This window comes from Musca vetustissima, unplaced genomic scaffold (assembly GCF_032173495.1).
Source record: "Musca vetustissima isolate MV318-11 ecotype Yass unplaced genomic scaffold, APGP_CSIRO_Mvet_v1 utg9142, whole genome shotgun sequence".
NCBI classification, from domain to species: Eukaryota; Metazoa; Arthropoda; class Insecta; order Diptera; family Muscidae; genus Musca; species Musca vetustissima.
This window is the reverse complement of record NW_026886359.1, coordinates 201,605-345,783: the sequence shown is the minus strand read 5'-3', so window position 1 is coordinate 345,783 and position 144,179 is coordinate 201,605. Positions and strand designations below refer to the sequence as shown.

At 34.5% G+C, this 144,179-nt stretch overlaps 2 protein-coding genes across 2 annotated transcripts in view; both read right to left on the bottom strand.

Annotated features, from left to right (window-relative positions):
• LOC133333849 (transcription factor HNF-4 homolog) overlaps positions 1–4,957 on the bottom strand; it is a 24,122-nt gene extending 19,165 nt beyond the window's left edge. Inside the window, exon 1 of the mRNA XM_061542159.1 lies at positions 4,857–4,957. Within this exon, the coding sequence (XP_061398143.1) occupies positions 4,857–4,953 (97 nt within the window). The 5' untranslated portion in view covers positions 4,954–4,957. The remainder of the gene's footprint in view (positions 1–4,856) is intronic.
• Positions 4,958–43,229: 38,272 nt separating this feature from the next.
• LOC133333848 (uncharacterized) lies at positions 43,230–84,996 on the bottom strand. The gene is made up of 9 exons (XM_061542158.1): positions 84,542–84,996; positions 49,764–49,870; positions 47,352–47,463; positions 46,876–47,278; positions 46,588–46,802; positions 46,350–46,508; positions 45,853–46,277; positions 44,804–45,789; positions 43,230–43,407 (listed from the first exon to the last, which is right to left on the bottom strand). The coding sequence occupies exons 1-9, from the start codon at positions 84,994–84,996 to the stop codon at positions 43,252–43,254; spliced, it is 3,018 nt and encodes a 1,005-aa protein (XP_061398142.1). The 3' UTR covers positions 43,230–43,251.
• Positions 84,997–144,179: the final 59,183 nt, after the last annotated feature.

Below are 144,179 nucleotides of genomic sequence, written 5' to 3'. Positions count from 1 at the left end.
AGGGTTTACATGAAGGAGTAGCTTTTTTAAAGGATATTTTCAGGGTTTACATGAAGGCCTAGCTTTTTTTAAGGATATTTTCAGGGTTGAAATAAAGGCGTAGATTTTTTTAAAGAGTATATTTAGGATTTACATGAAGGCGTAGATTTATTAAAGAACATTTTCAGGGTCGAAATAAAGGTGTAGATTTATTTAAGAATATTTTCAGGGTCGAAATAAAGGTGTAGATTTCTTAAAGAATATTTTCAGGGTTTACATGAAGGCGTAGATTTTTTAAAGAGTATTTTTAGGATTTACATGAAGGCGTAGATTTATTGAAGAATATTTTCAGGGTCGAAATAAAGGCTTAGATTATTTTAAAGAATATTTTCAGGGTCGATATAAAGGCCTAGATTCTTTTAAAGAATATTTACAGGGTCGAAATAATGGCCTAGATTCTTTTAACGAATATTTTCAGGGTTTACATGAAGGCCAAGCTTTTTTAAAAGATATTTTCAGGGTTTACATGAATACGTAGATTCTCTTAAATAATATTTTCAGGGTTTACATGAAGGCCTAGCTTTTTTAAAGGATATTTTCAGGGTTTACATGAATGCGTAGATTCTCTTAAATAATATTTTCAGGGGTTAATTAAAGGCACATATTTGTAAAAGAATGTTTTCAGATTTTAATTAAAGGCGTAGATTTTTAAAAGAATATTTTCAGGGCTTAATAAAAGCCTTAATTTTTTTTAAAGAATATTTTCAGGGTCGAAATAAAGGCGTAGATTTTTTAAAGAATGTTTTCAGGGTCTAAATAAAGGCGTAGATTTTTTAAAGAATGTTTTCAGGGTCTAAATAAAGGCGTAGATTTTTTTAAAGAATGATTTCAGGGTCGAATTAAACATGTAGATTTTTATAGAATGTTTTCAGGGTCTAAATAAAGGCACAGATTTTTATAAGAATATTTTTAGGAGCTATTCAATGGCGTAGATTTTTTAAAGAATATTTTTAGGAGCTACTCAATGGCGTAGATTTTTTACAGAATATTTTCAGGGGTTCAGAGATAAGGAATATTTTCAGTGTCGAAATAAAAGCGTAGATTTTTAAAGCATTTTTTTCAGTGATTATTTAAAAGCGTGGATTTTCAAAGCATATTTTCAGGGATTATTTAAAGGCGGAGTATTTTCAACAGGTGTTATTTAAGAACGTAGCATTTTTAAAGAATGTTTCCAAGGGCTATTTTTAAACAATATAACAAATATTTTCCAATTTTTGTGGTAAGTTTATTAAAGAATATTTCTCATATCTTATGTAGGTCACCGACATTTTATTTTGGTAAACAGTTAATATTTCCAATAGGGATGAAGTCCAATAAACCTTTTTTTGAAAACAATAACCCATGGTATTATTTGGATTTCTGACTCAATTCTGAAACCCAATTACAACTTCTCCAAAATTGAAAAAACGCAAATTAAACAAATAAACACAACCTAATCAGTACATTTCGAAAATTATCGATAAAATCATAAAGAACAATATTCGAAAACTCACTAACCAGTGGTGGGCTATAATATTGTTGCTATCAATACAGATGATAAGATGTCAATAAATATATAATCAGAAATTTAGCAATTCTAAGGCCACGTTTCGATTATTTCGACAATAGACGGCCAGTTTTTTCTTCGACTTCTTTTTCGGTACATTTTTTTTAATTTCCTAACCATCGGCGATTTTTACAAAAATAAACGTCCTTTGGGGGGTTTCTTATCACGCAAGATTAGAAATTTTGAGAGCTGTCCCCCGACTCTTGCTAAGAGTGTGGGAACTTAATCTTAAGTTGTTCAGATTAGAACTTTAGGGTTTTAGATATGAAGACTTATGACTCAATACTGTAAAATAAACTAAAAGTTAATCGCATTTAAGATTTCAATATTAGATATGCCATCAAAGTAGTTGACAGGGCAAGCAGCAAATAATGTTAGTCGCTTAAGCAGCTGTAATTGGTAGTAGGCACTCAAAATTTTGCAGATGATACGCCTTGATATATATGAATACGACTCTCAATTTTATCATCCACTATGCGCAAATATTGTTATCATACGTGGCTTTTTCGTATTCAGGCCCCCATCAAACTCATATAATTATCAAAAAGCAGAAAAATAAAACTAAAATAACAGACTTGTCCACAATAATCTGCTACTATCATTTGTTAATTATTTTATGTGTCGCAATTGTATGTGTATTTGTTTATTTGACCAAAAAACAATACAAAACGAAATATTTATTGTTGTTTTATAGCCGTTTAAACGAAAATTATTAATCGATTCATTGTAGCGTATCGACAGAAATACATCATTACACCTGTTGATACATATGTATGTATGACATTTACATGCAAACATAATTAGAGGTCTATATAAACGGTCTACACTGGGATTTTGTCATATAAAAAATATTTTTTTTTCGAATTGTATAAGCCACCTCCTCCTCACACTGAAAGTCGGAAGAACAGAAAATATAAGTTGAAGGTCAGTTTTCTCAAAATGTTAAGCTCTGTTTTAAATTATATGTAGTCAATGATATACTAAATTCAAACCTCTAGCAACTGTACATAATTTCTGAAGGTATACCACGAAGTAAATTTGAAATTTATGCTCGAAGGACCAAATCTATATAGCAGGGGCTACATAAGTCTTGGAATTTTTAAAGAATGTTTTCAGGGTCTAAATAAAGGCGTATATCTTTTAATGACAATTTTCAGGGGTTAATTATAGGCGTAGATTTTTAAAGAATATTTTTAGGGGTTAATTATTAATTATTTTTTAAAGACTATTTTCAGGGGTTAATTATAGGCGTAGATTTTTAAAGAATATTTTCAGGGGTTAATTATAGGCGTAGATGTTTTAAAGACTATTTTCTGGGTCGAAATAAAGGCGTAGATTTATTAAAGAATATTCTCAGGGTCGAGATAAAGGCGTAGATCTTTTAAAGACTATTTTCAGGGGCTAATTATAGGCGTAGATTTTTTAAAGACTATTTTCAGGGGTTAATTATAGGCGTAGATTTTTTAAAGACTATTTTCAGGGGTTAATTATAGGCGAAGATTTTTTAAAGACTATTTTCAGGGGTTAATTATAGGCGTAGATTTTTTAAAGACTATTTTCAGGGGTTAATTATAGGCGTAGATTTTTTAAAGACTATTTTCAGGGGTTAATTATAGGCGTAGATTTTTTAAAGACTATTTTCAGGGGTTAATTATAGGCGAAGATTTTTTAAAGACTATTTTCAGGGGTTAATTATAGGCGTAGATTTTTTAAAGACTATTTTCAGGGGCTACATTAAGGTGTTGATTTTTCAAGGAATATTTTCAGGTCTTTATAAAGGCGTAGATTTTTTAAAGACTATTTTCAGGGGTTAATTATAGGCGTAGATTTTTTAAAGACTATTTTCAGGGGTTAATTATAGGCGTATATTTTTTAAAGACTATTTTCAGGGGTTAATTATAGGCGTAGATTTTTTAAAGACTATTTTCAGGGGTTAATTGTAGGTGTAGATTTTTTAAAGAATATTTTCAGGGGCTTCATAATGTCGTGGATTGTTAAAAGAATATTTTCAGGGTCTACATTTTCTTAAAGTATATTTCCAAGGACTTCATAAAGGCGTGGAGTTTTTAAAGCATATCTTAACGTTCCACATAAAGGCGTAGATTTTTTCAGGGACTTAATAAATTTTTTTAAGAATATTTTTAGGGGCTACATAAAGGCGTAGATTTTTTCAGGGACTTAATAAATTTTTTTAAGAATATTTTTTTAAAGAATATTTTTAGGGGCTACATAAAGTACTGGATGTTTTTAATGATATTTTCGGGGTCTGCATAAAGTACTGGATTTTTTAAAGAATATTTTCAGGGATTAATTAAAGGTGAAGTTTTCTTAAAGAACATTGTCACGAGCTATATAAAGGTGTGGAGTTTATAAAGAATAGTTTCAGTAGCTTAAAAAATCGTGGATTTTTTAAAGAATATTTTTTCAGGAGCTTCATAGAATATTGGATTTTTTAAAGAATATTTTTCAGGGGCTACATGAAGGCGTATATTTTCAAAGTAGATTTTTCAAGGGCTACATGAAAGCGTAGATGTTCGAAAAAAAAACAGTTTTCAAGAAATATTTTCAGGCGTAGATTTGTCAAAGAAATATTTCAGAGGCTACAAAAAGGCGTAGGTTTGCAAAGAATATTTTTCAGGGGTTATAACAAAGGTATCAGTTTTCAAGATGTTCCAAAAAATTTCAGTTTTCAAGGAATATTTTCAGGCGTAGATTTGTCAAAGAAATATTTCAGAGGCTACAAAATGGCGTAGATTTTGCAAATAATATTTTTCAGGGGTTATAACAAAGGTATCAATTTTCAAGGAATATTTTCAGGGGCAATATAAAAGCATACATTTTTCGAGGAATATTTTTAGGGGCCATATAAAGGTAACGATTTCAGGGGCCACAAAAAAGGGTAGATTTTTCAAAGAATAAATTAAAAATTATTAAACATTGATTTTGTCAGGTATGTCCAACCGTCGGTCTATAGTAGTCACACAATTTTCAAAAGAAAAAATGTTGATTGTTAGTCAGCAGTTTGAAACCATTGTAAAAATTAGTATCACAACCCGATTTCGAATTTTTTAATCTCCCTAGCCTATCCTCAGTGTTCCTGAAGTTTGAAATTTCCTTTTCTCCAGGAAACCCCTATCGTTTTTAGGTATTATTAATTACCACTTCCTGGCTGGAGGATTATTTCGTTTATCTCTAATGGACCTAATTATTAACCAGATCATCCCTTAAACAAATTTATCAACTATGTTCAATTTTTTATAAAAATATTTACCAATCATATGCAACAGATTATCCTCGAAAATATAGCTGTCATCGAATCCATTGCTGGTTATTATTTCCGTTTTCATTTTTAGCATATTCGAAAACATTGAGGATAAAGTTAGCACACACACACACCACAAAACACAAGGAACTCACAAAAAGGAATATGAAAAATCTTTTGGGCTTTGTAGGAGTAATTTTTTTATTTTTAAATTGTTGTTAATATTTACACTAGATGCCGTTAAAATTTTTTATTTATTTATTTATTTTTTTTTTGCTGTAATATTTATTTGCACAATCCGAAACAGACAAAATTGATTTCCAAATAGAAATCACCTTATCCGCAAATATTTGTCAACATATTACTACGGGTGGCGTGGTGTAGTTGTTGTTGGGTTGTGGCGCGGATTTTTTTCCAAAAAAAAAAAATTACGTGGTGAATCCGTAAATAAAAATATGCATTTCTGTTGTGTTTCCAACTAGGGGTTCTACGAAGATCGATCGGCTAGTAGAGATAAAAACAGTACATCACCACCTAGTGCTATCAATTTACTTTAGAGGTTGACCACTTAAAAGAATGGCAAATATTTGTTTTCAATTTGAATATTTTTTTATGATTTTTTTAATTTTATTTTATACACAAAAATTACGGATGAGTGCATAACAGAATTATTGTCATATATAGCAGGCGGGACAGGCACTTGTTTGCTTAGTAGATGTTATTTGAATTTATTTTTTTCTTCAATTTTTTTTATTTTTTTAGGATAGACAATTTGTCTATTGTCGTCTCATCTGGTGTTGAATGGAAATTTTTGGAAATGTTTATTTTTGTTTGAGAATATTAATTTGGATTATTTATTTATTCTTTTTTTTTTAATTGTGGGGTATATTTTTGAGGGCACTTTTTTTAAAGACTTCTGGAATAGCTTTATTTTTATTTACACTTCATACGATTTTTATTACATCCTCATTATCCTTTTTTTCATTCAAACATGTATGAAGGCACACACACATAAGCACATAATATATTTATATATCATAAAGAGGATCCATATATATGTATAATAGCCGCCGACGATGTCTGTATGCGTGTTTTTATTTTTTATTTATTTTAATTTTTTGTTTTCGTAAGAAGAAAGCGTAGAACGACGTACAGACGAATGAACGAACGAATCAAACAAAATCAACCGATCGTTATGTTCTAACGTAAAATGCCGACTAAACCCTGCAAATGTTGTCGACACATACTAAACCGTATTCTGAATTCTATTAAGACCGTATTATATTGCTGTTGTCGTCGTTGGACGGACGGATGGATGGCTGGACGGATAGATGATCGGTCGTTCGGCCGTGGAAGGGGTGTACCTTCTCACATTGTTGCTATGATTATTGTTATTATTACTGTTGTTATTATATTATTATAGCCGTAGACTGTGTTGTCGTTGATGATAATAGTAGAATTATTAATCGTCAATCTTGACAACAACAACAACAACGACAGCAAGAGCGGCAGCAACACCACTAAACACTCTCTCACTCTCGTAGCGTACGACAATTAAACACCAGCAAATTGTTGTTAACAACACATCGAACAACATCGCGGCGAGAGCGGCAAAACAATTTTGTTATCAACATCAGCGATTACAAGTGGTGCTGCCAGCTGGCACGGCTATTTGGCCCAGGGTGGTAGTGCCATGGCGCGTACGACCAATACAAACATGGTCGACAGCACACAAGTCAACATAGGCATAGGCCAGCCAGCCGAGTCGCTGTTGTTAGTTGTTGTACTAAAAAAACGCTCTCGTCCAACACCATGCCGCTAAAAGCATTCGCGACAGCAGCAGAGCGCACCGAACATCTTAGAATGCCGGTCGGTGGCTGTTGGGGCCGTTATATACTTGTATTCGTAAATAACAACGAAAATTGATGGGGAGTAGAACAAAAATTCGCTCTCTTTCAATGGGGAGCAAGAAACAGTGTCACAAACTTTATGCTTTGAGAAAAATCGGCAAAACAAACCTAACTGTGGGTCTGTGAATATTTTCCTATAGAAAAATACACCGAACTAAGGGCTTGGGAATTTTTTCTATAGAAAAAACGGACCTTTCTATAAAAAAACGGACCTAAGGGACTGCGATTTTTTCCTGTAGAAAAAAACGGACCTGTTTTTTCCTTAGAAAAAATCGGACCTGAGGGTCTGCGAGTTTTTTTATAAAAAAAAAATTGGACCTGATAGTCTGAACATTTTTTTCTGTTGAAAAAAATCGGACCTGATGTTCTGCGAATTTTTTTCTATAGAAAAAAATCGGAATTTTTTTCTATAGAAAAAATCGTACTGATTGTCTGAGGTCGATTTTTTTTAAAGAAAAAATTCGTAGACTTTCAGGTCCGATTTTGCTCTGAGTCTGCGAATTTTCCTATAGCACAAAATCGGACCCGAAGGTCTGCGATTTTTTCTATAGAAAAGGGAACTGATTTTTTCCCATAGAAAAAATCGGACCTGATGGTCAGAAAATTTTTTTCTGTAGAAAAAAATCGGACCTGATGGTCTGCGAATTTTTTCTATAGAACAAAATCGGACCTTATGGTCGGCGAATTTTTATCTATAGAAAAAATTTGTCTGTAAATTTTTCTATAGAAAGAAGCCAGACCTGAGGTCTGCGAATTTTTTTTTTCTATAAAAAATCAAAAATTAAAAATCTATAGAAATTTTTTTTTTCCTATAGAAAAAAAAATTAAAACTAAGGGTCTGCGAATTTTTTCCTATAAAAAAATTTAACCTGAGTGTCTGCGAATTTTTGCTTAAAAATCAAACCTGAAGTTCTGCGAATTTTTTCTATAGAAAAATATCAAACCTGAAGGTCTGCCATTTTTTTATAGAAAAAAGCAGCCTGGAGCAGTCAAATTTTTTCTTAAGAAAAACCCTGTTCTAAGGTTCTTCGACTTTTTTCTTTTAAAAAAACATATCTGGCCATCTGCGATTTTTTTGTATAGAAAAAAATTTTTAAATCGTATTTTTTAAATAACAAGTTGTCAACACCTAGTGCAAAATATAAAGCGCGAAAATAGCCAATGAGAGATCTCAATTGAGAGGTAGAAAGTAATTTTTATTCAGAAAAAGAAGACAAACATTTTATGTGTTGTTCTATTATTTGGGCAGCCGCGAAGCGTAATCTGCTGCTGTTGTTGTTGGTGTGTGGCATTTGTTTGCTTGTTGGCTGGAATACTTACTGTAAGGGGGCTCGCTCGCAGGTTGGGGAAAACGTCGACGAGAAGAAGAAATGTTGATATGTCTTATCAACAAACACGAACACATATCAGGCCCACACAGATGGATGGTTAAATAGCCAGCCAGCCATCCATTTAGCTATGGTTTTTATTTTTTTCGGCTGATATGGGCGAAAGGTTTGTGTATATGTTTACATAGACCAACAACTTGACTTGGCTCTGGCTGACTGACTGCCTGGCTTATCACTCAACAGGTAATATCAAATAAAGTTGTTTTTATTGCTATTCTCCGTTTTTTTCTGATAATAATATTAAAAAAAATTAAAAAGATTTTGAAAATTGCAAAAATTTTAAAATTCCTGGAAATAAACACAGACCACTATTGAAAACATAGACTAAATATTTGTACAAAGAAACAAATAAATCTGAAAGTGTTCAAATATTTTACTTGTAATCCCTCACGTTTTTAAATATTAATTCAATGTTATTTAAATTAATATTTGTTGTTATTTCAATATTTAATTAATTATGTGAAATTGAGATAGTTGCCAGACACAGATATGTGTCTAAATTTTTAGGCATGTATGTGTATGTGTTTATTATCTTATCTTTCATTAAAGGTCAATATCAAATTTGACATTTAAATCAACACTGATCAACAAAAAAATAATAATTAAATTAAAACAATAGTCCAGTCAGAACTACTCTTTAATATAGAAAAAAATTCGCAGACCTCCAGGTCTGATGGATTTTTTAAAGAAGCCTATAGATAGGCTTTATAAAAATATGTTTAAAAAATCCACGCCTATAGATAGGCTTTATAAAAATATGTTTAAAAAATCCACGCCTATAGATAGGCTTTATAAAAATATGTTTAAAAAATCCACGCCTATAGATAGGCTTTATAAAAATATGTTTAAAAAATCCACGCCTATAGATAGGCTTTATAAAAATATGTTTAAAAAAATCCACGCCTATACATAGGCTTTATAAAAATATGTTTAAAAAATCGACGCCTATAGATAGCCTTTATAAAAATATGTTTAAAAAATCCACGCCTATAGATTTTTTAAAAATAGATAGGCTTTATAAAAATATGTTAAGAAAATCTGCGCCTATAGATAGGCTTTATAATAATATGTTTAAAAACTCCACGCCTATAGATAGGCTTTAAAAAATATTTTAAAAGGCTATAGATAGGCTTTATAAACATATGTTTAAAAAATCCTCGCCTATAGATAGGCTTTATAAAAATATTTTTAAAAAATCCACACCTATATTTTAAAACATCTACGAATCCATATTCCACGAAAGAATATTTTTCTACGAAAGTTAATTTTTAAAAAATATTTTTTCCAGGGTTTACTGAAAGCGTAGATTTTTAAAAGGTGTGGATTTTTAAAGAATGTTTTTTTCACGGTTTCTTAAAGGCGTAGATTTTTAAGGAATATTTTTTTTCAGGGTTTCATAGAGGCGTGGATTTTAAAGGCTGATTTTTTCTACTATTTCCCCTTGATTTATTTTCAAAGGAGACTTTTTACAAATATCCTGTCAAACAGTGTTCTTCGTTTCCCGGTCAGTAAACCGTAGTCTATCACTCGTATAAAAGAAAACCGGAGCTCAGGTTTATCAAAAACAAAATCAGCTAATATTTCAAAATAGTATTTTTGGAAAGAACAATTACACACACATATATACGAATATTCAAAACTCAAAACGGACTTGAAGTGACGTCGAAAAAAATTAAATGAAAGCTAAATAAGAAACCAGACCAATGGAAAAATGCTATACAAGTATTAATCGACGAAATGCCTGTTTTTAATGTTTATTGTTTTTATTTTTAATAAAACAAAAAAATAAATTATGACGACGTAATCTAAATTGCAGCTCGCAACTGTTTTGTTTTTGGAATGGAATGTTTTATTGTTTATTTATTTATTAAATTTGGGAAATAAAAAAATAACAACAAACAAGCTGGTTTGTGTTTTTGGAGGATTTTTTGGGGTAGGCAATTAATGTTTTATTTTTTTAGCACAGGAAATTTGCTCTCAATATATATATATTTTTTGGTTTGTAATTATTTTTAGATGAATATGAAAACAAAAACAATAAACCCCAATTCAAAACCACATCATTCTAATCAATGGTGTATATATTTATTGTGTATGTCATTGTCAAGGAAATACCAGTTCAACCAGTAACAAAATAATAATGATAATTAATTAATTTATTTTAATAAATTATTGCAAAATATATATATTTTTTCGCAGGCAGGGATATTCCCTCAAGGTCAAAGGCTTATTAAATTGTTCTAATTGTTTGATTTTGGATCATAAGATGACGTATAAAATATTATTGTTATTGTATAATGCATCGTAGCAAATAAAACCGTATTTTTATTGAAGTACAAAACTAAGCTATTCCCGATCAATCACCTGCCTCTGTCTGCCAAACAAACGTCAACCGGTAGAAAGAATGAAAACGAAGAAAAAATTTCCATGCATTTTGTTTTTTAACAAATTCATTTGTCAGGAATGTCTTAAGACCGTTCTCGACTTGACTACATATACTACGAAGGTCGCATGATAATGGTGATAATTAAATTTAATTTCAATGAAATCAGAGTTTAGATCGAAACTTTTTCGACAAATCCCGTTCTCATCAAAGAAACAAATTTAGTCATGGAAAAATAAAATATTTTTTAAAAATCTACGCCTTTAATAAACCCTAAAAAATATTCTAGCTTTTGTATGCCCTCTGGGCTGGGACATCTTCATCCATTCTTACAACATGATCTAGCCAACGTAGTCGCTGCAGCTCAATACGTCTAACAACGGCGATATTCACCGTCAACGCAAATCGGCCCAAAGATCTTTCGGAGAATTTTTATCTCAAACACTCCAAGAGCTGCCTCATCTGCTTGCGTAAGTACCCATGCTTCAGATCAATATAACAGCACGGGTAGTATCAACGTCTTGTATAGTGTGCGTTTGGTCCGGCGGGAGGTGGCCTTGCTTTTGAGTTGTTTGCTCAGACCATAGTAGTATCGGTTGGCCATCACTATCCTTCTCCGAATTTCAAAACTGATGTCATTCATTTTGTTTACGGCGGTTCCAAGGTATATAAAATCTTTGACTACCTCGAAGCTGTAGTTCTCAAGTTCCACAGTTGGTCCGAGTCTACTGGACGTCTTGCACGTTGATACATCAGCTTGGTCTTCTCGCCGTTTACTGGCAGACTCCTTCTCTCAATGTTCGACCCATTATGTCAATGTCTTCGGCGTAGGCGATTAACATGTGTTGTTTGGTGTACAGAGTGAAACTTCTGTTCACTTTTGCCTCTCGCATGACCTTTTCCAGAAGGATGTTAAAAAGGTCACACGACAATTTGTCACCTTGTCTAAACCTCGTTCGGTAATGAAGGGCTCCGATAGGTCTTTCGACTTTAACTGCTGACCTTGTGCCCGTTATCCTGCATTAATTTTGCGGAATGCCAAACACAGACATGGCTTTATACACCTCTGAATGGATAGGGCTGTCGAATGCGGTTTTATAGTCGACGAATAGGTGGACGCAGAGTAAAAATCTGGTCAACTTGGGGCAGAGGTCTGAAGCCGCATTGGTATGGTCCAATAATTGGCTTCAGTCGTTCATACATCACACTGGATAACACTTTATATGCTATGGGAAGAAGACTAATTCATCTATAGTTGGCGAATATTGTCTTGTCTCTTTTTTGTGCACGGGACACAGGATGCTGAGGTTCCAATCATGCTTTCCTCTAACCAAATTGTACTAATCAGCTGGTGCATGCTCCTTACCAGCATCTGACCACCAGTCTTGAATAGGTTGGCTTGCTGCTTTATTATTCTTAAGCCGATCGATTGCTATTCTGACCTCATCTTGGCTAGGTAGTATACACTCTATACCGTCATCTATTATTGGTTCTGGGGCATCCTCTTCACCGCTACTATTTGATACCAGAAGTTTTTCATATAGGCGTGGATTTTTTAAAATTATTTTTTATAAAGCCTATCTATAGGCGTGGATTTTTTAAAATTATTTTTATAAAGCCTATCTATAGGCGTGGATTTTTTAAACATATTTTTATAAAGCCTATCTATAGGCGTGGATTTTTTAAAATTATTTTTATAAAGCCTATATAAAGGCGTGGATTTTTTAAAATTATTTTTATAAAGCCTATCTATAGGCGTGGATTTTTTAAAATTATTTTTATAAAGCCTATCTATAGGCGAGGATTTTTTAAAATTATTTTTATAAAGCCTATCTATAGGCGTGGATTTTTTAAAATTATTTTTATAAAGCCTATCTATAGGCGTGGATTTTTTAAAATTATTTTTATAAAGCCTATCTATAGGCGTGGATTTTTTAAAATTATTTTTATAAAGCCTATCTATAGGCGTGGATTTTTTAAAATTATTTTTATAAAACCTATCTATAGGCGTGTATTTTTTAAAATTATTTTTATAAAACCTATCTATAGGCGTGTATTTTTTAAAATTAATTTTCTAAGCTCCTTACCAAGGCGTGGATTTTTTAAAATTATTTTTTTTATTGAGTAGCCAAGGCGTGGATTTTTTAAAATTATTTTTATAAAGTCTATCTATAGGCGTGTATTTTTTAAAATTTTTTTTATAAAGTCTATCTATAGGCGTGTCTTGAGATTTTAATCAAAGCAGTGGAATAATCTTTGTAAGATTTATTCAATTATTTTCATAAGGTTTGTTTGACCGATTTTTTTAAACATCACAAAGAGCGAATTATTAATTCCGTATTTATTATCATTTTTTATTATTGTTTACCATAACCGAAATTTAAATATTTTGTTCTCAAAATTGTCGATAAGATATAACCGTTAATTTATAACCCAGTTGATTTGCTTTATAAAAATATTACCGTTGCTGACACATCAAGGGTTTTTGCTTTATTTTTTTAAAAACGTTAAACATGTAGTGTTGCCATATCAAACGTGCAACAAAACAAAAAAATAATAAACAACAACAAAAGCAACTGAAAACTGCACAACAATCATGACGCAGCTAAATATTATTGTAATTTTGTTGTTTTGTGCTAAGTGTGCGATTATCACGTGTAGTGAAACAATATGACATGATCGGAACAGCAAAAACAACAATAATGGTGTGTTAAACACTAGTAGTTGTAGTACTCTGAGTAATGGCCCCAGTAGTTGTTGTAAGGCAAGAAAAAAAAAAAAAAAACAGATATGAAACCAGAATGAATATTGCATTCAATTGTAGTGTGAGTGCGCCTACGTTGCCGTTGTTGTTTTTGCACTGTTCAGATGTGACTAATTTCCATAATTCTTGAGAATTCAGTCGAGGGATAGACCGACTGGCCGGCCGACCCAGCGACAAAATCATCATCGAAAAAAAGCAAACGAACTATAAAGATAGGGCCTAAAAGTTGATTTTGTTGTTGTTGGTGTGTGTGTGGATTACCTACCCTCCTCTAAACTGAGTACTGAGTAATATCTGGCTGGATTTACGGCAAACATTCATACAAACATGTTCCAGGCAGACGTCAGACATATTCGCGATATGCACAATTTGTGCACGTATCAAAATCAACATTTATGTGTGCACATTTATTTTTAACAGAATAAAGAAAACACAAAAAATAAGAGTAAAGGGCTTGGGTATGACGAAGCCGATTATAATGCACTCTAAGCAAATAAATGTGGATATGATGATTCAAATTGAGTTACTTGCTTTAAGAGGTCGACTTCATGGGGTGTATTTTTAAAAAACTACATTTCCAATGCCTACTTTTAGGCGTAGAATTTTAAAACTACATTTTAAAGGCCTACCTTCAGGCGTGGATTTTAAAAACCCACATTTTAAAGGCCTACCTTCGAGCGTGGATTTTTAAAATCTACATATTAAAGGCCTAACTTCAGGCATGGATTTTTAAAATCTACATATTAAAGGCCTATCTTCAGGCATGGATTTTTAAAAACTACATTTTTAAAAACTACATTTCCAATGCCTACTTTTAGGCGTAGATTTAAAAAAACTACATTTTAAAGGTCTACCTTCAGGTGTGGATTTTCAAAAACTACATTTTAAAGACCTACCATCAGGCGTAGAATTGTAAAAAACTACATTTTAAAGGTCTATCTTCAGGTGTGGATTTTCAATAACTACTTTTTAAAGGCCTACCTTCAGGCGTGGATGTTTAGAATCTACTTCTTAAAGGCCTACCTTCAGGCGTGGATGTTTAGAATCTACTTCTTAAAGGCCTACCTTCAGGCGTGGATGTTTAGAAACTACTTCTTAAAGGCCTACCTTCAGGAGTGGATGTTTAGGAACTAATTTTTAAAGGACTACGTTTCACGTTATAGAATTTTGATGGAAGAAGTTTCGACTTCTGCTAATCGTATATTTACCTTGTATTCCTATTAGAAGAAGATGTGGGATTCTTCCAATTGAAAACAAAACCAAATAAAAACGTTTTTAATATCGACTCGGCCGAACTTTACACCCTCTGAGAACCCTTGTTCGGAAAATACATTCCCTACAATCCCTTCTGTTTGAAAATGCGGTTGAAATTTTCAAAGTACCAATGATGAGGCCGGACTTTCACCTACGTATTACTTTCAAAGCGCAGACCTATTTCCGGAAATACGTTTTTTACACTTTATTAATAACAATTCCTTATATTAGAAAATGGGTTGAAACTTCCAAAAGACCAGAAATGAAGTCGGAGATTTATCTGGGTGTTATGTCAAAGCATGAACCCATTTTTGAAAATCCTCTGCAAAGATGTTTTCCCACTCTATAAACCTTAAACCCACTTCGGTCGAGAAATACGTCTAGTATCATCAGGGTACCTAAAATAGTGCCGGGTCTTTATATGGATGTCATTTTCAAAGAATTCCAAAATTAAAACTTCTTACAAAGAGCTGGATCTTACTTCTCCAGAAAATACCTCTATTATTATCAGAATACCCTAAAATGGCATATAACGGAAATTTAGACCCACCATATTCTTGAAAAAATAATTAGACTGGCCTGTATTCTTCGATTTGCTAAACATCCCTTAATGAGAAGTTCTTAGAAGCATAGACAGACCAGATTCTTGGAAATATAATGAGAGAAGCCTCTATTCTTCCAAACCCCGATTTCGGTATCACTCATCATAGTATCCGTAGATAGAGTTCCGTTTGTCTCAAGAAGAGGAATTTCAAAGGGCAGATTGTCACATAGATGTTACAGGTCACAGTACCTAATTCAAACTTTAGAACTGACCTTTCAACACGAAATTCCAAATATAGGCCCGACTTTATCATTTATATTTAAAAAAAATATTCAAATACCCCTGTCGCATATTAATCGTATAGGGTAAACAAAAATGTGTATGAGTGTAAAACAACAACAACGCTTGTTATTTGTTGTTTGCAAATAAAAAATAAGAATAATAACACTTTGACTTAATAAACAACAACATCGGCGACTATTTGTTTTTTTATTTTTCTTCTTTTTAATTCATGCTCATGTTGAATAAGAACATACGGTTTGCTGTTCATTCTTTTAGATGCGTCTACACGCACTCTACCATGGCGATATTCCACAGAAAGTGAGTGTAGAGTTTGAACTCGAAGCTCTTGCATGGTGGCAGCAACTGGGGGATAAGCCATGGCTGCCACCACCCACCCGGAGCGTCTTTTCCACCTAAATGCAATACTACAACAAAATATATGATCTCAGCATTGAGCCATTTATTTCATTGGGCCCTAGCCCTTACGCTACCTAACTAGTCAGTAACGCCATGCACGATTCGTACAGCGGGACATGACATGCATTCTACTTAATTCAATGGGCCCACTATTACTACTGCTGCTGTTGGTTTGGCGTTGAAAACTTTGCAATTTTTCAATTTTCCTTTAGAATTGTTTTTCATTTGGATTTTGTCGTCAGAATTGAATTGAATACGAAGACTTTGCATTTACTGTGAAGTTTGCTACTGCATTTTATCCACTTCACTCCTGTTTAGTTACAAGAAATTTTGAAGTCCAGAGGTAGAGCCACACAGGGGTGTTGCACCAAGACAACACATGTTGCAGCACCACAAACCATGTGGTGCCAAGATTTGTTTTTTTGTTTTGTTTCTTCTTAAGAACACAAATGAATCATTCGTCGTCGCCTAGTGCTTTTTTTTACACAACAACAACAATACAGATGTCTTCCATCAACATCAGAAGCGATACCAACAACATGAAAATTTAGCTACTTTATGAACAGGACAGGACAACTTCCGTTTATTGTTTTTCTTTTTTTTTTCTGTCGTTACTGAAGTTCATTAGTGGCGGACAAGCATATAAATCAAAATTTTATAAGTTGAAGTGATTTTTTTCTGAAACCAGGGATTTTTTTCCATGTCAGAACCAATAAGAAATATATGTTTTGTATACATTTTCCTGGAAAATGTTGTTGCTTTTTGGCATTACGAAACAATATCCACAAGCTTCCTTAAGCATATTCAGACACACCCTTAAAACTGCTCCTGATAAAAAGTTGTACTACAATGCTTTTGGAAATTGAAACTTAGTCCCACGAAATGGAAACTGTAATTAACGTCTTTAACAGATTGAAATGTGGTTCGCTTAATACTATAAAAAAAAATTTGTCAAAAATGTAGCTTCAGTACCAGCACTAGAAAATAACGGAGGCCATCGAATAATATTGAATATGGATTGGATTTTCGATAACGTAGTTAATAACCAATATGGTCTTAAAGTCCTACATAAGCCATCGGTAACCTCTCTATGCGCAAAAGCCCTTATCTCCCGTTTCAGTATCTCCCGTTTCACAATAAATTATTCCTAAATATACACACAAGTCTAATGTAATGATAAACATTTCTGAGGTGGCTATTTCTCCTATAGAAAAATCTCCACCAATGTCCTTCTCACCAAATACTAAACTCAGATTTTAATAACTCCTCCAAATATTCCAATACAAGAAATATTCATTCTCGCAATATTGTACAAAAATGTTCCTCATAAGATTTTAGGTGGGGTCCTCAAAAACGAGAAATCGATATTTTAACGTTTTATTGGACTATACTCAGTTTTACCTGTTTCCTGTCACTAAAACCCTATGTGTGGGTATTTCTATAAATTCTGCATACATTGTTGTCGGATTCATCCGAATTATTTTCTACAAACATATACAGTTATGCCGAATATGTAAAAAAAAAAAAATAAATAAATTTCGAGGAAAAAAGAATCGGTTTTCTAAATTGTTGAACCGGATATTCAAATAATAAAACCGATAATAATCCGGTTCAATAAATTTAGTACATTTTTTACTAGCTTTCTAATGATATGCATATAACTCATTGAAACCGGTTTTATTATCTAAATATCCGATTCAAAAATTTTGAAAACCGACTATTTTTTTTCTCGAAATTTTTTTAGTTTTTTGGAATATTTGGCATAGTTACATATATATGACATAGCTATATATGTTGGTTTACTAGTTTTCTAATGATATACATATAAGGTATTGAAACCGGTTCTATTAACTGAATATTCGGTTCCAAAAATTTGAAACCCGGCGATTTTTGTCACGAAATTTATTTCGTTGTTTGACGTATTTGGCATAGCTATGTTTATAGGAAAATAAATGTCAAGAACCGGATATTCAAATAATATAACCGGTTTCAATGCATATCATTTGAAAAAAATCTTAACCAATTTTCACGAAACTTAGCACACATCCTTCTAGGCTTAATTCAGTTCGCCATGCCAAATTTCGTGCAAATCGAAAGATATAAAGGAACTTTATATCTTTCGATATAAAAAAACTCCCTAGAGAGCGATGAAACTCCCTAGGGAACCCAAAATGCAAAGTTAGAACCACATTGGCCGCAAACAGAATCTAAGACCTTCAATATACCTAAAAATGGACAGAACCATTGTATGGGGATAGAGAATGGTACGAGTAGGTCCTTTAAAATCATGTCAAATATGTCCTTATCTTTGAGAGTCCTTATCTAGCACCTTTAAAATACCTGAAAGGGACCGGATCAATTATTGACACTTCACATGGTTAATGGAAAATTAATCAAGGGCCTTCTAAATTACCTACAAACTGGGGGATTCACAAAAGATGGACCTATATTGAATATTTTTCGAGAAGGTCTCTGAAAATCAGTTCTAAGCAAAAATACATCTCCTGGTTAGGACTTTCGACTATATATTGAGAAAATTTTGCGATAATGTACTGGACTGACTTTTTTTATAGAAAAAAATATTCGTCAGGTCCTGGGGCCATTTTCAATAAAAAAAATCCCTAGACTCTGAGGCCAGATTATAATTTTATCGAAATACCTCAGTCATTGAGGACTATTTTCTTCTATAGAAAAAAAATACCTCATGTGTATATGACGGGGGGTTTTTTTATAAAAAAATTATAGAAGAAAATGCCAAGGGCACATCGTCTTTTATGATAAAAAAAACCTCAGTCCATGCTATCAGATTTTTTGTGGAGAGAAATTCCATGGTCAATAAAAAATTCTGAACCACTGAGGACTGAGTTTTTCAGTAGAAAAACATTTTCAGTCATTGAGGACTGATTTTTTCGGTAGAAAACATTTCAGTCATTGAATTTTTTATAGTGAAAATTTATCAGATACTGAGGGCTTTTTTCTGCAGAAAATAATTCCTAGAACACAGAAGACTGATTTTTTATAGAAAAAATTCCTGTTCACTAATTTTTTCCTAACTCTGAGAACAATAATTTAGCTAAAGAAAAAATCGCATTCACTGAAGAAAGATTTTCTTCTATGGGTCGGAAAAGTATATATTCGTGATCAGAAATAATAATTGTTAGACCAAGCATCAAGAAAAATATTTCTCAATCAATCTGACTGTCGACATGTAATCGCATATAAAGATTTGTAGGTTTTTCTTTATGCTCTTTAGATTTACCAGCAAAATGGCGAATTTGTCCATCTGTATGCATATCATATTGTCAAGAGCTTTCATCCCTAAAAGAAACCCCTTTTTCTTGGATCGTGATATCGGTAGTGACAACCATTTCATGGAGAAGCCTTCCTGAAAAATATTTGTACTCATAACATAAAATTCTTCATGGATTTCTACAAATAAACGCGATTGTTACTCTAAACCCCACACCTTTGAAATTGTGTATGTGGGGCATCAAAAAACCTGAATCTCCATCTCTGATGATATTCGATGTTTAGAAGGATTTTATGGCATTGCCCTTTTTATATAAAATTCTGAGGCTTTCTGTTCATTGGTATAAATAGTGGTCTGGTAAAAGTTGTAGCTAAATTCGACACATGCAGGTCAATATATTTTCTACTGCAGTTTTACGATACATCAAATATTTTAAAAGTTGTACAAGTAGTCCATCCGTCAACACTCTATCAGCTTCTCTTATACCCTCATTTGCTGCTAATACCACTTCTGAGTCTATCACAAATATTTAATTTCCAAATCTGTCACCTAGTATGCAATTAAAGTTAAATACAATAGGGTGCTTACTCGTGCTGTTCACTTCAACACTCACATACCTCAAAATTTTGTCTTTTTTTTAATACGAAATGTAAATGACATTTGACATTCGTTTCCGTTCATGGCAACAAAATCGTCATTATTTGTTTATGCGTATTTTAAGCCTAAAATGTTCTATTTTTTTGTGTGTTTGTAAAGCCTCAACTTTTTTTTTAAAGGCTCATTACAATTTCAGATTATTTTCACCTTTTGCACCTTTGGAATTTTTTATGCATACAGAAGAAGTGTGTGTTGGAAAATAAAATGGAAAAACAAAACAATTTGGAAACATTCCATCGTTATTTTGAGTAGCAGGAATACATTTAAAAATAAGTCTGATATACCTTTTCTAGACCCCACTGCTTAATTAGAGGTATTACAAAATTTAGGGTATAACAAATGAAACCCAATACCCTACTCGAGCAATAATTGTCACAATTTCCATTACATACACCTATTTTAATTTAAATATTGTGTAAATGACATACCTATGCTTCGTATTAACATAAATGCAGTGGATGCATTTCGAACCCCATTGTATGGGAGCCTATGTTTTTGAGACGAAAACCTATTTTTATAATAAAAAATGTATAAATAAATATTTTGCTTATTAAAATATGCAAAAAGTGGATTAAAATAAGATTTCAATTGTTTTGTTTATATTTCATTTAATTTCTGAAGCCCCATACCCCTCTTGCTTGTCCCCTAAAATGCAAAACAGACAAACAAACAGCAATGAATGACAAGAACAGCAATATACGTTTCTAGTCTAAATAAATCGTTTATTTAATTTTATGGATTTTTTCTAGACAGACACATCATCGACCACGACCACTGATATGGGGTTATCTTCTGACCAGACTAGACTAGACCAAATGCACACATAGCCACAAACATACAAACGCACATACGAATTGCTAAAGCCCATGAAACAATTAATCACAAATATTGCAGTGATACGCACTAACATCTAATTAATGCCAATATTTATTTGAATGCAAAAAAATAATGTAATAAAAAATTTTTATAATGAGAATTATCGGTACTCGGGGGTGTATTGAATATTTAAATAATATAATATATGTATGAAATTTAGAATATATTATTTAATTGGAATAGGAACTCTAAAGGATATATTCGGGATTTTTTAAATAGATTTTCTAGAGACCTACATAAAGCGTGGATTTTTTAAATATTTTTTAATTCTTGATAGGCGTGTTTTTTTTAAAATACATTTTTTCAAGTATCCATTAGGAGTGGATTTTTTAAAAGATATTTTTTCAAGTCTCCATTAGGCGTGGATTTTTTAAAAAATATTTTTTTAAGTCTCCATTATGCGTGGATTTTTTAAAAGATATTTTTTCAAGTCTCCATTATTTTTTCAAATGTCCAATAGACGTGGATTTTTTAAAATATATTTTTTCAAGTCTCCAATAGGCGTGGATTTTTTAAAAGATATTTTTTCATGTCTCCATTAGGCGTGGATTTTTTAAAAGATATTTTTTCATGTCTCCATTAGGCGTGGATTTTTTAAAAGATATTTTTTCATGTCTCCATTAGGCGTGGATTTTTTAAAAGATATTTTTTCATGTCTCCATTAGGCGTGGATTTTTTAAAAGATATTTTTTCATGTCTTCATTAGGCGTGGATTTTTTAAAAGATATTTTTTCATGTCTCCATTAGGCGTGGATTTTTTAAAAGATATTTTTTCATGTCTCCATTAGGCGTGGATTTTTTAAAAGATATTTTTTCATGTCTCCATTAGGCGTGGATTTTTTAAAAGATATTTTTTCATGTCTCCATTAGGCGTGGATTTTTTAAAAGATATTTTTTCATGTCTCCATTAGGCGTGGATTTTTTAAAAGATATTTTTTCATGTCTCCATTAGGCGTGGATTTTTTAAAAGATATTTTTTCATGTCTCCATTAGGCGTGGATTTTTTAAAAGATATTTTTTCATGTCTCCATTAGGCGTGGATTTTTTAAAAGATATTTTTTCAAGCCTCCGATAGGCGTGGATTTTTTAATTTAAAAGATATTTTTTCAAGCCTCCGATAGGCGTGGATTTTTTAAAAAATATTTTTTCAAGTCTCCAATAGGCGTGGATTTTTTAAAATACATTTTTTCAAGTCTCCAATAGGCGTGGATTTTTTAGAAAATATTTTTTTAAAGTCTCCAATAGGCGTGGATTTTTTAAAAAATATTTTTTTCAAGCCTCCGATAGGCGTGGATTTTTTAATTTAAAAGATATTTTTTCAAGCCTCCGATAGGCGTGGATTTTTTAAAAAATATTTTTTCAAGTCTCCAATAGGCGTGGATTTTTTAAAAATACATTTTTTCAAGTCTCCAATAGGCGTGGATTTTTTAGAAAATATTTTTTTAAAGTCTCCAATAGGCGTGGATTTTTTAAAAAATATTTTTTTCAAGTCTCCAATAGGCGTGGATTTTTTAAAATATATTTTTGCAAGTCTCCAATAGGCGTGGATTTTTTAAAAAATATTTTTTTCATGTCTCCAATAGGCGTGGATTTTTTAGAAAATATTTTTTTAAAGTCTCCAATAGTCGTGGATTTTTTAAAATACATTTTTTCAAGTCTCCATTAGGCGTGGATTTTTTAAAATATATTTTTTCAAGTCTCCATTAGGCGTGGACTTTTTAAAAGATATTTTTTCAAGTCTCCATTAGGCATGGATTTTTTAAAAGATATTTTTTCAAGTCTCCATTAGGCGTGGATTTTTTAAAAAATATTTTTTCAAATGTCCAATAGACGTGGATTTTTTAAAATATATTTTTTCAAGTCTCCAATAGGCGTTGATTTTTTAAAAGATATTATTTCAAGTCTCCATTAGGCGTGGATTTTTTAAAAGATATTTTTTCAAGTCTCCATTAGGCGTGGATTTTTTAAAAGATAATTTTTCAAATGTCCAATAGGCGTGGATTTTTTCAAAGATATTTTTTCAAGTCTCCATTAGGCGTGAATTTTTTAAAAAATATTTTTTTTTTTAAATCTCCAATAGGCGTGAATTTTTTTAAAAGATATTTTTTCAAGTCTCCATTAGGCGTGAATTTTTTAAAATATATTTTTTCAAGTCTCCATTAGGGGTGTATTTTTTAAAAGATATTGTTTCAAGTCTCCATAAGTTGACCGGGCAATCATAGACTGGGTTAACTATATGCTAAGGAATCGATGGATTAGCTGTAGCATACATGACATAACAATCAGAGACAATGTAGGTCAGGGAACACCACAGGGAGGGATTTTGTCAACGCTCCTGTGGATAACTACCATAAATGGACTCATAAGGAACTTAACCGACGAAGGACCTTTACGAATTATATGGGCACCGGGTCATCAAGGAATCCTAGGCAATGTGATCGCAAATCAGCTAGCCAGGAGTGCTGCTGCACTACCCACAATAGAAGTGAATACCGCCATACATTTTAGCGAAACACGCCAAGAAATGAGGAAATGTGCGAATGAGACCCACAAAACCCTATGGGAAAATGAGGGGACCGGAAAAATCACCAAAATCTTATGGGGTGACCCAAGTGAAGACAAAACTAAGCAAATCCTAACGCTAAACAAAAAAGAAATAAGCTTAGTCTGAAGGCACACCTACTTAAGATTGCATGCGAAGGTAGCAGCATATGCTGCTACCTTCGCATGCGAGACATCAATTTTTTTCCAACTTCGTGGAATTTTTTGGCAAAACAAAATTCATACATTGCTCGCTTATTACTCCAAATGGATGAAGAAATCATTACTCCTCTATTGCTCGGTTGAGGATTACTCCAAATATTTTTTACTGGGATGTACAGAGCGTGTGGGGAAGACAGTGAAAGTCTGGAATATTTCCTGTGCCTTTGCCCAGCATTTACAAGCCTTCGGAAACAATTCTTGGGAAATGACACTCTTCACGGATCTGAGGGGGTGTGAATGGAGAAACCGAAGGGGTTCACAAAAAATACGAAACTCCTAGATTCATAGGGGAATCAAACCCAAATGCTTTTTAATCTAAGCTTTCACTAATTCCAACTTCCTCCGCAATTTTAGAGCGCACAACAGGCCTCATTTGACTTATGTGCATGTCCATCTTATGTTGGACATGTGGTGGTATCATCCACCCGTCTTTTCAACCTAACCTAACCTGAATGATTAATTAAAGTTTTACAACGAGATACAATCTTTAGTTCGTAAAACTATGGCTACCCATTCTAAATGCTAAAGTATACAGTAAATTGTTGGAGTACTCACCACTTTCTTCCAGCTGTTGAGTTTCCATTTTCTCGATTTTATTGCAATCTGTTGATGACAGTGGCACAGTAACAGGTAAATTGTTCTCAGCTACTCGCATAATTGTCCGCAATAAAGATCATGACATTGCTTCTTTTTTGAAATGATTACTTTATTATTGTGGTTGTTGCTGTCAAAGGATTTCTGCGGCGGATATCTGTAATAAATTGTTTACACAAATAATCGAAATTATTATTACAAATTTACAACAATTTAATCAAACAGCGATTACACCATAAACTGGTTTAATTAATAAAACGTGTAATTGATGGTGGTGTTTTATGCAGCTACAATTGTGGTTTATTGCCCCAACCACCAGAACCATTAGAAAAAAGCAAAAAAAAAAAACTGGGTTCGTCTTCACCAGCTAACCCCCATGGCATGGCATGGCATTGTTTTGTTGTGTTGTCCTCAACCATATTTGTGGTATTATTTATTATTTTATGGCTACAAAAACAACCTAATATTGGTCATATAAAAAACTAATCAATTGACCATATTTTCATATAAATTATAAGCAATATTATTATTATTGTTGTTGCACACTTTTTTCAGGTTAGAATAAACGTTCATCTACCTATATATATATATATATATAGTATATAACACCCCAGCAATCGTGCATTTCACGTTTCAAGATTTTTGTTGTGTGGTTGGTTGGTCGGTCGGTTGGTATTTGTCCATAGATAAACTCTCGTACCTGTGGGGGCTATTTGCCAAGATAAGAGCTATATATTTTTGAGCGTAGTGTACCATAAAATTGTTGTTGCCAGTTAATTGTTTGTATACGAGTATACTATGTAGATCCTATATACAAAGAAATGGAATATTGTTTTGGAAAAATATAGATTTTTTTGGTTTATATTGTGGCTATTTTAAGAGTTCGCAACTTTGAAATGTTAGTTGGGAAGACTTACGTGGTATATTGGGGTTATAAAATAGTTTGCAAAATTTTTTTATATATATATATATATATATATCTATATATCTATTGATGCCATGTAAATGGATTTTTAAATATTTTTTGCAAGGCTCCACGAGGCGTGGATTTTTTAAATATTTTTTTGCAAGGCTCGACAAGGCGTGGATTTCTTAAATATTTTTTTTTTTGCAAGGCTCCACAAGGTATTCAAGCCTATGTGAAGCCTTTGGAAGGTCTTCCAGGTATAGAAAGCCCTAAACATATTAAAGGTCTCATAAAAACCAGTACAAAATGTTAGTCTTTTGGACGCTTGTAAATGATTTTTTTTTGCATCTAAGAGGACTTGCAATGGCTTATCTACATTTTATCACTGCTTCTTGCGTCTTCAACGGGCCTTCTAAGAACAGAATACATGCTAACTATGAAGTATCATTCTGTCCACATGTAAGGCATTTCGTATTTATGAAACGTTTACTGAAGATGATCCTCCAGACCCTCAGTAATCCTGGGATGTCTATATGAGCTATAAAATATCTTATTAGATGATATTCCGTCTATAGGCAATTTTTAATATGTTTTACAGAATATATGTGGATGATTCTCCAACCTTGAAGTATTTAGAAAGGCTACCGAATATTTCTGTCCATAGAAGTCTTGAAGAAGTGTATGTAGATGTAAATGCCATTTAGAAGGTCTAGAAAAAGCCTCTTTAAAGTCCTGTACGTTTATAATTTTCCGGACAGTAATCCCGGTATGTATTTAGGAGCTATGCAGTGTCTTCCTGTCCACGTATATGGTATTCCGCCTATAGGCAAATTTTAATATATTTATAGAATACTTTTGGATGGTCATCCAACCTTGAAGGCTTAAAAAAGGCTACAGAATATTTCTGTCCATAGAAGATCTACAAAAGTCTCATCCAATTCCTGTAAGAATTTAGTCTGCAAAGTATCCTATGTATATATCATGTCAAACCCACTAACACGTTTATAATTTTCCTACAGTCTATTTTCGCACAAGTATGAACTTTTTTAACGGTAGGTCATGGTCAAGTTTGTTTATGAATTTGCCAAACAAAATATATATGTAGACGATTTTTTAATAACACACAACACAGCACTTGCATTGATTAAGACAAACATATATAGATAGATATTTTTGTTTATTTTCGCATGCATTTGTACAGACATATGCCAAAAACAGCAACAGTGGACAATGGAAAAAAAGATGAAATCATCCTAATAAAAAATTGACTGAAAATTTCTAAAAATATTATAAATAGAATAGAAAAAATTGGAGGAAAAAATCTCGCCGTTGCCAAGAAGAATATTTTTGGGGTGTATTGACGAAATTCTGAAAAAAGGCCGGCCGCATTAGATTTAGGAAAATGCGTCACATTTATGCTACATATAGTATATCATCCAAAACATGGACCTAGATATATAATTACGTATATCGAAGATATGATTTTTTGTATAATCATTTTGGTCACATATTTTAAATTCTTTTGGTTGTCAGATTTGGAATTTTCCTACAAGATTGTGCAATAAAGACATTCTATGGGTTTTCTATTGTCAGGAAAGCTATGAGGTCTGCTTGGTATTTTATATCTATATAAAACCCGTAGGAGGCCATACGTGGCGTTTCGTAGGCGTATACGTGGCGACAACACTTATACGCACCCTTTACTTCGTTTATTTTCATTAAATTAATATTTAATGGCAGGATAATCGGAATTTTAAATGATACCGAAGGTGTAATAGTCCTATCTATAAGATCCGGTGGGTATTCTCTCTATATAAAACCCGTAGGAAGCCAGTAGCTGTCCTTTTAAGTCCGGAGTCATTACAAAAATATTAGATTATGGCCTTTAAATAGGAATATACGCATTAGAATTTTGGCTTAGGGTCGGGTTTCTTTTGTCATTTATTTTATAAAATAAAGGAAGGGATTACTTAACACGAAGTTATAAAGAAACTTAATTCTAATTTCTATAAATACTCGATTTCCAATTATGATATTGTCATTTCGTTACGTAGGCGTATACGTTGCGACAACACTTATACGCACCCCTTACTTCTTTTATTTACAGTTTCATTAAATTAATATTTAATGGCAGGATTATCGGAATTTTAAAAGATATCGAAGGACTCAAAGGTATAATAGTCATATCTATAAGATCCTGTGGATATTCTACGTATATAAAAACCCGTAGGAGGACTTTAAGCAATAATGGAAGGTCCTTAGCCTGTGAAAGAAGGTCGCCTTTGGAAACCTAAAGTAAATTTTTGGTATATAAAAAGAACTCACAAGGACATATCTACACTGAGGTTTTGGAGATGGTCTTCTGGGAACAGAACAGAACATCTATAAGATCCTGCAGCTCTTCTGTCTATAAAAACCCTGTGTAAGGTCTATAAGCAATAGAAGATATTAAATCTGTTGTATATTTTTTGTATATAAAAAGAATTTGACTGTATGAAAGTCTTGCAGATAGTCTTCTAGGAACCGAAACATCCTATAGTAGTCCTGGGATGTGTATATGAGTTATAAATGTTATCCTGTCCCCGTGCAAGGGTTTCTGTTTCTGTATATAGAAGGTCTTGAACACTTAAAATTTAATATTCGTGGAAGAGCTTCCTTAGTAGAAAGACCATACAGGGTCTCTGCCAACTGAAGTCCTGGAGGAGTTCTTAAAATGCATATAAATGTAAAACGTGCTCGAAATATGGAATACCTTGGAACATACAAATTTGTCATTCCATTGACTACTGATATCCATACTCCCCTTTTTAACCTTCTCAGTGCTATCAAAAAATATTTGTCGAGCTAAGATCCAATGAGGAATTTAATATTTTTCTGATTATATTCTAGATTCGAAATTAGTTTTTAATAAGAAAAGGATAGTTGAAATGCCAAGAATTTGCGTTTTTCCATTTATCAGCTAACCCAAATCAATTTAAAATACCTCAAAGCCAGAAAAATGCACTTGAGTAATTTTGTTACCTGATATTATAAAGATATCATAAAAAATAATACATTTGGACTTTGAACTCATCAAGTGGATGGGATGATAAAGCAAAAATAAATTCTTACGAAAAATTCTACGCAATTTTCAATTTAAAGAAATCGGATTAAATATCTCCTTATTGTCCTTAGGGGTTCTCAAAATAATAAAGGATAGGATACTTTATTATTTTGAGAACCCCTAAGGACTAATAATTTGGTCCTAACCAATATTTTTTCACATTTTTTTTATTATTTCCTTTAGTCAAAACAAAAACAATTCAATTCCCTAATCGCCGCTTGCTATCAAAATTGAGATAATCTGTTATTATCGTATGCAGCTAACAAATAAAAATTCACTTCTCTATTTATTCACAAAAACAAAAAAAAAATCTACAGTTGACAATTCAAATTGTAGGACGTCGACGATAACGGCGACTAAAACTTTTACTTTCGATTAAAATCTACAGACATCTGCAAATATTTATTTATTTTTTCTATTTTTCAACTCTTCTCTGAGACACTTCAGAATTTGACAACAATTTATGACAAATATCATCATCGCCACCAATCGCGCCATGATCACTAACGTTGGGGGACTTGCAGTGCAATTGAAATACCACGTCGTCGAGGGGGGTTATATGATGGTGTTGGTGGTGTTAATAATCAAAAGAAAACACAAAACAATTGCCTCTAAGTACATTTTGATAAAATAACAAAAAAAAATGAAATAATGTTGACACTCAAGAGGTATTATCAAATAAGTGCTAGTTTTATTATTTTATTTATATGTAGAATAACTACGGTTAGTTGTTTCTTTGTCTATTTTCTTGACAGCGTTCTATTAAAGAATTTAGTTTTTAGCTTAAACGTTTTAGTACAGAAGGTAGTGAAACTTTTGGCTGAAAAGTCGCGATAAGAAAATCTATATACGGAAGGTGTGTCAAAATCTGATATAGCCAGTTTGAGGATGGATATATTGTGTAATTTCAAAGTTTTTCAGTTTCCTAGCCGTGTTTGATGGTAGCCACTCATAGACAATTCTTTTTTGCTTTCTGGGTTACAAAATATTTGGCGACGAATTATTAATGTTAAGAGGTCGTTTCAGAACAACTGACCAAAGTATTCAAGAAATATCACATTTGCTCATTCGTGAACGTTATTTGGGACAGTGGATTAAGGCAAGAACTTAAGCCTCATTGGATTTTTGAAATGAATGAAAATTATCCGGAGTTCCAACAAAAATTTTATATCGGTTCCTATGTCAACAAGCAAATTTGCCTTATCCGGGGCTTCGAATACCAGTGATTCGTTGTTTAATATCCTAACCATAGTCAACGAGTGACGGTTTGGTGCAGTTTATGGTCCGGCAGGGTTATTGGTTTTCACCTTTACCCAAATTGAACAAAAATCTCAAGTGATTTATTTTTATGATCGAAGTTGGATTGTATTGATCAGTACATAATTTACATTCAACAAGACGGCGATACTTGCCACTCAAGCATACCATGGCTGCCCCAAGACTTCTTTGGGATCTTCAAAGAGTTTTCTATAAAATGTATGTAAGTCCTTCCTTCTTGCAAGTGGACAGGAAGACATCCATAGCTCCTATAGACATCTCAGTACTACTATAGAATGTTTTCTGTTCCTAGAAGACCATCTTAAAGACTTCAATATTAGCCTATATATTTTTATATACCAAAAATCTACTACAGGTTGAACCCCTTCTGTGGCTTATAGACCTTACGCAGTTTTTTATAAACAGAAGAGCTACAGGATCTTGTAGATGTTTTCTGTTCCCAGAAGGTCATCTCCAATGTAGGTATGTCCTTACCAGTACTTTTTTATACCAAAAACCTACTATAGGTTTTCCAAAAGGCGACATTCTTATGGAAAAAGTCTCCGGTTCGTGTTATATCTCGAAGGGATAATTGATCACCAAGCATATGGAACATAAGGTCTACGCCACTAGCCGTTTCAAGATTTCGAAGACAAAAAGGTCGTAAGGCAATCGAAATATGTGTCATTTGAAAAGTATCCTCAGGTGGTGAAAAAGCTTAGTACGGAATTTGTTTCCCATTCGATCGGAATTCATTTCTGTAACATACCAGATAGTCTATTAGAAATATGTTAAACAGTAAATTTTATGCAATCGATTTTCTAGCATAGGGAGAGATTTAAACTCAATAGTTAAGTAAAAATTAATAGGAGAGCAACAGGTGCCGAAGGATCACATTATTATAGCTTGACCTAATGGAATGTTGAGATGACCAACTTTTGCGAAGCTGTATTTTCTGCAAAGAATTAATTTTTTCGCCTTCAGTTGCAGAAAATGTGAGCTATTCAAGTTTAAAATGCGGCAAAATCCAATATATCCCGCAGCCTTAGGCTGAGGGTATAAATCTGTCGGCAACAGCGACTGATACTTTTTTATTTGTTTTATAGAAACTTGTGTACCGGTCTTCGAGACACAGAAAGTCTTCAACATATTGAAGAAGGCCGTCAATTAAAAACCTGCTATCGATTTTTAAAATATAAAAAACGTTTCGCAAGGACTTGCCTACATTGAAGTCCTGCAGATGGTCTTCTAGGCAGAAAAATCCCCTAGTAGTTGTAGAAAGTCAATTGGTACCATATTTAGCACTTTTCGTGCCGTTCTAGTACGAATCTTCAAAAACCAGCCTAAACTGACACCTTCGGACTAAGTGTGATCCAGTTTTATTATAAATGCAATTCTGATACATTTTCCAAAAATCCAGAAGTCATGTAGTTTCGAAATCGTATACTCTTTTCTCTCAGTGTAACAAATGAAATACGCGATAAATATTAGTTGTTGGCTAATCAGTTCATTTCGATGCAGCGATAACACGAATACACCCATATTTGTAATATTATAGGAATGTACCCACCCAGTGGGAAAAGTGAGAACATATTACATTGAGAATCGATTTAGTAATACATTCTAATCATTACATTATATAATAATCATTACATTATCATCATTACATTATTGTAGATAATTCTAATTCTAGATTTAAAAGTAATCACAAATTACATACACATTATATTGTTATTGATATATATTGATTGACATAGGGATCACTAAATAATATGTGTTGCCAATTATATAATTTCCAATATTTCCTAGTCAAGTCAAATCATTAAAAATTGTCAAATTACCATTTTTTCTTCATCTTGATTTTTTTATAAAAAAAAACCCCGAACTTATTACTAAAATATGCCAGACGATATTTACAAATAACTAGTTTCTTCAACAACAATAAACCGCAATTCTATTATTAAAGAAACGTGCGGCCCAGACAAATTATCTTAACATAAGTTGTTTAATTAATTTATGCCTAGTCACTGTCTGTCTGCTCTAAACAAAAAATCAAATAAAAAAAATCTTCTTAGCTAAAGTTCAAGACTTTTTTGTGTGTTAAATTGTGTTTTACCTTCTGGCTATATTGCAAATAAACTTAAAATTCAGACAGACATCCAGACGTCTGGCTTTTATATGATATGATATTCATAGCCAAAAAACCCAACAACAATAAAAATAGTTCTCCACTATTTTAACCAATTTTTGGAGGTTTTTTCCATTAAACCTGTTTTTGGTCCAAGCACATCTTTTCTTTTTTGGTGATTGATGAAAGGTAGCCACCACCAGCACAAGTGGTTTGATTTTGATTCCAATAAGAAATCTGCAGAAATCATTTTCTTCAAAACTGTGTTTTTTTTTCTTCTGTCTTTTGCCTAGTTTCAAAATCTGGCTGTAGTATATAATTTTTTTAAGTTTTGTGTTTGATTAGAAAATTTGCATAATTTAGAAGCTCGGGTTGTGAAAATGTGGGACAAACAAAGATTTAGCAACAAACAAACTTCAAACTTTCTTTTTATGTTTCTTTTTGTGATTTATATACTTTTCTCGAATATTGTATAATATCATGAAACGTGCTTAATGTATAACTGCAAAAAGTTACGAAGAAATTGACACCCATAAATGTTTTAAAAAGAAATTAGTGCACTTCCTCAAAGCAAATATTACATGATTCGGATTCTTTTCGTGAAATTATTAATTTCTATTGGCACATTAATTAGAAAACTTTTTCCAATTTTTTTAAAATGGTTAGGAACTTTTACATGTGAATTTTGAACAAATAAGGAAAAGATATATTTCCTTTTTAAAACGTTTTTATTAACATGATTAGTTTGTTTTTAATTTGATTCAAAAATTCAGCCTTCAGGGTATAGAAAAAAACAGCCTTTATGTGTGTCAAATTAAAATGTTAATTATCTTATAATGTCATTCCATTAAAGTGACATATTGAATTGTGTGACATTTGCAAAATGTATGCTGGATATAAGGGGATTAATATTTAATTAGATGCAAAAAATAAAAAATATGTTACATTGCTCGCAAAGGTACGTCATAACGACATAGGAAACTTGAAAATGCTCAAAATTGACTATCAAAGGAAAGTATCAGGGAAAACAGGAGCCTTTGGATTCGAAGAAACACATTTATTTTTTTCCCTTTACTTTACATAGATGGCTTGTGACAGAACTTTCGTTCCAAAAGACGAGTTTAAAAAAGATTTCCAGGCGCGTCGGTCTTTTGCGCAGTTTTTCCATGAAAAAGACAATATTCGACAATGTTGTCTTCCACTTGATATTTCCATCAAATTCCTTCTGCGTGAACCATCAGCTGATTCGCTTTTATATCCCTTTTGAGCTAGGGCATCTTCATCTATTCTCACAACATGACCTAGCCAACGTAGTCGCTGCAATTCGATACGTCTGACAATGTCCATGTCCGAGAATGCCTGGTACAACTCATGGTTCATTCGACGGCGATATTCACCGTCAACGCCGATCGGCCCATAGATCTTTTGGATAATTTTTCTCTCAAACACTCCAAGAGCTGCCTCATCTACTTGCGTAAGTACCCATGCTTAAGATCCATATAACAGCAAGGTTAGTATCAGCGTCAGTGTGAGTTTGGCCTGGCGCGATGTGCTTACTTAGACCATAGTAGCGTCTATTGGCCAACACTATCCTTCTCCGAATTTCAAAACGTGTTGATACCATCAGCTTGGTCTTCTTGCGGTTTACTTCCAGACCCACTTTGGCAGACTCCTTCTCAATTTGTTCAAAGTTGGCTGTTAACATTCGCCTACGCCGATGACATCGATATAATTGGTCGAACACTGCGTGCTGATTGGTATACAGATTGCCATTTCTCTTCACCTTTACCTCTTGTATGACTTTTTCCAGTAGGATGTTAAAAGGGGCACACGCCAAACTGTCACCATGTGTGAATTCTCGTTCGGTATTAAAGAGCTCCGAGAGGTCCTTTCCGACTTTAAAGGTTATCGTGTATAGCCGTATTAATTTTGCAGGAATGTCGAACGCAGACATGGCTTTAAACACCTCTGAGCGGATTGGCTGTCGAATGCGGCTTTATAGTCGACGAATGTATGGAACATGTCCATGTGTTTTTGGTGGGTCTTCTTCCGTCTATCACAACATGATCAATTTGATTTCTCGTTGTTTGATCAGGAGAAATCCAGGCGGTCTTATGTACATCAGAATGCTTAAATCTGGTGGCTGCTAACTACCATGTTTTTTGGTACGGCGAAGAAAAATCAACCTCAAATTTTGCGACGGTGGGACCAAAAATATTTCCCCTTTAAATTGTTTTTGCAGAATTTTAATGTCGTGACCAGAGCAGCGGTCATATGATGTTTGTAGTCGCTCGTACAATATGTCTTTGATCCGTTCATCTTTGCCTTTCGTCGGAACATGGGCACAAATAAAACTGGTGTAGAAGACATTTGCTTTGTACAACGTGCGCACATTCCAAGTGCAGATTCACAGATCGTGGTCCTTTATACGTTTGCGGGGTCGGATTTCCTTTTCTTTGTTTTTTTTTTTTTCATAACAGTAGGGTTTTCCGAGACACGTGGAATGTGAACACCCACTAGTCTGTGCCGTCTGTAGGTCAGGACTGGAGAGCGATACAGGAGATGCTCAATTGTCTTTGTGTCCTCCTCGTCAACACAGTGTCTGCAGTAATCAGTAACATCATTGGTAAAGGCCCTGATATTGCAATGGCCAGTAATGACTCCTGTCATTAATCTAATTGCTCAGGTTCAACAGTGACTTTGTTCTCTTTGTTGACAGAGTCGGCTAGATAGATCTTGACACATTGCACCTAGGCCATGATGTCACAGTGTCCTGGTACCCAACACAGCCGATAGATGTAAGTATTTCTAAAATTGCTTTACACTGGAGGACGATTTACTAGATTTGGGAAAGGGTTATGCGAATAATTGAATTTATTCCACCAAAGAAGTCAAATGATTCCTACTACGGAAAAAAATGGGAGAAGGTGCTGCGATATCGACTACTGTTTTGGCGCGAATAGTTACTGTAACTGGTTATCATTAACAATTCCTGCTAAAATTATTGGAGATTACATTGATTAATGACAAAACTGATGTTATCTTCCGTTTTTCTCAAGACGAAAAAATTCAAATAAAAAAATCTCGAATATTCCGATTCCACAAACTAGTTAGTACAAACCGATCGATCAAACTGAATTCTCCATAATTTTGTAATAAAAAAATTGAGTCATTTCTTCATAAAGCGTGTTGTGATATCGAACGATTTGTTTATCTTTGAAATGTGTTCGGTTCGAATAGATATCGAATGTCGCGACGACGCTTATCTGTCTACATACAAAAGGCAAAAGGGATAGTTTATATTTTATTTATTTACTTACCTTGGTTTTAAAATTTCAAAATTCGTATGTTTGGAAAATATTCAGCAAAATCCTTATTGTTGAGGGCGTTACAGGAAGGATATTCCCAGCCGCCACAATTTTGAAATCTCTTCCGTGCTCTTTGTTGTTGAAAATAATTGGTGATGATAGACGTCTGATGATGCTTTGTTTGTTTTTGTTTAATTGTTTATTATTATTTTATTTTTTGTTTCTACTTGTTTATTGTTGTTTTTGTTTTTTAGAGAGAAACTTGTTAAGTCAAATATTAAAATAATCAAACAAGGGGCATTATAGAAAAAAATCAACAAAATTCTTTATCATTTACACTGTATTTTTGTTGTTGTTTTTTCTTCTTTATTTATTATTATTTATTCTTCCATGATGTTGTTTTTTAGTATTTTTCTCTTTCTTCATTTTTCGTATTTCTATTCCATTAAACGTTGTTGTTTTTTATTTTATTATTTTTTTGATTTCACCGCTTTGCGCACACGACACACTCTCACTTGACTGACCAGCAGCAGCAGCAGTAGCGTTGTCTAATTTTTGTTTGTTTCTCTGATGATGCTGTTTGGAATGAAAAGTAACAAAAAAATTTAGTTTATATCTCTTCTCCTCCTTATTTTTCACAATTTTTTTAAATAAATTTATTTAATATTTAAAAAACACAACACAATTCAATTGATATGCCAACAACACACACTCGTATACACTTGTTGCACATATGCCCGAGTGCCGCAGTCACCACTGCTGTATGCAAATTGAATGAATCTGGACTTTTGTAATTTTATTACTAGGCTGCTTTATTGTTGTTGTTGCCGTTGATGACGACGACGAAGAGGGGATTCATTTGGCTGAACGATGTTTGAAAGAACAACTCGAATTGATCTTTTTTTGGGGCTGGCTTCGTCGTGTGTGTACGCTCTATTGATGTGGCCTGACAAGCCGTTACTAAATTAAGCTCTCTCGAATATTTAATCTCTCTCCCACTCTCTGCGGTCTCTCATTAACTCTTCGTTACATTCATATTACGGGTATTTGTCAACCGAAAAATAAAATAGCAACAACCAATGTGGCATGCTTGGAGCAAACAAACCGTTTTATGGAAAGCACTCTAATAAACATCAACATCACACCAATAATAAAAACAGTGATGTCAACACAAGGTAGAATATGGCGTTTTTATGCGGAAATTCTGAATTATCAGATATTGAATGAAAAATTAATTTGGTTACAATCGAGGTTATAGTGACTCTTCAACGGATATGAGAACATGTCTCGATAAAAAAAAAAACATAAAAAGAAGTTCAAACGAAGTACATAGTTTTTTTGTATTTATTTACACTCACTGCCCTTCAGATATAAATTGAAAAAAAGTCCACGCTAGCCCCACGTTGGGCGCCATTATCCAAATACATGGAAATTGTATGAAAAGATAATCGAGAAGTAAGGGACTGCGGTGGCCGAAAGATTGTCCATTCCTATAATGTTAGTCTAGAAGCATTTTAATGTTTTCCAACTATTTCGAAACAGTAGACCAAAAAACGTATATTTTGACAAAAACTTAGTGTAGTCTGATGTGATTTGGCATTTCTTTTGAAAATTTTAAAATTTTTAGCACAAACGTACTCAGTTGGCGTACGGTGTTGTGTTGTTTACATTGACTGAAAAATGTCCCCAAAATACCCAATAGGGTAATCGACTGATGTGGATTTCTTTGGTAGAAAAAATTGCTATGAAATGGACACTCAAAGCACTTAACTATAGCTAATTCGGTGGAAAAAAGTGTAAAAATTTGGCCGTACCGTTATATGCAAGCTATACCAATACCCAAACGTGAACCGATATATCCCATTTTCAATGCCATACATGCTATGTTTAAAAGCAAAGTATGTGCTCAACAGACAGATATACTGTACTTTATGTCTCCGGTGCATATTTCGAGGTGTTGCAAATGGAATGACTTATGATTTATTATGGGGGAGATGATTTATTATTTCTCTTGGGGAGATACTTGGTTATTGGAACCTAAAGTTTGCAACCTAGGTTTTGAAGATTATGAAAATATCCACCAAGTGGCGAATTCGAATCTGCGAATAGGAATGTAAATAATTAATGCTACCGTGATTAGGACTATTTGAGGCGCAGTTGTAGGTAACATTTATATGAAGTAATCCCCCACAATTTTACTAAATGGACCGCACTATAAATTTTCTGAATTTAGTGTTTTTTGAACTTTCCTATACCTCTTAAAAATCACCCTTTATTAATATAAGAATGATGTATATGCAAATCCAGGAATGTGCGGAAACAAGTCTAGTTTAAGACCCAGTAACGAATCATTCAACTCAATCACGAATACCAAATCCGTACGGAATTTTTCTCTGTTCATTTTCCTTCTATCATGAACAAAAAATGCGCAACAAAAATCCTCAATCCTCAAAGAAAAAAGTAAGTATCGTGACAGCTCTCAATCTTGTGTTTTCCTTCAGAAAAAACTGACCGTAGTTGGCAAAGTTTCGAAGAAATTTGGATGAAAACTTAAAAAATCGACACTTTTTACCACATTAAGTTTTGGTTAAAGCCAGGATGAAGAACATGTACGTAAACGAGTTTTTTATTTTCTAAAATCATTTTAAAAAATCATATTTTAAATAATTATATATTTATTTGTCCTCTTTGGTATTTTATTCAATTGGTTTAAAGAAAAATAACAACAAACCAGTGAGCGGAGCAGTACAGCCGGACGGGCCGACCATACGATACTCTACACAACTACCACAGAACTGCGGATGTTTATTTCGAGATCAACAGTACTAATATATTGAGTACAGCGCTTTATTTCTGCCTTCTAATGTTAATAGGCTACTAAATAATATCTGAATACAGAAGCATCTATAAATATTTAAGTTTAACTCCCACATCCGAGTACATACGACAATTTAAATGCCAACCACTCCTCTTGGATATACTGTCAACATCTCGGGTCTATGTCCTTCAGGTGTAAATATATACGCCATAAAATAAAAATTTTGTCATTATTCACACAGAAGTCAGGGTACATTTGACCAGCTAAATAAGACCGATCTTTATCAAAACAAGCATGGCTATTTTTGGGCCCGATCCCCTTCTCCATGTATATTCCGCGATGTTCGGGCCATAATTGCGGTCTCTGAAGCGACCAGAAAAAACGACAAAAATTAAGTATTTGATTCATTTCATGCCCTATAATATTAACCGATCTTTAATAAAAACAATAGGCGCCTTCATTGGGCAGAACCGATCATACATGCACAATTTCGTCAAGATTGGTCCATAACTGTGGCGTGTTTACAATTTATAATGGGCAGCTAGTCTAGATATGACGATCGGTATACTTAAAGGTGGTTCTAGGACTAATAGTTCGTGGCGTTACAAACTCTTGGGGCTGCACAAAGCTATAATAACCTGACAACATAGTTGTGTGGGGTATAATGATGTTCGGCATATTAAAAAGGATACACAAGATGCTAAACTGGCTCATCAGTGATTCATATTTTCATATATAATTTCTAAATTTATTTATGATCGGAGGATTAAATCCGCGAGAAAAATATTTTCATTGTGAAATTTTGAACCAGAGATAACCCTATAAGGAGCCCTGATTATAACGACATAATTTTGTTTTTCATGTTCTATAATTAGGTCAAAAATGTCCACCTTAGGAAAAAAATAGGACTAATTCATTTTTTTTTTAATTTTATATATTGTTATTATTCAAAAATTAGTTTAACATTTTTAATTTGCCAAATTTCGAAGTAAAATAGAATTTTTGCCAGAGTGCGCTTCATGCAAATTTAGCGATTTTTCACCTTTCAAAAATCACTAAATTGACAACACTTTTGTGCGAGCAATGATAATGGACGATGTCTCTGACGTTACGTATTATTATTATTATTTTAGTGTATTTATGCCGCGAAGACGTCTTCTGATTTGTTTTTTTTTCACTATTTTTATTTTTTGTTTTTTGTCTAGCTGATTTACTTACATTGACGTTGATACACTTAAATTTGCAATATGTGACGAGATTTATAACAATTTCTTAATAAAAATTTATAATATGTTTACACAGTTTGCAAACACTTGTTGGTTCATGAACGAACGAATGTATGAGAGAGAGGGGGAAGGAGAGAGTTAAATAATTTTTTTGTTTTATTTTTGCAGAAAAAATAAATTGTTAGTTTATTTTTGTCGATTCAGATTCTGCATTACGTTTCACTTTCATTTCATAAACAAGACATCTGTTGAAATGTGTGGTGGTGGGGGCGCTCGCTAATAAAAACCCACAGACAGACAGCCAGATGATGACCCATTGATGATGGGTGGATGTGGTGTTAAAGAGGAGGGGAAGTGGGGGATGCGGGGTTAATAAATACCATACCGCTGTGTTGTTATTCATTCAGAAAACAATTAGTTCTGTTGAGATTTGTCAAAAACAAGACTGTTTTTGCTTTATGTTTGTTTTTGTTTTTATTTTTTTCTTCTTACACTTCTAATAATAATGAGAGAGAGTAATGATTAATGTTGTGTGTTGTTGTTACTCTTGCTCTTTTTTGGTTAACAGTTTACTGAACTCTACTGCAGTCAACACAATTATAGTTTTGTTAGTGTTAATGGTATGGTTTGTTTTATTGTTGTTGTTGTCGTCATTATTGTTATTCACTTATTGTTTCTTCTTTTTTAATATTTTCGTTTCTTTGGAAAATCAGTTACACTTGACTGCTTCTTTTGCAATTATTTTTTCACTTTTCACTTTTTTTATGAGATTTTTGTTTTTTTGGTTAAAGAAAATGTCGCGTAACCGAAATTTCTTTTAATTCACACACATCACCACGCTGTAAATGCCGCCCGACTAGTGGTATGAACTAAAAAATTTACATATTGTAGTGGAAAACAAGAAAGAATGACTGGCTGATAGATAAACTCTTTAAGATGTCTGCGCGTTTGTGCTTGTTGGGGTTTCATGTCAAACTCTCAGGTTTTTGTGCTCTTTGCTGCCGCCAATCAATTGAGGAGCACTCTCAGTTAGGGGAATTTTCTCATTTATTCGATGATGGTGTGGTTTGGTGTTGTTTTGCACGCAACAAACGAAGCCAAAAAGCCACCGACCGAACGACCGCTTTTTCTTCTTCTTTCTTACATTTTGTTTTGCGCAAAATTAAAGTTTTGTTGTTTTGTTTTGCTTCTTCTGGTTTCTTCTATTGTACTTTTTCTTCGTTTTTGGTTAATTGAGTTTTTTATAATTAAAGATTGCATAAATATTTCACTTGATTACTGGTTAAGAGGCGGTTATGCATTTGAACACGAACTTCATTGTTTTTGTTTTGTGTGAGCCGAAGGATGCGGAAGAGAGACACCGCCTTTTTTGTTGTCTGTCGTTTCCTTTATGCGATCACACCGCGAAATGTCAAAAAATAAACAGAACGAAAACCAACAACAGCTTCTCATATATTTCAGAGTTGTTCTTGTCGGTGTTATTGTTGTGTTATCATCATCAATAACAACAACAGTAGCAGCTCCATTTAACAGCAAAACAATAATAAAAAAATATTTAACCAGCACTCACTCAACAAATAAACACAATGCAAACGACGTCCGTCAATGTCGCTACTGGCGGCCAACTAAATTATCGTAGTTTTTTAAGCTTTGTCCAATACAAAACACTAACAACAACAAAAAACACCCAACGGGTGAGAGAGTAGATTGAGAGAAATTTGGATATGAGTTGTCAACTCACAATGGAGAACACTTGTAAGTGGGCACAAGTGTTCATGAAAGCTTAACATATGTTGCTATCCTTTTCTAACACGCCATGCAAGAAACTACTTTGTGCGGTAGTTTCGCTTTTCAAATAAAAAACTTTATATTGATCGTGCCAGGGTTGCCGTATAGGTTGTTGGAAAATGTATTTATTTAGATTCATTATTATATCCATAAAGTGTACAATTAAACATAAAATATGAATTAAATAGAATATATTTGTTAAATTAAATAATACCCCGACAAAAAAAGACTTATTAAACCTCAAAATTTCTATTTTTTACCATAGATGGTGCATCGTATTATATTGTCATATCGTTATTTTCTACTATAATAGGAAACATAAAAAGTTTACTTTTTATAGACACCACTTTCATTCTAAGGCCTATAAATAAAGTGTAGACCAATATCAAAAATTGACATCAATCCCCAATCCCAGCCGGAGACAGCTACACATAATAGAGAATAATTTAAATAAAAAATATATAGAGATCCTAATGCAGTCTTAAATCCGATCGAAGGCCACCTAAATTCAAAAAAAAAAAAAAAAAAAAAAATTAAAAAAAAATGTATACCCTACACCAAAGGGTGGAGTGTATATTGAATCTGTCATTCCGTTTGCAAACCTTAAAATATTCACCGAAGACCCCATTCTTGATTAGAATAAAATGTATCGACATAGATGTTGATTTACGCATGTCCATCTGTCTGTCTGGTCGACTGTTGAAATAACGATAGAGATCGCAATATTTAAGATAGAGCTCTTAAAACTTTCAGACATTGCTAGTACTCCTAGGATGTTTGGCATTGCAAAGGGCATGTATCAGTCCGCGTTTTGGGGTAGCACCTAATTTAACGGTACCCCCAATATTCGGTCATTTGAGGATTTTGGACATGTTTTCCAACCGAATTCGCTGTACATCTCCGTACTAGAAATTATTTATATTGATCCAAGTTTCAGGGTAGCCACCATATAATGGCGATCCCCCGTATTCGGTAATATTGTATTTTGGGTTCTTTTTGTATAACACATTTTTTTAATTTTGACCCACGCTTTAGGGTAGCCCCCATAAAATGGGGGTGTACCATATTATCGGGATTTTTGACATGTTTTTAAATAAAATTCTCTGTAATTTGGTATTTTTGTTCGCATGACACACTATGTCGCGAGTTCATATTAACAGCGGCCAAAAATAGAAATTGGTTTTGTAGGCGGATGAAATTGGGTACAAGTGATTATTTTTGCGCTAAAGAGCAAGATAGATCGGACCAAAATTTGGTATACCTCCCCTATAGTGAGCCTTGAGAATTGTACCCTTTTTGGTCTATAAAATAAAATAAAAAAAATCAACCAAATTTAATGAAAATTGGCAATTTTAATCTACGTAGGTCCACAAAGCAACTGAAAAAAAAACTAAATAGATCAGACCAAGATTTGGAATACCTTCCATATAATTGGTCTTAAAAATGTCTCTCAATTGGCCTATAACATCTTTAATTTGTAACCAAATTCAATGAAAATTGACAATTTATATCCACTTAGGTCCATAAAGCAACTGTCAAAAAATTGATCGTACCAAGATTCGGAATACCTCCCATAGAAAGGCTCTTGAAAAATTAACGCTACGTTTTTAGCTCTGATTACTTTAAGAAAATTATTATTTTAAAACTACACGCTAATAACTTTGATAGTCCTTCCAAAATGTTTAAAAACTCCAAGCTCTTAGCTCTGATAGTCCTCTTCAATTTGTTTCTTTTAATAACTTTTTTAAATCCAAGCTATCTTCTAAATTTTTTGTAAACGTGGATTTGAGGTTTATTCCGCGCTTTCGGACTAGTATTTTAACGAAAACTATCAAATCTAGAAGGATTTGATCCGAATTATATATACCCTTTTCAACCATTCATTTAAATTAATCGGTAATTAATCATAAATATTAACTATTTAGGTTCAAATAAAATAAATTTAAATATACAAATTTTGCCGAATATAATTAATTAGATTTTGAATTTTTTTATATTAAATAAAATTTCTAATTTATAAAACCTAAGATTTTAAATGCACCTAAAACTAATATTCTCATCCATTGGCAACACTGTATCAAAAAACAAAAACTGAGAGACTAAATATGACAATTTCTTTCAACATGTGTTCAGAAAAAATTCAAAGCATACTTTTAGGATTAATTTAGTTTTTTTTGTTTGTTTATTATTATTAATATATTATTTTCATTTTTATTATTTATAATTAATAGTCTATTATATGTTAATGCATTGAATTTGAATGTGTGTTTGTTTGGATACTTAAATATTATTAATTAGCATTTCCTAAATTTAACTAAATTAAAAAAAAAAACGCACTGTACTATACACATCTTGTTGTGGTCAGGTTAAATAAAAAGTAAAAGGAGTAGGTATAGGTATTTGAGTCAAGAAAATAAAACAATAAACGGAAAAAAGTAAAAGAAATTCCAGACAAAAAATTCTAAGCTTAACCAAATAAACTAATTTAAGTAAAACAGCAAAAAAATGTTAACATAAATTTCCGTTATAAGGTTATTGGTTAATTTCTTTTTCTTTTACTTATTGTTGGTGTTGTTGTTTGTCGCTTTTATATAATCTAAGTAAATAGTATGTACAAAAAAAAAGAGTAAACTAAATAAAAAAAATAAAATCTATTTTGTTGGTTGGTTTTAGAAAAAAGGCATTTTGTTTTATGCAATAATAAAAAGGCATCAAAGCATGTTGTTGTTGTTTTGAAGTTCCATATTTTTCTTTGTTTTTTATCCTTTTATATTTTCTTTTTTTAATCTATTCATAACGCCTGGAGTTGTAGGATTGTATCTTCTCGACGGTACATTCCAAAGCTGCCTTAATATCATCAAAGACGGGTACACCCTGACGTTTGGCCAAATCGATTAAATAGGAACGGCCACGATTGTAATCCTTAATGGCGGTTGGTGTGAGCTGTAAATGAAAATAAGAAGGAGAATTAATAAAAAATTAGAATTGGAAAAAATAAATAAAGAAAAAATGAAGTGCAGTCAAAATCTCTTAAAGCGACCGGTGAAATTGGCTGAACCTTTTGCCGGAAAATTTACTGTTAATTTATTTTATATATCTATTTTTTATTTTGTATATCTAATGTGGTGGTTTTGGTAGAAAGATTTGCTACCCAATGGAAACTCAAAGTACCAAATTAGAGACAATTCGGATGAAAAACTGGCCAAGGCTCCCCAAAATACGGAGTAATGGTCGTTCCGTTATATGGGAGCTATCCTCAAAAATGGACCAATATCGATAATATTAGTAATCGAATTATCTCTCTAAAATACCAAATAATGGCGAGTACCGTAATATGGGAGATATCACAAATAGTGAACCTATATCGTACTAACAAGTACTAACAATGTTTGTACAGAATTGCAAAGCTTTATCTTAAATATTGGGTCCTCTATCGTAATTTCAACAGACGGTCAGGCATAAATCGATTTGGGGTCGAAAATTTTAATTTAATGATCTGTCGATTTTCTAAGGCGAGATATGACGATCTTTTAAGATGATAAATCGTTCTTCTGAACGGTGGTCCATCATTTTCTCCTGAGGAAATACCATCAGTCGATATTCTAAGGAAAGGTCAATCTAATGGTCTAAGATGTACTGATTTCCTTGGCCGACTGATCCTTCCATAAAAGGTCACTGATTTTCTCATAGAAGACCGACGGATCCTCACATAGAAGATCGACTGATCTCCTCTAAGACGATCGACTGATCTTGATATAGAAGATCAATTGATATCCACGTAAAATATCTACTGATGTTTCCTGAGATAATTGATCGATCAATTTTCCTTCGGAAGATAGACAGATAACTCATCTTCTCCTGTGGAAATACCAATCGATATTCTATGTAAAAATTAGTCGATATTTTAAGTGAAAATCAGTTGATATTCTAGTCAGTGAAGATATATGGAAAGATCAATTGGTTTTCTAGGGGATATTCGATTCATTTGATCTTCTAAGGAGAGAAGAGGGGAAACCAGTAGATCTTTTATTGGAAAATCTTCTGAAAGCAGTCCTTTTATGGAAGGATCAGCCTATATTCTGGGGGATATCAATCAAGAAATATCGATCAATTATCTCAGAGAAGATCGGACAGGTACTATATAAAAAGTTGGATCTGACAAAAAAAAAAAATAAAACTTGTTTTAGAAGACCTATCGACTGTTCGAAGACTTAAATATGGGAGGGTTTTTTTAGAGAAGTTAAAACAGATTTTAATTTCTTATAGAAGGCCTATAGAGTTCCTCATTCTTATGTACAAAATCTATTATATCTTCTTCTTATCCTTTCCCCAAACTCACCTTTTCATTGCCAATAACACAATCATCCGGCAGCATTTGTACGGCCAATACAACATTATACATAAGACCAATACAGTGAGCTGCTAATGTCATGGGTGCCAGAGAGCGTGTTTCATTGGTTATAACAAAAAGCAGGACTCGACTAGAGTCCAACAGTGATGGATTAAAGAGATTCGGTCGCACTGGTGACAATGTCCAACTTAGAGATTCCTCAGCTATGGTTAACTCTTCTACGGTTTCTTCATTGGTTTTGTTGCCACTGCTGCTATTGGTACGGCATTTTCTTCGGGTACGCATAAAATTACTAGCTGCCGAGGTGGGTTGCCGGCTGTTGATACGCCAATTGGGCCCTGATGATTTATTGTTATCATCTTCGGCCGCCACCTTATCGGGTAAGTCCAATTGACTGGGGTTAAGACTTTCATGTAAGGCGGGCAGATGAAATGTTATGCCTTTCGATTTGAAATATGGGATGGCCAGCTCTTGACGCCATTTGGTGCGTAAATAGCAACTACCACCCAAATAGACATCACGAAATTCGGGTACCGCTGTTGTTATGCCAGCCAATGGATCACAGTAGTTGATCGAGTTGATGGAACTACTGCTAGAAAATACCGAATCATTTGAATCACTTTCCTCTTCGGTGACCGAGGTTTGGGTAGACATATCTACCAGTTGAGCTGCATAAGCTGCTGCTGCGGCCGCTGTTGCAGCTTGTGTTTGTATGGTTTGAGTGGTGGTGACCTCTGTGGTCTCGATGGTTTCCACATTGAGAAGGACCTGTTGTTTGCCTCCCTTGGCCAAAAGGGTTTGAGAGCGTGAGCGTAAGGGTTCTGTGGGCTGGGGTGAGGAGGTGCCACTATCGCGATTACGTCCCAATAGATCGTGAGAATTGGTTAGACGTTCTTCACTGCCTGGGACACTGGCATTACTTGATGTGCGTGAAATATTTTTGCTAAAATAGGTTATGGCAAAGGTGTCCTCGCCTGAAAGGAAAAATGAGGAGGAATTAATACCAAAATTTTATAAATTGTATTAAATAAACGTACCCTGCAAATTTGAGAGATAAACTGGTGGCGGTGGCACATTGGTACCCTTAATGGGTGATATACAACCACTTTCGTGTATTTCCTGCTGCAGTACCGATAAATAGGCCGATATTACACAGAATAAATTAAAATCAATTTGATCGGCGATATTTTTGCTGCTGTTTGTAGGATTTTGAGCACACGACGAAGATGAGGGGGAGGACTTTGTACTGCCTTTACCCACTGCATTTGCAGAGGTAGCATCATTATCCCCCTCATTATTGAGACTTTGCAAAGCTTCACGTTGAGCGGCAATGATTTTTTGTAAATTATCCATATTTACCAGACTTTGGGCATAACCCAAATACAAGAGAGCACGTTGACACTGTTCAACAGTGATGTGATCATACACGGGATTGACACGGTCAAAGGCACCACGTATTACACTAAAGGGGGGATACACAGATTATAAATTAATATGGGGAAATTCTTTAAAATAGAATCCAGGTTTTACTCACACTAAAATTGAAGCTATATTCGAAGGAGGATCTCTAAAACCGGCTAAAATTTCCTTAGTACGCTGCAGACCTGAGGGTATATTATTGAGCACTGGCAGACCACGTCGGGTGACCAGTTCGCGTAAGATTAATTGATTGCGCGTTAAATCGATATACTCTCTGCAAAGGAAAAGAAGAAGAAAAACAGAATTAATATTGAAAGTTGAGAGATAAAGGGATGGGGGTTGTTTCAACTCACTGCTGAGATATATGTTCATTGAGTATATTTTGGTTAGGCCTGTACGGATGCAGGACCAGCACCAGCTGCTTGCAGTTTTGACCCGCTATATGTGCCGCCTCAATGGCACCAGCAGACGCGCGTGTTTCTGAATCCATAACAAAGAATAACACTCGCGCTTTCTCCTTAGCACGATGCTCAAGTTCTATGAGATCTGGCGTCCAATCGGAAACTTGCTGCAAAATGGAGACAATAAAAATGAACCCATTAAAAATTTTAATGATATACAAAATTTGGGGATTAACTTACTGGATTATAAAATGAAATGCCTGATTCTTTGAGGGCGGGTATGGCAACATCAGCACGCCAGGTGGTTGGATTACATGAGCCACCCAGAAATACTTCAACGGGAGCGGATGTTGTCGATGATTCGCCAGTTTTTTGTTGTTTTTCATTTTTATGGCAGTCCTCGACACTGCTAAATGATTTTGTGCTGCGCAGTTCACTTCCTGGAAAACTGCAATTTGTTGTTGTGGTGGTGATGTTGTTGGAGTTGCTGGTAGTGTTGTCATGTTTTTTTGTTGTTTTGTTGCTGTGCTCATTTGTGTCGCCGGTACTATCAGCAGCTGTTGGAGCATTATCATCCAATAGAGAGCTAAGTAAATGGGATTTGTCACAATAACCGGGCGATGTTGAACCAAATGTTGATGTGCTGTAAAGAAAAAGGAAAATATTGGAAATTAGAAGATTTGGAAAGATATGGAAGAATTCGCATCCCAACTTACCGGAATCTCTTCAAATCAGCTGCCAATACACAAAATTCTCCAAATGTCAAACCGTTTGATTGGCGACTGCCTTTGCGGGCCAATAATTTAGCCGTTTGTAACATGTCACTGACTGGAAAATGAAATAATAAAAGAAAAATAATTATTAAAAAAATTTAAACTCGAAGATCTGCCGATCACCCAAGGGATCGATTAGGATTTTCTAAAGGAAAATCAGAAGGATCTGTCTCTAAGCAATGATCATTAGATATTTTAATTGAATATATGTCAACATTCCAAGAAAATAACAATATTATATGAGTAGATCTGTATATTTCCTATGAGACTACCTTCTGATCATCTATTGTGGAACGAAAAATTGAGAGAAACCCCTTCGACTTTGTATTAAAAAAATCTGTGGAACTTGTACCAGAAAAGCCTTCGACCTTCTATTAGGAAAATTTGTGGAACTTGTACTAAAAAATACTTGAACCTTCTATCCAAAAATCTGCTAAATTTCTACGAGAACATCCTTCGATCTTCTAAAGGATGATCAGTCAATCTACCAAGGGAGGTCATTCGATTCTTCTGTGGTAGATCCGCATATCTTCTAAGAGAATAGAAGCCTATTTCCTAATGAAGTACTAGTCGAAATACTAATTGATGATCCTTGGATTTTTCTCGGGATGATCTGCCGATGCTTTAAGAGAATATTCGTGGACTTTCTAAGGCGAAATCAGACGATTTTTGTTAATACATAAAGGAAGATGATCTTCTAAGGAATGATGAATCGTTCTTCTGAGCGGAGGTCCATCAATCATCTCAGGGAAGATCGTCCTCATCTTCTAAGGAAATATCAGTTGAAATTCTAAGGAAAGATCTGTCGAGATTCTAAGGATATATCAGTCGAAATTCTAGGAAAGATCAGACGAAATTCAAAGGGGGAAATCGGTTCTAAGGGAAGGGAAGAGTCGATCTTCTATAGGAAGATCTACCCATTTTCTCAGTGAAGATCTCTGGAAAGATTAGTTGGTCTTCGAGGGGATATTCGATTTATTCGATATTCTAAGGAAAGATCATTCGAAATTCTAAGGAAAGGTCAGCCGAAAAACCAAGGGGGAAATTGGTTCTAAGGGATGGGAAGAGCCGATTTTCTATGTGAAGATCTACCAATTTTCTCAGTGAAGATCTCTGGAAAGATCAGCTGGTCTTCGAGGGGATATTCGATTCATTCGATCTTCTAAGGAGAGATCATTCGATCTTTTAAGGGAAGACCAGACGCTATTTTATTGGAATATCTTCTGAGTGAAGATCAATCGATCTTTTATGGAAGAATCAGCCTATATTCTAGGACATGAAAAATCGATCAATTATCTCAGCGAAGATCGTACATTTTTCTATGGAAAGATCAAGCCTTATTTTATGGGTGTTTTATCAGTCGGTCTTTTCAGGGCAGATCAGTCGATCTTCTAAGGGAAGATCGGTGGAACTTCTAAGGAAAATCCTATAAAGGAATATTTTTTGAAGTGAAGATCATTTTATCATCTCTGGGAGGTCAATCGGTCATTTAAAGGAAAATCATTCGATCTTCTAAGAACGATCATTCGTTTTTTTAAGGGAAGATCAATCTATCTTCTAAAGGAAAATCAATCGATCTACTTAAGGACGATTAGTCGATCTTCTATGTGAAGATCAGTCAGTCTTCTATGTTAAAATCAGTTGATCTTCTATGTTAAAATCAGTTGATCTTCTATGGGAAAACAGTCGATCGTTTATGGGAAAATCTGCAGATACTATAATTAAAAATAAGTTGATATTCTATGGGCATATCAGCCGATCTTTTGAGGAAAGATAAGTCAAATTTCTAATGGAATATTCACCAATCTACTAAAGAAAGATCAGTCGATCTTCTAAGTAAAGGTAAGTCGATCCTCTGAGGGAAGACCAATCGATCTTTTATAAGAAAATTCTTAAAATTTTCTAAGAGAAGACCTGTCGAGATTCCAAGGGAATATCATACGATATTCAAGGGAAGAACAGACCATCTTCTAAGGAAAGATCTGTCGATAATCTGAAGGTAGTTCGGACGATTGAAGATTTGTTGATCAATTATTGGATCTTCTATGGAAAGATCAGTTGGATTTTTAAAGCAGATTCAATCTATCTTGTATGAGAAGATCAGTAAATCTTTTTCTAAGGTAGGATCAGTCGATCTTCCAGGACAAGATCGATGGTCAAAGATGATATACGTCTATCTTCTGTGAGAAGATCAGTTGACCTAAAAGGAAGATCATCAGTATATTTTCTAAAGAAACATCAGTCGATCTTGTAGGAGTAAACCTGTCTCACTTTTAAGGAGGGATCTGTCGATATTCTTTGGAGATTTTGATCTTCGAAAAGTTCTGTCGATTTGTAGCATGTATCTCAACTTACTCTGTTTGTCATTTGGATGAAAACTCAGCTCTTGAAATAATTCTTGAGTACGTTCGGCAGGTACAACATTGCATCTTGCTTTGGCACGCCAGGCAGCTAGGACCTCACTGTAAAGAAAAAGCAGAAAGAAAAATTAGTATTTGAAGTAAAAAAATACGATTTAATAAATAATGATTTTTAATTAACCTAAAGTACACTGGAATTTCATTACAGTCCCTGATCATCTCCTCCTCGATGCTACCACTACTGCCACTGCCCAGCATCATGTTTGATGCGGTTTTGAGGCGAAAGGTGAATGCTTTGCCGCATACCATGGAACAATCAAACATTACCAGTAATATCAACATAAACAATTGCATCATTATTACGTTGGACGGACCGACCGGCCAGCCAGCCAACACACGTTTTGAAGAGATTTAGTCAGTAAGTCAAAGGCATTCCAATAAAAAACAAGAAAAACACTTGAAAATTACGCCAACATGCACCAGACAGTTGGATATTTTTTCTGCTTCTTCTTCTTCTAATTTTGTTTTAACCAAACACACAATTTGGCCTTTCTTGGTTTTAGTCGAACAACAGACGGCAACAAACCAAACGCCCAAACACTGATCTCCTCTTGGGTCCAATAAATTTCCAACAAACAACGAACCAAAAAAACGGAATATGTGTAACATGAAATCATCAACGGATTTTGCAATCATTTGTGCCAACAACAACAACGACGGCACGTTTTGGAGGCACAACAGCTCTTTTTGAGGTACCACAGAGGCTGTAAGTTTTTTTTTCACATCCGTTTATGGCCATGTACGGGCGCAACAATGAAACGAGTGCAATTTCCATTCAATACTATTTGGAAATTTCCAAAAAGAAAAACAATGTTGAAATTTGTTGCACCACCTCTCCAAAGAAGAAATTTTATTTGGGCGAAATTTATAACCGTATCTGGTCTTTGCACCTCACCACTTGCTCGAGAATCGCGATGTGAAATGAATTAAATGCTGCTACGCAATTGTTGTGGGAATAGAAATTTAAATTTTTCCCGGCCTTAATGAATGACCCATGCGAGTGTGGAGAGTATGGGCGATCCTCATGATTAATATGATGCTTGGAATTGGTAGAGAGCTTATTGCGGTCTCACAGCTGATAACAACATTTTGGGAGATGATTGTTGTTTTTTCAATTAAAATGACTTTTGAATTTCTTATTAAATTTTGTGTTCGGTAGAAAAAAAATATTATGAGGAGACGATTGTGGCTTTAGAAGAGTAAACATCTTCTCAGAAGAGTAAACATGTCTTCCTAGAATAACTTCTTAGAAAAGCAGAAGATTTCCTGATAGATCAGCAGACCCTCTCCTACAAGGTCTGAGAAGCAAATATAGGGAAGGAGATGATTTTTTTGCAGAAGTCAGGATAGCCTTCTAATGCGATTCTCTTTCACGGTTTTACGGTATGTCCTTTAATGGAGCTATCAGTTCATTTTATAGATATCTAAGGGAAAATAAGTTAATCTTCTAAGGGAAAATCAGCTTATCTTCTAAGAAGACCTGTCGATTATCTACGAAAATATCAATTGATTTTTTTTAAGTCTACCTACCATGAAATGATCTGTGAGACTTTCAGGGGAAAATCCATCGATATTCTTTAAAGGCACTTCTAATGGAAGATCCGTCGATCATCGAAAGGAAAATCTGAGATTTTCTATGGAAAAATATGTTGATTTTCTAAGGAGAGTTCAGTAGATCTTCTAAGGAGAGATTAGTCCATCATGGGCGATCAGTCATCCATCTAAGGAGAGATCAGTCGTTTTTTTAAAGTTAAGGTCAGTCATTCATCTATTGAAGGATCATTAATTTTTCTAAGGGAAGATTAGTCTATTATTTAAGGGAGGATCAGTCAATCATCTATGGGAAGATCAGTTGATATTTTATAGAGTGGTTAGTATATGTTCCGATTTGATTTGATCAGGGAAGATCGATCAATTATCTCATGGAATATCAGTCAATCTTCTGTGGGAAGATCAGATCGGACGATCTTCCGAGGGGACATATTAGTCGGTGTTCTATGGGAAGATTAGTCGATCTTTGTTGTGAAGATCAGATGATCTTTTAAGGGAGGATCAGTCGATATTTACAGGGAATATCAGTCAATCGAACTTCTATGGACAGATCGTTCGATTTTCTAATAGAAAGTTCTTCTAATGGAAGATCTTTGGATCATGGAAAGGAAAATGTGTCGTTCTTCTATGAGAAAATAGGCCGATCTTCAAAGGAGAGATCAATCGACCTTCTATGGACAGATTGGTCTATTTTTAAGGCCAGTCATTGATCTGAAGGATCAGACATTCATTTAAGATCATTTAATTATATAATGAGAAATCAATCGATTTTCTGTGACAAGAACTGTCTAACTTCTTTGAAAATCTGTGGAACTTCCACGAGAAGATTCGTCGATGTTCAATGGGGAGATTAGTTGATGTTCTACGGAGTCATAAGTCGATCGACTAGAGGAAGATCGGTTGATCTTCTAAAGAAAGATCTGTCGGTCTCGAATAACAATTTCATAGGGTAAAATCTACCCAATGGCTTTTCCATCAAAAATGTTGAGGTCTTTCAACGAGAAGATACGTCGATTTTCTATGGGAAGATAAGATCCGAAATCATAAGACTATCGACTAGAGGAAGATCAGCCGATCTTTTAATAAAAAATTAATCGATATGAAATAACAATTTTCTTGATAAAATCTACTGATTTACACAGATAAAGATAGGTCTTCAAATAGAAGCCGTTAATGCCACCTCTATCGAAAGCATGGAGATCTTTCAATACAAAATTCGAAGTGTTTCCAATTGAACACTGGGGGATTAGTCGATTTACTACGGAAAGAGAAGTCGATCGACTAGAAGATCAGACGATAAAATAGATGATATTTAGTTGATCTTCTAAGGTTATTACATTTCCCGGGGGAAATCTACAGATTTAAAGGGAAGGATAGGTTTTCCATGATAAACCTTTTATGGCTTTTCTATACAAAACTTAGATTTCTTTCTATAAGAAATCGAAAGGGTTTTCCAATTAAAAATTTGAATTAGAAGAAGAGAAGATATTTCTATAGGAAACCAGATGACCTTTCTTTAACTTACCAGAAAATCTTATAGAGGAAATTAATGTCTAATAGATGACTTGAAGTTGTTCTCATAGAGGACCAGTCTCTATGGAACCAGATGATATTCTTGTAAAATACCAATCGGCTTACTTATGGAAGAATCTGAGGTCCTATTATAGAAGATCCGAAGATAGATGTCTTGTAGGCCTTTTTAAAGAAAACTCAGAGGTCCTTTTATAGCAGATCCGAAGTAGGACGATATTTAAAGATTGTATGATATAAAGAAATACCAGAAGAATTACAGAATACCTTCTCAAAAAATAACAGGAGGTCCTCTAATGTAGAAGATGTATTTTTGTTGATCTACCATATGGACTGGTTACTGATTTTTTTCGTATAGCTTACCAGGGAATCATATGACTTTTTTATTTCGCGATATTCTACTTGCAGCCTTTCCTTTTTATATTAACTCTATGTAGCTCTGCTTTTCATATAACCTGAACCAGATCATCTTTCTGACATTCTATGCCCTCGCTTTGCAACAACAACAATTTGTCACTTCAAGTAAAAATGTTTTTCTTAAATCATTAATTATTTAAATTGGATTGAGTGTGTTTTGTGTTCTTGTTGATTTGATTTGATTAGATTTAGAGCAATAATATTCAGTGTGCATTAATATATACCTCCCACTCCGCCTCCTCCTCCACCCATTCATCATTTGTCATAACTGAGGCAGCAGCAGAGTCACATGCAAAACATGACGCTAAAGAGGCAACATACGGACGACGACGACAATGCTGATGATAGTGATGGTGACGGTTGATGGCAATCAAAACGTAGAGTGTAGGTGGATGGTCTATAGGTGTACATTGTCTGTGCACACACTGAGAATTTCTATGGGTTAATGATCCACATAGCCGTCACCAACATCAACACCATCACCAGCACTTCCACCGATATACACAAGTTTGCCCCCAAAAAAGGTGTTCATCTATCTCTGTGTCTGTATTTATAAGTCATACAATTTGTTGAGCTCAAAGCGGATAAATAACTTTTAATCGTATTAACATTCATTTATTATGCAAATTGCTGAACACAAATGCCTGAAAGCCGCCGATCCGCCAACAACAAAATGATTTTTTTCTTTTCGGTTTTTTGTTGATCATAAATTTATTGAATAAAAATAGAAATACGAAATAAGAAATACAATCATTCAATGACATAATCATCATAGCCATTTTTATCTTTGCAAAACCACTTGGCGAACCATGAATGGGATGAATGATGAAAGAACCACAAACCATAAAAACAAACATGCATCTAATTATTTGTAGTTCCTCCTGCCCTGGTGGACTTTAAAACTGTCCAAAAAAAGTTTGCCAGAATTGGAAAGTATAACACGAGATAATGACAACCAAGGGAATTTCACTTTTTGGTTTAAAAAAATCCAAATCCAAACATTTGACTACAAAAAACCTACAATACAACTTTGTTGTAGCATTTTAAAACTAAACCTATCCCCTCCATGTCAACCAGCTCGGTTCATTTGTCCGTTCATTCATTCATTGAAACACAACACATCCGGTCGTTGTTCTTCTTCCTAACATTTTATCAGCCATTTCATATGAAAATATGCCCCCAGGCAGAACATATTGGATGTTGAATTTATACCCTCCCTCTTCGGAATATTACTCTTCTTCATGTTTGATATGCGCTACAAAATAAATCCGTTTATTTAAATCTGTCAAGAGTTTAGAAAAATATTTACTCCCGCCTGGAATATAAACAGAAGAAGGAAAAAATTGCGATAAGTCTAAGTATAAAGTCGTCAAACGATATGCGCGGAATGGCATCGCCGATAGGGAGGGGAGTAGCAGAAGTTTAAGGGAATAAATAAAAGGGCTGAAAATAAGTAAAAAAGGCTACAACATGAGGTTCGCTTTGAAAATATCTAAAATCATAAAAAATTACATATTTTTAGTCCGGTTGTCAAATTCGGTTAAAACCTTCATATATCGAAAATGATTTTCGACCTCCAGGAACCCAAAATACCAAATTACGGTAACTTCGGTTGATGGCTAAAACCTTGAAATATCAAAAACATGATGAGGTACAATTATATGGTGACCCCACAAAAAATGGAACTGCCTTGAAATTTTTCAGGAAAGAAGTTTTCTTCCCAATAATAAATAGGAGTGTCATGAATTTCTAGAATAGAATTTTTAAAATAGTACGGAACGATGATATATAAAATTTGGAACTTTATTAAACCTGTATTTGAAAATGGGGTTCTGCAGTTGTTTAGGGGATATGTCAAAAACGGACCTACTTTGAATGTGTGTACCTCTATTGTCTAAAATGGTCCTCTATTGCATGTTTATTTTTTTCTTTTTTTTTAACTCCAAAAACCCGGAATTCCAGTCCTAAAAAGTGCAGAAAAGAACTGGACTTGAAAGAAAGACAGGACTTCTATAAGAAGACCTTCAGGACTTTCAGATTATCTTTAAAAAGACTTTCAGGTCATTATTTAAGAAGACCTTCAGATCATCTATATGAAGACTTTCAGGTCATATTTAAAAAGACCTCCTGGTAATCTTTAAGAAGACCTTCAAATCATCCATAAGAGGAACTTCCGGGATTTTGATCAAAGACCTTTAAATCTTCTGATGAAGATCTAATAAAAACTTAGAATATCTCTAAGAAGACCAGATGATTAAATGCCTCGGAGTCCTCTAGGCCTTCTATTAGAAAGTCTCAATGACCCCAAAGACCACAAATAGAAGACTCTAGGCCTCCAAATCCTCTATAAGACGTCCTCAAATCTTTCTATTGGAAGGACTTAAATCATAATTTTAAAGCCTTTAAAGCCGGTTTAAAATAATGTTACTAGAAGAAAGTCTTCTAAACGAGACCTTCTAAAGAAGACCTAGGAGACTTAAAAATATACAACAAATAGTTCCAAAGAAGACCTCTAAATCGCCTATGTAAGACCTCAAATTCTCCCCAATGCATACCCCAAAGTCTTTAAATCTCTAAGTCCTGAAATTCTTTTCCGAGTAACCTCTGAGTCTTTTATTAATTCTCTGACATTAAATTATGCTCCACTATAAGAGCTGAAACTCGTTTATAAGAAGTCCTCAAAGATGACCTCAAAGTCTGTTATTAGAAGAGCTCAAAATCTGTTATTAAATAACATTAAAATCTTCGAAAAGTCTGTTATTAGAAGACCTTTGATATTCTAATAAGAAGATCCTTAAGTCATCTACTATGATATCTTAAAGCCGAGTAGACCCCTGAGTCTTCTATAAATTATCAGTCCTCAAAACATTTTCCACTAGAAGGCCTACAAGTCTTCTATAGAAATACCTCAAAATCCTAATTAAAAATACATCCTATTAGAAGAGCTCAATATCTGCTATTAAAACCCTCTCAGAACCTTCAACAAGAATACCTCAAAGTCTGCTATTAGAAGACCTTTGAAATTCTAATAAGAAGACTTTATAGTCGTCTACTATGAGTTCTTTATTGTTGTCTATTAATAGATATTTAATTATTCTATTGCTTCTATTAGAATACCATTTGCCGGAATACTCGATTGTCTATCTAACCGGTCTTTTGCCGCAAAACTTTTGCTACCACCCACCTATATCATCTCTATGCATACATCCATCCACCCGTCTACCATTTATCCACTGTACTGTTTGGGTATAAACTATTAATTGTATACACGAACAATTAACACCATAGGTATGTGATGGATGGACGGATGGTATGTCGGGGGGAAGCCAAAGAATTCAAAGGTATGTCTGTGAATGCAGGCATGCAGCATTATTGTGTGCGGTGTGTCGTCGAATGTCTAATTGAATGAGAAGACAGCACAGGCGACGGCGGAGGTGGTGGTGGCGGCGGCGTTGTACTTTATAGAGCTTGAGAAACTAGTGTAAAATAGGAAAAAAATATATTTTGTTGTTATTGACTACTGGCTGCTGCTGTTGGCCTGGCACTATTTGTTGTTATAACGTTACGTTGCTGTTATAACATTTCTTGGTTGTTGTCGTTGTTTCTGTTGTTGTTACCGCTGTTTGTGCAAAAAAAGTGAAAAAACAAGAGGGACTCGTTTCAATAAGAATCAACCACAAAATAATCGATGATGAGGTCATAACTAATAATAAAAATGACTTTTAAACACACACTCACATATATACGCCATACGACGGCAACGGCATACAACAACAGAGCAACTGAGAAACAGAGAGAACCTAGTAACCACAACAAGAGATTGTTGAGAAATATAAACAAAATCAAACATGGAGAGTTCAAAGTGGCGCCAAACAGACCCCCACATTATGACTGTGAGAACAAACAAAAGAGTATGGGGAGCAAAACATTTTGAGTTGTGAGAGAGAGACTCATTGGAGGCAAACAAAGGCAGACTGATAGGCGGAAAAACAAGAACAAAATAAGCCATCCTACCCATTGAACTAAGAAAACAGCTGTTTTCCGGCCTAATAATATGAACACGATGAGACTGGGGAGATAAAGAGAGTGAGAATATATTAAATAAAATTAAATATGAGAAATTCAAAACAAAAAAATATGGAGAGAGAGGAAGGCCCACAGAGAAAGAACAAAGAGACAACAACGGCAATTTCGGTGTGTGGCATTTGTGAAGGCCTGTGATTGCGCGCATATTGCTTTATTACACGCATAAATATATTCCAATTGGAAACACGCACTTGAGATTAAAACATAACAACGAGACGAACGAGTAAGCAAACCCAGCAAAGGAACGAATGAACGACAAATTAACGAACGAACAAAAAACAATTGTGTATGACCAATTTGGGTAGAATTTTGTTGTTGTTGTTGTTCAATAGGCACCTTGTTGCACACACAGACATGAACTCACTCACTTGGGTTGCCTAGTAAACAATAATTCAGTGATAACAACAACATTTTTTTGCCAGTTGGGGCAGATAATAATGAAGGGGAGAAAAGAGGAAAGCAAATGAACAACTGCTCCATCAATTGGTATTGTTGTTGTTACACACATTCATGTTTAGTTTTGTTTTTGCACGTTATACGGAAATGTAATGAAACGCACGTTCTCTTCTATGTTTGATTAGTTGCACTGCACCAGCAGCAACAGATGCGATTTAATGTGATTTGTTTTTTTTTCTAGTTCATGTAAAGATAACTGGTATTTTTTGTTTTTGTTCAAATTATTATAGTAATTATACTATTTTTGGGAATAACACAGTTAGTCCCGAAACACTAGAATGGACCGTAAAATATTGTGAATAAACAAAAAAAGGATATGCATTTTAAGTTCGTATGCAAGGCAAATGTTAATTACAATAAAAAAGTATTTGTAAACAAATTTAAAATGGAAATAATTATAATAATAAAACCAGTAAGGAAAGTAGTAAAGTCGGACTGATATGATACCCTTCACCACTTTGGGTATATTGTACATATGTATCCTTACAATTGTATGTCAATGTTCCGTCGAATGAACATACTCATGTCTTTCTATAACCTATGCTAAATTTAATTTAATTCGGGCAGAGTTGGAGTCGTCTGCGCACCATGGGACAAATTTATGGAAAACGATTTATAGCAAAATTGATACAAGCTATTCGGTACGCCGCACTGTTAAAAATTTAATCTCAATCAGACACCCGTTGAAAATACATATGGAAGCTATGGCTGCATCTGCATGGATTTCAACAAATCCTAATAACGTCATTCAAGTTTCAATTTGATACGTTATGCTAAATTTCATGTTAACCGGACAACCATTAGGTGTTTGGTCACCATTTATGTAAAATCGGACGAAAATATATATTGGAGCTATATTTAAATCTAAACGGATCTTTACGAAACTTAGCACAAATCATTATAGACCATTTACCTTAAATCGAACGAAAATATATATGGAGCCATATCTAAATCTGAACCAATTTACACGAAACTTAGCTCACATCATTTTAGGCTCAGTTCAGTACGCTGTGCCAAATTTCGTGCATATCGAAAGATATTTAGGGAATTTGGTGCACCATTTACCTTAAACCGGACGAAAATATATATGGGAGCTATATCTAAATCTGAACCGATTGCTCCCAAATTCAATAGGGTTCGTCCTTGGGCCAAATAAGTGAGCTGTGCCAAATTACAATTTAACATGGACAGACAGATGGACGGACATGTGTAAATTTACTTAGAAAGTGATATGTATATTCGTTAAAGGAACCATGTGTCTATCTCGTTTCCTTTTGCCTTATGTAGGTGCTAGGTGCCTTATAGAGGCCTCAGTAAAAATTACTTAATCCACGCCTTATGGAGGCCTCAGAAAAAATTATTTAAAAAATCCACGCCTTATGGAGGCCTCAGAAAAAATTATTTAAAAAATCCACGCCTTATGGAGGCCTCAGAAAAAAAAAATACTTTAAAAATCCAAGCCTTACGGAGGCTTCGGACATTGTTTTTAATTCCTGAAAATAAAAACCCATTTAAATTTTCTTTTTTTGCCAATATTACCTGTTGATATAAAAACTTGCTATAGTATTTAAACCAGCTCTCAACATAATTAATTAATTTTGAAATTATATTGGCAATCCTCGAGGTATATGTTTCACTTTATAATATTTGCAAGATCCGCACAAGGACGAAAAAATAAATCACATTTGAACACAATCAGGATTCAAAATTTTTTTAGATTTCACTATGAAATTTTATTTTTAAAATATTCGCATTTCAAGGATTTCCTTTGGGTTTCCAATAAGGATTCACATAAATTATTTATCTTTAAAAAATTAACTTCCAATTTTTTCTTTTAAATTGTTCTGAATTTTTATGGATTTCTTTCGTATTTTCAATTGTAGTAATTTCACCGACCATTTCGAGTTGAATGCAAACTTGCAACGAGACATTTTATTTAAGAACTTCTTTTAATTTCCATTTAGGCCATTATCTCTTTTAAATCGTTTCATTTCGATGGGGGGGTTATCGATAATCATTACATTTTAATGGCTTCTTCTACAACAACAGGCACTTATAAACAATAACAATTTAATTTGTTGTTGTTGTTATGACAATAAACAAAACTAATATAACAATGACATCAACTTGTCAGAGTTTACTTTCTTCACTTTTTTTCAAAAATTTATTTTGGGTTTTGTTGCTTTGTTTTTTTATTTTCAAATTCATTTACAAAATTATTTTTTTAGAGTTTTTTTTTCAGTTCAAATTGTTTTTTGTTTGGCACGCTGTTGTTGTTGCTGATTGGCCCACCAACTTATTTTGGTGGTATGATATCACGTTTACGCACAAATATTCACTCGTGAGGTTGTCACAACTTCAAGCTAGCGCCACACACTGCCGCTGCTATCAAATGGCACTAATTTTGATTATTCGAACCCTTGACTTCGAACACACACACGGACAGACATATATACACTCACTACATACGCTAGCGAGCGAGCGAGCAGGCAGACAGGCAAGTGAGTGGTGAGTGAGTACATGTGACGATTTGACAACAGCAGTAGGCACGCAGGCAATATTTCCACCTTTCACAACTCACCTTCAATAATTTTGTTGTGGGTGCCTTGGAGTTTTTTTTTTTACCGGGGAGCTTCCAAAAAAATACGGCAATAGAGAATTATGGCCCACAAAAAATATAAGTCACAATCGAACGTATCGCACACAAAAATATTTACTGTTGATAAAGCCACAAAAAAACAATGACTATGACCGACCGACCAAACGACCGTCCGTCCGACCACACTTTTTTAATCTAATCAATCAAATTTGCACGATTTATATTTGTTATTTCCCAAGATAAAAACAAATTAACCACAAAGACACACACAAATAAATAACTAAAACTCAAAACCATAATCGCAGCATTGTTTTCTTCGTTTTTTGTCTTTCAAAACTAGTTTTCACTTTTTTTGTTTGTGGCTTTTGGCAAAAATTAATTATTTCAACACACTGCACAATAAACTAGCCGATCGTTTAGCAACTTCTGTACCAGTCAACAACTAAATGAGAATTGTTTTCAAAATCCAAAACAAAAAATCAAATCGAAAACAAAATATATCCAGCTTAAAAAAAAAATAAAAAACAACAACAACTAAAACAAAACCCAAAGATGCAATTTGCATTGTTGCAAGATGGAGGTAAGGGGCAAAATCAATGCATTCATGAGCCCCTAATGATTGAAACATATTTGCAGGGATGACAGCTGGGTTCACGTAAATTAACCACATTCACGAATCACCGCCAATAATGATGAGAAGGGTAGTGGGACGGTTGACACAGAAAACAAAACGTCAATAAACGGAAATCTTGTACTATATCGATTTCAAATGATTGTTAATAAATTTTTGTTAGCAGCCAATAGCAGCCATAGAACTCTAATGGTGTAACAATACACAATACAGTGGGTCAAAAGAGAAGAAATATCAACAAATTTTAATTTAATAGTTTACATAAAATAAGTGACCAAATGATTGATATTGAATGGTATTCGAAAATAATTCAATTAAAAATGCAATTTTTCGTAAAAATTTAGGTGTGGTGAGTTTCTTTACAAAACTCACCACCTAGCCAAATGCACTAAAAATTGTATAACAATTAAGCCTATAATATATTTAATGTAAAATATCATATTTTCCTTATTATTTCGTTGAGAAAACGAAGTGGTGAATTTAGTTTTTTTTTTGAGAATAAAGCTGTGTATCTTCTTTTAAAACAATTTGCACTCATAATTTGATTGATATTGAATGGCATTTGAAAACAACTCGATCTAAAATGCAAGTTTTCGTAAAAAAGAAGGTGTGGTGAATTTCTTAAAAACTCACCACCCCGCGAAATGCACTTAAAATTGTATAACAAATAAGCCTATAGTATATTTAATGAAAATTATTGTACTTTCTTTATAATTTTGTTGGGAAAACTATGTGGTGAGTATAATTTTTTACTTCCTTTAAAACAATGTCCACTCATAATTTAATGGATATTGTATGGTATTTGAAAAAAATTCGATTGAAAATTAAATTTTTCGTAAAAATTAAAGTGTGGTGAATTTCTTTTAAAATTCACCACTCCGTAAAATTTACAAAAACATGTATAATAAATAAAGATTTAACATATTGAATGTAAAACATAATGTTTTCTTTGCAATTTTGTATGAAAAACTAAGTGGCGAGTACAATTTTTACTCAAAGTTTTTCCTTTTGTTTTGAAAAAAGTTGTGGGCGTTCTTTTAAAATAATTTACACTCATAATTTTTCTCGGAAAAAAGGTAAAATCAAATAAAATTGAAACAACATTTCCCAAAAAACACACGGTGGTGAATTTTTTATTACCCAAAATAAATTCAAATATTCAATAAAATCATTTCTAACATAATTATGAAGTTAAATATGCATAGTATGACTTAAATTCGCTAAAATCGAGGTTTGGTGAATTTCTAGAAAAACTCACCACATGGTTACATTAATAAAATTTAAAAATAAATGTGCACGATTGATATTGAATGAACGTGTGAACATAATTCGATTAAGTATAACGTTAAATATGCATAACCAAGATATAATACCTCTAAAATTAAGGAGTGGTGAATTTCTTGAGAAACTCAGCTTATCTCTCTTGATAAAATATTTCGGTTTTAACTTTAAATTTAGATTAAAAGTTGTTGTCTACGTTAACAATCCACAAATATTAGAGTGTGGTGAATTTTTGAGAAATTCACCACGAGGTGAAAAATAATGAAATTGTTAAATTTCAACATAAAATCGTTTTTTTAGCTTAGTTGCATATGTTTCTTGATTTAACTATCGAACTGGTGTAGTTTTTAGAAACTCACCACGAATGGAATTTCAAAGAAAGTTCCTTCTCTTGATAAAATATTTGATAAAATTGGTTTATCTTTATATTTACTTAAAATTCTAAAGCCTACTTTAATAATCAACTACAATTCAAGTGTGGTGATTTTTGAGAAATTCACCATGAGGTGAAAATTAATGAAAATGCTAAATATCAACATAAAATCGATTTTACCGTTAGTTGTATGTGTTTTTTGATTAAACTAGCGACATGGTGCAGATTTAAAAAACTCACCACAAAGTGAATTTGAAAGAAATTATCATCTCTTGATAAAATATTTGATACAATTGTTTTTTCTTTATATTTAGTTAAAATTCTTAAGTCTACCTTAATAATAAACAAAAATTGGACTGTGGTGAATTTATGAAAAATTCACCACGAGGTATTAATGAAATTGCTGTATATCGACATAAAATCGTTTTTAGCGATAGTTGCATATGTTTTTTTATGAAAATTACGAAGTGGTGAAGATTTAAGATACTCACCACAAAGTGAATTACAAAGAAATTGACAAATTTTAGTAGATTTGAATTTTTAGGGGAATACAAAATTATGCAAAATTTTGTATTTTTAGGTGAATTGAATGTTATAATTTATAGCAGTGGTGGGAATAACTAAGTGAGAGTAAATGTAGTTGAGTGTAACTGAGAATTCAACACCAAAGTTTCTGAGGAAAAGAGAACAAGAGAGTTTTGTATTTTTTGATGTATTGAACATTTTTAAGAATTTTTATATAAAAATATTAAAATAATTTTTATATAAAAAATATTAAAATAATTTTTATATAAAAAATATTAAAATAATTTTTATATAAAAAATTTTATTTTTATAAAAAAATATTAAAATAATTTTTATATAAAAAATATTAAAATAATTTTTATATAAAAAATATTAAAATAATTTTTATATAAAAAATATTAAAATAATTTTTATATAAAAAATTTTAATATATAAAAATATAAAAATTATATCATAAACTGTTTTTTATATTTATACATTTTATATTTATTTTTAAATCCTATTTTGAATATATATATTTGTTAATAAATCCAATTTTTATCCACTGTATTTTTTCCGTTTTTTTTGTGAAAATAAATCATGTTCACCTAGTCATAGTCACTTGTATTATAGCAGATTTCTGTTTTGTTGTTGTTGTTGCTGTTATTGTTGTTTTTTTTTCTGCCCCTGTTGTTGTTCCTATTAGCTTGTTGCTATATGTTGTTGCTGTATTTGTTAATGGCAGTCACGAATTGATGTCATAATTGTTATTTTTAATTCATTTTCACATCAAAAAACAATATGATTGTTTTTTTGCTGTTCCTTTGTTGTTGCTGCTGTCGATATTTCAAACTGCGTCAGCGAAAAGTTTGCGAACAACATTACATATCACCTCAAAAAAAAAAAAAAAAGCGTGGAAAGAAGTTCATAGTTGACGCCTTAGATCATTGGTGACAACATTGGTCACCAACAACAAACAGCATGTTTTGTGACGACCCAATACTTTTTTTTTATTTACTACGTTTTAAAGTTTCGAAACAAAACATCCCTTTTGCGGTCATAGAACCACAATAGAAAATGAAAACAAAATAGAAAAAAAAACTATGGCGTAAAATTCTAAAATTAAAGGGGGCATGCGAAATTTTTGTTTTCTATGATTTGAAGCCGGCAACATTTTTATGTGCTGAGTTATTGGGTGTTGGTTGGATGGATGGTTGGCGTTGGGGTTTCATTCTTTGGCAAAAAAATTGTGCTGTTGATGATTTGTTAACCGTTCAATAAATACCAAAATGATGTCATGAGTTTAAATGTCTAAATACTGGTAGCAAGCGGTGGTGTTGTTGTTATGCTCTGCTCTCTTGTCAATTTCTATGGTAGAGGGGTCTCTGTCATCATGGATGGTTGACGACGTCTGTCTATATTCTAAACCGACCAACCAACAAAAACAAAGAAGTTAGGTTTTGTTGTTCTTGTTTTTGGCACAATACAAACAACAAATAATGTCGTAGGTTTTGGTTTGTTTTGCCTATAAATAGCAATGAACTCTAGTTTTTGTTGTGGTTTTTATTATAGTTTGCTATTTTTTTCCATTGTTGTTGTTAGTTTTTTAAGTAGGCGTCTAAAAATAGTTCAAGTTTTTGGCGTTTCACTTTGAGAGTTTCACACGTGTGTTTTGAAAATCTACGAATTTTATTTGTTATTTTTGTTGCAGAACAACTAAGAAAGTTATATTTCGATCTGATCTATTAGTTAAAACAAAAAACGTTATATAAAAAAAAATATTTTTTAAATTTTGCTGATTGTTTGTAGAGGCTTTTAAGCCAGATTATACGATACGTATTAATTTTTGAAGGTGTGAGATCATCTACATTTAAAAAAATATTTATTATTAATTAAAAAACAACACACACAAAATAAAAATGAAATCATTTTTTTTTTGTTTTTTTTATTAACATAATTTTCAAATAAACAAACAACGTATTTAAAAATTCATAACAAATCAAGTGGAAATTAAATTAAAAATAAAAAATATGATTGAAGAATTTTAACAGCAACAGCATTTTATTTTTTTAATTTATTTTTGGAAACGAATACGTCATGCGGAATTATTACAATTATTTCGATAAGCTCCAATTATTTGTTGATACAAGTAAAACGGTGTTAAATCTGACGGACTAAATATTTTGTATTCTTGACCATAAGCTGTTAAAAGGCTAAAAATATCTAAAATTGGTCGAGCCTCCTATATTTGGATCAATGCCGAACATGGAACAAATTACAGTCACTGCGGTGAGAAAATGCCACTAAAGCCATCAACATGCCAAAAATTTGACTGGACCCTTTATGGGGTGCAAGTTAAAGGATGTAAATTTTCTATATGGATGTTCTTCAACGTTTAATTGAATTACATAAAAATCTTTTCCGTTGAAAAATGCACATAAAACAGTCAAAATATCGAAAAAGAGAAAGGGACTTTTTAAAAGTGCTACATCAAAGTATGGACCTATATCAATTTTTTTTGCCTGTATACTTGTTTTTAACCTTCCAAAAATCACAAATTACAGTAATTTTTGGTTGGAAACTGACGATAAAATCTTTAAAATACAGAAAATGTCTAGATATCGCAAAGATACGGCTAAAAACTTCAGAATAGCAAAATGGGAAGCGATCTATATAAGGGGACTATGGGAAATTCCTAATAAAACCCGGTATGCCGGTATTACAGGTCCAATGGTTAAAAAAATAATACTGAAAATGGAACCGTAACTTTATATAGGAGCAAAGTTAAAACACTGATCTATATTGAACATTTTCTACAAAGGGTTTCATCAAATAGTTATTGTAGCCCTGATATCCCATGATAGTAGTCCCTGGAGAATAATATAAAAAATTGTCACATATGGCTGAGAAAAAATTTCAAACAAATCGATTCCTAAGCCATGGTTTTGGTCGAGAATTTTCTTTAAAAAATCGTGCCTATTATTCAGATTTTTTTTGGTAAACAAAATTTTGTCGATGTCTGTACAATTATTTTTCAAGAGCTATATTTAGGCTTTAATCTTTTAAAATAGTTTTTCAAAGGCAAAGTTTTTTTTGGTTATTACTGATGTTTCCCGAAAAAAAATTAATAAAATTGAAGTCTGTGACCCTGAAGGTTCCCTGAACTAATTATATAAAAATCGAAGAATGTGATTCTGTGACCCTAATGGTCCCTTAAAGAAATTATTTTAAAAATCGAAGTCTGTAATCCTGATGGTCTCTTGAACAAATTATTTACAAAATTAAAGCTTGTGACCCTCATGGTCCCTTGAACAAATTATTAAACAACTCGGAGTCTGTGACCCTAATGATCCGTTAAACAAATTATGATGGCCACCTGAACAAATTAAAGAAAAAACTGAAGCCTGTGACCCCGATGGTCCGTTGAACAAATTATTAAAAAATCAAAGCCTGTGATCCAGATGGCTCCCTGAACAAATTATATACAAAATCGAAGCCAATGACCCTGATGGTCCCCTGAACAAATTATATAAAAAATCGAGGCCTGTGACCCTGATGGTCCTTTCATCAATTTATTTAAAAATTCGGAGTATTTGACCCTAATGGTTCCTAGAACATTTTCTTTTAATTCGAAGCCTGTGATCCTAATTGTCGCTTGAAGAAATTAATTTAAATATCTAAGTCTGTAACCCTGATGGTCCCCTGAACAAATTATTTAAAAAAATGGAAGAATTTGACACTAATGTTCCGCTAAAAATATTATTTTAAAAAATCCACGCCTATGGCCCTCTATGTCTATGAAAAAATTATTAAAACATATATATATAGTCCTTGAAAAAAATATTTAAAAATCCACGCCTGTGTATAGCCCTTGGAAGGGAAGAAACAAATTATTTTAATAGTTATCTAGTCCATGGGAAGGAAGATTTTAAAGATCCACACCTATATCTGGTCCTTGGGATGTACATGTAGTTCTTGGAAAAAAATCCACGTCTATATCTAGTCCTTGGAAGGGATGATTGAAAAATTCACGTATTTGGCCTTGACAGTGTAAGAAAAATATTATTTTAAAAAACCACGTGTTTGGTCCTGATATTGCATAAAAAATTATTTGAAAATCCACGCCTATGGCACTGACAGTCCATGAAAAAATTATTTAAAAACGAACGCATATGGCTCTGCTAGCCCATGAAAAAAAGTATTTAAAAAATCCCAGCCTTTGGGTCTGGTAGTTCATATAAAATCGATGACAAACGCCCAGATAGTGCTTGGAAAAATAATAAAATATTCACGTCTATTGCTCTGATTAGTTCCTGAAAAATATAAAAATATCAATGACTGCGACCCTTACAAGTCACGAAAAAAATTATTAAAAAAACACGTTTTTAACCTGATAATTTCTGGAAAAATATTAAAAAATTCAAGTCTAAACGTCTATGCCTCTGCTAGCCCAAGACAAAAAGTATTTAAAAAGCCCTAGCCTTTTGGTCCATATCTAACAAATCCACGCCAAAAACTCCGAAAGTCCATGATATTGCTCGGAATAATATTAAAAATCCATGCCTATGGCTCTGATTAGTCCCTAAAAATATAAAAATCTTCACGCCTATGACCCAGATAAGTCACGAGAAAAAATATTTCAAAAACACTCCTATGACCCTAATAATCCCTGAAAAATAAATTAAAAAACAAGTCTTTGGCTCTGCTAGTCCATGAGAAAAAGTATTTAAACAGTTTAAGCCTATAGGTCTGCTAGTCCATATCTAAAAAATCAACGTCAAAAGCCCTGAAAGTCCATGATAGTGCTTGCAAAAAAAAAAAATAAAAAAATAAAATAAAAAATCCTCGCCTATCTCTCTGATTAGTATATCCAAGTCTATGACCCTGACAAGTCGTGCAAAAAATGTTTTAAAGAAGCACGTATGTGAACCGGATAATCTCTGCTTCAAATTACATGGAAAAAATATTAAAAAGACCCATATTTTCTCTAAGGCCTATCGATGTCGTAATCGTGGATTTTATTAAAAAATTCTCATGGAGAAAAAATTTTTCCATAGATATTGAGGGTCGAAATCTATGGAAAAATATTAAAAAATGCAAGGAGAAAAAATGCAAGAAGGTTACGACATCGATAGGCCTTAGAGAAAAAATGGTTCTCAAAGTCTTTGGAGAAAATATATTTTTAAATTTGGATAAATATTTATTAAATGGTCCCCTGGAACAAATATCAAAATCGTGTTGAATATATTATGAATCTGGTTATATTATTATTTAAAAAAATAAAAATATAATGATACAATTTTTAAATAAAAAATTCATATTACAACATTTTTAAATTTAAACCCCTTGACTAATTCTAATAAAAATCTAATTGAAAATTATAAATGCATATACAAAACAACTCCAATGTGGGGAAAAAATAATATTGTTTTTGCAGTAATGTGGTTAAGTTTATTCTGAGCTGTGATTTAATTAGTTTTTGAGTTCAAAGCGGCAAATCACATCATCGACAATTGTTAATATTAATAATTATGACGTTATATTGTTTACAAAACAAATAAAAAAAAAACACACACAATTGTCTCGCTTATGACCATAAATGTGGTTTTACGGAATGGTATTTCTATTAAATGTTTTTTTTCTATTCTACAAACAACAAATGTTTATAACGATTTTTTCTTCCAAATGACAGCAAATCATTATTCATAAATGTTTTTGTTTTTCCTGATTTGGACATTTTTAACAAGAATAAAATCGACTATTTTTTGTCCTCCTTTTGCGGTGCGGTGACAATAATTAAATGCCGTAGAAAAAAACACACACAAGAAAAATATTTAATTTTTCTTTTCTCGGATTTTTTTTGACATTTTTTTTTGGTTTTTTTGTTATTGTTTTTGTTATAAACAAAAACCCAGAAAACACAAAGACAATTTTTTTGCATATAAACAAAATAGATAAAATTTAATAAATCTTTTTGCTTGTTCTTCTTGTGTATTATTTTATTTTAAATGTGGAATACTCAGTGTGTGTGTCCCTACCTACTTCCATATGTTTATTTTTCGAATATTTTATTTTAAAATATATATTTATGTATATATATGTACCTACATATATAACCAAATCGGCAAAAATGTTTTTCGAAGAGCAAAAAAAAAAATCAGTGGGTGTAAGTTAATGACTTTGAAAAAATAAAATGCGAATAACTGCCAAAAGCTGTTTCTTATTTTTATTTCAAAAAAAAAAAGAAAAAAAAATACTTAACAATGCGTAATAATCTTTTGATCGAACAAGATTTTTTTGTTGTTATTATTGTTCTTGTTATTTTTTTTTTCTATTATTTGTGTTGTTAACAAATAAATAAAAACCATAAAAGTTGAACATTATTGTTTTTGTTGCCATAAATCTGCCGATGGGAATTTTTTGTTTAGCTATTGCCTCCTCCTACATCAATGGGGGGTTAATTGAAGGTGTGTCCCGCAAAAAAAAAACACTTAATACCTTACGAAAATTCCATAGATCACTCTCCAAAAAAGAAAAACAAAAACCGAACAAAATTAAAATGGGGCTATTGATCTCCCATTTCGTTTGCGTATGATTTATATGCCATGGAATTTCAATGAATAATTGAAAATAAAAATGTTTAAAATAAATTTCCGAACATGAACGCAGAACAGAAAAAAATTAATAAAAATAATAATAAAAAACAGCACGTAATATTTATAAATTTTTACATTAGGTAAGAAACCACATTAAAATGGCATGCGTAGCGGGAATATTGATCTTTTTCCAAAAAAAAAAAAAAAAAAAAATTGAACTTTGAATCATCGCCATTATTTTAAGGCAAATTACAAATTTTCAATTTTTTTTCATTTGTGTGATCAATGAACTTCTAAAGATGTAAACATGAGGTAATTCAGGGTTCATTGATTGTTTTTTTTTTATGTCATTCACAATGTATTATTCACCACACTACATTTTGGAAGATCTCAGGCTGACGATGTAATATTTAAAAATAATATTTATTTTTGTTATTATAAAATGAAAAACAGTTTTATGTATCATGGAGCGTATACTTTTTATGTGACTTATACGCAGTGAGATTAAAATAAAGTATACGCACACAAGGCAAAATATTTTTCAAAGGCTATATAAAGGCGTACATTTTTAAAAATGATTTTTCAAGGACTATATAAAGGCGGACTGGCCCAACTATATGATACCCTTCACCACTTTGGGTATCTTATATATTAGAATACGTCACCTTTTCGAAGGAACATTTACATGAAATTGAAAGAAATTAAATATGTGATCTTTATATGTAAACCGACTAACATCAATCAATACACACATGTTATTCTGCAACCTATTTTAAATTTTGTAAATCGATTAAAAGCAAACAGTACGCTATACTAAAATCGAAAGATATATGGGCACTTTGATGCACCATTTACATGAAATCGGCCGAAACTATATATGGGAGCTATATTTAAATCTGAACCGATTTTCAAAAAACTTAGCACACATCATTCCAGACTCAATTCAGTACGCTGTGCCAAATTTCGTGCATATCGAAAGATATTTAGGGACTTTGGTGCACCATTTACCTTAAATCGGACTAAAATATATATGACAGCTATATCTAAATCTGAACCGATTTTCATGAAACATAATTCTAGACTCAATTCAAATTACGTTCAAATCAAACGATTTGCAGAGACTTTGGTGCAGAATTTACCTAAAATCGGACGAAAATATGTTTTTTGGAGCTATATCTAAATCTGAACCGATTTTCACGAAACTTAGCACACGTCATTCTAGACTTAATTCAGTACGCTATGCCAAATTTCATACAAATCTAATGATTATCAAGGGCTTTGGTGCACCATTTACCTAAAATCGGACGAAAATATATATGGGAGCTATATCTAAATCTGATCCGATTTTATCCAATTTCAATGGGGTTCGTCCTTGGGCCAAATAAGTGATTTGTGCCAAATTTCATCCAAATCGGACAATAAATGTGACCTGTACTTTGTTTACAATTTAAAATCTCTTGCAATCCAACAATTTTTTGGTGGCATGGAGCGTATGCTTTATATATATCTTATACGCAATATAATAAATATAAAGTATACGCATCCCATACACTGTGTTATACGTTTTTGGAGAAGAAATTAAATTATTTATGTAATTTGTTGAAAGAAAACGGGGACCCACGTTATTTCCTAAAATCAATCAATGGATTATTGATTCTCTAAAAAGAAAAATACTCAGCAATTCAAGAATTATTGACCCAAGACCACAGCGAGAGATAAATCAAGCCATTAAGGATGTTATTTTATACAAAACTAAAAAAACAGTGAGCAGAGCAGTATTGTCGGACCTGGGCAATATTTCGTGACATTTGCAACCTCTTGCCTGATTAGAGGACAACAGCACCTCTTCCTTACACTGACATATTTTCCGAACATTACTAATATTCAGTACAGCCCTTCTTATTACTTGTCCAGATTGACTTCAACGTGGGATCGACTCAAAAAAAAAAAAAAAAAAATCAAGTTTTCGTTCCAATTCATTCCAAAATTATCATCTGATCATCACCGAAAATTATAGGCGCTGTCCTTGACCATAACTGGAACCTCATGGAAAATTTCAAATCGATCAGCGTTATAATTCCGCCCTTTAGTGTGGTAATGGGTTACTAAATGATATATAAATACATAAGCACCAGTACATATTTAAGTGTAACTCCCACATTCGAGAACATATGACAATACAATTAGTATCAATTTAAAAGTCAGCCACTCCTCTTAGATATACTGTCAATATACTGTTTTTCACACAAAAGTCAAGGTCAATTTGACCCGCTAAATATTGACGGGTCTTTTCAAAACAGCATGCTCATTCTTTGGCCCGATCCCCTTCTCCATGTAAAAATTCGCGATGTTTGGGCCATAATTGCGGTCTCTGGAGCGACCAGAAAATCAGACAAAAATGAAGTTTTTGGGCCATTTCATCCCCTAAATATTAACCGATCTTTAGGGGTCTTCATTGGGCAGAACCCATCCTACATGCAAAATTCCGTGAAGATTGGGGCCTAACTGTGGCCTGTATCGTGTTTACAAATTATAATGGACAGACGGACGGACACACATGTCTAAATCGACTCAGCTAGTCGAGATATGACGATCGGTATACTTAAAGGTGGGTCTATGACCAATATTTCGCGGCGTTGCAAACTCTTGGGGTTGCACAAAGCTATTAAGGTGTTATTTTAAGGTGTAATATTATTCCTTCAAAAAGAAAAACCATTTGCATGCAACTTCGGAGCGTATACTTTATTTGTGATATATACGCCAAATTAATTAATATAAAGTATACGCATACCATTAACCATGCCATAAAAGTTTAAGAGGCAGTAACATATTCGCCTTTAGAATTTTTTGACATACTTTGTAATCTAGGTTTTCTTTATTGGGACGATGAAATAAAAAAATTAACATACAATAACGTTCCAGTTCAATGATATTCGACTTGTAAAAATTTCCAATTTCAAACATGATTAAGCGTTTTTTTTCTAATTTCCACGAATTCACATTGATCATTACAAATTATGACAAAGGGGAAAACAAAAATTGACAGCTTTCATTAGACTTCGTGTCTAGCTAAAAATGTCGTTGTTTTGCAAATCATGTAAATTCCATGAAATGTCGTTATTAGATCTTTTCGAATACTAGCCTAAATGATTCAACATTAGTTTACTAAAAATGATTAACCACAAATAAGTAAACAAATTGAGATGAGAAATCTAAGAAATGAGGTTGATTCCTTTTTACAAAAATTCTATCGAAGACTAGAATAAAGGAGAAGAAGAAGAAGATTTTTTGTAAATAATTTCTCTCATAGATGTATGTATTGAAAACATGATTCACTTGCCTTTATGTAGAGATGGAGGAAGGAAGGGGAGGGTGTTGCTGATAAACATAGAAGATAAACTTCAACGACGACATTGACATTTGAAGGGCATTTCGGCATTTGCGGTTTGTAAACTTGACTCGAAAATAATTGTGTTTTCGTTGTTAATGTGATTATTTATTATTTAATAATAAAAAATAATTGTTTTGAAAAAAATAATAAATAAAAAATATGAATAACACATCATGCTAATTCAATGTTTTTGAACTCTTTGTTGTTTTTTGTTCAGAAAAAAATCTGAATTCTGTGATGTATTCATAAATGATTAATACAATTTTGTGATTTTTTTCTCGTCGTCTTTTGTTTTCTAAAAATAATAATTGTTTGTCTATGGAATTATAAGGAACTTGTAGGCAATAATACAAAAAAAAAAAAAACAATGACATACATATATTTATATGTAAGTACATTTATAAATTATTTACAAAGTAATAAATAATAGAGGACTTTGGACTTTGAATTTGTCTTTAAAAAACAACGACAAAATATATAGGCGTGGATTTTTAAAAATAATCTTTAAGGACTATATAAAGGCGTGGATTCTTAAAAAAAAAATAAAGGCGAAGATTAAAAAAATATTTTCCATAGGCGTGGTTTTTTTAAATTATTTTTCATAGGCGTGGTTTTTTAAAATTATTTTTCATAGGCGTGATTTTTTAAAATTATTTTTCATAGGCGTGATTTTTTAAAATTATTTTTCATAGGCGTGATTTTTTAAAATTATTTTTCACAGGTGTGTTTTTTTATACCCTACACAACTATGTTGTCAGGGTATTATAGCTTTGTGCACCCCAAGAGTTTGTAACGCCGTATAACGCCGTATGGGGCGTATATACTTGCTCCTGAAGGACATATACCCGAGAAGTTGATGTACTCTGATGTGGGAGTTATACGTAATTAGGTAAAGGTGACTATGTGCAGAGTATGTCGCGCTGATCGCTTTGAAATTGTACATGAAGTTCTGATTATGGTCAAGGATGGCGCCTATAGATTTCGGTGAAGTTGTGATTTCATTCAGGGGGTGCAATGAAACGAAAACTTTAATTTTGTCAGATTTTCTAGACGCTCTAGAGGCAATTATTATATGCAGAACATCACATAATTTACAAGGTGAAGGGGATCTGACCAAATACTTAGAGCGGCTGTTTAGATGATGATCGGTCAATATTCCGAGGGTCAAATCAACCAAAACCTAAAGTGACCGATTTTTTTTAAATGGCGTAAAAATTCACATCAAGAACAAAATTTTGGAAAATATGCCTATACTGCTCCGCTCACTGGTTTTAAATTATTTTTTAATGGCAATACAAAGGTGTGGATTTTTATACCCTTCACCACACTGTTTCACCATGTTTCCTTTTTGAGAAAATGCATAGAATCACTTTCTGAGTCGATTTACATGTATTTTTGTTAACGAAGTACAGGTCGCATTTATGATCCGATTTGGATGAAATTTGGCACAGTTCACTTATTTCGCCCAAGGACGAAATCGGTTCAGATTTAGATATAGCTCCCATATATAGTTTCGTCCGATTTTCGGTGAATGATACACCAAACTCCCAATATTTGTCCGATTGGGACAAAATTTTGCACAGCGCACTGAATCAGGTCCATGCTTATATGTGCGAAGTTTTGTTGGAATCGGTTCAGATTTAGAAATAGCTCACATATATAGTTTCGTCCGATTTTATGTAAACCATGCACCAAATTCCCAATATTTGTCCAAATGGGACAACATTTTGCACAGAGTACGGATTTAGGTCCAGACTGATGTCTGCGAAGTTTTGTTAAAATCGGTTCAGATTTAGATATAACTCCCATATATAGTTTCGTTCGATTTTTTATGAATGATACACCAAACTCCCAATATTAGTCTGATTGAGTAAAATTTTGCATAGCGAATGCTATTGAGAAAAAAATGATGCGTTATAAGGTTTGTTGAAATCGGTTCAGATTTTGATATAGATCTAATATATATTTTCGTTCGATTTTATGTAAATGGTGTACGGAAGGGTATACGTTTGTTCGAATTACACGAAATTTGCCAGAGGGTATTAAATTGAATTCAGAATGGTAAGTGTATGGGGTTTTTTCAATTGGTTCAAATAGATCTAGGTAGATAGTTGGTTCAAATAGATCTAGATAGATAGATAGATCTAGATAGCACATTTAATTTCGTCCGATTTCATCTCAATGGTTCTCCAAAGATTCTATGACCGTTATATCTAAAGGATATTGTAGATATTAAGAGGTCTTGCATGTACCCAAAGTGGTCAAGGGTATTATATAGTCGGCCCCGTCCGACTTTTGAACTTTCCTTACTGATTATTTAATTATTTCTCTTTAGCAATTTTTGTTCCCGAGTATTTTCCTTAATCCCTTCCCATTGCCGATCACCCCTTGCCTTATCTAATGCCTTTAAATTAATTTATCAATTATCTCATTGTTCTCCAATGAATTGGCTTAATTTCAATTACAAGTTAATGCCAATTAAAAAAAATGCAGTTGCTCTCGTTTTTTTGTTGTTGTTTTTTTTACATTAAATGACGAAATTGGCAAATAAAGGATTGACGGAACATTTATTGGGCATGAGTCATTGACATTTGAAATGACCTGTCTAGACAGAAGACGAAGACAACGACGAGTGAGTGAGTGAGTTTGTATCCATGGTGGAGAACACCTGATACATTTCAATAAGACTAAATTTCTTATCGCTTCGTAGAGGCGAAAGCTTGATATTTGAATTGAAAGTAATTCTAAAAAATACAAAAACAACAACAAGAACCTCACCTCAAGTTTATGACCCTCGTATATTTTTTTGTTTATCACAAATCACTGGCGGATATTTATTGTAATTACGTGGCGATGGTGAGGATGGCGATGATTCAACAGATCAAATCATTGATCATGGAATGAATGATCTTATGCAAACGAACTTGTTCCGCATCCAGATTAATCCTCTGAGATACAATAAACAAAGAACAAAATACTGTTAATCCCACACACATTAATTTCGATAATGAGAATCTTCAGTGAGTGAATCCGAGGAGATTTGCAAGTGATAGCGAAAGTTTTTGTCATTCCAAGCAGATCCGGCTGACATGACAAAAAGGAATTGTGGTCTTTGTTGTCAAGACAATAGCACAATAAATTTGCAATAAGGGGAGGTCAGTGATCATCAATGATCGCTAAAGTGAAAGACAGCTGATTAGCACGATGGTCGGACCCGTCGACAAAAATTAAATAAAATTTAAACACACACAAAACGAAAACTGGTCTAAAATCAAAATAAGGAAGAGGCAAATTATGTGCCACCATTCTTTCACCTCCACCCCGTGATGTCTCATCATTTAGCTAATACACAGAGAGTTACTAGTTGACACATTAATTTACGACTTTTTAAATGGGTTCCGCATGTATGTAGATATGTTCGAGTGTGCGTGTGTGTGCCTGTGTTCGTTCCATGTGTATGTGTCATACAAAACAGGAAATTTTTGCTGTCGATTTTACTTGTCCAACCAATCATACACATGTGAATGAGTGAGTCGTACAACCAGCCATCGAACCAGGGACCGTGGTGGAGCGTGTAATTGCAGCAGTTATATGACCGACTGTCGGTAGTCCCATGCTGGCCACCAAACAATAATCAATTGAAATGTTCATGACAGATCATTTATTTATGTTTGCTTAATGGTTGTGACAAGTGGGGGTCAATGAATTCATCGTCTCTGATTGAAACGAATAAAGTTTCATTTGGTGTCGTTTTTCTTTTCTTTTTTAATTTCAATTTGAATATTTACAAGATTGTCAATTTACTTCGAGCCGCAGCCAGCCGCAGCTCCCCTCTCTCTGTACTCAGTCTTATTGCTCATTTTTAATTTTGTTTGTTTTGGGGTTGAGGTTCAGTTAATGTGATATGGCTGTAAACAAATACGAGGTGGGTCAGGGAAATTGGAGTAAAAAAAGATGCCAGGGAATCCAGAAAAATACTTCGGGAATCTAATTATTAGAATTTTAATTTTTTTACTAGAATTTCTTTAGAAAAAATATTGTCCACCCATTTTGAAATTAGATAATATTTTTTCAAGTTTAACAGCGATAGCAACAAAAAAAAAAAAAAATTATCGCAATGGACTTGGTCATTGTCATTTGTATAACCACACAATCGACGAACAACGATAGCCAGCAGCTAGGTAAGCTTTTGAAATAATAAAAGTATTTATTTTTTTCAAATGATAAGCACTTAACGTCATTAGTTACTACCGATAATGGTTATAAATTGCGTCATAGCCACAATGGAAGCCAACCCTGCTGCTGCCCTGTCTGCATTATCAATTAGATGGACTTGTGAATTTTAATTTAGAACATGGGTGTTTTACAACAAGATTTTGGATTATATTTTGAAAATCCACACTTTTAAAATTAAATTGGGTGGTGTAGGGGGTGATAGATACCAAGCAACGACTCTGATTTGCTTTAACATGGCGAAGCCCAGTCTTATCTTGCCCCCTCTTTCATCGCAATTGTGGACACTGACCTCACCGCGGTTCATCACCCGATGAAATAGTGAGCTAATATGTGCAGCGGGTTCACCCATAATAACTATAAAAAAATGGGTTGAGGCGTCGGGTTAGTTGTCCACTCTCGGAAAACCCAACCTACTATGAAAAAGCAAAGAAAAAGAAAACCAAACCCTCCCAATTTTGACGACCTCCGCAAACGTATAAAGGACCACGATTTGCGAATCTGCACTTGGAATGTGCGCACGTTGTACAGAACAGGCGCAGTGTTCGCTTTGGCCGATGTACTCAAGAAGTACAAAGCCGATATTATTGCCTTACTGGAAATGCGATGGAAAGGGACTGGCGTAAGTAAATCAGATGAATACGCCCTGTATTATAGCTGCCATGAAAAGATCCGTGAATTTGGCTGCGGATTTATGACGGATTTATTAACAGGAGAATAAAAGACCTCGTCTCCAGATTCACTCCAGTAGATGAGCGAATTGCTATAATCCGCATAATAGCGAAGTTCTTCTACATCAGTCTTATTTGCGCCTATGCTCTGACCGAAGACAAAGATAAGCAGACGAAAGACATATTTTACGAGCGCCGAGAAACAGAATATGACCGCTGTCCTGGCCATGACATTAAAATCCAGCTAGGAGATTTTAATGCAAAAATCGGAGGGGAAAATATCTTTGGCACCACCGTCGGAAAATTTAGCCTTCATGAAAATACATCCGACAACGGCATGAGGTTTATAAACTTCGCGGCAGCAAAAAACATGATAGTTAGTAACACCAGATTCAAGCATATCGATATACACAAGGCCACCTGGATTTCTCCTGATCAAGCAACGAGAAATCAAATTGATTATGTTGTGATAGGCGGAAGGCATTCATCTAATTAATTAGACGTTTGACCGATCATTGTCTGCCTTGTGGCAGCCAAGGTTCGCACTCGTCTTAATGTTGCAGCAAAGGTGCGATCTAACACAACACGGAAACTCGACGTCGAGAAGCTGCAAATACAACAGGTAGCCGAAGCCTACATCGCTCAACTTAACCACCTGCTTGACAAAAGCACTTCTTGTCCCGACAATAGTATAGAAGTACAATTGAATGAATTGCCCACTCCCTACAAACTGTAGCAAAAGCAACACTTGGGTACCAAAGACCACCATCAAGAAACCCATGGTACGATCAGAAGTGTCGTAATGCTACTGATGTGAAAAACGCAGCGCCTGCCTTGCAGACAGTAGCAAAACGCAGTGCAATGGATAATTATCGGGAGAAAAGGAGAGGGGAGAAACGTGTTTTCAAAAAAGAAGAAAGAACAAGAAAAACATGAGTGTAAACAAATCGAGATGTACAGGAGTCAGAATGAAGTTCGGAAATATTACCAACGAGTAAAACACCAAACCGAAGGCTTTGATGCAGGCACATCCTCCTATAGAGATGAAGGAGGAAACATGGTGACAGATACAGACAGCGTGTTGAGGATCTGGAAGAAGCATTTCGAACAACTTCTGGTATCAAATCGTAGAGGTGAAGAGGATAACCCAGAACCAATAAGAGATGATGGTATAGATTGTATACCACCTAGCCAAGATGAGGTCATAAAAAATCATTAATCGGCTCAAGAACAATAAAGCAGTAGGAGCCGATGGGTTACCAGCCGAACTATTCAAAACTGGTAGTCAGATGCTGGTCAGGAGCATGCACCAGCTGATTAGTACACTTTGGCTAGAGGAAAGCATGCCCAATGGTTGGAACCTCAGCATCCTGTGTCCCGTGCACATAAAAGGAGGTAAGACGATATGTGCCAACAATAGAGGAATAAGTCCCCTTCCCATCGCATATAAAAAGCTTTCCAATGTGCTGTGTGAACTACTGAATTCAATGGTCAATGAAATTATTTGACCATACCAATGCGGATTCAGACCTGATAAATCCACCATTGACCAGATTTTCACTCTGAGCCAAGTCCTGGAAAAGACACATGAAACACACATCGACACATACCACCTATTCGTCGACTATAAAGCCGTAAATCCACCATTGACCAGATTTCCACTCTGCGCCAAATCCTGGAAAAGACCCACGAAAAACACATCGACACATACCACCTATTCGTCGACTATTAAGCCGCATTCGACAACCCTATCCGTTCAGAGGTGTCTACGTTCGGCATTTCTGCAAAATTAATACGGATATGCAAGATAACTTTAAGTGGCACAAGGTCAACAGTTAAAGTCGGAAAGGAGGTATAGGAGCCCTTCAATACCGAACGAGGATTCAGACAAGGTGACAGTGTGTCGTGTGCTTTTTTTTAAATCCTGCTGGAAAAGGTCATACGAGATGCAAAGGTGAACAGAAATGACACTCTGTACACCAAACAACACATGCTACTCGCCTACGCCGATGAAATCGATATAATGGGTCGAACATTGCGAGTGGTAACAGCCACCTTTGAACAAATTGAAAAAGAGTTTGCCAAAGTGGTTCTGACAGTAAACGGCGAGAAGACCAAGCTGATAGTATCAACGCGCAAGACGTCCAGTAGACTCGGACCAACTGAGGAACTTGAGAACTACAGCTTCGAGGTAGTTAAAGATTTTATATACCTTGGTACCGCCATAAATAAAACGAATGACATCAGTTTTGAAATTCGGATAAGGATTGTGATGGCCAAAAGAAGCTACTATGGTCTAAGTATGCAGTTTAGAAACAAGGCCACCACCCGCCAGATCAAACTAACACTTTACAAGACGCTGATACTACCCGTGCTGTTATATGGGTAGGCTGAAGCATGGGTACTTGCGCAAACAGATGAGGTAGCTCTTGGAGTGTTTGAGAGAAAAATTCTCCGAAAGATCTACGGGCCGATCTGCGTCAACGGTGAATATTGGCTTCAAATGAACCTCGAGCTTTACAATTTATACGTGGACATCGATATAGTCAGTCGTATTGAGCTGCAGCGACTACGATGGCTAGGCCATGTTGTGCGAATGAATGAGAATGCCCCAGCTCAAAAAGCATTTAAAAGCGAGCCTACTGATGGTTCCCGTAGAAGGGGAAGGCCACGAATCAGATGGAAAGTAGAAAACAACATCTCGGAACATGGTCTTTCTAATTGGCGGAAATGCGCACAAGACCGATGTGCTTGGATGTCTTTTTTAAGCTCGGTTTATGGAACAACCGTTCTGTAACGAGCCAGCTAAGAAGAATAATTCGATTAAATGTTCTTTCTACAAATAGCTTTATAATCGATATATTTTTTCATAAATAGCTTCATTATCGATAACATTTTCTATAAATAGCTTTGTTATCGATAAAATTTCCTATAAATAGCTTCATTATCGACAAAAAAGTTATCGAAAAAATTTATAAATTATTGCGAACGAATTTGTTATCGCCTCAGCAACATTTCTTTAATAAAATTATTAATTATTATCGATATAATTATATCAACAAAACGAAAAATATATATAAACAAAACAATAAATATTCCTTTATGAGTTGCCATATTTTTTGAACGGAAATTTTGTGTCATAAATGGCCTCCATGGCCATTTAAATGCCTTAATTAAAATGCAAAACGCGCTTAACGTTTTCAAAGATCAAGTTCAATGATATTGTCGTCGATTATTTTTAATATTTTTTTCTGTTTTTTTTTTCTTCTTTTTTTACTACAAAAAAATGCAATAACAACAAGAAAAACGGAATAAGTTTTATAAATGCTGACAATAGTGTTGACGACGAGTGGTGCTGATGATGATGGCGGGTGTTGGTGGCCGGCAACTTGAGTGGTGATGGTGGTGGCGTTGGTGCTTTGGCTTGCTGAATGGCTGGCTGGCATTTAATAATAACCAAAACACGAGGAGGAAAAATCATTTAACAAAAAATACAAAAAAAATCGACAAAAACAAAACACAAACGAACGAAAAAAAATATTCGCAAAAAAATACAAAATAAAAACATTTAAAATAAACGATGACTGAATAGAAAATCGCACTGACACGACGCTGCACTGCAATGGATTGGATGGGATGGACGGATGGATAATGGTGCAGACAAATTGACGATATATTTGTGTGTACACAACTACATATATATCATACATCTAAACAACAAATTTCCCTCCCCATTAGGAGTAGAAGAATATTTTGTGATGAAAGGCGTACTCTTGGATTATTATTTGAAAAAAGTGAAAATAAATAAATTCGAAATCTAACAAACAAGAATTCATAAAATATCGACTAAAATATTTTCAAATTATAAAAGAAACATAAATATAGAGAGAGTGAAAGAAATTATGGTAATAAATTAAAATAATTATAGATGTTTATAAATTTTAAAAATTATAAATAAATAAAAGAAAAGTAAAATAAGCAAACAAAAAATGTAAAACAAATAAACAAAGAATAATATATATTTTCAAATATACACACAGTTGAATTTTGATTATGTGGATTGGGTTTTGAATTATTAACAGAAATATTACTACGATTTTGTAGATGTAGAAATTTCCTATTTCAAATCGGGATCGAGTAAAAAAAGGAAAAAATGCTAAAAGGTATGAAAGGACCATTACCAGACAATTTTTTCAAATTCTTAATTCTTTTCCATATATTTTTTACGTGGACTTTATGATTAATAATAAAATTACAAAAATGCGGCTGCAATTCTCAAAATACTTAAAACTGGGCGAGAACATTTTATAGTGTCTATGTCAAAACATGGTCAAAACTCCAAAAATTAGGCGATATCTTTATATGGGGGATATGTCATAAAATGGACCTAATATTATCATTTTCTGCGCAGATGCATATTGATGCATATTTTTATGGTTCCCAAGAGGAGTGGATTTTTTAAAGAGATTTTTTCAAGGTTCAAGAGTCGAGTCGATTTTTCAAAGAATATTTGTTTAAGATAATTTGTTCTTCAAGTGGCTTCCATATGTTAAAATATATTTTTTCTTGGTGCCCAAAAGGGCATTGTGTTTTAAATAATATTTTTAGAGGATATTTGTTCAAGTTCTCCCAGAAGAATATTATTAATGGTCCCCAAGAGAAATGGATTTTCTGAAGAATATTTTTTAAAGGTTCCGATTTTAAAGGCGTATATTTTTTAAAGAACATTTTTTTCAAGGCTCCCGAGTGGAGTGAATCTTTAGAAAATATTTTTAAATGTCTACAAGAGGCGTATCTCGAAGAGGCGAGGAGTGGATTTTTTTAAAGAATATTTTTTCATGGCCTATAAGAGGCGTACATTTTTAAAGAATATTTGTGGAAGGTCTATAAGAGGCGTGGATTTTTTTAAGAATATTTGTGGAAGCCCTATAAGAGGCGTGGATTTTAAAAGACTATTTTTTATGGCCTATATGATACGTGGATTTTTAAAGAATATTTGTTGAATGCGTGGATTTTAAAAGACTATTTTATGGCCTATATGATACGTGGATTTTTAAAGAATATTTGTTGAAGGCGTGGATTTTAAAATCATTTTTTCAAGGCCTATAGAAGCGTGGGTTTTCTAAGAATAATTGTTCATAGTCGCCAAGAGGCGTGGATTTTTTAAGGAATATTTTATAAGGCCTATAAGTGGCGTTGATATTTAAAGAATATTTTTATGGCCTATAAGAGGCGTGGATTTTAAAATAATAATTTTCAAGGTATATCATATTTTTTTCTTGGTCCAATAGAGGCGCATATTTTAAAGTTTTTTATTTCTAGGTCCATAAGACGAAGTGATTTTTAAAGATATCTTTTCTACGTCCATAAGAGGCGTAGATGTTTGAAGATATTTTTTTCGGGTTTCTAAGATGTGAAGACTATTAAGGAATATTATTTCATGGCCCCCAAGAGGCGCAAATGTTTAAAGATATTTTCGCTAAGTGTATAAAAGGCGCAGACTTTTATAGACATTTCTTTCTAGGTCCATAACATGCGCAAATTTTTAAAGATATTTTTAAGGTCTATGTCCATAAGAGGATTTTTTAAAATATATTTCCATAAGAGAATTTTTAAAAATGGTTTTTTCTATGTCTAAAAGGGGTCTAAATTTGAAAAGATCTTTTTTATTGTCCATAAGAGGCGCTGATTTTTAAAAATATTTGTTTCTAGGTCCAGCAAAATCACATATTTTTTACGATATTTTACTTTATCTTCTAACTCTGACCTCTTTTAAAGGATATATACTAAGTTCCATAAGAACAATTTTCAATGTACTGCTCATAGTCAAAATATAAACCCGAACTAATAATAATTTAAAAACTGTTCACCCTGAAGTGTATGAGTATGGTGATAAAAATAATTATGCAAAAAAAGTTTAGTTATGATACTTCCGATCTCAGTCCAAAGATCTTTTATGGCAAATATGGTCAGTTTTATGTATATACAGAAAGCCTAAGAACTCTTGTCTAAGTACTGATTCGCAGGATACTATATTCGATCTGAGCTCAAGATACTCATAATTTTAAATTCTAAACTTTTCGACCTGAAAAGTATGCCCAAAAAATGTATTTAGTTCTGAGTACCTTCGGGTTCAGTCCAATGTTTTTTTATGGCCACTATGGCCAGTCTAATATCCATAGAGAAAGCCTTAGGAACTGATACCTATTACGTATTGACTTGAGGGCTACTATAATCACAATTCACACAATTTAAATAATTAAAAAAAATCATACAATCTACAAAATCAAATCAATCTTAAATCCACATAATTCCAATTCAACTGGTACCACATAAAAAATTAATAATGAAATAAAGAATAAAAACAAAATCAAAATTAAAATAAAAAACATACCCCAAAAACAATTGTGTATGATCCGCCGGGGCCTGTTGATGATGGTGTACATTAAGGGTCTGAGGACGCATATTGGACGCCATTGAGGCTACGACCAAAGCTGATGTTGAACTGCTGCGAAATGTGCGTATACTGCAGAATGAATGTGGATCCATTAGAGAGGATGATGGACTATGTTTTATGCCATTTGGACTTAAGCAGGGTGGCGATGACGGTGATGACGATGTGGGTATTTTTGTTGTTGAGGTGGTGTTGCTGGCGACGATGCAACCATTGCCGCCAACAAATGTTGTACTGCCACGACTAAAGGCCTTATTGAATTTTCGGGCACCATTTAATAGTTTGTGTTTGGCGGAAGGTGAACTGTTGCCGATGTTGTTACCGGCATTTGTGGCGGCACTATTCAAAGTGGCTGCCGCTGCCGTAGTGGTTGTTGTTTTTGCTCGTAGGCCCATTGTGTAGAGGATTTTTTTGCGAAACTTTTCAAATTTGTTTTTTTTTTTAATTTGTATCCAGCTGTTTGTTATTTGATTTTTATTAAGTCACAGTTTTTTTTCTTTTACGTTTTTCTGTTTTGTTTTTGTTTTATTTGAGTTTGACGGTATTCATTGTGACGTCCAGTTTTATTGTATGGCTCATAACCGTTTTACACGCTTCACTTGTTTGTTTTTTCTGTGTATGGTGGAGGGGAGCAAGAGCATTTCTCTTTATCTTTAATAAATATAATGTTTTAATTGTTTAAAGAAAAAAATAACAACAAAAAAATTTTTATTTAATATGAACTTTTTTGCAACTTTTGCTACTGGCTAGGCGTGCTAGTTTTGATAGTGTGCTGGATGTTGGGATGGGAAAACTGACAATCACCCAGGCGAAGAAAGCCACAATATTTATCACACTGAGAGATATTTGTTAATGTTTATAAGAAAAAAATATTTAACAATAACAACAATAGCCATTCAAATTGTCAAAAAAAGCGCGCACACAATAACTCACACAAACAACAATAACAATAGAGCATTTAATATAATAATGAAAATATAAATAAATTTTCAATTCAATTGCTTTGCTTTCTTTTCACAAATTTTTGTGGAGGTTGGGATGGATGGCTGGCTGGCTGATTTGGTGGGTGTCCAGCATTAACGAGGGCAGCACATCTCTCTTCATTCTCTAATTACACTTTTTTAGTCAAAGATACACAAACTTTCTATAATTTTTTTTTCTATCTGTCTGTCTACCTCCAAAGAAAACATTCACTCGATTTTCTTTACGCGTCCAAATATTTTTTTTTTCGCTTTGGTTTGGCGGTGGTGAAGCGCTTCGAATATTACCAACCAACAACGTTCGCGGCGTTATGTATCGTTTGATTGCTGCTTGGTTTTATTTCTTGGATTTAATTTTAGAAATGATTTTAGCAAAGCTGTTATAGAGCGTACGAACGAACGAGCGGAGAGCAGGCAGTCAGGGGCAGCTGACAGAGAAACGCGTTCGAACCGTAGTCGTCAACAACAACAGCGTCTATACGAACAAACGAACGAATCAACACAACAAAAATTGTTTGGTGTTGCTTTGCTTTTGTTGGATATTTTGTTTGTGGTCTCTTGTCGTCTTTAGTATTTTTCTCTAGTTAAGATCACAACCTCGCGAGAGTGCAAAACAAGACAAAATAATAAAAAAAACAAAATAACGTTAAATTAAAAACAATCTTTTTTAGAATACAGCGTTATGTGGCCGTTGTCGCCGAAGGCAAACATACGAATGTTGTGTTCGTCGTCGTTCGTAAAATTTTGCCATGAATGAAGAATGCAATACAAACAAACCAACAAATGTACCATCGTCGTAGTAGTCATTCGTATTCGTTGCTGTCGTCGTCCCATTGAAATAAATAAAAAAATGACAACATTCGGCAGCATGTGAAACTCACACGCTCTCTCTCTCACACACACACACATAAATTTGCCTTGAAGAGCCGACAAGATACTATGAGCTGTATCTCAAAGATACACAGACATGTGGGTGAGAGCAATGGGAGAATTAGAGAGCCTAAATAACAAGAGGAAATCAAATGTGATCACAACACTCTTAGGATTGTTTTTTAGAGTGGAATTTGTTAAAGAGAGCGTTAAAGTATTTTGAAGAGAAATATGAAATTAAAGCAGATATATATATATTGGAGATATAGCTAAATCTTAACCGATTAATACGAAACTTAGCACACATCATTCTAGACTCAATTCAGAGCGCCATGCCAAATTTCGTTCAAATCGAAAGAAAGTAACAAAAATGCGACCCCAAATATGCGACCTATACTTTTCATTTAACATGGACGGATATTCATAAATCGACACAGATATTGATTCTATGCATATTCTCAAAAGGAACCATGTGTCTATCTTGTTTCCTTTCGTCTGTTACAAACATATGTACAAAGACATAATACCCTGCAGCACAATGTGGTGAAAAAAGGGGGTTATATGGGGACTACCCCCATTTGGGAAGGAGATTTGTTACCGGATTGAAAAACTCAAAATACTGAAAATTTTGGGGGTAACGTTATATGGGGGCTACCAGAAAAAGTGGATGCATCTTTATAATTTTTACTGGAGAGATTTGATACCCAATAATAACGCAAAGTGCCAAATAATAGCGAAATAGGTCGGAAAATTTTTAGTGGAGGAACTTGGTACCCAATAAGAACCCAATGTTCCAAATTTCAGCGAATTCGGTTGAAAAAGGCGCTAATAACTCTAATATACCGAAAAATTGGGACACCGTTATATGGGGGCTACCAGAAAAAGTGGACCGATGTTTATAATTTTTAGTGGAGAAATTGGTACCCAATAAGAACCCAATGTAAAAAATTTCAGCGAAAATAGTTGAAAAGGGGCTATGCCTAAACGTGGACCGATATAGCCCATCTTCGAACTTGAAATACCTGCAGTCGTTTAGAAGCTAGAGTGATTACAACAGGCAGGCGGACATGTTTAAATCGCCATAGAATTTTGCTCTGATCAAGAATATATACACTTTATAGGGTCGGAAATGATTATTTCGATGAGTTACTATGGTGGTGGGTATAAAAACTTGGGATAATCTGTTGAAAGACCATGTTCCGAGATGTTGTCTTTACATCGAATTCGTGGCCTTCCCCTTCTTCGCGAACCATCAGTTGACCTTTAATTTTGCAAACATGGCTGCGGATTGGGCTGCCAAATCTACTTAGAGGGCAATAAAAATCAGAGCGAACACGTGAAATAAGCTTTATAATTCAGGACTTAAAAGAATCTCGACATGTTTAGACAATTGCGTCGATATACGACCGTTTTTCCAATGATTTGTACAGCTCATAAGGAATATAATCTGAGCAATTTGGTGGGGTGATTTCCTCTCACCAAACCTAAGAAGGTCCATGAAATTTTAAACTCACCCTCTTCGAAAGACCCATACATACGTCTTTCGTATATATTTTAGCTGGTGCTTTATTTCCAAGTCAAAGACTCATATCTGCACATGAGAGCAATAGAAATCCTCATGAAAGTTGATGTAAAAAAAAGGACCTAAAAAATCTAGACAAGTTCTGTCAATGGTGACAGAATTTATTATCCCTCATTGGAAGTGCTTGTTTTTTTTTGGCTCTTTGTAAGAACAAAGCCCAACAACTAAGGAGATCTATGAAAAATCAGGATATACAAACTTTGCCTTGTGTTATTTTATTCCCAAACCTGTGGAGGTCCATGAAAAAAGTACATATCTGCAAATTGTAGTAAGGTGCATAGTGATTTTTAATTCTATGTACAGTGTAATGATTAACAAAATTGCTGATTATTTGAGGGGTAGGTATCAGAAGAAATCGGACAATAGGTTCCATTTTTGAACCTGGGGTTGTTTTTGAAATATTGCGATATGCAGGATTTCGATAAAATTTAAATACGTCACGTTGATTTTTTTTTAAAAGATGTCCTTTTATGTGGATCCACAAAAAAGCGTGAACCAATCTTTGTAATAATTCAAATTTTGTTAGAAGTACAGTAGCGTATATTATAATATAAATTTTTATATTGACCTTACAATTTGGATATTCTTAGAAACAAACGATTTTTTAATTTTTGGTTTCATTCATAACATATTGACGACGACCTAGAGTTTCAAAAATTACCACTTTATTCTCGTCTGGCAATAAAATGTTACGCCACTTATACACTGGTCAATCTAGAAGATCTTTTGCAAGTTTTAATTTAAATTCTTTTTTGATGCTATATATTTCATTAAAGTTCGGCAATGTGTATTCTTGAACGGTTCGATATATTTTGGACCGCTCCACAATATAAAGTAAGTCCCTTCTTTAGTTCCGTAATTCCTTTTAGTTCAGTTCAGTTTTTATACTACTCTACTGTATTACAATGTGCCAAGTTAGGACTCTCTATGAGGCCTAAATACTTGGAACTTCACATAGGTTTCGTACTAGACTCAGGCTTTGTATAGACTACCACCTATAACTTGGAAATTCACCTACGCTTCGAAGGAATATTATGATGTGCCAGTTTTTGACCAAATTTCCTACTCCCTTCAAAAGTCTGGAATAAATTTGGTTTATATACACCTTCACTAGCTTCAAGGCTCAGGGTAAAAGATTCTTGTTTTAAAATATATACCTGTTTAAAAATCTACCATAAGCGTTTTGATTTGAAGCTATTACGAAATGTGGTGAAATTTTACAACTAACAAGATTTTTAGGACCATTTTTGTTGAACCGTTTTAATGGAAAAATCAGTGCTATTTTTCTGGTTAACTCCACATAAATTACACGAATTGCCCAACAAATGTGAGTCAACTAAGATAACGCCTACATTTTATCTTACAACGAAGCGAGTGCCCAATAAGGAACAACAATTGGTGTAAACAGTAGTATCGAATCAAATAGTCATTATCTGAGATTTGTTTTTACTTCGCAGAAATGAGATATACGCAATAATTTAATTAAATGTAATCTGACGAAACATGAAAATGATTTACAATAGATTTTTCAGGTGAATCGTTTGTGACAAAATACATTATAGCTTTCGAGCGGGTTAAACGTTTTTAATTATTTTTTATATGGACCTAATTTAGGTGTTCCCTAAACCTGTAGGCCTATTCTGTAACTTTTAACAACATTCGATATTGTTTTATTTTCTTTTGTTATTGTAAAAACAAACAAATGAAATTGTTGTAAAATAAACAATGTCGAATGTTGTTAAAAAGTTACAGAATAGGCCTACTGATGTATACCAAAGGAAAAACAAGGTGTTTGCTGATTTCTACAAGTCACCGTGATGGTCCCATATAATCTAGTGCTACAGAATATTGCAGAGGGATTGGGGATCGTCTTTAAAGTTAGGGGAAATTATATGACAGGAACACAATAAAGTATCTAACTTCGCCTTCTTGGTACCCAACACAAGTTTCGATTTAATGTTGGGTGTATGGATTGGGGTTACATTACTAAATGAAGTCCAAACCGATTTACAAAGGTATTTGTAAATGTTCTTCAACAACACTTCTTTTTACCGAAGCACTTATTTCACTTCTTATCAGCACAGCATCCCTTTGCCCAACACTCTCCAATCTACCTGTTACCTACAACCCAAATTTACAAGTTGTAATCTTAACACTTTACCAACTGAGCGAGAGAGAGGGTCAACAGATTTCATTACTCTATGAATATATAAAAAAAACTCTCACAACAAATATTTTGTTTATCGCAACACTGTTGCGTAGATAAGCACAAAATGTGAAAACCTGTCAGAATTTTCCGCTACCTAAAATGAAAAGGTCATAAGATAAGGCGTTAAATGGCCATGCTGGACAAATGTAGCGTACAATGAATTGTGGCGAGGTGATGAGAATGAGAAAACAACTATAACACAATGCCATTGTAAATAAACAAAATTTAAGAGACATCAAGAGGGAGAGTGTTTGGAAGAATGACCTCTCTTGAGTGAGCGAGCATATCCCCTATGGATGAATTGTTTTCATTTTAGTAGGTGTGTCAGTGAGCCTTGTCGAAGTGAATGAGAATTATTTTGTACTCAACAATACTCACACATTGAGTGTATGAAAAGCAAACAAATACGGCCTTCGCAAAAAATCGAAACAAAAAACAACAACAATAAATAAAAACAGCAACAACAACATCAACACAACAAAAAGCCACAAAAACTTACACACAGTTGTGGTTTTATTTCCGTTTTGGCTGTTATGGTTTATTTTATTTATTTTTTATTTTGTTTTTTATTTATTTATTAATTAGACTGTTTTATCTGGTAGTATACTACGATGATATATTCATATACATATATAGAAACAAACAAACTGACGACGACGACATGGCAGACAAGTACCTTTTACTTGGCCATACTTTTTTTGAATGCCAAACAATTGTTAATTAAAACAAAAGCACAACGAAAAAATAGACAAAATTAATGCCGTTAATACCGTTGACACGTGAATGTGTTTTTGTTTTTTGGTGGTTCTTTGAAATTGAAAACCAGTTATAAACAACAGATGTGGCCACATATAAAAATACTATTAGACCTTAACGTAAAAATGAATGATATACCGGGGAGTAGAGAGGTAGAGGAAGGGAGGTAGATTTGTATATTCATCTAACAAGGACATGTGTGGTTATTTTTAGTTAAAATAAAACGCAGCTCACGTATATTTCAAGAAGTATTTAGCAACAAAAATGTCAATGGCTATAATTCCATGAAATATTTACATTATAAAATGCAAAACGTGATCTAACAAGATCATTTCAAAACCAGTAAGGAAAGCTAAAAAGTCGGACGGGGCCGACTATATGATACCCTTCACCACTTTGGGTACACACAAGAGATGTTAATATATACAATATACTGTAGATAGCACAAACCTATAATCTTTGGAGGACAATTGAGATGGAATCTAGCGATATTAAATGTGTTATATTTGAACCAATTAACAAACCCATACTCATACCTTTCTAAAATCAATGAAAAATTGCATTCAAACGGCAGTCATTGATTCTTTGGTGTACCATTTGTATGAAATAAAGAAAAATTATATATGGGAGCTATATATAAACACATATACCTAATTTAACAACCGTTGCGTACACCATTTGTTTTTTGTTATCTCTCTATATTTAATTTAATACCCTCTGCCCTTTGGTGTGCCATTTACATAAAATCGAACGAAAATATATATAAGACCTATATCAAAATGTGAACCGATTTCAACAAACCTTATCACACATCATCGGACAAATATTGGAAATTTGGTGCATCATTCACATAAAATCGGACGAAGCTATATATGGGAGCTATATCTAAATCTGAACCGATTTTAACAAAGCTTCGCAGACATCAGGCTGGACCTAATTTAGTACTCTGTGCAAAATTTTTTCCCAATCGGACAAATATTGGGTGTTTATCATTCACAAAAAAATCTGACGAAACTATAAATGGGAGCTATATCTAAATCTGAACCTATTCCAAAAAAACTTCGTATACATAAGTATGCACGTGATTCAGATGTGCACAATTTTGTCTCAATCGGACAAATATTGGGAGTTTGGTGTATCATTTACATAAAATCCGACGAAACTGTATATGGGAGCTATGTCTAAATCTGAACCGATTTTCTTCAATTTCAATAGGGTTCGTACTTGGGCCAAATAAGTGAACTATGCCAAATTTCATCCAAATCGGATTATAAATGCGACCTTACTTTGTTCACAAAAATACATGGACGGACATGCGTAAATAATACACTCTACCACAGTGTGGTGAAGGGTATAAACATGGAGATATATTGACCATTTTCTGCATATTTGGTTCTAAACAATATATATTTATATATATATATATATATATATATATATATTATATGTACTAAAAAAATCCACGCTCGGAACATTGTGAGGGTCCATGAAAAATATTAACAAATTTAAGAAATCTACGATTTGATAATCTATGAAAATTTATTATTAAACAATGTATGAAAATGTACGCTTTGATATTCATTGAGACATCTTTTTCAATAACTACGCTCTGATAACCTTTTTAATTAAAGCTTCAAAAACTCAACGCTTAAAAGTCTATACTTCAATATTCCTCGAAAAGAAAATATATACAAAAATCTACATTTCTAAAAAAATTTAAAATATGTTTTTTAAAAATTCAAAATATTTAAAATCTATTTTCCGATATCCTTTGAACATTTATATACCCTACACAAATATATTGTAAGCAGGAAGTTCTAGTTATCAGATAATATTTAAGGGATGAAATGGGCCGAAAACTTATTTTGGTTTGGTTTTCTAGTCGCTCTAGGCGCCACAATTATAGGACATCACATAGGGATCTGAACTATATTTTGAACTGAGACCTTTGTCTGTTAAATACCAAAATTCGAATCTTATGGGAAGCCGTGATTAGGAAAAGATGGCAGGGCAAGGATGTATAGGTGTTGACCTCAAGACGATGAAGAGTGTTCAAAAATCGCAAAATATTACCAAGACTAGTAATATTGATCCGCCGAGAATAAAAGTTCAGTGGTAGTTGTGTAGAATATCATATGGTCGACCCCGTTAGACAATACTGCTCCGCTCACTGGCTATAAATAAAATCTATGCTATATTCATTCTATAAAAAAACTAAAAACACGCTTATGATGATCTTAAAAAATATTCTTTTAAAAATCCGCACCTTTTTGGTCCTAGAAAAAAAGATTTAAAAATCCACGATAATTGTGGCCCTGGAAGAGTTATTTCTTGAAATATAAATGGTGGGTTGGGCTCCTGACAATTATTTTTTTAAAAAATTAAAGCTTATCCATGCTTTCTGTGGTCCTAGAAAAATGTTTCTTTAAAAAATCCATTATTCTTTAAAAAATACACGGCCCAAAAAATATTTTTTATAAACTCAACGTCTATTGGTGGTTCTTGAAAATCCATTCTTAAAAATTCATCGCTCTGTTAGTCCCTGACAAAAATTTACACCTCTATTGATCTTTAAAAAAAATTCCAGGCTTTCTGTGGCTATACTATAATATTTTGTGAATATTACGCTTATTTTGTATTTTACAATGTATTTTAAAATTTTACAGGACAGACAAGTGATATATTGAACTCAGTGCCCTTACTCATCACTACAAAACAACAATAAATCAGATAATTTTAGGTTTTTTAATATATCGAAAAAATCTCAATTTCTTTAAAAAGTCGACTTATTTGCCTGTTTACGTGAAACCTCCGATATGCATTATTATTGTCCATTAATATTATCCAGAACTGGATAGAACTAGTGCCACCGGTCTTGGAGTACAATGAACATTTTCATTTCTTAGCACTATTTACATCGTAATTATTAGCCATGGTAATTCCCCCTTCTCCCCTTCACTTTCACCACCGATTACCCTGAATTTAGCTATTGGACAAGAAATACACCTAAACTTTGACATTTATAAACGGCTAAATAAGGGGGGCTGGGCGGTGAAAACAAAACTAACGATTGATTGCCTATCAATTACCAACACCACCACAACCATCATTATTATTGCTGCCAAACGTATGTGTATATTTTTCTTTGACGTTTACACCAATTTGAAGTGTTACAAACAAACAAACTAACAAGTGAGGGCCTGCGAGAATACATTAAGGGCTTTGGCCCGCCAATGTTGTTGCTGGTGATGATGATGAGTAATAATACCCGTGCTGAGTGATGCCCCCAAAAAATAAAATACACAACTACAAGCGACATTAACTACAAACCGCCTTAAGGGTCAATGGCCCAACATATAATCGGTACACGATCGATTGGCCTTTGTTGCTGCTGCTGGTGGTGCTCCACTTTAATGCTGTTTGTTTGCTATTATTGTTGTTGTCGCTGTTGTTGTTTTTTGGTTTTTGTTGTTTCTGCTGACACTAAATGCGAGCAGAGCGTCTACATTTAGACATTTTATTTATACATCATTAGTTTCATATATACAAACATACATTCATACATACATATGTATGTAGGTATAATTAAGTATGTATGCTGTCGATTATATTTACAATATATAGCTCGTGTTTTGTTTATTTATTTGGGGGGCTTTGGGGCTTTTCTGACTGACAGACCATATGTCAAATTGACTATATGTCTGTCCTGTATATTGCTAAGTTTTTTTTTTGCTTTGTTTTAACTTAATTGTGTTTCCTATTTTCTACTCGTTTTTTATTTATATATGTCGCTCTAGGTTGTTGTGGCTGTTGTTGTTTTTTTTTCCTAGTTTCCAAAATCGGAATCAAAGTGGTACTTGTTTTTTGGCGATTTTTTTTTTAAATTTATTTATTTTTTGTTGTTTTTTTTTCGCTTGATAGATAGATATGTTTTGTGGTGTGTGCCTCCTCCGCCTCCGACAATCGGAGGTTGATTCGTTCGTTCGAATGTTGTGCTCAAACGCAGGTCTTTTGACATTTTGATATTTTTTTCTGTATTTTTTGTTTTAGGTGTAGTTGTTTTTGTTGTTGCTGCTGATTTTTTGCTGTTGTTCTTGTATGAAAAGCCGTTTTTAACGCTTACGTCATTTACGAAAATAACACCAGAATAGCACAACGACCATTGCGAACATTCCCACATTGTTTGTAGGCCCATACCGACGACAACGGCGACGACGACGCGTTGAAACACTACAGACGACGAATGCGAGAATATAACACAAATGGTCGAAAGAAGATGGAGGAAAAAATAAAAAAGGAAATAAATAAAAGAAATTACCCGGCTGGGTTGGTTCTTCTTGTATTTCTAGTCTGAATTAAGTCGTAGTGTTGCCACTGAGACTCATTTTTGGTAAGGGTTAAACAAGAAACCCCTGCCCTATCATACCATAAAGGTTCCCCCAAAAGGAAAAAACGAGTGTAGAACTGGGAGCAAAATGCCGACTAACTCTTAAACCTGGAAAAAAATACATATAAATCACGAATATGCAAATATATGGGAATGTTTGTTATATTTAAGGGTATTGGTGTGTATTTACTGAGTTGTGCCCAAATTCGGGAGAATTTAAAATTGTCTTCGAGGATCATTTAACCTCCGGACAATTTTAAATGCCAAACTAGGTTGGAAAACATGACCAATACTTCAAAATACCTAAAATCGATCAGTACCATTTTTGTGGGACTGGAAATGGTTTTAGGGCATCAGACTCATCTTTTGTCATATTTCAGATAATTCTTCAAAATTTAGATTCTCACATAGAAGTGCGAGGTTCCTTAATTCAGACAAAAACTATTTGATTTTGGTACATCTACACAACAATACTTCAAATATTTTCCTTAATTACATATTTTTCACTACTGGGTCCGTATTCTTAAATAAGGGAATTTTTTTAGTAGAAGGGGTAAATGGTGTTCTATATATGTGGCAACTCTGAGCTAAAGCTTAAAGGTAGTTTTTTATTACTCATGGAATAGTAGTGGTAAACTAAGAAACAAGACAAGATGTTTGGAGGTGTGTTAGTTTTACAGTGGAGCGTGTTCAATGCGTACGTTCCAGCCAAATGGTTTAAATGACTCAATGGCGCCCAACGTGAGGTAATGGCATTATTTTTTATTGGAAGGAGAAGATCAAACATTAACGTATATGAAGGGATATAACAAAAAGGGCTATAAAATCACTGGGAACCCCAATTGACACCCAACGCGGTAATAGCAATTTTAAATATTATGGAAAATGTAAAAATGTGTCTAGAAATATATATATATATAAAATCACAATGCACCTTTATATGGAGTCTTATAAAAATAACCTGAACCTATGCTGACAACTTCTCGTAAGAAGGCTTTTTATTCACGTAGAATTCCCAGTGATATATTTTAATACTTTAATGGAACATTTTGACCGAGATTTTTAAATGGCGCCCAACGTGAGACATATGGAAGCTATATCTAAATCACAAAACTTAACATACGTAATTCCAGACGCTACACCAATTTTCGTGCAAATTGAAGTAAATATTGGGACTTTGGTGCAGCTTTTACATTAAATCGGACGAGAATATATATGGGAGCTATAAATATATATGACCCGATTTTCACGAAACTTAGCACACATCATTCTGGAACTAATTCAGTACCCTATGCCAAAATTCGTGCTAATCGAAAGATATATAGGGATTTTGGTGCCCCATTTACCTTGGACCAAAATATATATGGGAGTTATATCTAAATCTGAACCGATTTTCAATAGGGTTCGACCAAATAAGTGACTTGTGCCAAATTTCATCGAAATCGGATCATAAATGCGACCTGTACTTCGTTTACAATTAAACATCTACAGACGGACGGACGAGCATGCATATATCGACTCAGAAAGTGAATCTATGCATATTCTCAAAAGGAACCATGTGTCTATTTCGTTTCCCTTTGCCTGTTACAAACATATGCAAAAAGACATAATATCCTGTACCACAGTGTGCTGAAGGGTATAAAAATGGATGGAACAACCCATTGTAACTATTGGGAATCGGTAGGTATAGATATATTGGAAATAGGGCCAATGCTAGGAAGCATCGATAGAAAAATGCGAGTTTTTGTAAGAAAACCTTTCAAAAAATCTAACATAAACTCTGAGAACCTGAAATCACATTTGGTATTGGAATAAGGTTGAGAATTTATATCGTCAGGGTCCCCTTTTGATAGCTTTAGGGTTGTTTAATACCGCTACACTGATACATACGATGTTCGTATATCGGGAAGGATATGCAAGGAAGTTTTTTGTTCTTAAACATATAGAAACCCTAGATTTGTATCAGAACCTAAAATGGACTTAAAACACTTTCAAAATAAACGACTCATTTCTTCGTTTTCGGCTTAACCCTAGGATTAGTAACAACGATTTTTTTAATTTTTCAGACATAGATATTTTGACCCTAATTTTGGGGATATATTTATTGGTGGATGTTTTCGGATCCAAAGAATGCAAAATAGATCAACATATTATTGAGTTTTTAAGAATTCCTTTCTTTTGAGTTGTGATATGGGAGATACAGTAAATAACCGGGTTTTGGCCCCCAATTTTCTCTAAAAATTCCCTAAAAGTCGATTTAGGGTCCATAATAGTCCCTCATTAATCCTATACTACAATTTGTCCTTTCCAGAATGATGCGATATGTGGCTGTATCTTTTATGTATCAAAAGATATGGGCTTTTGAAAGGCATTTTCAGAAGCCTTGAAGTGATATCCATTTTATATTAATTGGATCCGTAGAACTTCCAGGACAAATAACCGGTTACTTACAAAAGAAAAAATATATTCCTATATTTAGGATATCTGTTAATCTGAATTTTACTAAGCTAGTGTTGTTCCACAAATCCAAAATAAATTCCCTAAAAATCCCTCCAAGACCTCCCCTAATGTGTCGCTTGCACCACAGTTCCACTGTAGTTGGTTTATATCCAAGAACTTCTTTATTTCCCTCTTTCAGAGAGTTTGCACTTTGTTGTTATTGTTAGAATTATGCTTCTTACGTTTTGTGGTTCTGTGAATGACTGACATGGCCTGGTCTGCCCAGTCTTGTGAGCATTTCAACTGGAGTTTGTTTTTGTTGTTGTTTTGTTTAATTGTTTGTGTAAAATTTACCTAAAAAATATCTTCACCGTCTTCATACTGTGGTTTGTGGTGGAGGCATCCGATGACGTTGTTCTTCGATATTTCGAGTGGTGCGGTGATGGTGGCAATGGCGCCACTGTTGCTGTCGACAACGACGACGACGATGATGATGACGATGCTGATGGCTTTCCGAACATATGTTTGTGTTTTTTTATAAAACTTACGTAGTTATCGTCGTCGAAGTTGTTGTTGTTATTTTGTTTTTGTTACAATTGCTGATTACACATCCTTGAGAATAGCTGTCATGGAGTAGAGAATTTTTTCTCCTTTTTTTATTCTACTTTTTTGTATTATTTTCTTGTTTCATTTGTATGTCAGAACGTAGAAAAAACGTTATTGATAAATACAATCAAAATAACAACAACAACATCAGCAATAACAATAATGTGTCAAAGATATGGTCTTCATGATGGTGCACGGTAAAGAGGGGGCAACCTTTTTGTGAATCATCGACAATTTCTAGTTGGAATACGCAAAAGTGTAGTGGGGCTACAACAAAAATTGTTGTTAAAGGTTCGTGACTTTTATTTGTTGTTATTTATCTTTTGCTTCATTATTTTGTTGTTGTTTTTCATTTTTTCAAGGGGATAATAACAATGGCACTATATTAGCTTTATTGAGTAATTGTATTTATTATTTTCTTTTCATTTTTTCACATATATCAACTGTTTTTTTGTTCACACAAAATACCCCACACCGCTCCGACTGGGTACATATTATTTCACTTCTTATTAGAATTTTTTACACAACACACAAAAAACACATTGTTTTTCTTTTTTTCCAATATTTAAACGACTGTCCTCACTACGAGGCGAAGTGAATGTATCTAAGAATGTTGCGATATAAACAAACGGCTTGATAAAATTGTATATTTTTTGTAGAAAAAAACCCTAGAAAATCGGCAAGAATTTGCCGACCGACCGATAAAGACAACTCTACGACAACTGCGAATAACAAAAATACAGAAAATCAATGAAAAACTGAGAGACGACGAGCTAGCACATGTCGAGTAAATGAGTTGTGAGAAATGACTACCTGAACGAGGAGAGAGAGAGAACACAAAGAAGAATTTGTTTGTGTTAAATATATAGGGGTTTGTAAATCGAATTTCGATAAGTAAACCTGTGCGTTTAACAAATAATCGAAAAATCGTTCTTAATGTTGTCGATTTATAGGGCTTTTCCTTTTCTATGCAACTGTTTATAGAAAATCAAAATTGAGTTTGGCTACATTTGGGTCACAAGCAATAAACAATGGTCGATATATATACAGTGGTGGTCACATAATTAGAAAATGAACTGTGGTAAACAATCTTTGATCAGTCCTAGATTCGTTGGAAGTTTTTTTTCAAGAATTTTTAATTTCAAAATCTTAGGTATAGTCATGGTATAATAATCTAAGAACTCAGCATAGTCATGGCCTATAAATAAGGTCACCAAGGGAGACCAGCTGATTATCGATACCTCTCAAGTTTGCTGTCAAAATGAATTATTGTGAATTGACTTCCATTAAGAAAACGTAAACAAAGTCGAAATTTTTGACATTAGACTTGAGAAAAAACAGCTGATTTCCGATATCGATTGTTATCTTGGTGACCTTATTAATAGATCTTGAGCATAGTTGCTTACAAAAGTTTCATGTATAAGCCCAGACAATGGAAACAAGTGTTATCGTAGTAAAAAGTAGTAGATTATTGCAGTACGGGAACAGACCATTAGTGTGAAGATAGCAAAATATTACAATCAACTTTTACATAAATATCTGCTTTCGTGGAAAACATCGACATAATTAAAACATCGTGTGATTATTTACATCACCACAATTTATTTGAATATATATATATATATATAATTAAAAAAATAAAAACAAGTTAAATTTGGTAAATAAAGTAAAATTAAGTAAAGCTCCGATAAAATAATTTACAAATAAAACTAATAAGTCTGTTTTACTACCAGAGATAAGATATTTCCTTTATAATATCGGCAAACTTGTAAGAAGTAATAGATCAGATGTCTAGACCCGTTTGAATGATTCTATAATTTTATATGTCTCTCTTAAGATTTGAGAAAGGACAGTAAAGGCAAGAGAAATTGAAAATCCATGAAACCACGATTTTCTCTATATTTACCGTTATAAAATTAATTTTCTAAGTGACCCAGAAAAACCAAAGGTATTTTCGTGGTCCAGGGACTCCAACTAAACAGAATTGGTACATTAGAACCCATGAAAAATTTTCGCGTCGTACAGTGTTATTAATGGGCATTTTTCTATTATTTCTTTAATCATTTAAAAGGTTTTAACAGTTTTTGTGATCGGAATTCTATGCTTAGCCTAAAAAATGCTCCATTTAATAAAACATAAATATTGTAAAATAAATAATTTTACAAAAATTTTATATTAGACATTTAATAAACAAGGAAATTTTGAAATTTCATGGAATAGAAATAAAATTTAATTAAATTTAATAATTTGAATTTTGGTCTGTTATCGTACTGCAAAAATATCTACTATTTTTTACTACGATATTAATTTTTCCTTTATGATATCTACAATTATTGAAAAAAAATAATAGATTATGGGAACATACTTATACTTGAAAAAAGGAACTATAACAATACATTTGGAAATGATAGCCATATAATGTCCAACATATTTCGATAACAGTTTGATAGAATTATTATCGAATGATTACTGTTGTGAACCGCAATACCGACCGTTGGATATGTATGTGCGTGCTTAGCATAGACATAATCCGTAACGGTCGATAATGAAGGTCTTCAGTGTATTTTGAATTCCGACAGATGTCATACCATTATATTGGAGTTTAATATTTCAGACAGGTACTTTTGAATAAATATGTTAGCTGGAATCGAAAATTCTTTGACAATTAAAATTTACAAAACATAGAAGCTATATCGAAATATTAACTGTTTTTTCAAATAGGACCCAGCTTTATTTGTTAGTTCTTTGCAGTCGCTAGTGTGTTCAGAATAATTGGAATAGAATATTTGTAGTAAGATTAGATAGTTGAAGTGTTTTAAGATACGATTTTAAAATACCACATGTACAAATAGGTGTTATTGTTAAGAATTTATGATATATCAAAAGATGATCAATTTCAGTTATTAGAACAAACAGTTTAATGATTAAAATATTGTGGGTTTTGAGATTAGTTTAAGTAGTTCCATAGGTAAAATGTTTTTTATTAAAATCAAAATTTAAAATAACAATCGACGTGTAAGGTTAGCGATTCATTTTAATTTTTTTGGTTCTTTGAAAAAACTCTAAGCGTGTCGAGAACTTAGAGTTTTCCCCTTCTAACGAAAAGTGGTTCAATGAAACTAGTGACAAACATAAGGTTATCAATCAATAAGAATTGCGAGACATTTTCTGTTCATGAGCGTGTATAGTGGCTTGGACAATTTTTTAAAGAAGAGTTGGAGGTCTTCTTCTTCTAGAAGAACTGGATGTATTCTTATAGAACAGCTGTATGTATTTATCCTGTAGAAGAGTTGGAGGTCTTATTTTTATAGAAGAGGTGGACTTACTGTTCCTATAGAAGAGCTAAAGATCTTCATATAGAAGAAGACATATAAGAATAAGACATCCATTTCTTCTATAAGAAGAAGACCTCCAGTTCTTCCATTTGAAGAAGACCTCCAGTTCTTCCATTTGAAGAAGTCCTCCAGCTATTCTACAAAATAAGTCATCCAGCTCTTCTATAAGAAGAGGACATCCAGCTCTTCTACAAAAAGAAGTCATCCAGCTCATTTATAAGAAGAAGTAGACCTCCAGCTCTTCTATGAAAAGAAGTCCTCCAGTTCTTTTCATAGAAGAGTCTACTTCTTCTTATAAATGAGCTGGATGACTTCTTTTTGTAGAAGAGCTGGATGTCCTTTTCTTATAGAAGAACTGGAGGACTTCTTCAAATGGAAGAATAGGAGGTCTTCTTCAATTGGAAGAATAGGAGGTCTTCTTCAAATGGAAGAACTGGAGGTCTTCTTCTTATAGAAGAAATGGATGTCTTCTTCTTATAGAAGAGCTGGAGGTCTTTTTCGGAAGGTATTAGTATATGGCAGCTTTGCCCAAATGCGGGTCGATATATTTCATTCTCGAATCTGATGTTCTAGTTTTATTATCTCGATATCTTCCGAAGGTAGAATGATTACAACAGATGGAAAAGAAAATCTTCATGCAATTATGGAGAAGTAAAGTGCCTTGGAGGAGACAGCAGAAGGTGATGTCTTATTTAAAACTCCGTCGACCAGTAAGGGTCGGTAGAAGATGGGAAATGAAAGAGCATATTAAATTGTATATGGTTTAAGGGAACCCCCCCATTCTCGATTTAAATTTTTCAAGATTTTCAATGGGCTGGTAAATCAATACCAATGCTTGTTAAGTTTTGTAACTTTGCACATATGTAATTGAAGTTTTTAAAGGAGAAGAAAAAATAATTTACAAAAAATGTTTGTTATTGTTTTGTTGTTGTTTTTTGTAATTAAATAAAAGTCCTTATTTTTGATGGCAGGCATGATAACTCCTCACTGGAACATCGGAATCCAAAAATTCCAACGGCGTTAGAAAGAGTACATGTCTGGCTCTCGTATGAACTAGGATTATTGACATCGCTCTAAAATTAACAAAATGGTGGACCTTTAAAAAAATATTTTTGGAAAATCGCCGATTTTTTACTAAAAACCAATAAAAATAAGGAAGATTTTCACCGATTGGCTTTATCGTAGTTCATGCGATAGCTATACACTCACAGAGAAACGTGTAAAAATTTGGAATCGATTTGGTTATTAGTTTTTGAGTTATCGCGCCCGCCATTCGCAAAAACATGTTTAGAGATAAACGCGTTTAAAGTTTGAGAAGCCCTTCAGCCGTCACTTGATGCTGACACAATAAATCGGCTATATCTTCAAGAGTTGAGATTTTCACTTGAAAATTTGCAGGGACATTATTTAGTGTAGATTCGAATTATATAAAAAAAATTTGACCCCGAGAGGGGGGGGGGGGTTCCCCTTAAGACGAAAAAAAAACTTAAGAAATCTCGATTTAGTATATTTCGCTAATGAAATGTGTTTGTTAGAGATTTTGACGCTGTACTCGAAGAGCCCATAATCATTCTAATATGAGCTCTTCGATAAATTTACTATTCGGAGAACATAGATATTTTAAAGACGTTGAATACGTAGATGACCAATATGAAAAGCAAACTATTTAACCCTACGGTCAATAACCAAAAAAGTATACGTAGATCAGAGATGGCCTGTCAGAAACAGTGACGTAAATGACATACATTTCCGACGTATAATACATACGTCAGAAACGTCGGAAACTTACCCAAATCCATTAGGTTTTCGACAAAATAGCTATTTCCATTAATCAATTTGGAAATTATGCATGCTTTACTCAAATCCATATAAAATTGCAAAATTTTCTTCTCGAAAAAATTTAAAAATTGTTGTCAGTTCTAGTAAGGAATAGTCAGATATATGTAAAAATAATATATATTCTTGAAAATAACTGTGTATGCTGATAATATTGATATAAATGACGTTTACTACGTTTATTACATTTTATACAGGTATATGACGTTTTCGACGTTTACACCTTTTTGACAGTCGAAAACCTAAAAATTCGTCACACGGACCATGCCTGACGTAGATCAAAAACCGTGGTACATTTGTACCCATCCAAAGATAGCTCTGTAGCTCATTAAAAAATTGGACTATCGTGAGGTTTTTTGTTTGAAATTAGTCTATACGGATCTGATCTAGATCTGATCTAATATTTGTAATTTTTTCTTCGATTATGTGTGAAAATACCTCAAGAATGATTCCTCAAAATTTGATCCAAATATCTCCTTTATTAAAACTTTTACAGCATTTTTATTCAAAAAAAGGTACAAATGTACCCGGTTATTGACCGTAGGGTTAATATTTCTACAAATAACATGAAATTAAAGTTATTAGAATAATACGAGTAAAGCTGTAAATTCCATTTTGTACTGCTGGACCTCGGAGTATCTCGCCAAAAACAAAATTATTTTATATCGAATTTCACAATCAGTTACAAAAGAAAAAAATGTTGATAAACACGATATTTATTTTTAAATAATTGTCTCTAATTTGGGTATATAGAGTAAAATTTCTATTTGGGTAAAATTTCACACTTTTTCCAAATAAATTGGAATCATACGATGGTTATTATCAATTATCTAAATAACTTCATTTTTCGAAAAAATATATATAATATCTGAGAATTTATCCCATAATTATGTAATCAAAATATAACATGCTTTTGTTATCCTTATCTTAATTGAGGTACGCCAAAAAGGACTTCCTGTTATTGTCAATTAGTGCAAATGGATGCAAATCCTTAAAAAAGTGGATTTCAAAATCCGAACAACAACAGCACAAAGCTATTCTAGGTGATGGGAATGCACGTTACATCATCACCGTCATCCGCACATCACATCGCATTACTTCTTTCAGCGTTTAGAGCGTGTCGAGAACAATCTTTGACTTCACAGTTGGAATGGCGTTGGAAATAAGAAATTAACAATAAACACAACAATTAATCCATTTACAAAATTATTTTTCACACACACACACCGACACCGAACAAAACAAAGCATTCACTTTCGAGCATCCAGAACGAAAGTGCCGTAATAGAGCGAAAAAGCGATGAGTGGGGGTGAGTAGGTAGGTAGAAGGGTGGGGTGGATGTTCTTGGAGGGCTTTTAATTTAGGCAAAAAGATTTTGCACTCTATTTTCACACTGCTAATTTTTTTTTTGTCAAGCCATGGTGGCGGCCAGGTGTTGCTGTTGGTGAGGCAGGTTTCGGGCTTTGTTTCCCTGGCCTTCTCCATCCCGCCGCATCTTGGCAAGCAAGTCAAGTCGTTTTTGAATGTGCTCATGTAGAAAAAAGAAATAGGTAAGGGTTTTCGAGGATTGCGTACGCGGTCTTTTTTGTGTTGAGGTGCCGTTGTTGTTGTCGTTGATGTTATTGCTGTTGTTGTTAAATGCTTTTTATTGTCACTTGCACATTGTGGTGCAATTTCTTAATTACTAATGATGACGTTGACGTTCCACACTACAGAGGATGATGGTGATGCCATCCACTTGGCCATGGATTATGTTGCTACTGAGACGCATGGTTTAGCCCAGCTTGGCGTGGCTTGGCTCGGCTTGGTTTCCTTAATTGCAATTAACTGCCAAATTAATGGCAGTTGAGAGAATAAGCCTCCGCATACCAGTAGCCTAGTGTTGTGTCATTTATGAATGCAGTAAGGTGAGATTTTTTTGAAATGGATAAGATGCTGGATGTGTGGGCTTCTTAATGGACTTGGTGGTGGTACTTGGCAGAATTTTTTCTCTCTTAAAAACAAAACATAACAACAACAATAAGCAAAACTGCCATATAACAATGGTTATAAGGTGCCAAGAAGCAACATGGCTACTACTTGTTATTATTCTCCCACAGCAGTTGGTGTGGCACTAAAGTGCATTGCAACAACCACACTTGAGTTGTTGCATTTTTCTGTAAGGAGGTGTACGAGCAAGAGGAGGATGGTGGACAAGAACTTAATGTCAATTGAAATTCACATTGAGGAAAATACTGCACCAATTAACACTTGGTTAGGCTATGCCATGCAGCTAACCACATATATAGAGACGTCATCCAGTCGACTTTAATAACGTCTAATGACAAAAAAATCCTTTACAATTTTGTCCATAACCATTTGTCAAAAGCTTTGTTTTTCTTTCAATGATATTGTCGCGTTGCTTAATCCAAGGATGTATAGTGCGGCAGTTTGGTCTGCCTATTTATTTCAAATCGTTATGTAATATTTTCTTGACTGATGTATTCTTCATTCATCACAGAAGCTGCATCTGGGCATACCTTGTGCGTTTGCTCCTTTTGTTGTGGTAGTGTTAAAACTGTGCATTTGAATTTTTAATTAAAAATTATAGAAATTATATGGAATGCGTCGTAGTCCTTTTTTAATATTTTAATGAGCGTGTGTTTAATTTGTTTAATGGAATTACACATTTTTTACAGGGGAGAATATGGAAAATGCCATGAAAACAAATTTATCCTTTATGAATAATATATAATATATTTATTTGTATATAAAAGCTAGAAGATAGGTAGACAAAATAATTAAAATGTGAACCTATCGAAAGCTCTCATCTAGAAATTAACAGCTATCAAGGCTTTCAAACCGAAAACTGATCAAAATTAAGAAGAAAATCGAAATATAAAAATCAGTCAGAAGCCGCGAAGGAAAGCCAGGAACTTCCCTCCATGTGTGTCAGAGAAGAGATAGGCACCAAAAAGCTGTCCAAGCCGAACCTGTTGAAATTAAACCGCAATAACCAGCAAGGAAAGTAGTAAAGTCCCTTCACCACTATGGGTATATTCAACAGGAAAATACTGCACCAACCAATCCTAACAGATGTTGCATTTTTGAAGGACCATTAACATGAAATTAAACATGTCATTCTGCAACCTATACTAAATTTCGGTCAGATTTTGAGTTGTTCTTACAATGGGATAAAATTATCGAAATAAATTTAAAGCAAATTATCGAAATCTAAACCGATTTCATCGGAACTTGTCACTTGTTAGGTTACACTTATTTCAGTATGTTTTGTGCATTCGGCCACATTTTGAGTTCTTCATTTACGTATAAATCCAAATTTCGTGCAAATCGATGGATATATAGGGACTATGGTTCACCATTCACATAAAATCGGAAGAAAATATATATGGGAGCTATATCTAAATCTTTACCGATTTTTACGAAATTTAAAACACATCGTTCTAGACTTAACTTATGCCAAATTTCGTGCAAATCGAAGGATATATATGTAATTTGTCACCATTTACCTAAAATCGGACGAAAATACATATGGGAGCTATATCTAAATCTTTACCGATTTTTACGAAATTTAACACACATCTTTCTAGACTTAATTCAGTACGCTATGTCAAATTTCGTACACATCGAAGGATAGTTAGGGACTTTGGTGCACCATTTACCTAAAATCGGACGAAAATATATATGGGAGCTATATCTATATCTGAACCGAAGGATATATAGGGATTTTGGTTCACCATTCACATAAAATCGGACGAAAATATATATGGGAGCTATATCTAAATCTTAACCGATTTTTACGAAATTTAACATACATCGTTGTAGACTTAATTCAGTATGCTATGCCAAATTTCGTGCAAATCGATGGATATATAGGGACTTTGGTTCACCATTCACATAAGATCGGACGAAAATATATATGGGAGCTATATCTAAATCTAAACCGATTTTTACGAAATTTAACACACATCTTTCTAGACTTAATTCAGTACGTTATACCAAATTTCGTACACATCGAAGGATATTTAAGGACATTGGTGCACAATTTACCTATAATCGGACGAAAATATATATAGCAGCTATATCTAAATCTGAACCGATTTTTTTCAATTTCAATAGGGTTCGTCCCTGGCCCACATAAATGAGCTGTGCCAAATTTCATCCAATTCGGATAATAAAGCGACCTGTACTTTGTTTACAATTTAATATGGACAGACAGACAGACGGACGGACATGCACAAATCGACTTAGAAAGTGATTCTAGGCATATTCTCAAAAGGAACCATGGGTCTATCTCGTTTCCTTTTGCCTGTTACATATATATGCACAAAGACATAATACCCTGTACCACAGTGTGGTAAAGGGTATAATGATGTTAAGTTTGACCCGGTCGAACTTTTTATACCCTCCAACATAAGTTTTAGGACTCCAAAAAATTACAGCTTCTAAAAAATAGAAACATTTTCACGGGGATTGGAAATGGAGGCTATCCTTGTGACATTTTTCGACCCTTCTTTCCTGGAAAGTCTGCCCAGGAGAAAGGACATTCTAAGAGTTTTTCGCTATGTTCGTCAAAATCGTGAAGATGTGCAAATGGTCTCTCAGTCTATAAAAATAATTTAGGTAGTTTCTAAAATGTAGTCCACCAGAAGCATCAAAAATAATAGTTGGGTTCTTGATAACGATTAGCTGTTTGTTCGTACCGTATTCCCCAGAAAAGCCACATGATAATTATGTATATAAATTCACAAACAAATAGAGACTTACATAGAAAAAGTACAATTCGTCACACACTTTTCACAAACATCGTATGGTGATGCAGTACATACCATTATCAAGCGGTTCAGGCCTGTCTGTGGTCTATAATTGAATTAAGAATTTCCTGAAAAGGTAACCAAACAATTAAAAAACGGAAAATGTTTTCAATCAAAAAAGGGAAATTTAAAATGTGGTCTATAAGAAAATGCATACTGACTGAAGGGTTACACAGAAAAGATGCAAGTCCTTTGGCTAACATGGATTATTAAAATCCCATCAAGTTGTTTTGACTCGCAACAAGAGCTACCAATTTATGCAAACATCAACATTTGCTTAATTTGATTTTCATTTTTTTGCCAAACTTGATATCTAACATTAAGGATGTTGTAATGCCGAACAACCAAGTTTGGTGGTTGCTTCCCAACATATTGTTTTTCTTCGGGTTCTGCTAGCCGGTCTTCCCTGTACTGTAGAGTGTGGTTTGTTTATGCCTTATTTAGCCCCATAGGCGTTAACTTGTAGCATTAAGTTGCAAATTGAATTATTTAAGCATTAACTTTTATTTATTTTAAGGGTGCATTATAAGGTTATAGGGTGCATTATAAAGGTGCGTTATAAGGATGTTCTACACTGGCTCTTCACCAATGGATGGATGGAATGAATGCTAGGAATGAAAACAAGCTTCGTGTAGTTTGCCTGAACAAACAGCAATTATTTGGTAACTAAAAACAAGAAGAAACCTCACACCAAGAAGAAGATAAAAAATTCAGGGGTTGGGGGTAGAGTATGAAGTGAGTGTGGAGAGATCGCCTCAAACTGTAAATATGTTTAATGTCCAATTAAATTTCAAGCTTCGTTGAATTTTCTCAAAAAAGGAGGAAATTCTCACACTGCTAATGCAATTTGAGTTACTTCGTTGAACAGGGAGTTATTTTGCTGCACCCATCTCTCTCTCCCTCTCACTTTTGCAACATTGTAACAATTTCTTCGCCTGCATCCGTTTGTCACTTATCTTGGTTTGGGCAAACACTAAAATCTGTTAGACAAACATTTTTAGCCGGTGACAACTCTTCACGCGGTAAGACCAAGAGTCAACACATCAAAAACAAGCACAGGAAGTTGCCAAAAATGTGTATTCCTCCCCCTCCCCCATAAACCCAATATAAGACCTATGACATTTTCTTAAAAAAAAAACAGATTTTTTAAACATTGCCTACGACACGTTTTTGGTCACGTGACCATGGCCATAAAAAATCGAATGTCCCATTTAAAATGTCACAAGGGTTCCAACACGTTAGCTAACATTTTAAAATTGTAAATCTAATCAAATTGATTTCCTTGATTTCTGTGTTAGGTCTTATGATGGCCCAACACCCACCCGTCCCATTAAAGCGAACTTTTTTCTTAATCCCCACTCTCTCATCCGCATGTAAAAACGGAAAATAAAACGCCCACTGCCATGTTGTTTGTCACCTTCGTTACTCTCTATTAGATTGTGGCGTCATTGCTCACGTGCGGATATACCATTTGTACGAAGAGGGTAAAGTGTAGAAGGTGCGTGTGTGACAAGTGTTGTAACAACATTTATCGATGAGACCTTCTGTGCAAATGCAAATTATCGGGGAGAGGGTGGGTGAGCGATGCGAAGGTGTCTCGGAAAAGCGGGGAACAAGTGAGTGGACAAATAAATTGACAATAATGGAAGCTATTTTATTTTATGGATAATGAAGTGAATTAGTAGAACACGGGAAGTAGTAGCCCTCTTTGGATTTTCATAGGGGCATGATTTTTAAAGGGTTTTTTTTAGATTTTAGGAGGCGTGGGGGATTTTTAATGGGTTTTTCCAGATTATATGAGGCGTGGATTTGTAAAGGGTTTTTTCAGATTTTAGGTTTTCCACATTTTAGGAAGCAAGGATTTTTAAAGGGGGTTTTTCCAGATTTTAGTAGACATGGATTTTTAAAGGAGGTTTTCCAGATTTTAGGAGGCGTGGATTTTTAAAGGTTTTTATTTCCAGATTTTAGTAGACGTGGACTTTTAAAAGAGGGTTTTCAAGATTTTAGGAGGCGTGGATTTTTAAAGAGGGGGTTTTCAGATTTTAGGAGGCGGGGATTTTTAAAGTTTTTTTTTCAGATTTTAGGAGGCGTTGATTTTTAAAGATGTTTTCCAGCTTTTTGGAGGCGTTGATTTTTAAAGGGGTTTTCCAGCTTTTTGGAGTCGTGAATTTGTAAAGGGTTTTTTCAGATTTTAGGAGGCGTGGATTTTTAAAGGGTTTTTTTCCAGATTTTAGTAGACGTGGATTTTTAAAGGGGTTTTCCAGATTTTGGGAGGCGTGGATTTTAAACGGGTGTTCCAGATTTTAGGAGGCAAGGTTTTTTAAAGGGGGGTTTTCGAGATATTAGGAGTCGTGGATTTTTAAAGGGTTTTTTTTCAGATTTTTAGAGGCGTGGATTTTTAAAGGTTTTTTTTCAGATTTTTGGAGGCGTGGATTTTTAAAGGAGATTTTCTAGATTTTGGGAGGCGTGGATTTTTAAAGGGGTTTTCCCAGATTTTAGGAAGCGTGGATTTTTAAGGGGTTTTTTCAGAATTTAGGAGCCGTGCATTTTTAAAGTGGGGTTTCCAGATTTTAGGAGGCGTGGATTTTTAAAGAGTTTTTTTCTAGATTTTAGGAGGCGTATATTTTTAAAGGGGGTTTCCAGATTTTGGGAGGCGTGTATTTTTAAAGGGTTTTTCCAGATTTTAGGAGGCGTGGATTTTTAAAGGGATTTTTTCAGATTTCAGGAGGCGTGGATTTTAAAAAGGGTTTTTTACCAGATTTCAGGAGGCGTGGATTTTTAAAGGGTTTTTTCCCAGATTTTAGGAGGCGTGAATTTTTAAAGGGGTTTTTGCCAGATTTTGAGGAGGCGTGAATTTTTAAAGAAATTTTTTAAGATTATAGAGAATTGTCACCTCATTGAAAATTAAAATATTGGTGTGTCCTTTCACTATCCTTATTTTGTAAATTGTCCAACATTGAATCTATTTAATTCCGAATATAAAAACGAAAAATAAAAAGAGAGCCCATTCGATGATTTGATTTTCCAATACGTGAAAATTTACAATTCGTTATTAAAGCTAATGATGTCGACAAAGTGGATGGAAGAATGGATGGATGGATGAACGGATGACTGCTGTCGTTTGGCCACGTTTTTGCCTAATGGAGTTTGTGCACTGAGTGGCGTGAATATAAAAATTAAATTATTTTAAATTAAATAAATTGTAACAATTTTGTTGTTGCTGTCATTGTTGTTCTTGTGCTCAGAGCATTCTTTTAGCATGAAGACCATTACCAACCAAGCGGCATACATTAGCCTGATGGGATGTATGAGTGTGTATGTATGGGTGTGTGACAGGATTTCAATGGGAACATGTGAGTAGTGGCCATACACTCTCACATCGACACACACACCAACCGAAAGGAAGATGAATTGGAACACAAGCTCTCTTAGTCGCCTTACTAGAACACCAAGGTAAACCAATGATAGGATGTGGGAAATCTGTGCGAAGGTGGGGGAGGAAGGGGTGTTTAGCAGTAGTAGTAGTGGCAATGATGATGATGATGTTATGTCTCATGCATTGCGCTCACTCAAGTGTTACATGCGAGTCCTAAAGCGTTCAAAAAACTGAAAGGGTTTAGTGTGTGTTCCGCATACGTTATAGCGCGCACAGCTAGCTAGCTAGCTACAAACAGACACATGTCCCAAACACAGCCACCCAACCATCCACAGCCATCGAGCGTGTCAGCAAACTACCCAGGCAAATACCGAATGCCCTAAGTCTCATGGAACACTTCAAATCAATTGAAATGTTGATATGTCGACCACTTATCCTCCGTAGCGTAGGAATACAAGAACTTTCGTAACGTAACGCAAGTGTGTTAGTTAAGTGTATCAAAATCTTGGCAGAAGTAGTCAGACATACACACACATACATAAATGGTTACACTCTGATAACCAACTCTTATATCTGAGGAAGTGTTTGAGTAATCTGAAGGAACAAGAGAAGGACATAGGACCAACTGATCTTGGGATTGTTTTTTAGAAACAAGCTGTGGTGTCACGGATTTTTTTTTTCAAATCCAAAATTTAAGAGTTTTTGATTTAAGCCGTGTTTTAATTAAAAGCTGTCCAGAGTTGTTGCCTTTGGCTAACGAGTTGAACTAAGATGTCCTTGTTATGCGATTTTGACTTTCGTTTTTTTTTCTATGGCAGAATGTTCCAAAAGGCACAGTGGCATAAGTTCACATCAGTGAAGACATTTTCTATAGATTTTTTTACCCCTGGTGAAGATATTTCTGAAAAATATTTCTTTAAAAAACCACGCCTCCTAAAATCTTAAAAAAATATTTCTTTAAAAAACCACGCCTCCTAAAATCTTAAAAAGATATTTCTTTGAAAAACCACGCCTCCTAAAATCTTAAAAAGATATTTCATTAAAAACCACGCCTCCTAAAACCTTAAAAAGATATTTCTTTAAAAAACCACGTCTCCTAAAATCTTAAAAAGATATTTCTTTAAAAAACCACGCCTCCTAAAATCTTAAAAAGATATTTCTTTAAAAAACCACGCCTCCTAAAATCATAAAAAATATATTTCTTTAAAAAACACGCCTCCTAAAACCTTAAAAAAACCACGCCTCCTAAAATCTTAAAAAAATATTTCTTTAAAAAACCACGCCTCCTAAAATCTTAAAAAGATATTTCTTTAAAAAAAACACGCCTCTTAAAATCTTAAAAAGATATTTCTTTAAAAAACCACGCCTCCTAAAATCTTAAAAAGATATTTCTTTAAAAAACACGCCTCCTAAAACCTTAAAAAAATATCTCTTTAAAAAACCACGCCTCCTAAAACCTTAAAAAATATCTCTTTAAAAAACCACGCCTCCTAAAATCTTAAAAAATATCTCTTTAAAAAACCACGCCTCCTATAATCTTAAAAAAATATTTCTTTAAAATACCACGCCTCCTATAATATTAAAATATATTTAAAAATATTACGTACCACTGTCCTGCTCGCGATTTAGCTGAGCGAGTACCGCATGCATGAACGCTGCGGTCGATGTATTATCAACGCGCGTTAAAGTAAAAAATTCTGAAGTGTCCTCAAGAATGCAAGCGCTTCACCGAGTTTTTCCATCATCGCCATCATTATCATCGTCGACGTCCTATCATCATCGCAAAAAACAACTGTCGAAGAGACTGCTGACGTGCGACAACATATCCAGTTAGAGGATGCTGGGTAGCCATTGCAGCAAAAGCTTGCCATAATGATGACGATGACGACGCTGTGGCTGCTTGTAACAACTCACAGCTCTTAAATGAAGTTTGCTACACTTTACATAGACATTTGGGGTTATATACATTCCCCTTCACCCCTTCCAACCATTATAACAAGCGACGTTCAGGTCACCACTTCCACAATCCTTTCCGGCAAGCATACTTTCCACTTAAAAAATATCAGCAGCGAACGAAAAAAAAACATTGAAACCAAATACATTTTTCTGTTCATATTAAAACAACATTGAAGTGCTTTAAAGTAGCAGGATTTAATCACACAAACTCAACATCTAGTGCTGCCCCTCTCCATCCATCACTCTCTCTTCCCCTAGTTGTCCTTAGAGTTACATTCCAAGGATTTCTTGCCACGCGAAAAAAGAAACAAAAATTCCCTGCAACATGATACACTTCAAATATTGATTATGATGGTTGAGGGAGAACAAAATTATGTTGTTGTTGAGTGCTGTTTTTTCGAAAAAAAAAATCGTTGGTTTGATATTTCCAAACTGAAAATTGTTAAAATAACAAATTTTAACTCCCATCTCCAACTACAGGATTCAAAGCAGTGGCGTAGTGGAGGTGACATTTGGTGGGAGCCAAAAATACACACAAAATAAAAACTGTACATAAGTTCGTTAAAATATTTTTTAGAGAACCTAAATAAGGCGTGGATTTTTTAAAATTATTTTTTAGAAAACCTCAATAAGGCGTGAATTTTTATACCCTTCCCCACACCGTGGTATTGTGTGCATATGTTTGTAACAGGCAAACGGAAACGAGATAGACACATAGTTCCTTTTGAGAATATGCATAGAATCACTTTCTAAGTCGATTGGCTCAAGGACGAACCCTATTGAAATTGGAAAAAATTGGTTCCGATTTAGATATAGCTCCCATATATATTTTCGTCCGATTTAAGGAAAATATTATCCCGAAAAACTTTCGATTTGCACGCAAATTGGCACAGCGTACTGAATAGAGCTTAGATTGATGTGTGCTAAGTTTCGTGAAAATCGGTTCCGATTTAGATATAGCTCCCATGTATAGTTTCGTCCGATTTAAGGTAAATGGTGCACCGAAGACCCTAAATATCTTGCGATTGGCACGAAATTTGGCACAGCATAATGAATTAGGTCTAGAATTATGTGTGCTAAGTTTCGTGAAAGTCGGTTCAGATTTAGATATAGCTCTGATATATTGTTTCGCCCGATTTTAGGTATATGGTGCACTAAAGACTCTATATAACTTTCGATTTGCACGAAATTTTGCATAGCCTACTGAATTGCGTCTATAATGATGTGTGCTAATTTTCATGAAAATCGGTTCAGATTTAGATATAGCTTCCATATATATTTTCTTCCGAGTTTTTGTAATTGGTGCACCAAAGTCCTGAATTAAGAGTACTGAATTAAATCTAGGATGATCTTGCAAAGCTTCGTGAAAAGATCCATAGCTGGGTATATTCTACATATGTAGAATATACCCAAAGTGGTGAAGGGTATCATATAGTCGGCCCAGCCCGACTTTACTACTTTCCTTACTGGTTTAAAATTATTTGTTAAGGTACCTCAACAAGGCGTGGATTTTTTTAAATTATTTTTTTTTTGGGTTTCTCAAGCAGGCGTGGATTTGTAAAATATTTTTTTTTGGTTTCTCAAGCAGGCGTGGATTTGTAAAATTAGGGGATAGGGAGGGAAGACATTTGAGCTCTTATGGAGGAAAGTAATATGGCAAGATAAAATATGGGTCTTCTAAAGAAATTTGATTTAATTGTCTCTAGTATGAATATGTTGAATTTTTCTACTATACAAGATAAATATTACCCCCCCTCAAAACCACGTCTATGGCTTTCAATATCCTTGGACGATAGCGAAAAAGAAACAGGGTATTGGGTATCAAATTAAAATGAAGCAAAACTAGTAAAAATATGACATAAATGCCCGTTCACCATTATGCTTGGCTACCTCCTGCCTTACTACATTTGTGTCCTTTTGGGCTGTCTCCTGCCTTCCTCCATTTGTGTCATAGTAGCCACCATTATGACGCCATTGTTTGTTTAAAAACAGATGCTATTTGTCGCACAATTTTCAATTTTTAGCTACTTCCAAAATTTCATCGTTTTTTGTTTACGGTTTTAAAATATCGAATTGTTTATTTTTATATTTGTTAAGTAAATGTTGACTAAGTGGAATTTAAACATGAAACATTAACAAATAATGTCCTCAAATAATAAAACACAAAAAATAACACACAAACAAACAACAAACTTTTAAACTTATGTCACCATTCAAAAAAAGGACGAAGGACATTTTAACTTACTCACCCAAAAAAAAGGAAACCCCCAAACAACTTGGCCAAAATTATGACAAATGTAATATTTCAAACATACACACTAGGACTTACTTTGCATCTCCTTATTCCCCTGTTAGCCTCTTCTTACCCAAAATATTTCAACAACAGAAGTTCATGGCGTGAAGCACACAAAACTTTTTATAACTTCCTTTTCTTAAGAAAAAAAAATCTTGAACAAATCTCTTTTTTTATGTGATGTGATGATTTTTACATATGTTCACCTATGCCCGCCGGAAGTTTGGCTCAAGTGCAGAAGTGTGTACGTGCACGTGTATATGTGTAAGCGTGAAAACATCCCTACATCGGATGTTGCTCAACATATTCTTGCGTTTCTTTCAATTTTTTCTTCGTTGTTTGGTACAAAGTGTGACAGTAATAGTCTTGTTACTACCCCTAAAGCTCTACAGCAAGGTGTTCTGAACATTTTCTTTGTGTTAATCGTCTTTCGTGTCAAGTCAAATTCCGTTGAGAAGCGGGAATGCTGAAATAGGTAGGGGGCAAAACTGTATGTCAAAAATTTCATTATATTGTGAAACTCCAATATCATCAGCGGCATTTGCATCCCGTGGAATGTCAATAAATGTGACAGAATTTAGTTTAATAATTGTCACTTTCGATAAACAGGCAATGGGAAATATTTTGTTACAAATTCGAAACTCATAGATGCCAATAGAAATTGCGAACTTTTATAGCAAGAGGACATATGAGTGTCTGTGGAAAATATGTTGATCTTTGTATACCCTTCAATACAAATATCGAAGCTGTATGGATTTTGAATTCACTTTACAACACACCACGACGACCTCATAAGGTAAATATAGTTTTGATCAGTATAACTTTCTATGACGATTTAGCCCTCACCATTTTATGTGTTTTAAATGTCCTTGTCCCAGTTTTAGACACGTTGGGCAGAAGTCTGACATTTCGTCCATTGTTTAATATGGTGAAAAACGTCCTTGCATGACATTTTCAATATAGGTCTTCCCCTACATATAGGCCAAGCCTACATTTAGGCGGATTTTAAAAACGAAGTGGCTAGAATGTTGTATTTTGCGTACGTGAACGAAAATGGGGCTCTTTAAAAAAATGACCAATACAAGTCCTGGGTAATTTATCATTGCGGGTTCTTGGAGGATATAAGTCGTTCTCACAGAAAATTGTCTTTATAGGTCGGTACAGATCTCCCTCTATTTTAAATATTTTAAAAGTACTACACTTAGTAGAGTAACTTCGGGTAATGTGGACCATGCGTCAAATGTGGACCACCCCCCATATCTAAGAAAATGCTTGAAATATGTCAATGCCGCCTTGATAAATATGTTCCTTATTAGTGAAAACAAACATTAAAATTGGTTTTTAATAAATAATTGCAATGTTGAAAATGTAGTAGTAGAAAATGTAGCTCTGATTGTAAAAGTGTGATTTGAAAAATTTTTAGCACAATAGTCGAACGTTTTTGCAAAATAGTCGAACACTTTGTTTTTCTCGAATATGAAGAAGTTATGTGGTTTTTCTTGTTTTCTTTAACAGAAACATACGTTTAGCTGTAATTACAATCGGCGATTTTTAATTTTTATTCATTTTTGAAGCCGATAATTATTTTTAAATAAATATATTCAACATCGGGTAATGTGGACCACTATAAAAATTGGGACCTTTTTATGAGGACGAGTTCGAAACATGGGCTCATTTAAAATGCGAGTAGGTATTCTATCCTCTGAAACTCGATATGCGAAATTACAGGTGCTTCGGTTGGATTATGAAGCAAGGACCTTCAAAATACCGCAAATTGGGCGGTACCCTTAAATGTGGACTAATCCAAAATATAAACCCATATATTTTTGCATTCATTGTTACCCAAGAGTGCACTAAATTGAAATTTATCACAACCAATCCACAACCTACCTTTAACTTACTGATCCTCATTACCCACATATACTGGTCCACATTACCCGCCAAGGTATTTTTATTCGCAGTTTAGAGTTTTTTGAAATATAATGCAATAACATTTTTATAGACAAATATATATAATTTTTGACCTGGAATATATTTAGTCAACAAATCTACTATGTTGTGAAAACAATTTGTTTTCAGTTTTTATCGTTGGTACGCCCACAATATCAACAAAAGAAAATGGTGGTCTACATTACCGGAAGTTACTCTATACAAAACGGTGTGGTGTTCTGTTTGGGAAAACAACTCTGTGGGAAGAGAGCAAAAACTATTCTATGCGTAGAACTCATGCGTTTGGGTTATAGATGAATAATGAAGCTCCCTGCAGAAAATTTTGAATACAAGTCCATGTTTAACCCCAGAGTGTCTATTATTTACCATTGCAGATTCTCGGAGGATAAAAGACAGAAAATTGCAAATATTGGTCAATACAAATATTTTTAAAATACTAGCAGTTTACAAAGCGAAGTTGTCTTCGATAGGAAAAAACCTTATGTGGGATGAGCTACTGGCAATCAATGAAACTAAGACCTATCGGATATCTTTGGAAGTGGGACCTATTCTATGGGTAGAATACCTACCCGTTGCGTATGGAAATAGATTTCGAACTCATATGGCTGGTTCTCGAGTGGTTAAAAGACGTTATCAAAGAAAATTGTCAATATCGGTTCATACAGGCCCACTATATTTTATGTATTCTTATTGCCCAAAATGTATCTTACAAAACGAAGTTGTCTTCTGTGAATAAAATAAAACTTATTTGGGAAAAACAATTTTTCACTAACTCATATTCAATGGGAGGAATAGCTACCTGCTTTCCTTGGAAGCTAGGCGTTTTCTATGCGAAGCATAACTACTGGAGGACGATCTACTGTTTTCCTATAGGAGAAAGAGCTACTGTTTGTCTGTTAAAACATGTCCTAATTGTATTCAAGTCTGCAGTGGGAAGGAATAGGAAGAAAGACTACTGGTTGCTTATGGACAGATGATGTAGTGGTCATTAGGTATGATGCTGTTAAGTGGGAAGATGGTGAATTGATCTATGGGTCCTCTGTGGGAAGAATGCAGACTTATTTGGTATTCGAAGAACATCTCTGGGGCCTCTGTGGGAAGAAAGTTTACTAAAATTCTATGAGGAGAGATTCTAAAGGCTATCTATGGAAAGATGTCCTAGTTGTATTCACGGAAAATCTACTAGACTTCCATTGGAAAATGCTCTGAATTGGGAAGGAATAGAAGGAAAAACTACTAGATACCCATGGCCAATTATCATAGTTATATTCACAGAAGACCTACTAGACTTCTAAGGAAATATGATGTTCAATGAATGACTAAGGTGAACTGATCTTGTAGTCCGTGGGAAAAGGCCAAAAGGGTGTACCGTTATATGAGGGCTACCCTGAAACTTGGGGCAATATTAATAGTTTTTGGTATGACAATGTGCTATACAACCATTGTTCGGAAACTTGGGTCAATATATATAAATTTTAGTACGGAGATATTCTATGCAATGACAACTCAAAATACCAAATTTCTACCCATTCGGTTGAAAAATGTGTTCAAAATACTCAAAATACCGAATATTGAGGGTACTGTTATATGGGGCCTACCCTGAAACTTGGGTCAATAATAATAATTTTTGGTACGGAGATGTGCTATACAATGAAAACCCAAAATACCAAATTACAGCCAATTCGGTTGGAAAAAATATCCAAAATCCCTAAAATATGGGGGGTACTGTTATATGGGGGGCTACAACAAAACGTGGACGGATTTATCCCATTTGAAATCACAAATATCCTAGAATGGAGAACTAGCAATGTCTGTGCCAAATTTCAGAGCTCTATCTTAAATATTGCGACTCTATCGAGATATCGACAGACATATGGTAACGCTTAAATCGGAATAGAATTTTATTCTGATCAAGAATTTATATACTTTGTGGGGTCTCTGGTAAATACTTCGAGGTGTTGCAAACGGAATGACAAATTCAATATACACTAAAACTTTTGGTGGAGGTAGGGTTGCCAGATTGTGATTTATAAAAAGATAGACATTGTGTTTTAAAAGCTTTACAAAGCAAAAAAGCCTGGCCATAGAATACATACCCTATGAGGTGGACATTCAAAATCGATCGGTACCTTTATATGGCGACTATGTCATGGTAAATATTTTATACAAAGATTTGACACTCAATAAAAACGTCCGTACACTACCGAAATTTGGGTGGTTATGTGGGTCCTACCTACGATTTGTCATTATATGTAGGATACCCAAAAACCTTACTTTCAATAGCAAACATCCTAGAAGTAGTAGCAAATTTTAAAAACTCTATCTTAAATATTGTTCGATGACTCCGCCATGTGGTGGAGAGTATAGCAAATGTGCATTCTGTGATGGCTAACATGATTTGTGAAAGATAACATGAAAACTATTGCCCAAGTTATTCCTGTGACTATAAAATTCTTAAATTATTCTGAGTTTTCATCATGGTTGTTTTAAGAAAATTTTCTGAAGGTTTTGCGATCCATAATCCTGCATTTTTAAAGAAAATATTCTACAGGATATCTTAGCTGTTGTCGTGGATTTTCAAAAGAATATTTTCTGAAAAATATCTCCACTACAATTGTGGATTTCTAAAGAACAATATTCTGAAGCTATTTTAGATATTTAGTGGATTATTTAAAGCAAATATTCTGAAGTCTTTCATAGCTCGAATTGTGGATTTTTTGATGAAAATATTCTGAAGTTTAACCGAGTTAGAATAATTGACTTTTTAATGAAAATATGGTAAAAGCTATGGATTTTTTATGAAAGTATTTCCAAAGTATCAGAACTATAAGCGTAGATTTTTGAAGGTAAATATTCTGAAAACTATTAGTAAATATTCTGAAACCCTGAATTTCATATGGAAATATTGTGACGGATGATATCGATAATTATCAATAAACATTTCCAAAATCCCCAATATGAAACGATTTTATTTTATGTTTTTATTGTTTTTTTTTCCATTTTATTGTAGGCTCTACGATCCCTTTAAACCCCCCAATTTCAGTAGAAAACTAACCTAACTCTTTATTAAACGCCTACAGTCACCCTTCAATTCTGAATATTTCAAATAACACCCTTTTATACCACAACAGATACTCGAACAATTAACACACATTCCTTACATCAAATCATTGTATTTTTCACTTTCCCTGCCGAGCGCATACGAATTGACTCTCAAAAATTCCATTTCATTTGCATTCGAAGCTAAAAAGGGAAGACGGATTTTCATGAAAGTGAAACGACACGACGAAAACATTTAAACTTGATTTACATTCTTAACAAAAATAATTCAAAATACAATTATTTAAATTTCAACAGAATACAACAAACACAAACGAGGGGGTGGGGGGAGGATATACTGAAGGCCAAGAGGGTGAAGGGAAGGAAGAAATACGAATGTTTGGATGGCACTGACATTGGCACAAACAACAAAAATCCTTGGCATTAGACAAACAACATCGCACACAACGAGCAGATCGAGTTGGGTTATGTGTGTGCATGGCAAGGACTTAAGACTAGCAAAAGGCAAGAGCGACAACAACAACAACGATGGGCCAAAACGAGCAGCAAGTCATTAATTTAATTTATAAGCAATTGTCGTTGTTAACACCCAACTCCCCCCTGATTTGGGAAAAGGGAAACAACCTTCATCGTTATGATCACAAATATCATCGTCGTCATCATCAACCAACCAACACCACACCCCTACCACGTTTACTTTTCTCTCATCCTTAGTCATGGTGTGATTGTGGTGTTACCACCCACCCCCTTCCAACACTTTCTGCAATCAATGCCATCCTTGTCAACATCATCATCATCATCATTAATTTGTTGTTAACTTTTGTAAATTAAAGCAATTGCCAAAAAACATTCATTTGCGCTAGAGCTAGAGGAAGAAATCTATAAAATAATATTGCGGTTCCCAAAGGAATTAATCAAATACAAAACACTCACACACACAGAGACATACAGAGGGCAAACTGGAAGGGTACATGTGAATGTGTATGCGTGTTACTGCAGAACCCCTTACATTTTAAAGTTGGTATTTCAGAGTTACACGAAATTTGGTCGTGTGCTTTAAACGGAAGATGACAATGGTGATGATGACTGGGTTCTGGGAATACAGGATAACATTTTTAAGCAGCTGCTAAGAACAGGCAACAACAACAAATATCAAATACAATATACAAATCTTAAACTCACACACACACATATATACATGCGTAAATATGAAGCGATAAAGTTCGTTTATCCCATAATGTTGGCTGATTTGAAATGGAAGCTGGAAAACAGTGGGCGGAGGATGATACATTTTAAAGAAAATATTCTAAAGACTATCCCAACTATAACCGTGGATTTTTTCGGAAATGATTATCCTTCTCCGAATTTCAAAACTGATGTCATTCGTTTTATTTATGGCGGTACCAAGGTAAATAAAATCTTTGATTACCTCTAAGCTGTGGTTTTCAAGTTCTACAGTTGGTCTGAGTCTACTGGACGTCTTGCGTGTTGATACCATCAGCTTGGTCTTCTCGCTGTTTACTGCCAGATCCACTTTGGCAGACTCCTTCTCAATTTGTGCTGTTTCCGCTCGCAATGTTCGACCCATTATATCGATGTCATCGGCGTAGGCGAGTAACATGTGTTGTTTGGTGTACAGAGTGTCATTTCTGTTTACATTTGCGTCTTGTATGGAAACCATCAGTAGGCTTCCGTAGAAGGGGCATTCTCAATCATTCGCTCAACATGGCCTAGCCACCGTAGTCGCTGCAGCTCAATACGACTAATTATGTCAATATCCGCGTATAAATTGTAAAGCTCGTGGTTCATCCGACGCCGATATTCACCGTCGATGTATCGGCCCGTAGATTTTTCGGAGAATTTTTCTTCCAAACACCCCAAGAGCTGCCTCATCTGCTTGCGCAAGTACCCATGTTTCTGATCCATTTAACAGCACGGGTAGTATCAGCGTATTGTAAAGTGTAAGTTTGGTCTGGCGGCAGGTGGCCTTCTTTCTAAACTGCTTACTTAGACCATAGTAGCATCTGTTGGCCATCACAATCCTTCTCCGAATTTCAAAAGTGATGTCATTCGTTTTATTTATGGCGGTACCAAGGTATTTAAAATATTTAACTACCTCGAAGCTGTATTTCTCAAGTTCCACAGTTGGTCCGACTCTACTGGACGTCTTGCTCGTTGTTACCATCAGCTTGGTCTTCTCGCCGTTTACTGCCAAACCCACTTTGGCCGACTCCTTCGCAATTTGTTCAAAGGTGGCTGTTACCGCACGCAATGTTCGACCCATTCTATCGATGTCATCGGCGTAGGCGAGTAACGTGTGTTGTTTGGTGTACAGAGTGTCATTTCAGTTTACATTTGCGTCTCGTATGACCTTTTCCAGCAGGATGTTAAAAAGATCACATGACAAACTGTCACCTTATCTGAATCCTTGTCCGCTATTGAAGGACTCCGATAGGTTCTTTCCGACTTTAACTGCTGACCTTGTGCCACTCAAAGTTATCCTGCATAGTCGTATTAATTTTGCAGGAATGCCGAACGTAGACATGGCTTTAAACACCTCCGAACAGATAGGGCTGTCGAATGCGGCTTTATAGTCGACGAATAGGTGGTATGTGTTGATGTGTTTTTCGTGGGTCTTTTCCAGGATTTGGCGCAGAGTGAAAATCTGGTCAATGGTTGATTTGCCATGTCTGAAGCCGCATTGGTATGGTCCAATAATGTCATTGTTTCCTCTATAGTTGACACATATCGTCTTGTCTCCTTTTTTGTGCACGGGACACAGTATGCTCATTGGACATGCATGCCTCTATTAAAATTGTACTAATCAGCTGGTGCATGCTCCTGATCAGCATCTAACCAGCATCTTCTATACTATTATCGGGACAAGAAGTGCTTTCGTCAACCAGTTGGGTATGTTGAGCGGGGTAGTCTTCTGCTTTCTCTTTTGTTTGTAGCTTTTCGACGTCGAGTTTCCGTGTTGTGTTAGATCGCACCTTTCCTGCAAAATTAAGACGAGAGCGAACCTTGGCTGCTACAAGGTAGTGGTCAGAATCGATATTCGCTCCTCTGATCGATCGAACGTCTAATACACTGGATGAATGCCTTCCGTTTATTACAACATGATCAATATGTCTTTGTATGTAAAATATGTCTTTGGTCTGCTCATCTTTGTCTTCGGTCGGCGCAAATAGGACCGATGTAGAACTTCGCTTTTATGCAGATTATAGCAATTCACTCATCTACTGGAGTGAATTTGGAGACGAGGTCACATTCATGTCTCGTTTCATGGCAGCTATAATACAGGGCGTAATCATCTGATTTACTTACGCCAGTCCCTCTCCATCGCATTTCCTGTAAGGCATTAATATCGGCTTTGTACTTCTTGAGTACATCCGTCAAAGCAACACTGCGCCTGTTCTGTACAACGTGCGCACATTCCAAGTGCAGATTCGCAGATCGTGATCCTTTATATGTTTGCGTGGGTCGTCAACCTTTGGGGGGGGGGGGGGGGTTGGTTTTCTTTTTCTTTGCTTTTTCATAGTAGGTTGGGTTTTCCGAGTGTGGGCAACTAACCCGACGCCTCAACCCATTTTTTTATATTTCTTATGGGTGAACTCGCGGCACATATTAGCTCACTATTTCAACGGGTGATGAAAATAGCTACCCCAGAAGACACCGCGAGGAGTTCAGTGTCCACAATTGAAATGAAAGAGGGACCAAGATAAGCCTGGACTTCGCCATGTTAAAGCCAATCAGAGTCGTTGCTGGTATCTATCATCCCCTTATCGATTAAAAAAAGTATCCCTGGAGACTATCAGAACTATAATCGTGATTTTTTAAAAGTTAATGTTCTGACAGAAATCTGAGATACAGTACCCACTGTCCCTTTAAAACGAGAACAACAAAACACAAAAATATGATTATAATAACGCTGCTGACACTGATGATGATGATGATGATGACGACGATGACGCTGACAATGATGAGCCTGATGCTGATTTTGTTGTTAAAAGCTGATGTTGATGCCATTCTACACAGGGGCTTAGTAGTTAGGTTCATGCTTGTGTTTATGGCGTTGATGTGACATCCCGCACACAGCACAGTTCCAGCGATTTGATATTACACGCGCCACCTTAAAAGTAAAGCGGAGGAGGGCAGAATACACAAAAAAAAAAAATAAGAAAGCAAAAAACAGTCAACATCATATTTATCAGCTCCTCTCCCCTTCTACACCCCCTCCACCACCGCGCTGTTTACTCATGTTAAAGGGGTTGTGACTTTTGTTGACTTTATTTCTTCTTCTTCTTCAGCTTCTGTACTAAATTCGGATGAGTTGTTAGCTCGCTGATGGCTGGCGTGCGAATGGCATACAACCTATTATGGTACACAACAACAACAGAAAAAAACATATTAGATAGGTTTTACTTTTTTTAACGTTGTCTGCCCGGAATGGTCCTTGTGCTGGACCGTGTGGGAGTGTGTGTGTGTGTTTGTGTATTTGATCATTCGTGTAGTTCTCTTGGGAGATTATTTTAGATTTAAATCGCTTATCATGACGACTTTACGCGCGTCGCATTATGGAGGAACTTTGCAAAAAATATTTTTAAATTTAAAAATCATTAGATTTCATTTTCAGGGGACCAATAAAATTGCAATAGTCTACAATGTCGAGGTACAATCGTGAATTTTTAAGCATCTATTTTGAAGGCGTTTAGAGACCAAATAGTGGATTTTTTAAGAAAATATTATGATGGCTGTCGGAAGAATATTAATAAATTTTTAAGAAACATATTATAAAGGCGAAAATTGGCAAACACAACATGTAGCAGAAGCCTACTCCGCTCAACTTACCCACTTGCTAGTCGATAGTACTCCTTGTCACTATAATAATATAGGAGCTCAATGGCAAAAAATTTTCCAATCCCCACAAACTGCAGCAAAAGCAACACTTCGGAACCAAAAACCAGCATCAAGAAACCCATGGTACGATCAGGAGTATGGTAATGCTACTGGAGAAAAACGTAGCGTATAGAGCAACCCTGCAAACAGTAGCAACGCGTAATGGGAGAGAGAATTATCGGGAGAAAATGAAGGAAGGAAGAACAAAAAATTGTGAGCTTTAGCAAATCGAGATGTGCAGGAGTCAGAATGAAGTCAGGAAATTTTACCAACGAGTAAAACATCAAACCGACGGCTTTGGTGCGGGCCCATCCTTCTGTAGGGATGAAGATGGAAACCTGGTGACAGATATAGACTGCGTGTTGAGGAAATGGAAGGAGCATTGTGAAAAGCTTGTGGTATTAAATAGTGGCGCTGAAGAAGATGAATCAGAATCAATAAGAGATGACGGTGTAGAAAGTTTACCACCAAGACAGGATGAGGTTAGAGTAGCAATTAATTAGCTGAAGAACAATAAAGCAGCAGGTGCCGATGGAATACCAGACGAGCTATTCAAGATCGGTGTCTGAACACTGATCAGAAGCATGCACCAACTGATTAGTACAATTTGGCTAGATCCTGCATTCTGTGTTCCGTGCACAGAAAAGGAGAGGAATTAGTCTCCTTCCATCGCATATAAAGTGCTATGCAGCGTGCTGTATGAACGAATTGAGCAAATTTTATTGGATCTTATCAATGCGGCTTCAGTCCACTATAGACCAGATGACCACACGAAATCATGGAAAAGATCCATGAAAAATATATCGACACACTCCACCTTTTCTTCGAACACAAAGCCACATTCGAAAGCTCAATCCGCTCAAAGGTATTTAAAGTCATGTCTGCGTTTGACATTCCTGCAAAATTAATACGGCTATGCAGGATAGCTTTAACTGGCACAATGTACGCGGTTAAAATCGGTAAGAACCTCTCGGAGCCCTTCAATACCGAACGACGATTTAGACAAGGTCACAGTTTGTCGTGTGACCTGTATAACATCCTGCTGGAAAAGCACATACGCGATGGGATTCTGTACGCCAAACAGCATATGTTACTCGCCTACGCCGATGACATCGGTATAATGGGTCGAACATTGCGAGCGGTAACAGCCGCCTTTGAACAAATTGAGAAGGAGTCTTCCAAAGTGGATTTGGTAGTAAACGGCGAGAAGACTAAGCTGATGGTATCAACGCGCAAGACGTCCGGTAGACTCGGACCAACTGTGGAACTTGAGTACTACAGCTTCGAGGTAGCTAAGGATTTTATATACCTTGGTACCGCCATAAATAAAACGAATGACATCAGTTTTGAAATTCGGAGAAGAATTGTGATGACCAACATGTACTACTTTGGTCTAAGTAAGCAGTTTAGAAACAAGGCTAACTCCCACCAGACAGAACCAACACTTTACAAGACGCCGATACTACCCGTGCTATTATGTGGATCTGAAGCATGGGTACCTGCGCAAGCAGATGAGGCAGCTCTTGGGGAGTTTGAAAGAAAAATTCTCCGAAAGATCTACGGGCCGATCTGCGTCGACGGTGAATATCGGCGTCGAATGAACCTATTCTCGGACATCGACATAGGTAGAGTATCGGGCTGCAGCGACTACGTTGGTTAGCTCATGTTGTGAGAATGGATGAGGATGCTCCAGCTCAAAAGGCATATAAAAGCTGGCCAACTGATGGTTCACGTAGAAGGGAAAGTCCACGAATTTATGGAAAATCAATTGGAAGACAACATTTTACCAATGCGCCTGGAAATCGTTTTTAAGAACGGCTTATGGAACGAATGTTCTGTCACACATCACTTATCGTTTCAGTTCACTTAATATAGATTTTTTTCATATATTTGGCCATTCTCAAGTTTTTGTTCTCAAAGGCGTAAAACGAGCGAAGTATATATCCATCGAACTTTTTTTTCATGTAGTGTACCTTAAAAATTTCTTAAATCTACTATAAGCCTTATATCCTATTTCCTTCCATTATTCTCAAAAGGAAAAAACGACTGACTGAAGAACATTTCCGTCAGGATGGAAAAATGGGCTAGGAACTTCAACATATCGATAATTGAGCGAGACAATTGCACCGGGCAATGATAAAATATGGACCTATATGAAATGTTTCTAAAAGTATTTTGTCACCCCTCAATAACCTAAAATACCAAATAACAATCACTTCGATGGAAAAATTGCTACTAAAGCCTTCAAAATACAGAAAATTGAGCGGGAAGTTTATATAAACACTATGTCGAAATACCAAATTAAGACCAACAGAAAATGGTGAGAAAGTTTTATATTAGGTCTATGATACGAAATATCAATCCGGTGGAAAATGTGGCTAAATCCTTCAAAATGTGGAAAAAGGAGTGGGAACTTTAAGTACAAGCTATGTCAAAATGTGGACCTATATCGAACACTTTCGCCCTCTAAGAACCAGAGAAGCCAGATTACAATCACTGCGATATAAAAATATGGGTAAAACTGTAAAAAATGCAAAATGTAGGGGGTTATTGACAATTTGGGGTAATTGACAATTTTCTGCAGTTGCAGTATCAGGCTCATACCTTAAAAATACAGAAAATGGGAGGGTACCACGGTGGAAAAATGCAAAAAGTAAATATCCACACTAAACTCGTGTATCTTTAAGGGAAATACCTTAAAGACTAGTAGAAAAGTGGCAAAAAATATCCGGAACTAAATTCGTGGGCCTTAAAGACCATCAAAACTATAATTGAGGATTTGTCAATGAAGGATATCGAAGGATATATAAATTCCGGATTTCCAATAATTGCTAAATCAGCATATTATTTTATTCTGATAAGGAAAATATGGAGCGTTCGCCGACTATTTTGAAGAATTACAAATCGAATGACAAATGTTATAAAGGATATACAAAGCCAATACAAACAGGGATATACAAACGTAACTCGAAAATTATTATGTATCTGACACGAAGCAGGGATTTTGCTTAAATAGGAAACTGAGTGGCTTCATTTGTCTATTGGCTGTCAGAACCAATGACCTTGAAAAATTTGAATTGATTGTAATTATTCTGTTTATACCATCTTCCATTGTCCTTGCAAATGTCATTAAAATTAAAATATATATGTATTGACATAAAATGATTAATGAACAATCAAATAGTGTCTAACTGTATTAACATATTTAACAACAACTTCAAATAAACCATTGCATCCAAACCCAACAAAGTCATACAAAACTACACCGCCATTGTTCTCCTGCCACTTCTACAACGAATGCCAAGGAATTTCCATTTCATGATAACTCAATTCAATTTAAAAGAGATTTCTAATAAATATCAAATATTTAACTCTTCTTTTTTCATTTGTAATTTCATTACAGTGCTATTTCTTTGCCCTTCCTTCGTCTCTTTTATTTGATGAAGAACACAATATTTTGACCTTATTTTTTTCTACAATTTTAGTATGGCAGAATATCATCAAAATTGTGGCAAGGCATTGGCAGTAAGCACCAACACCACCACAATCCTCATTATCATGATGATTTGAAGAGTAGTGTGACTAATTACTCCCGTTTTCCTTTAGCAATTAATAACATCCTTTTCTATTTTCAATTTGCTTCTCCTTCGTCGTCTCTTTGTTGTTGTTGCTCAATTTCAAGTGTTCCGTTTTAATGCCTCCATCGAAATTTTTCGTAGTAATTTATCAACCAGAATTTTTATGCATTTCCCTTTCATGGCTGGATGGATGGCTGGCTGACTGGCCAGTCGCGATTTGTACGCATGTCCCAAATAAGCTTAAGATTTTTTGCGGAGGGGGGATTTAAGACGAAAAATTGAACAGAGTATCGACTAGGTTGTAAAGGACTCTTTTGTTTTTATTGGATGGGATAGTAAGGACGAAAGAAAAAAAATCGTTTGGTTGATACCAACATTGAACATTGTTGCCTTCATGCCGCCACATGCCGTGGAATCTGATCAAACCAAGCAAACTTGCAACACACACTCATACAGAGTTCCAAACGTCAGGGATATTTGTTGGGAGTTCGTCGTCGATGGTTGTGTCCCTCCCTCTCTTCTCTTCCTCACTATATGTGGGGCATGCGCTTTAACTACATCTCATGAAAATGTGGTTTTCTGTCGGTGTGTGTGTGTGCTTTCCTTCAGCTGTTTACAGCTCTATGCTCTCGCTTCGTTCTCGTTGGAGCATTTGGGGGAAAAAACTCCATTTTGATAAATTTTTCATTTGGCAGTTAAGCCAAATATGTTAACCAACATTGAGGGTTTGTTTTTCCAATTTGTTTCGTTTCGTTTTTTTCCTACCTTCTGCTCGCTGCTACCTTGCAGCATAGTTGCGTTTATTGTGCGATTTTTGTATAGCCGAAAATGTGCTGAAACATTTATAAGATTTATCCAAAAAGTTTTGTGTTGTGTATTAAAAAACAAACACACAGCGAAAAAAATAAACGAATGAAAAGTAAATGCATGAATGAACGAATGAACAAAACAAAATACATATCATCATCACAAGAAGCCAACATACATATTTTTTTGGGCTTTTTTGCACTCCTCTCTCTATGTGCAGCCACTCGAAGGTTTCAATATTTTTATTCATTCGTTTGTTTTTCTTCTGTTGGTTACATATCTACGGGGCTATTTGTCGTTCGGTTATGAATATCAAAATATATCAACTTTATTATTCTCGACCAGGTTCACCATCGTTTTGACGAACTGCTACTGTCACTGGGTTGAATGGATGGCAGAAAAAAGCGGCTATTGTGTGATTGTGTGTGTTTGCATTTGTGTATATTTGCCAATAACTTAAAGTTGTGAGCATGCAATTTAATGTCCTCCCTCTGTTTGGTATTTGTATATTGAACTTGAAAAATAATATAAAACTTTTTTCAAAGGGAAATTATACAGCACCAATTTTATTTGGAATTAAAGACAAATTAAGCTGATGATTGCAGATACAAAACAATTTCGAGATTGTGATAAAAATTAATTTTTAATTTTTTTGCAAGTAGTCTGCTACCCTCTGAGAATCAGAAATGTTAAAAAACAACTACAATGGTAGAGCTAACAAAATATATAATATGGGAAATTTTGTGTTCTAAAAAGATACTCCAATACATCCAAGATGTATCTTCAGTATTGAGAGTTCTATTGTAATTTCATCAGACAATGGCAAATTAAAACAAATGAAGGCTATCATGAATCCCATAATACGATGAAGTCCTCTACCCTTAGGACCCCGAATTGGTATCCCAATTGAAAACCATGAGCACAAAGCTAAATATCGGATCAAAAAATAAATATTTAATTTCTTGGCGGCATTAATAATAATGGCATGAAATCATATTTTTATGTATTATGGTCTTGAAACTAATAAAATTTGAATTATAGCCAATTTGATAGAAAAACGTGCTCAAGATTCCCAAGCTAATATTTTTTGAACTTTGAAATTGTACTTGTTCAATTACAATTACAATTAAGCTGTAATGGTATTTTAAGCCGAGCTTCCTCGTCCCATTTGAAAGACCATGTTCCGAGATTTTGTCTTCTACTTGATCTTTCCATCCGATTCGTGGTCTTCTGCGTAAACCACCACTTGGCTCGCTTTTATATGCCTTTTGAGTGGGGGAATCCTCATCCATTCTCTCGGCATAACATAGCCAACGTAGTCGCTGCAGCTCGATCCGTCTGTCTATGTCAATGTCAGGCAGTGTTGCCAAAACTTTGTTGAGGAAAAATGCTAGATTTTGTTGAAAAAAATGCTAGAAAGTGCTAAATAATTTAAAAAAGTGCCAGAAAAAAGTGCTAAAAATTTCTTAAACAAAATTGTTAATATTTAATAATGAAATATTAATCAGAAACCCCATTTATTCTTAACGGCTATTCGTTGTCGATTTAGCCATGTCCGTCGCATTGAGGACGCAATATTGAAGACAGAGCTTTGGAATTTTGCACATACGTTGGTACCATTTCTATGAGATTTGATATTGGAAATGGAATATATCGGTCCTTTTTGGGTACACCATACCCCAATATTTTTTTTAAGCTTTTAGGCACATTTTTATACCTTTCACCATAGTATGGAGGGTATATTAATTTTGTTTTTCGTTTGTAACTCATCGAAATAATCATTTCCGACCCTATAAAGTATATACATTCTTGATCACCGTTAAATTCTATGATGATATAGTCATGTTCGTCTGTCCGTCTGAGGACAATTTGGTACATTGAGTTCTTATTGGGTAGCAAATATCTCCACTAAAAATTATAAATAGGGGTCCATATTTTCGGATACCCCCCATATAAGGGCACCCCCCAATTTTCAGTAGTTTAGGGTTCATGAGCGCGGTTTTCAACCGAATTCGCTGAAATTTGGTACATTGAGTTCTTATTGGGTACCAAATTTCCCTACTTAAAATTATAAATATAGGTCCATTTTTTCTGGTTGCTCCCATATAAGGGTACCTCCCAATTTCCAGTTTTTGGGTGGTTTTAACTTAATTGGCTGTAATTTAGTACTTTGAGTTCTTATTGGGTAGCACATCTCTCCACAAGAAATTATAAATATGGATCAATTTTTTCGGGTAGCCCCCATATAACGGTACCCCAATTTTATGAGAAATTATTAATATGGGTCCATATTTAGGGGTAGCCCCCACAGTACATTCCCTTTATTCGACATTTTGGGGACTTCGGACACGTAACCGAATTGACTAAATTTTTTCTATTTTTTGTTTTGATGGGGTTTGAAATCTTCCTACTAAAATATAAATACTAATAATGCCCAAATTTGGTTAAGGTAAATAACTGTAATTTCACATTGCGTACAAATATGAAGATTATCAATTTTCTTCCCATTTGTGTACTTTTAAGGGTTCATAATCTCATTCTCAACAGCGACTTTAATATAAAAAAATATGTTTCCCGGAATTTTTCTATTTTGGTCCTTATTCTGGCACAATCCCAATATAAATGGGTATGCTTGCCTTTTCGGTAATCTAAAGTTAGTTATAACTTGGCATTCGGGATTCCCGCTGAATAAAAAAACTTGTTTTTAGAAAGTTGCAACATAATTCATGTTCATTATTTTTACATCGCTCTCATAAAATGTACAACTTAATTTGGGTTTTCATTGTCCCAAGTAAACAGTCTACCAACAGACAATATCATAGTGCTGGATAGCATTGGAAAATCAAATCCATCGCGTGAAACATAGCGAAAATTCAACATGAAATCGAAAAACGGGATTTTTTGCATTGAAACCAAAATTTTGTAAAAAAAATTCCTAAGAAATTAAAAATGCTAAAAAAAGTGCTAGATGCTAGATCAATTTTTTTGGTGCTAAACGAGTTCAAAAAGTGCTAAATCTAGCACTAAAAGTGCTAAATTGGCAACACTGATGTCAGGGAATAGATAGTATAGCTCATGTTTTTTTCGACGACGATATTCGCCGTCGACGCAGATCGCTCCATATATCTACCGGAGAAATTTTCTCTCAAACACTCCAAGAGCTGTCTCATCTGTTTGCTCCAGATCCATTCATTATCACGGGTAATATTATCGTCTCGTAGAGTGTGAGTTTGGCGAGAGGTGGTATTGATTTTGAGTTGCTTACTCAAACCATTGTAGCATCTGTTGGCCAGCACTATTTTCCTCCGGATTTCAAAGCTGATGTTATTAGTTTTGTTTATGGCGTTACCGAGGTATATGAAATCGTTCACGACCTCTAAGCTGCAGTTTTCAAGTTCCACAGTTGATTCGAGTATACTGGATGTCTTGAGCGTTGACACCATCAGCTTGGTCTTTTCGCCATTTACTGCCAGTCCCACTTTGGCAGACTCATTTCCTTCTGAATTCGATCATAGGTGGCTGTTATCGCTCGCAATGTTCGACCCATTATGTCGGTGTTATCGGCGTAGGAGAGTAACATGTGTTGGTTGGTGTACAGAGTGTCATTTCTGTTCACATTTGCATATCGTAAGACCTTTTTCAGCAGGATGTTAAAAAGGTCACATGACAAACTGTCACCTTATCTGAATCCTCGTTCGGTATTAAAGGGCTCCGAGCCGTATTAATTTGGCAGGAATGACGAACGCAGACATGGCTTTAAATACTTCTGAACGTGTAGGGCTGTCGGATGCGGCTTTATAGTCGACGAATATGCGGAATGTGTCGATGTGTTTTTCGTGGGTCTTTTTCAAAGTGAAAATCTGGTCAGTGGTGGATTTGCCAGGTCTGAAGCCGCTCTGGTATGGTCCAGTAATGTCATTGACAATTGGCTTCAGTCGTTCACACAGTACGCTGGATAGCCTTTATATGCGAAGGGAAGAAGACTATTTCCTCTATAGTTGGCACATATCGTCTTGTTCCCTTTTTTGAGCATGGGTCACAGGATGCTGAGATTCCATTTCCATTGGGCATACATTTCTCTAGCCAAATTATACTACCAGCATCTAATCACCAGTCTTGAATAATTCGGCTGGTAACCCATCGACACCTGCTGCTTTATTATTTTTCAACCGATTGATTACTATTCTGACCTCATCTTGGCTAGGTGGCATACACTCTATATAGTCATCTCTTATTGGGTCTGGGGCATCTTCTTCACCGCCACTATTTGATACCAGAAGTTTTTCAAAATACTCCTTCCAGAGCCTCAACACGTCATCTATATCTGTCACCAGGTTTCCATCTTCATCTCTACAGGGGGATGTTCCTACACCAAAGCCTTCGGTTTGGTGTTATACTCTTTGGTCAAATTTCCGGACTATATTCTGACTCCTGTACACAGGATGCTGAGGTTCCAATCATTGGACATGCATTCCTCTAGCCAAATTGTACTACCAGCATCTAGTCACCAGTCTTGAATAATTCGGCTGGAAACCCATCGACACCTTCTTCTTTATTATTTTTCAACCGATTGATTACTATTCTGACCTCATATTGGCTAGGTGGTATACACTCTATATCGTCATTTCTTATTGGTTCTGGGGCATCTTCTTCACCGCCACTATATGATACCAGGAACTTTTCAAAATGCTCCTTCCAGATCCTCAACACGTCATCTTTATCCGTCACCAGGTTTCCATCTCATCCCTACAGGATAATGTGCCTGCACCAAAGCCTTCGGTTTGGTGTAATACTCGTTGGTCAAATTTCCAGACTTAATTCTGACTCCGATACATCTCGATTTGCTCATGTTGTGGTATTTGTTCTTTTTCTTCTCTCTTTTTCTCCCCATAATTCTCCATCACATTACTTGTCGCTACTGTCTGCAGGGTTGCCCTACACGCTGCGTTTTCGCCTCAGTAGCATTACTCCAGATCGTACCACGGGTTTCTTGATGGTGGATTTTGGTAACCAAGTGTTGCTTTTGCTGCAGTTTGTAGGGAGTGGGAAATTCTCTGCCATTGTACTTCTATATTATTATCGGGACAAGGAGTGCTTTCGTCATGCAAGTGGGTAAGTTGGGCGGAGTAACTTCTGCTATCTGTTGTGTTTGCAGCTTTTCGACGTCGAGTTTCCGTGTTACATTAGATCGCACAATTGCTTCTACATTAAGACGGGTGCGAACCTTGGCTGTCACAAGGTAATGATCCGAATCGATATTTGCTCCTTGTATCGATCGAACGTCTAAAACACTGGATGAATACAATTCGACTATCACAACATGATCAAATTGGTTTCTCGTTGCTTGATCGAGAGAAATCCAGGTGGCCTTTTTTATATCGAGATGCTTGAATCTGGTGCGATGTTTTTTGCTGCCGCGAAGTCAATCAACCTCATGCCGTTGTCGGATGTTTCTTCATGAAGGGTGAATTTTCAGGACGGTGGAGTCAAAAATATATTCTCTTCCTATTTTTGCATTAAAATCTCCTAGCAGAATTTTAATGTCATGACCACGGCAGCGATCATATGCTGTTTCTAGGCGCTCGTAAAATATGGGTTTGGTCTGATCATTTTTGTCGTCCGTTGGAGCATGTGCGCATATATGACTGATATCAGAAGAACTTCGCTTTTATACGGATTATAGCAATTCGCTCCTCTACTGGAGTGAATCTGGAGAAGAAATCTTTTTTTCTCCTGTTAATCATAAATCTGCGGCAAATATTCATGGCAGCTATAATACAGTGGGTAATCGTATGATTTTGTTACGCCTGTCGGGTGAATGTGAGAATGAACAATGAAAATATGTATACGAATATCGATTTCTTGTCTTCTTTAAAATATTTCGAGGTCTAAAAATCTGATCTTATGGCATTGAGTTTACAACGCACGAAAAGAATGAGGAAAACGCATAAGGACTCGAGGTAGAAATAAGTTATGTTTTACAAAAATATTCTTTATTCGATTTCTTTGAAGACCTGCAATAGCCCAAAAAGAATTATCAAAATATTTTTGAAGACCTTATTAAAGGCGTAGTTTTTTTATTTTTTAAAGTGTTTAGAAGGCGTGGATATTTTTAAATATTTTTTAAGTCATGGAGTTTATAAAAAACATTTTTCAAAGTCTGTAGAAGGAGTGTCTAGTCAAGGCGTGGATTTTAGAAAAAATATGTTTTGAATGTTTGTCTTATAAAAGACCCGGATTTTTTAAAATAATTCTTTGTAGATCTTTATAAGGCCTGGATTTTTAAAAATATTTTTTGTAGATCTTTATAAGGCATAAACTTGACCTATGGCAAATTTGTCCTTCTGGGCTCTTAATATACTCATCTATGGCTTTCATTGTCATAAGGACATTTTCACCGCCAGATCATCAGCTCGTATTTGTTTAACAGTTTTATAAGTATGTATGCCTAAAATGATCGATCAGAACATTATTTTTTTTTTGGTTCTAATTGACTACAAATCAGTTAGTTCTCAAATTATGAACTCTTTTTTATATACACTTCACTAAAATGGTACAAAACGCATTTGTGGAAAATTATATATTTAGGGCCGGAGACTATGTTGTGGAAATTTCCAACATCTGAAAGACCTCGCTTGTTCAACCGATTTGTAGAACATTTCATGTCATACCCTCAAAGTACCCAATTAATTACAACATATGTACCTTTTTCCATATCACTTTCATCTTTCGACCTTCATGCTCTGATAAAAATCTTAAGCATTTGTTTATCTTCGCAATAATATCATTGGACTTTATTAGTCGATTTACTTCCATGTTCGCTCGAAATCATTCGAGAATAAGAAAAAACGAAATCTGTTAATGTTCTCATGATTATATTAATGATAATCTCTGCTATGCGTTTAGTTTCTCATTGGTGGCCACGACCAAGACCATCACCACCACCACCCCTCATTCGAATTCCCGAATTTTATTGCTAATGTTTTCACAATGTCTGTGCCCATTAGCCCACACAATTTTTGGGCGGTTTCCATTGCATGTTTGAGTACCGTAATCTGTCAAATTGATTTAATTGCATTTAATGGTTTCTTAAAATCAAATTAATCACTTGATTTTGTTTTCGGATTCTCCCTCTATATGATATGGTTGTGTGTGTGTGTGCGAGTACCCGAGGGGCTCATTGGAATAAATAGCCCACAAATTAAAAGCCATAAATGCCAAATTGTAGTCCAACCATAAATAACAGCGGAAATATTTGTTTAATTTTTGTCTGTTCAAATTAATCCAATGTTTAGTTAGCCTCAGTCACCCCCACCCCCCTCATTCGTTACTAGTCGTAGTTTATGACAGGATCTCGTGGCCGGTATGTAAACATAAAACACCGGTTGACCGACCACCTAGAATGCTGGTCAGTCAAAAGTCAAGAGAGAACAATATTCACAACATTTTTGGGTTTTGCAGTTGTTGTGTCATTTTTATAAATTATTTATTTACTTATGGCGTGTACGTATGTATGTGTGTGTGTGTTTGGCTGTACATATTTTCGAGAATATTGTAACTTTAAGTTGACCACTGAACAGAAAAGTGAAACAATGGCAAATATCTCTTAGCTCAACTTTTGCCTGTTCTGGCCATAGAAGTCGGGCTATGCAACTGTACAAATATAGGGATTGTGAGGTTAGAAGCATGTGATTCTGTATGTCCGCTTCTATAAATATTCTTGTATATATTTGAATGTGTTAACCACCAGCCATGAAGGCTTTAAAATACAGCATATGGGAAATGAAAAATAACGGATTTACTTACCTTGAAATACCAGTACAAATAAAAATCGAGGACGGTCTAAAAAGAAACAAGAATATTTGTGAATTAATAGAAAGTCTTGGAGTTTTCAAAAATTAGTTTTTCGAAGGTATTTAGAAGTTGGTAATTTTTTAAAAATAATTTTTTAAAAGTTCCTAAAAGGCTTGTATTTTTTTAAATTATTTTTTGAAAGCCTTTACAAGGAGTAGATTTTTAAAATATATTTTTTAAGGTCTTCATAAGGCTTGCATTTTTATACCCTTCACCACACTCTGGAACAGGGTGTTATGTCTTTGTGCATATGTTTGTAACAGGCAAAAGGAAACGAGATAGACACATGGTTCCTTTTGAGAATATGCATAGAATCTCATTCTGAGTCGATTTACGGATGTCCGTCCGTCCATGTATTTTTGTGAACAAAGTACATATCGCTTTTATGATCCGATTTGGATGAAATTTGGCATAGGTTACTTATTTGGTCCAAGGACGAACCCTATTGAAATTGGTAAAAATCGGTTCAGATTTAGATATAGCTCCCATATATATTTTCGTCCGATTTTAGGTAAATGGTGTACCAATGTCCCTATATATCTTTCGATTTGCACGAAATTTGGACTGCGTAATAAATAAGGTCTAAAATGATGTGTGTTAAGTTTCGTGAAAATCGGTTCAGATTTAGATATAGCTCCCATATATATCTTCGTCCAATTTAAGGTACCAAAGTCCCTATATATCATTCGATTTGCACGAAATTTGGCATAGCGTGCTGAATTGGGTCTAGAATTATGTGTGCAAAGTTTCGTGAACATTGGTTCAAATTTAGATATAGCTCCCATATATAGCTTCGCCCGATTTTAGATAAGTAGTCCACTAAAGTCCCTGGAAATCTTTTGATTTGAACGAATTTTGGCATAGCATACTGAATTAAGTCTAGAATGATGTGTGCAAAGTTTCGTGAAAATCGGTTCAGATTTAGATATAGCTCCCATATAGATTTTCGTCCGATGTAATGTAAATGGTGCACCAAAGTCCCTTAATATCTTTCGGTTTGCACGAAATTTGGCACAGCGTAATGAATTAGGTCTAGAATGATGTGTGTTAAGTTTCCTGAAAATCGGTTCATATTTAGATATAGCTCCCATATATTCGTCCGATTTAAGGTAAATTGTGTACCAAATCCCCTACATATCTTTCGATTTGCAAGAAGTTTGTCATAGCGTACTAAATTAAGTCTAGAATGATGTGTGCAATGTTTCCTAAAAATCGGTTCAGATTTAGATATAGCTCCCATATATAGCTTCGCCCGATTTTAGGTAAATAGTCCACTAAAGTCCCTGGAAATCGTTTGATTTGCACGAAATTTGGTATAGCACACTAAATTAAGTCTGGAATGTTGTGTGTGTTTCATAAAAATCGGTTCAGATTTAGATATAACTCCTATATATATTTTCGTCCGATTTAAGGTAAGTGGTGCGCCACAGTCCTTAAATATCTTTTGAATTGCACGAAATTTGACATAGCGTACTAAATTATGTCTTGAATATTGTGTGCCAAGTTTCGTGAAAATTGGTTCCGATTTAGATATAGCTCCCATATATATTTTCGTCCGATTTAATGTAAATGGAGTACCAAAGTCCCCATATATCTTTCGATTTGCACGAAATTTGGCACAGCGTAATGAATTAGGTCTAGAATGATGTGTGTTAAGTTTCCTGAAAATCGGTCTAGATTTAGATATAGCTCCCATATATATTTTCGCCCGATTTTTAGTAAATGGTCCACCAAAGTCCCTATATATTTTTTTATTTGCACGAAATTTGGCAAGGCGTAAGGAATTAGGTATAGAATGATGTGTGTTAAGTTTACTGAAAATCGGTTCAGATTTAGATATGGCTCCCATATATATTTTCGTCCGATTTAAGGTAAGTGGTGCGCCACAGTCCTTAAATATCTTTTGAATTGCACGAAATTTGACATAGCGTACTAAATTATGTCTTGAATATTGTGTGCTAAATTTCGTGAAAATCGGTTCAGATTTAAATATAGCTCCCATATATATTTTTTGTCCGATTTTAGGTAAATGGTACACCAAAGTCCCTATATATACTTTGATTTGCACGATATTTGGCATAGCGTACTGAATTAAGTCTAGAACGACGTATGTTAAATTTCGTGAATATCGGTTCAGATTTAGATATAGCTCCCATGTATATTTTCGTCCGATTTAAGGTAAATGGTGCACCAAATTCCCTACATATCCTTCGATTTGCACGAAATTTGGCATAAAGTACTGAATTAAGCCTAGAACGATGTGTGCTTAATTTTGTGAAAATCGGTTCATATATATTTTCGAGGATTTAAAAAAAATTTTTTTTTGAATGTCTTATCAAAGGCGTGGATTTTTTTTTAAAAATATTGTTTATGTTGATCTTCCTACCCTCCCCACTTCATTGTCCTTTGCCTGTAATTTAAATACGAAATTCATTGAAGAAATGTTGCCGTATTCCATTGCATTGTTCTACTTTCCGCATTGTTTAAACTGATCCATAAAGATTTCCATCCATTCTATTGTTGAGATGCTTGTCTGATTGTCCGTCCAACCATACGTCTGTTCCTCTCTCGCTCGCCGGGTTTATTTGTATTTGGGCCATGTGTTGTATTATTATATGACAGGCTATGTATGCATGTTTGTGTGTGTTGGCGAGCCTGTCACATTGTCTGGGGTCAGTATGCGGGTCAATAGCATTGATTTTTCATATATTTATTGTTGTTGTTGTATGTATGCATTATTTGTCTGTTTTGTTTGTTTGTCATTTCGTCCCTCCCTGGAAGTTGGGTGTTTGTTTGTTTGCTAGCTGACTGGCTGGCTGACTGCAATCATTCTAATTATGCGTAATTTTTGGGACACAAAATCCCATCAATATCATCCTCCTCATCGATTGTCTGACCAAAAACCATTCAACATCAACATGAAATGATGACCTTTATGCCAACATCAACAATGGCTGGCTGCTGAGGTTCAAGTTCATTTTGCATGCGGGAGATTTCTTTTCTCATTGCATTTCGGGTCGATTTCCTTGCAGGGGATGGATGGATGTTCGTTGTCACTTTCTCTCAGTCAGTGACATTGGCCAGCCAGCTATTGGAAGTAATTAATTTGAATAGTTGTCATTGTTGTCATTTGTATTTATTAACAAATAATGTATCTGGGCAGGCTGGCTGGCATGCATATCTGTGGGATTTTTATCACGCATAATCACTGTAATTCTTTCACCCATATATTAGTGTAACGAAATATGGAATCTCAATAACAAATGACCATTAGAATTCCGTGATTTTTTTAGTAGTGTCTTCCGTTACACAAAAGACAAAAAAGCGAATGCACAGAAGCAAATGACCGAAAACAAATGTCCAATAATAAAAAATAATGTCAATAAAAAAATGCGGCAAAAACCATGAATATGTGTAACTTTTATCAGGGTATGATACCCTTGGTTATATGCATCCACCATATATATGAATATGGGTGGATGTAATATCTCCCCAAGTGTAGTTTTTTACGTACTCCGTTTTTTTCTTGTTGCTATTCTTGTTCTACTTGAAATGATGGTCTTGATAACGCTGGCCATTATCTGTGTGTGACCAAACGACCGGTCATCCTCAATCCATCCCCCATCCGCCTAAAGACATAAAAAATGGTATTACAACATTCCTTGAGGAAAATTTATAGGAATTCCCGGATATGTGTAGATTTTTTTATTTTTATTATTGGAACACACAAAATTTATTGTTATTGGACAGTTATTTTAATATTGGTTATTAGCTACGCCCGCCCTTTTGGATATAAGGAATGTGTGTCCTCATGCCATTTTGGTTAGTTTTTTTGCGGAATAAAAAATGTTTCGAAGTTTAATGAGTTTTGCTAAAAAATGTGCAAGGTTTTCTGTAATTATAAACATTTTTTAAGAACAATTGGACCTTGAAATTTTTGAGGGTCGATTTTTAAAAATATTTTCTGAAGGTCTTATTAGAGGCTAGGATTTAAAAAAAAATAATTTTTCAAAGTCTAGCAAAGGCGTGGCGTGGAGCACGATCTGCACTTGGAATTGGCGAATGTACTCAAGAAGTACAAAGCCGATATTATTGCCTTACAGGAAATGCGGTGTAAAGGGACTGGCGTAAGTAAATCGGATGATTACGTCCCGTATTATAGCTACCATGAAACGAGACATGAATCTGGCTGCGGATTTATGGTTGACAGGAGAATAAAATACCTCGTCTCCAGTAGATGAGCGAATTGCTACAATCCGTATAAAAGCGAAGTTCTTCTACATCAATCTCATTTGAGCCCATGGTCCGACCGAAGATAAAGATGAACAGACCAAAGACATATTTTACGAGCGCCTTGAAACAGCATATGACCGTTGTCCTGGTCATGACATTAAAATTCTGCTAGGAGATGTTAATGCAAAAATCGGAAGGGAAAATATCTTTGGCCCCACCGTCGTGAAAATTCAGCCTCCATGAAGAAACATCAGACAACGGCATGAGGTTGATTGACTTCGCAGCAGCAAAAACCATGGTAGTTAGCAGCACCAGATTCAAGCATTTCGACATACACAAGGCCACTTGAATTTCTCCCGATCGAACAACGAGAAATCCAATCGATCATGTTGTGATATATGGAAGGCATTCATACAGTGTTTTAGACGTCCGATCGATCCGGGCAGCGAATATCGATTCGGACCATTGCATTGTGGCAGCCAAGGTACGCACCCGTCTTAATGTAGCAGCAATTGTGATCTAATATAGACGTCGAAAAGCTGCAAACACAACAGATAGCAGAAGCTTACTCCGCTCGACTTACCCAACTGCTTGACGAAAGCACCCCTTGTCCCGAAAATAATATAGAAGAACAATGGCAGAGAATTGTCCACTTCCTACAAACAGCAGCAAAAGCAAAACTTGGGTACCAAAGACCACCATCAATAAATCTGTGGTACGATCAGGAGTGTCGTAATGCTAGTGATATGAAAAACGCAGCGTATAAGGCAACCCTGCAGACAGTAGCAACACGTAATGCGATGGAGAACTATCGAGAGAAAAGGAGAGAGGAGAAACGTATTTTCCGAAAAAAGAAGAAATAACAAGAAAAACGTGGGCGTGAGCAAATCGAGATGTACAGGAGTCAGAATGAAGTCCGAAAATTCTACCAACGGGTAAAACACCAAACCGAAGGCTTTGGTACAGGCGCATCCTCCTGTAGAGATAATAAAGGATACCTGGTGACAGATACAGACAGCGTGCTGACAATCTGGAAGGAGCATTTCGAAAAACTTCTGATATCAAATAGTAGAGGTGAAGAGGATACCCAGAACCAATAATAGATGACGGTATTGAGTGTATACCACCTAGCAAAGATGAGGTCATAAAATCAATTAATCGGCTCAAGAACAATTAAGCAGCAGGACCCGACGGGTTACCAGCCGAAGTATTCAAGACTGGTGGTCAGATGCTGGTCAGGAGCATGCACCAGCTGATTAGTACAATTTGGCCAGAGGAATGCATGTCCAATGATTGGAACCTCAGCATCCTGTGGCATATAAAGTGCTATCCAGCGTACTGTGTTAAAGACTGAAGCCAATGGTCAATGACATTATTGGACCATACCAATGCGGCTTCAGAAATGACAGATTTTCACTCTGCGCTAAATCATGGAAAAAACTCACGAAAAACACAATCGACCTATTCCTCGACTATAAAGCCGCATTTGACAGCCCTATCCGTTTAGAAGTGTATAAAGCCATGTCTGCGTTTGGCATTCCCGCAAGATTAATTCGGCTATGCAGGATAACTTCGCTTCGACATAATGGGTCGAAACTTGAGAGCGGTAACAGCCACCTTTGAACAAATTGAGAAGGACTCTGTCAAAGTGGGTCTGGCAGTAAACGGCGAGAAGACCAAGCTGATGGTATCAACGCGCAAGACGTCCCGTAGACTCGGACCAGTGTGTAACTTGAGAACTACAGCTTCGAGGTTGTC

What these genes read in the sequence shown, in the direction of transcription:
- LOC133333848 (XM_061542158.1), bottom strand. Translation starts at nt 84,996, where the DNA reads ATGGGCCTACGAGCAAAAACAACAACCACTACGGCAGCGGCAGCCACT. An exon ending in AATGAACATATATCTCAGCA is followed by an intron (nt 46,509 to 46,587) that starts GTGAGTTGAAAC and finishes TTTCCTTTGCAG; the next exon opens with AGAGTATATCGATTTAACGC. An exon ending in AATATAGCTTCAATTTTAGT is followed by an intron (nt 46,278 to 46,349) that starts GTGAGTAAAACC and finishes TCCCCCCTTTAG; the next exon opens with TGTAATACGTGGTGCCTTTG.